Here is a 130,893-nt window from a genome sequence, read left to right as displayed (position 1 = left end):
TCGTTGCCAGTTCGTTGTACCTTGTCGTCGCGTTCCAGCATTCCTTGTTTCCACGTCATAGACTCACAGTAAGGCTTGACCCTGTTCCGATTATCGACCTTGCCTCTTTGCCTCATGTTTTTGGATACTGTTGCCTTTCTTGGATTGCCTGCCTGTGTACCGACCTATGCCCGTCTATTAAACCTCTCTTTTTGGAAACTGTCCATTTGTTTTGGAGTCGTGCATTTTTGGGTCCTATCCGCTGTTCCGTTCATGACAGAACGAACTGGCCATAACATGGACCCAGCAGACTCAGACCCAGTGCGCAAAGCCCTTCAGGCGCAGGGTCGACGCCTCGCGAAGCGGGATGAGCAGATTGCTGCCCTCCACCTTCATCTAGAGGGACTGTCAAGGCATCAGGACAATATGATGAGACAGGTGGCCTCGCAGTTTGAACTTCTTATGAAATTTTTTCAAGAGAAGGAACCAGTTGGCACCACACCCAGTACCGCCACGGTATTTCCATGTGAAGTAGTCACCATGCAGCCACCTGCCACCTCCGCTGCTGTCTGCCCACAGCTCTCTCGACCGGAGAGGTTCTCTGGAAATTCTGGGAACATTAAGCCGTTCATCACGCAGTGCGAACTCCACTTTGAGCTGCAGCCAGCTGCATTCCTCACCGAGCGGGCAAAAATCGCATTCGTCATTTCCCACCTGACTGGTTGTGCGGAGGCGTGGGCTACTGCTGAATGGAGCCGCAATTCCGCCGCGTGTCATTCATGGGCTTTTTTCGTAAAGACTATGGAGCAAATTTTTCAATTTTCCACTCCTGATCGTGAGGCAGCTTGCTCCCTTGTCACCTTACAACAAGGCAAGCGCAGGGTGTCACATTACGCGATTGAGTTTCGCATTCTAGCAGCTGAGAGTCATTGGAATAATCGGGCGCTACTCGATGCTTTTTTTCAAGGAGTATCCCCCGCCGTCAAGGATCATTTAGTCCCGCTAGACCTGCCGACTGACTTGGATACTCTCATTGCTCTCGCCGTAAAAATCGACAAGAGGCTTTTGGATCGCGAGCTAGATGGAGATCGGCGGAGGGCTGCGTCAACGCGCACTTGGAGGACGAGCCTCGGTGACCAGCCAAACCAAGGCAGATCCCCTGGTTCCGGTCTCAACCCACTGGCTAGCGTCTCCACGGATGAACCCATGCAACTGGGCAGGTTCCGTCTCTCCCCTGAGGAACGTCAACGCCGGCTGAGGGAGGGGCGGTGCTTCTACTGCGGTCAGTTGGGTCATTCCGTGAGCAACTGTCACGTCAAAGTTGCCGGTGCCGGTAGCCAGGGCACGGGAGTGGTGAGTCTGAATTTCATTAAGGAAGACCCTACACGGGTTCTTCCTAAAGTGACACTATGCTCTCCTGATCAAGAAATTCATACACCTGTATTAATTGACTCTGGTTCTGATGCAAACTTACTCAACTCCAGCCTTGTTAGACGTATGCACCTTAGAACCTTTGGAATAAAACGCCACCGCAACACCTATGCTGCAGACGGCAGTTTTATGGGCAAGATCACTCACCGCACCCAAACACTCATATTGACATTCCCTGATTCTCACTCGGAACGTATTAGTTTTCATGTTTTTGATGCCATGAATCATGACGTTATCTTAGGGAACCCATGGTTGAAATTACATAACCCCCACATTGACTGGTCCTCTGGGCAGGTTTTGTCATGGGGCAGCGATTGCGCCCGGAACTGTTTCAAGCCGCCATGTGATGTTCAGGGTCATGTTTCTAAGGACAATCCGCAGACCCCATCTGGGGATCCTGATTTATCTCAAGTGCCCACCTGTTATCAGGATATTAAAGATGTTTTTTCCAAGTCCAAGGCCAAATCCCTTCCACCCCACAGACCTTATGACTGTGCTGTTGACTTGCTGCCTGGAACCACACCCCCACGAGGGAGGTTGTTCTCTCTTTCAGGGCCGGAACACAAGGCCATGAAGGAATACGTAGAAGAATCACTGACAGCCGGGATCATTCGCCCATCTTCATCCCCTGCAGGAGCAGGATTTTTTTTTGTGGACAAGAAAGATAAGACCCTGCGACCCTGTATCGATTACCGGGGTCTCAACGAGATCACGGTAAAAAACAGGTACCCTCTTCCTCTCATCTCCACCGCCTTTGAGTTCCTGGAGGGAGCCAAGATTTTCACAAAACTGGACTTAAGAAATGCATATCATCTAGTCAGGATAAGGGAGGGGGATGAATGGAAAACAGCATTCAACACATCAACGGGACATTATGAATATTTGGTAATGCCTTTTGGGCTTACTAACGCTCCAGCTGTTTTCCAGAACCTTGTCAACGATGTCCTGCGTGACATGTTGAATGTTTATGTTTTTGTTTATCTAGATGACATTTTGATATTCTCCCCGGATGAGGAGACTGACATTATTCATGTCCGCTCTGTTTTGCAGCAGTTACTGCAGAATCACCTCTATGTCAAGGCTGCGAAATGTGAGTTCCACAAGGCGTCCGTTTCTTTTCTGGGTTTCGTCCTGGCTCAAGGTGAAGTCAAGATGGACCCTTGCAAAGTCGATGCAGTTATTAATTGGCCTACTCCCACGTCACGCAAAGATGTACAAAGGTTCTTAGGGTTCGCAAACTTCTACAGAAAATTCATTAGAAATTTCAGTTCAATAGCCTCTCCTTTGCATGATCTTACCTCGCCACACCAACCTTTTGTATGGAACCCGCTTTGTCAGGCAGCTTTTCAAAAACTTAAGTCGAGCTTTACCTCCGCTCCCATCCTTACTTTGCCAGATCTCAAACACCAGTTTGTGGTAGAAGTCGATGCGTCTGATGCCGGAATAGGAGCAGTGCTCTCCCAGAAATCTCTCAAGGATGATAAGTTACATCCTTGTGCTTTTCTCTCCAAAAAATTGACCCCAGCTGAGAGAAATTATGACATTGGTGACCGTGAACTGTTGGCAGTCAAAGTGGCTTTGATGGAGTGGAGGCACTGGCTAGAGGGGGCACAGACTCCGTTTTTAGTATGGACAGATCACAAGAACCTTGAATATATCAAGACTGCTAAAAGATTAAATGCGAGGCAGGCTAGATGGGCTCTGTTCTTCACTAGATTTAATTTTACGTTATCCTACCGACCTGATTCTAAAAATGGTAAGCCAGATGCTTTGTCACGCATTTTCTCCGAAGATAATTCTTTGTCCGACCCTAAAACTATTTTGCCTAAATCATGTTTCATTTCCGCGTTTGTTTGGGACATTGAAACTGCGGTTAAAGGGGCTCTGAAAGACACTCCTAGCCCTGAAGATTGCCCCGAAAACAGGCTTTATGTGGTTCCGACCTTAAGGGGAAGAGTCATCCACTGGGCTCACACAAACCGAACTGTATGTCACCCAGGCATTGCCAAGACGCAATCAGTGGTCTAATGTTTTGGTGGCCTAATGTTAGGAGGGATGTTATCGATTACGTCAATGCTTGCGAGGTATGTGCTGCTAACAAGCCCTCTCATCAACGTCCTTCTGGGGAGTTGCGACCCCTGCCTATACCACAACGTCCTTGGTCAGACATTTCCGTAGACTTTGTGACAGGATTACCAGCCTCTAAAGGCAATACCACCATTCTTACAGTTGTTGACAGGTTCTCTAAGATGGCACACTTCATTGCACTTCCAAAACTCCCCTCAGCTAAAGACACTGCCGAGCTAATGATTAATCAGGTTTTTAAGTTCCATGGTTTCCCAAAGAATGTGGTGTCTGATAGGGGTCCCCAATTCATTTCGCAATTTTGGAAGGAGTTTTGCAATCTCATAGGTGCTACCGTCAGTCTGTCATCTGGGTTTCATCCTGAAACCAACGGACAAACCGAGAGGCTGAACCAGGACCTGGAGACGGGGCTCCGATGTCTCGCTTCACAGGAGCCGCGATCCTGGTCTCAGAAACTGGTTTGGGTCGAATTCTCCCACAATTCCCTCCCCTCTGCATCCACTGGTCTATCACCTTTTCACGTTGTGCATGGTTACCAACCATCTCTGTTTCCTGCCATAGCCCCAGAATCCACAGTTCCAGCGGCATTAACCTTGGTGAGACGCTGCAGGAGGACCTGGGAGCGAGCCCGCCAGATGCTGCTGCGCCAGGGACGGTCCTACAAGGCCGCTGCTGACCGTCGGAGGACACCGGCCCCGAACTACAAAGTGGGTCAGCGAGTTTGGCTCTCGACCAAGCATATTCCACTCCGGGTGGAGTCCAAGAAGCTCGCTCCCAGGTTCGTTGGGCCCTTCCCCATCACAAAAATCATCAACCCTGTCACCGTGAAGCTGAGGCTCCCAAGGTCGATGCGGGTCCACCCTGCTTTTCACGTCAGCCTACTCAAGCCAGCCCGGGAATCTCCTCTGGTCCCGCCTTCCAGGCCCCCTCCTCCCCCCCGGTTTGTGGATGGGGGCCCTGTCTTCTCTGTGAAGCGGCTGTTGTCGTCTCGTCGGAGGGGGAGGGGGTTTCAATATCTGGTGGACTGGGAGGGCTATGGGCCTGAGGAACGTTCATGGGTACCGTCTGCGTTTATCATGGATAATTCGCTCATTCGGGACTTCCACGTTGCGCATCCAGGGGCCCCAGGGCCGTCTGCGGTCGGCCGTTAAGGGGGGGGGGGGGGGGGTACTGTCATGTGTGTGTGTGTTCCGGGTTTTGTCGCCCCCTCCCTGTTTCACACACACCTGCTCCTGTGAGCATCTTCACCGCCTGTGCCTCGTTCACCCTAATTACCTATTGTATTTAACCTCGTGTCTCATTCCCTCTCGTTGCCAGTTCGTTGTACCTTGTCATCGCGTTCCAGCATTCCTTGTTTCCACGTCATAGACTCACAGTAAGGCTTGACCCTGTTCCGATTACCGACCTTGCCTCTTTGCCTCATGTTTTTGGATACTGTTGCCTTTCTTGGATTGCCTGCCTGTGTACCGACCTATGCCCGTCTATTAAACCTCTCTTTTTGGAAACTGTCCATTTGTTTTGGAGTCGTGCATTTTTGGGTCCTATCCGCTGTTCCGTTCATGACACCTTGAGGGAAGAACGCAGGGCCAGAGGAGTATCGCAGATAGTCACCTAGAAGCCATTCAAAAGGTTCCCAAACCAAGAACGGTGCGCGAAATGCTGACTTTTTTGGGCATTGCTGGCTATTCGGCAGCCTGGGTAGAAAATTATGGCAAACTGACGGGGCCCCTGAGGGCGATGGTTAAAGAAACGGGGCATGACCAGTTGCATGCAAATTTAACTTGGTCTCAAGAAGGCGCTGTGGCTTTTGAATCAGTCAAACAGAGGTTGCAGGAGGCACCTGCATTGGCTTTACCAGATTACTCTAAAAATTTCCTGCTATTTGTGTCATCCTCCACTGGGGGGATGTATGCATGTGCCGTCCTTTGCCAGCCCACTGGCATAGGAACAGGACCACAGCCTATTGCATACTACTCTACGGCCTACTCCGAAGTGGAGCAGGGAATGCCCCATTGTTATAGGGCTATGGTGGGTGTCTACTTGATGTATGAAAAAGCATCGGCTATAACAATGGGATATCCTGTGACGATTCTGACACACCACAGCCTTCGAAATCTCTTGAATCACGGCAAGTTCACCTTGTCGGATTCCAGGCTCAGAGATTACTATCGACTTTTGGAGCAGGAAGATGTGACTCTAGCAAGGTGTAACACTGTGAACCCTGCTGAACTTTTGCCAACTTCAGAAGATGGGGAACCTCATGATTGCAGACACGAGGCGGAAAAGTATTCCAGATTAAGAGCAAATTTGCAAGCCCTCCCATTGTGTGAGGCCGATTTAGAGTTGTGGACGGATGGTTCTTGTTATCGTATTGGGGACTCGTTGAGTGCTAGTTATGCGATTGTGCCCGCAAGAGAGTCGGAATTTGTTATCGTAAAAGCTGAAACAATACCCCAACCAGCCTCAGCACAATTGGCGGAATTAGTGGGTTTAACCGAGGCATGTTTGTTGGCGGAAGGAAAACGGGTAACCATTTATACTGATTCAGCATATGCACATAATGTTTGTCACCTGTTTGGCTCGGTGTGGAGGAACCGAGGGTTCAAGAAAACCGACGGTTCCCCCATCCGACGACATGCACAAATACTGAAACTGTTGGGAGCAATAATGAAACCTAGTGAACTAGCTATCGCCAAGTGCGCAGCACATAAATCTGACGCATCAAGGGTCTCACGGGGCAATCTGGCAGCTGATGAAGCAGCTAAAGCGATCACGGGAGCTAATAGACTGGAGAAAGTTCTTTTGGTCACGCATGACATTGATTTAGAGGACAAGATAACTCTTCAGGATGTTATTTTGATACAGGAAGCAGCACAACCCATGGACAAGCAGCTGTGGGTTGACAGGGGGGCGTATCAAGACTCCACGGGTTTGTGGAGAAATCATGAGGGTCTCATAGTGGCGCCCCCGGATCTGTTGGGTCTGATAATTCATGAGGCGCATGGTCAGGCCCATGTCGCAAGGGGGGGAAGTGAAGCGGAAAATTACAAAAGAATATGGGTTTTGGGCACCATATTTACTGCAACAAATTGACTATATCATAGGCAGATGCATCATATGTCTGAAAAACAATGTCAGGAGAGGGGTGAAGACACCTGCAGGTTATATTCCAACCCCTAACGGGCCAATGCGGGAACTAGTGCTGGACTTTGTTGATATGATAAAACCAATTGAGGGGAAAAGATATTTGCTGGTGGTCGTGGATAGATTTTCACGATGGCCTGAAGCGTGCCCAACTAAACGGAAGGATGCTCAGTCTGTTGCCAAGTTCTTGTGTCGGGAAGTCCTAAGCCGGTGGGGACTTCCAGATCGGATTTCCTCGGATAATGGAAAATAGTTTGTGGATATAACGGTCAGAATAATTTTCCAAAAATTAGGAATTACGCAGCGATTGGGAGCTGTATATCATCCGCAAAGTCAGGGCAAATGGAAGGCCTTTGGCTTTGACTCCTCGGCAATACATGGCGACGACCTCTGGGCAGGTAGGAATGTGTGGTATCGACAATTGACACATTCTGTTAAGAGATTCGGGGTTAATTAACGGACCATGCTTGGTCAGGGTTCTGCCTCCCAGTACGTCGGTGTCAATTTTTGAAACAATACCGGTGCCTTTACGTCGCTATTGCCAACATGCGTTGTTAAGGTGGTTAGACGTCATACAAACCGACCCACCGGATCATCATCTTCAGTGGTATCACAATAATATCAGGGTGCGTGGTACAGAGTGTGACTGGGTGGAAGATCTGAAATATTTGGATTTGCTAGGACAGCATGAAGATTTGCAATCAGCGGTCCCGGACTCGATAAATGTGAGACCGGTAAAATCAACAATTTGTTTTTGTTCCAATGAGACTCATGGAAGTCCAGGAAGGTTTATGGGAATTTCGGAATGTGTATATTACTTGATGAAGTTTAAAGTTCAGCCGTTCGGAGATAGGCTTAAGACATTTCAGTCACAGGCCAAGGGTCAACATGTGACGTTACAGGTAACGAACTGTACGCTAGTGGGAAACAGCACTATGGGTAATTTTAAAGATATTTGGTGGGTCTGTGGAAATAAGGCGTACATATTTTTACCCTATGGTTGGACTGGATGTTGCTATGCGGCAACATTACAGCTGCCGTATGATGTAATAACTATTAAACGGAGTGAGGGGCCTGTGGATGTTCACCATACGGGAGTTAAGGATACCAGAACTAAGAGGGAATTAGCGCAGTTCCACAAATTGGAGGCATATCATTGGCGTATTAGTTTAGGAGAAAAATGGGGCATTGGATTATTTCCATGGTAGGGAGTGACATTTTTAGCTGATCACATTGATAATATAACATACACCTTGCAGGGTTTTGCTAATGAAACAATTAAGGGATTCGAGATGTTGTCAAATACACAGAGAAGCCATCGACTAACTCTGCTTAAACACGACATGGCACTGGACTACATTTTGGCCAGGCAGGGTGGTTTGTGTGTTTCGCTGAATTTGACTGGCGATGCTTGTTACACTTTGATACCAGACAACTCAGATAATATCACCAGCGTCATAGAAGCGTTAAAAGTCATTAGAGACGCGTTTGGCCCTTCAGCTGAAGCTGGTTGGTCAGCCAATACCTGGTTACAGGATAGATTTGGGCCTATGGGGGCTGTGATAGTCCAAATGTTAGCAGCACTCGTGTTGGCTTTGTGTGTCATGTTTTGCTTCTGCACCTTGCTGCTCACCTTTGCCAAGGCCATGATCCTCCGCTGGGTGGGCGTTGTAATGCCGGGAGACAAAGTACAATTGCCAGTATTAAAGGGGCACGAAACTAATGAAGACGTGGTCCCCATGGAGTCGACGGTACTAGATGTATATCCAATGTGGACATTTGTGTATTGTTTTTACTCCAACGTTAAGTCATTGTCTGTGCCAGGATTCGTGTGTGCTATTTTGTTTTATAAAAGTGCTGTTCAGTGGTGTACGTACAGCGGTCAGGTCCATGTGAATTGGAGACCTAAGGCGATGCAAGGGGGGTAGTGGGCAGTCAAGTCTTAAGAGACTCCCCTTGCTGGTCTGGCTCTAGCCCGGTGGACATGACTGCTATCCATATGGTGTATTGTTAAGCCATTTGACTGTTTGTGGTATTGTGTTTGTTTTTGTTACAAAATACTGGCAGATGTTTTTGTTCTTCCAGGGGTGGTCTGGAGCTGTTCGGGGTCCCGCGTGTATAAACCTGGACCCTGGGACAATTTCATGGACTGTGATTATGGACAGCGGGCCCCGGGCTGCAGGGGTTACAGTTTCTTCATCAATGACACAAGCTGTAGACCATATGGAGGGAGACCACCTTTAAGATTTTTATTTTTATTTTGTGTGTAATTTGATATGTTTGCTTCCACAGTTCTTTTTTGTGTTTTACACTGCTTTTTGTTCATTTATTTCAATGTTTGTGTTATTCTGTTGTGTATGTTTTGCCATTCGAGTCAGGGTCCCTTTGGGTGTTTTGATGGACGGGGCTCTGAAGAACACTTGATATGGCTCTCGCTCTTTTCCTCGTCTCATTTGACAAAGGTTTTTCGACCAAGAGCCGCGAAACCTTGGCGCTTCCACGAGGCTGCGCGTACAAATTGATAAATTTGGGATTGGCTCCTTTTTGATAGCGGGGAGGAAATTTGGGTTGTTTGGCTGTTTGGTACGCACGTGTGACCTCAGGGGGCGACGAGGGGACGGGGGTAGTGATTCGGCCTAATTAGAATAATTGTTTAGTAAATGGTTAACCTTAAGTAAATGCCTTGGAGCATGATAGATTTGCTTGACCAAGTAGATTCTTTCAAATTGTAGATAATAGGTTAACATTTTGGGCTGACGCTGGTTTGTTGTTTCTTGCCAGGTGTCATTTGCTAACTCTAGGTTTTGTAATGAGTTTGGGGATCTCATTAAAGGGGGGTTATGTAGTATATTTTAACAGTAACACAATCAGAGTTCCTTTGGGAAGGACAAATGGTTGGAGACCTGTATTCACACCAACTATCTTTTCTTTGTACTTCTACATCAAAGGACATCCTTTAGCCAGTTATATGTATATTGGGGTTGTCCTGCCCCCCCTGACAGAGACCTGTCGGGGGTTTACAACCGGGCCAGATCTTCAAAGAGAACTGTTTTTCATTATCGCAACAAAGGGCCCAGGGGAGAAAGATGGACCAGACGGAGAGACACCAGCTGGCGAGTGAGATTCCAAATATGGTCATGAGGAGCAGCATCCTTCCGGATGCAACCAGGGAGGGGGCTAATTCCACGCCCAGAAAATTAGAACCTTGATAAACTGAGATCCCGGGGTTTTCGGGGGGCTTTTTCGTCGTTCCGGAAATGTAAGCAGCTACTATGACACTAAGGCTTGTTCAATAAATCGAATTAGCCCAAACCCCAAGTGTCTCGAAGTCTTCATGCATCCCATGCCAGACGGAAGTCGGAGTCTTCCCGGGAGATCTCCGACTCGGAAGCACAGGCGAACGAATTTAACCACACAAGGCTGCGAGATTAAGTGCTCAACTGAGTCATGGCAGTTGAGAACTCATCGTCTAAATCAGAGCAAAGCAGCCTCCTTCCAGCAGACAAACCACACGCAAATGCCACGACACGGCTTCAGACCGCCCGATGATTTTGATGTCTTCAGGTCGTCTCAATGTGGGTTTGCATCACATGACGCTGCCGCTTTGATACAATGTGAGTTTGTTGTGTTCTGGTCACGAGCTCGGCATACAAACAAAAGAGCAATTTTGCACACGGACTGAGCGATTCAATGCATAAAGAGAAGTAGAAATTGCACGAGGCGTTTGAACTCACGGCAACTGTCTCAGCTGGAACAGATCATCGTCCATTTTGCTGTTTATTTCCCGACGCTCCGTGTGGCCTCATCGCCTTTTTCCATGATCACGACCAGCTGCGATTTCAGCACTGAGGAGAGCGACCCGCTGACGGCAAATGAGGACACACAATTCATGCACGCGACAGACAGTGCACTAGTTTAAAGGATGACAAAATAGATTCATGCGAACCCTCAAGTATATATATAAATCTATTTATATATTTTTACACTTCAGTTAGATTGTTCATTAATAACACTTTCTCATTAATCGGTGTAAATAAGAATGGGAGACAAATGTAGCTAGCAAAAACAATCGCATATACTAAATTACAAAATAATATTTAATTGAGAAAGCGATTTGTAAAAAAAATACAGGCAGTCAAACGTGACATCATTTATTCGGTGGGAACATTTTAGAGCGAACACAGCGGTACGCTCCCTTTGTGGCTCCCCTCAAACAATGCTGCTGAAGACGATGGTTCTGCAATAACAGGATGTTGTGGTACCGACCAGAGAACTCGGATAAGCTTGTCAGAGAGTACCTTGGCACCGGACCGAGCGTCAGGTAAAGTATTCTCCTTGGCAAACACCACATTAAGCTCCTTACTGACAGCAGCTAAAAGGTTGGCTCCTCTCTCCGAGAGACCAAGCTGGGACAAGGCGACACCCGCTGGCATTGGGAGGAACTGCAAAGCCGAAATTGAACTCGCATTTGATGTTTAACCAAAGAAAAATGTCTGTTTTGATATTTTACGAACTCTGCTGAATTATTCCAAATGTATGCCTTGATGTCTGTGTCAGTGTGTCAACTTTGCAAGTGCAGCTGCGATATTTTAAGAACTGTTTGTCTTGATTTGACTCCAAGCAGCATGAAATGTGATTTGAACCATAAGCAGTTGATTTGCCAAGACTAAAGTAAACAGTCACTCTATATGCTTGACCTGTGAGTAAAGAGGACAAAGTTGGGGGTATTTTATATTAATATATGATTTTAAAACCCATTTTATGGGTCAAAATTGTAGACTAAATTCAAGATGATGGGTGTGGTCTTCTCCAGGTTTCTCCTGGGTATTTAACTTTTGACTCCCGCCTTCGCCCCTCTTTTGTTTTTTTCTCTCTCTGTGTTCCTGGCTAGCTAATCTCGCCAGCCACTGGCTGGCCTCGGCCAGCCCTCCCCTTTCTTTGTTCTGCCTCTTTTGTTTTTGTTTCATTTTTCTGCATCCTTCATCTCATTCGACCGAACCTGTCTCCCTGCTTCCCGAGACGGACCACCCCATCTCCCAGCTGATCTACGTTCGTGAGTAACACACCAGTGTTTGCCAGACTGTACAAGATTAGTGCCTAATAATTTTGGGGAAATTACTAGCTTCACACAAAATCCCAACTTTTCCACTCTCGCTCTCTCTCGCTCTGACTCAACGCATTAAACGCGCACATTCATATTTTTAGCCAGCAACACACAACAACTCAGTGTTCTATGTCCCTTCCTTCGCATCTTTGCCCCAATTAATTAAATTTTTATTTAACCCCCATACAAGCTACATATATGTGTGTGTGTGTGTATGTGTATTCATTTTTGTAAATGATTACTATTAGAAACATTAAGAGTAGTATGCCGTGGTAAAATGGCAAACAGATAAGAAGGTATTAAAAATGGATCATTCCCAAGCCTACACTGTAGTCTCCTTCAACATTTGTTTTGGCCCAGCTTCCAGTGCAGTCTTCCCCAGTCGGCTGCTTCTGCTGTGAGAATTAGCAAACAGTCAACTATGTGTCCAAAAAATTCATAGTGAATGGTCCCGGCTTCAAGCCTCGGTTTGTTTGAACATTTTTCATTGCTCTAATCTAATTAACCTTACTGTCTTTCAGCCAATGGAGACTTCTCCAGAGCACAGCGCTGCTGCTGACACAGATGATGGGCTGGTGGTGTCAGACAGACATGCATGCATGCGCTTGCCCGCTGTTGAACCATAACTTTCATGTCCTTCATGGATTCATAAATCCCAACACATCCACCTTGTTTGAACAGAAACTCTACACAGGCGGGGCCGGGGATTGAACCCCAGTCCTCAGAACTGTGAGGCAGACGCTCTAACCAGTGCCGCCAATTGAGATTGTCAAACTACCAATTATCCCTTTCCATTTCCCAAACAATCTTTCCATTAGATCATTAAAAGGGTTAGTTATTCCTGATTGTTCTTTGAGTTTGTTGGATAAGGCTCTTGGTCCTTGAAGAGTTTTGGTGTGGCTCCCATCTGGGGCCATATTATTGGGAATGAATGTGCAGCAGTCTTTGCCAAACATGGAGCACACGCCTCCTCTTTCTGCCAGTAAGGAGTTGAGTGCCTCCTGTTCTGATAGGCAACTAATGAGGTGGCAGCCACCCGCCTTGAAGCCACCACATGTAAAATTTGTCAACTTTTGAACGTTATAATGTATGTAGTTTGTGATGGTTTTAAACCAAATGGTTTTAAACTGTACCCAAAAGTAGACTGAGACAGAGGAAGCAGTTGGTAGGGGCAGGAGCAGGCAGTGTGCAGAAGGCTGGAGCGTGAGCAGGCGAGTGAGCTTGGCGGTGTGGTTGGGGCGGGCGGCATAGCAGGAGACACAGGTAGGCACTGGAGGAGGAGGAAAAAAACGAGAGGGTAAGTAAATGCACAGGTAATCAAGTATTTTTCTTCCACAAGAAAAGTACAAGCAAGGAGTCGTCCGGTGTATAATGGTGGTGTGCAAATACTCTGGCACTGGAACACTGAAACTGCCAGGTTTAAATGCAGGTCGTGATGAGTGCTGATTGAACCCAAGTGCGCAGGAGAGGAGGTGATCAGAGCCGGGGAGAGATGGAAAAAAGAGGAACAAAGCACAGCTCACGCTCCAAGAAGGAGATTCAGGGCACTGATCCGGCTTGCTCCCAGAGTGGAAGGAGAGGCTGTAATTGAATTGGTTTAGGAATAAGGGCCAACAAGTTTGCAGGGCGTTCAGACGCTTAGCAGAGTGGAGATAGGCAAGATATTTGTAGTCCGTCCAGATGATGAAAGGAGCCCCGGACTCCTCCAGCCAGTGCCTCCATTCCTCCTGGGCCCAACAATCGCCAGTAGCTCCCGATTTCCTACGTCGTAGTTTCGTTCGGATGGTGACAGGTGACGGAAAAGGAAGGCACAGGGGTGGAGTTTCTGGGTTTCGGGGTCCCGCTGGGAGAGGATGGCCCCAGCTCCTGTGTCCGAGGCATCAACCTCAACAACGAACTGGAGGGAGGGGTAGGGGTGTCTCAGGACAGGGGCACTGGTGAATAGTTCCTTTAGGCATTTGAAGGCTTGGGAAACAGCCGGGGTCCAATGAAGAGGTGAGGCTAGTGAGGGGAACGGCCACTTTACTGTAATTGCGAATGAATCTGCGGTAGAAGTTCACGAAACCCAGGAAGCATTGCAGCTCCTTGCGGGTGGAGGGCATGGGCAAGTTGACAACTGCCTGGATCTTGGATGGGTCTGGTTGAAGTTGTCCTTGACCGATTATGTATCCCAAAAAGTTTACAAAGGTGAGGTGGAATTCACACTTTTTGGGTTTGACAAAGAGGCGGTTTTTCAGGAGGCACTGAAGCACTTGGCAGACGTGTTGTCGATGCTCTTCCAGCGAGCGGGAGAAAATGAGGATGTCATCTAGGTAGATGGAGACGAACACGTTAAGCATATCAAGGAAGACGTCGTTGATCATAGCGGCCAGAGTACTCAGTGACTGTTGAAGAACTGCAGGAAGAAAAACGTAAATGTTCCAACACGTGTAACGCTAACATTGCGTGATAGTTGTTAGGTCGACAATTACCGACGACAGCGCGCGTGTTGCTAATTGTCTTCTCTGCAACGCTGGCTGAAAGAAACCAAGTATGCATTTACACGCCATAAAATTAAAAAAAAAAAAAACAACAACCATTTATGTTTGTAATGATGCTAGTATTAGCAAGATGCTACTTGCCAGCAACACCGAGTTTTATCTTCCCGTGGTGTGCTATGTGGAATCCAGAGAGCTACACGAAGAACAATATGAAGACACATCTGATATATTGCATTGCTGCATTTTCCTTCGCTACGGATTAGTAACGCGGACATTTAACCGGTCGCTTGTTTGCTTGTTTGCCAGCTGAGCACCACGCACGGCAGCGTTGTGACCCGCTTCTATTTTGACTAGGTCAACCATTAAGGATTGTCAGTTCAAATGAAGAAAGGACTCTTTGATGACTGTAAACCAGGATTTCGAGGGGACCTGCTAATTAATTTAGGGTCCAGTAGGCGTCTTCTAGTGGCTGTCTCCCAGCAGGGCCGCTTGGAAGAATGCAGTTTATCAAGCTGTGGGGGAGTCACTGTGACCTTAGGTTGTCATGTCCCCGTTCTCGCCCTCTGCTGTTTTATCTTTTTCAGTCTCCATTTTCCTGGCTGACTGCTGGTAGGCGTAGTCTCCTGTGGCACACCTGATGGCAATGACGATCAGTTGGTTATTTAGGGTGAACAGCAGCAGAAGGGGGGGCGCTGGATTATTGTATTACATTGCTCGCTTCCATTTTTCCACTCCCCTCCGTATTACAGTTTAGCTTCTTGTACCATAGTAGAAGTTTTCGTACCTTTTGTGTCTGACCCAAGCCCTGAGTCACTTCTAATCTTGTGTGGATTAGATTCTCTTTACTTTTTCCTTTTCTTGGCGTCATCCTTCTGCTGTGGCTCCGGCCACCTAGTTCATTTAGAACAGGATTGTTGGTACTTTGACCTTTTTGTCAGCATCTCCTATGGTTTGTACTTTTACTGCTTCTACTCAGGGGTTACGTGCACTTTTAGTTCCCCTTTCTCCTCGTATGTTAGATATAACTTTTGTTATTAAATCGACTGTACACTACCTAACCATTTGTATGCTTTTGGGGTCCTAATTCTTTTGATGTAGCATAACACGGGTTGTGGGGAGCATGTCCGCTAAAAATACATTATACATATACATGTATGTCCTAATCCTTGTTTTCCTTCAAAACTAAATTATAGGGGTAAACATTTGATATGAATACAAACTTAATATTGAAATAAACCCTAAGATTATCGATAGATCTTTAGCTGTAATTATTTTCTTTTTGTCAACAGAAAAACTGGCTAACTTTAAAAGTAGATATTGTATATAATCAAGCTCTTGCATGAAATTCTACAAGTTATTTAGATCTTGTGCTTCCCTTATATGCTAATTCCGTCTTTAAGCCGTACTGGTTGTAAGTGTTGAATTTTATTTCGTAATGTAATCGTCAGAAGATGACAAAGAAAGGTGGCCAGTGGCCATACAGCAAACCGTGCGGACGAGTCAGTATGGTAGCGAATGTTAGCAATATAGCTAACGGTATTTAGCTGCTAAATTATTGATAAACTGTGGCTGTGCACTTCTAACATATTACTAGCATAATCTTACAACATAACTTCCTCCTAGTAAAGCACTGACAACACATACGAAAGATACTTACACTTCCTTAAGGTGATTGAAAATGTTATCTTGCATTCTTAACGTTGGCTCTGCTCAGTGTGACGCGGAAAAAAAATCATTATCATCATCATTAGCTGTCACTCTAAACAAAGTAGCCAATGAGGACACATTCCTCATAAAGCCCACCCACCCAAGAGGTTTGTGCCCAAAGTCAGAGATAAAAAAACAGAAACGCAAAAGTCGTCATCGTGAGCAAGAAAGAAATTGGCACGTTTGAGATTTAAAAAGTTTTGTGTGAATCTTTTGGGCACAAATCTGATTCCGTAACACTGTACCATTTAAGTGGTGGCGCGACTCAATGACGTGATGCACGTCCATTGCACTTACATCAAATATAGGGAAGGTTATGAAAAGGATGATTGTAGATAGACTAAATTATTATTTAGAAAAGGAAGGACTCATATCTCCGTATGAAAGTGGGTTCAGGAAAGGAAGGGGAACAATGGACCCGGTAATTTGTCTGGAAAATGAAAGAAGAAAAGCGCAAGCCAACAAAGAATCAGTACTAGCAGTATTTTTTGATGTTGAAAAAGCATATCATATGGTGTGGAAGGAGGGGTTATTGGTTAAACTATATAAAATGGGGATTAATAGAAGAAAATTTATTTGGATCTGAGACTTTTTGTTGGACATGCAGATTCAAGTAAAGATGGGCACTACTTGATCTACTGCATATAAAGTGAGAAATGGCACACCTCAGGGGGGGGGGCTATCAGTCCATTGTTGTTTTCTATTATGATTAATGACATTTTTGCAGAAATCGACCCAGATATAGGACTGTCCTTGTTTGCGGATGATGGAGCATTATGGAAGCGAGGCAATACTATCCAGTTTATCCAAGATAGTATGCAGAAAGGGATTGGGATAGTTGAGAAATGGTCATATAGCTGGGGATTTAAGTTTCCTGCTGAAAAGACAAACTTTACTAGGAAATGGATAAAAGATGTGTTGATAAAGATGTATTGAAAACAATTAGAAGAAGTTATTTTTTTTGTTTTTTTAGGTGTTGTATTTGACTCAAAGATGACAAGGAGTGAGCATATAAACAAGGTTGAGCAAAAAATGCACAATGGTTTTAAATATAATGAGAAGTCTTACGGGGTCAGATTGGGGTGCAAGCAAAAATGCGTTAAAAAACATTTGTTTGTTTAATGCGATCAGTATTGGACTATGGAAGCCTGGTCTATAGAGGGGAAGCAAAAACATTTTTGAAAAAACTAGAAGTAATTCAGAACTATGCATTAAGATTATGTTGTGGTGCTTTAAAGACATCTCCAGTACAGGTTCCATCCATCCATCCATTTTCTGAGCCGCTTCTCCTCACGAGGGTTGTGGGCGTGCTGGAGCCTATCCCAGCTACCATCGGGCAGGAGGCGGGGTACAGCCTGAACTGGTTGCCAGCCAATTGCAGGGCACATAGAAACAAACAACCATTCGCACTCACATTCACACCTAGGGGCAATTTAGAGACTTCAATTAACCTACAACGCATATTTTTGGAATGTGGGAGGAAACCGGAGTGCCTGGAGAAAACCCACGCAGGTACGGGGAGAACATGCAAACTCCACACAGGCGGGGCCGGGGATTGAACCCCGGTCCTCAGAACTGTCGTCCACCGTGCCGCCCCAGTACAGGTTCAGATGGGAAAAATGCCTTTGCAATTAAGATTTAAACACCTTATGTTGAACTACTGGGCAAAATTGCAAAGTCACAAAGATAAACAGCATCCAGCTGTGAAGATTCTTCATCCATGTTGGAAGAGTGGCAAAGCCAAAATAAATAGTTATTGGTGGGCAGCAAATAAGTTGGCAAATCGAGTAGGACTAATAACAAAAGCATACAGTCCAGCAATTTATCATACAGCAACACCCTTTTGGATATAGCCTCCGGTGGAAGTAGATCTTCATATACAAGAAAGAGTACACAGTGATAAAGGAAAAGGAAACTGGGAGGAAGTTGTCGAACAGAGACTCGGAACAACACATGCATTGTATACCACTGTTTTTACTGAGGCGGCACGGTGACCGAGTGGTTAGACCGTCTACCTCACAGTTCTGAAGTCTGTGGTTCAATCCCCGGCCCCGCCTGTGTGGAGTTTGCATGTTCTCTCCGTGCCTGCGTGGGTTTTCTCCGGGCACTCCGGTTTCCTCCCACATCACAAAAACATGCATTAATTAGAGACTCTAAATTGCCTGTAGGTGTGACTGTGAGTGTGAATGGTTCTTTGTTTGTTTGTATGTGCCCTGCGATTGGCTGACAACCAGTTCAGGGTGTACCCCGCCTCCTGCCCGATGATAGCTGGGATAGGCTCCGGCACGCCCGCGACCCTAGTGAGGAGAAGCGCGACAGAAAATAGATGGAAGGATGGATGGATGAAATAAATAGGGGGAGGCAGACTGATGAGTTGAAGAAAAGTGGGGTTCCAGTATTTCATCTTAGAAATGTACTCAACAGTGAAGAAATGAAGATCAAAGCCCTGTTTCAGGCTTGATAAATAGAATCTACCCCGCCTCCTGCCCGATGACAGCTGGGATAGGCTCCAGCACGCCCGCGACCCTAGTGAGGAGAAGCGGCTCAGAAAATGGATGGATGGATAGTCAAAATGTTAATTATTTTGCTCCCTAGTACAAACGTATAGGCGTACTCTGACCTCCACTCCAGCACAGTAGGTGGCGGTAATGCATCTTGAACGTTTGATGCCACCCGGCAACGAAGAGGAAAAGAAGAATGACGTGACGTGAATCTTTGATCGCCGTCTCCATGAAATGACGTTGTCCTTGAACAATCTTCTAATTTCTCCAAACATTTGACTCTCTTCCCTCTGTTGTTCTCCTCGTCCTCTCGATGCGATATCTGGCGAGAGGCGCTCGCAAGTCAACAATTGAGTGAGGGCGGTGAAAATAAAGACATTAGTTTTGGTCAAGTGGATTTGCCTTATATGCCCTCCCAAGCTGTCGTCAACCTGGAAGGTCACACTCTAGGGGTACGTTCGGAAATGTACTCCAAGCGCTCTCTCTACACTCCGGAACGCTCGGAAACTCAAGAGTGTTGTTGGAGTGTGCCGTTCGATTATTCAGAGCGCCACACCCCGGGAGTGCCGGAGCGCACTACCGTCGCTCTGACAAGAGGAGACAGACCGGCCGGAGCGGCAGGCAGGACGAGATATTTGTTTACAAGCAAAACTGACACATTCAATATGGCAGACGCACTGACGTATCCGTGCCAATGGCCAACACGCTCGTTCGTAAATTCATAAAATCTGGAGTGCGCTCTGCTACTCAGAACACTGCGCTCTCAGGGTACGTTCGGAATTTCACTCCAAGCGCGCTCTCTACACTCCGGAACGTTCGGAAACTCAGAACATTGTTGGCGTGTGCCGTTCGGTTATTTAAAGGGCCACACTCTGAGAGTCCCGCCTCTCTGACAGAAGCGAAAGCGTCAGATTGAATTTCCGAACGTACCTTAGATGAACGGGAACGTCAAGATGGCGTAGTACGAGTATCTGGTAGGCGAAAAGAAAAACGTTAACGCTGATTCCATTTGTAAACCTTGCATTTAAAAAAAAAAGGGTTTAACTCTCTTCAGTTCCTACGATTTAGTTTCCGAAACCACCAGAAAAGAAGGCTGCAATTTCACGCAGCATGGATGGGAACGTTCTGTTGTCAGCCTGACTGTTAGCAATATATGATTAGCAAGCCGTCTCTTAGCTGTCTGTTTTATCATACTGGCTCGGATTGTCTTGGTGCTTAGTCGTAAAGGATATAAATTGTCCGACGGTATTAGCATGGCCATGATCGGTAAACGATCCCCGAATATCACCCAAGTGCACCAAACTACCCAATATTTAACACCTGGGTGCGCCAACATTAAATTTCACATTCAAACTACAGCGTTCTGTATCTGTTTACATGTAATTTTGTGATACATACCTCAATGATGCACCCACTTGAATCTTGCAACAGACACGTTTTACTACTGTGCGTGTGTTCTGGTAACCAACCTGTGACCTCTGAAAAACTAACGTGCTATATATGTTTTATTTGGAGCTGAGAGTGCATTATATACTTTTGAGTGGGGGAAAAATTGAAACAATTGGTTTTCTACTCTTTTGTGGTGTTTATTAAATTATGCGGATTTGTTCAAAATGAGATAGGTCAGGTGTGGCTCTGATGTAATTGAGCTTCATTTATATTACGTTGTAAAGTGTCAAGCATTCCTGAACCTTACTCACCACAAGTGTTTGTAAACATCAGCTTCTCCTTGGAGTGTAGCTCTTACCGCTCTTGAATTCAAACACTGCATATCACAATCAAGGTACTGTTCCTGCAACTTTTTTGACGAAGTGTACATGAACAATATTTCAACATGAACCAAGTTAATGTCAAATTTGGAACAATACACTGCCATAAATAGGACTCCATGATTATGGTCAAAATAATAATCACGATTATTTTGATCAATATTGTCAATATTGTCACTATTATTCTTCATGTTAGGGAAAAATCTTTTTATTTTTTTATATTTTTATTGCACTACTTTTCAACAAACTATGTAACAGTTTGCACTGCAAAATGAATCTTTAAATCAGAATAAATTATAGATAATAATACAAAATAAATGTACCCCAAAAAATTCTACTTTACCAAGGGCTAACTGAGTCAATATGCTATTACTTGCAGTCATGAATTGCAGCTTAATGGAAGCAAATACAGTTTATGCATAGAAGGCAATAACATTAGTTTGCAAGTACTGATTTTTCATTTAAAAATCCCTGTCAATATAGTGAATGGTCAAGGATGGGTACGTCTCCGTTGTTCTGCTTGACCATCGGTCATTCGTGCACGTTCACAAACTGCAAAGAACGCGACAGTTGTGATTTCGCTCTCTATTTACTTCTTTGCATTTTTGACTGCGGTCAGGCCAGCCGAAAAGTTGGAGTCAAGGCACCCGCTACAATGATTTTTAATACTACAGTATGTCTTAAGGCCTTTTCGCACCGTAGTCGGCGATGCGATTGACACCCCATCTTTTCCATTCATTGTGTGTGTGCTGAGGGGTTGACAGCGCGTTTTGCCATCTTGCGGAGAGGGGTGGCTCTGTGGAGCCATTTCGAGGAGAGAGAAGTTCTGTTTCGAGGGCGATATCGCAGACATGTCAGAATGGTCCTCAAATGGGAGAGGGGTTGGCAGAGTAATTTCTGTGTACTTTTTTTTTTTTTTTTTTGGTGGACGTACTATAGGGAAACGAACAAGCCTAAACTCTCAGAGGTCCTGATGAGCCATTACTATGGGGTGCACCTATTTCCTTTTTTATTCTGCAACTCGTCTCCTCGTCCTCCTTAAAATGCGCAATGCCAAGACTTTCTTTTGCAAAAAAGACCGAAGTTGCTGAGGTGCGGTGTACTTCTCCATCGGGAAAACTTTCCTGTTACTTCCTGGTAGCAGTCTCCATGAGCACTTTCAAATTTGGGAATGCTGCACCAGGGCTGTGTGGTCGCTGTTGCTGTGACACGTGGTCCTTTCACAGTGAGTAAGTGCGTTGTGAAAAAGCCTTTACAGTGAAATGCCGCCTTTCTGCGAAGGTGCTGTGAGGGCCAAATTCAAAATAAAAGCTTCATATATGACTACATTGGACATCAATGGCATTTTCGGCTTTTATTTTGAAGGTGGTCCCGGAGTGCGGTGCCGGGGCTTAATGAAGCCTTAACCATGTGTTTGCCTCCTGGTGGCTGGCTGACGAGGTTGTGGGCACTGCCGCCCGCATAATAGCACTTTTCACATGCAGCACGACGATCAAGCTCATTCAATCTTGGCAGCCAAAATCGAATTCAATTAATTGTGCAGCCCTAGTCATAAGGTAATATTTGGAAACAGTAATTAAAATAAAACATCATTTTCTTATCTTAGTCACAGTGTTGTAGATGCGTAAACACCTTAAACCTGCTTACATTTTAAATCCTGTCACAATTTCCACAGACGTTTGTGACGGTAAAACAGTATGCTTGGCAGTTACTTGATGTAACATGTAAACATCATATTGCTTGGTTTAAGATAAGCTTAATTGTGCCATCTGCAGGGGTCACTGCTGTACAGACTTCAACTGTTGACTGGTGAAGCAACCTTTCATAAAGAACCAGCATGAATCTCCAGCACCCTGGGCCCCAAATTCCTCCTGTTCACCCTGATGTTCAGATGAAGTCTCTGCCTTTCTATGATGTTCTGGATATCCTCATCAAGCCCTCCAGCTTAGGTCTGTCTCTCTTTGTATTTATGGGACGTCAACTATTCTTTTTAGGATAATCATTGATTTAGGGTTTGTTGATGGTTGACGGTTGACGATTGGTTAGCACATCTGCCTCACAGTTCTGAGGACCGGGGTTCAAATCCCAGCCCCGCCTGTGTGGAGTTTGCATGTTCTCCCCTGTGGCTGTGTGGGTTTTCTCCGGGCACTCCGGTTTCCTCCCAAAAACATGCATAGGGGGTTGTTTGAAGACTCTAAATTGCCCTTAGTTGTGAATGTGTGCGCGAATGGTTGTTTGTTTATATGTGCCCTGCGATTGGCTGGCGACCAGTTCAGGGTTCGCCCAAAGATAGCTGGGACAGGCTCCAGCACGCCCGTGACTCTTGTGAGGATAAAGCGGTACAGAAAATGGATGGATGGATGTTTTTCCATTACTGTGCTTAATTTGTGTTATGTGACACTATCCATCCATCCATCCATCCATCAATTTTCTACCGCTTATCCGAGGTCGGGTCGCGGGGGCAGTAGCTTTAGCAGGGATGTCCAGACTTCCCTCTCCCCAGCCACTTCATCCAGCTCTTCCGGGGGGATCCCGACGCGTTCCCAGGCCAGCCGAAGGACGTCGTCTCTCCAGCGTGTCCTGGGTCGTCCCCGGGGTCTCCTCCCAGTGGGACGTGCCCGGAACACCTCACCAGGGAGGCGTCCGGGAGGCATCCGAATCAGATACCCCAGCCATCTCATCTGGCTCCTCTCCATGTGAAGGAGCAGCGGCTCTACTCTGAGATCCTCCCGGATGACCGAGCTTCTCACCCTATCTCTAAGGGAGAGCCCGGACACCCTGCGGAGGAAACTCATTTCGGCCGCTTGTATCCTGGATCTTTTTCTTTCGGTCACGACCCACAGCTCGTGACCATAGGTGAGGAAAGGAACGTAGATCGACCGGTAAATCGAGAGCTTCGACTTTCGGCTTAGCTCCTTCTTTACCACAATGGAATGATACAAAGTCCGCATCACTGCAGAGGCTGCACCGATCCGCCTGTCGATCTCCCGTTCCATTCTTCCCTCACTCGTGAACAAGACCCCAAGATACTTGAACTCCTCCACTTGGGGCAGGATCTCATCCCCGACCCGGAGAGGGCAAGCCACCCTTTTCCAACAGGACCATGGTCTCAGATTTGCTTTATATATATATGTTTAAAAAATACCTTGCAATTGCAACAACATTAATGTAAAATAAATAAAAACCAATGCTAGTAGAGGGAGGAGTGGGCTGGTAAATGGTAATTTTAACTTTTAAAGACAAATTTTAAAATCTGTCAAATACACACTATATTGCCAAGAGTGTTGGATCACCTGCCTTGACTCACATATGAATTTAAATGACATCCGATTCCTGATGTTACTTCAGATCATAATAATGTGAGTCAAGGCAGGTGAGCGAATACGTTTGGCAATCTCATGTATTTGTAGCCAAACAATGAAGCTTAGTAAGCACCATTTGATTGAATGTCTTTTTAGCGGGTCCAGCTAGCATGCCTGAGGTGGAACTGCTGGAAGATGAGGCAGTGACAGACTAACTAGCATGTCTACTGGTTAGGCAGTCGAAAATGGTCCATTTCTCCACTGGAATGTGATGCACTTTCGCAAACAAGACTTGGAAAAACAGGACATTGCTCTTTCTGAAGTATTGCTCTTTCTCAGGTCAGCTTCAATCCCCCCCCACCCCCCACAATCACGTATCGGTACCTTAAAAAATGCTTTCAAATTAAAAACAACAATTCAACCAAATTGGTTTTATTTCGGCTTCACTGAGCAGATTTTCGTCACCTTTGGAGTTTGCAATGTATTCAGTTGCATTTTTGTAAAACATTTTGCAGAAAATTACAGTTTTGTTATTGTAAAATATTGAACAAAACATTGGTCACAGTTTGCTTTTCTAATGTACTTTATCCCAGGTGAGATAATGTGGATCTTTGTCACAATTGATAGAAATGTGTGTAATATTGAGTGCATGACTAAGTTATGGCCAAAATAGTCTAAAAAGAGCTCGTACATATAACACAGTGGAATCCCAAAATACATTTTTATTTCATGTGTCATTTGTTTTCAGGAGCAAGTACTGCACAAAGATACCATCAAGAAAAGTATTTTATCTTTGCTTTGACGCCGCAGCAAGTTCGAGAAGTGTGCATATCCAGGTGAACATTTTACCTTTTGTGGAGAATTCTCATCAAAAACTAAATTTCCCTGGAATGTAAAAAGTCAAAGACTCAATTGTGTTTGTTCACAGGGATTTTCTTCCAGGTGGCAGAAGGGATTATATGGTTCAAATTCAATTAAGGTGAGGCTGTTTGGATTCTCAGTCTTGGACATATTTGTTTTTTTTATATAAAAAAGCACACAGAAATGACATGAACCTTAATGACCTTCAATTATTTATGCTGTTGGCTTCACACTAGAGTCTGACCAATATGGGACTTCAGGTGCGGATGCTGGCATCAATATTGGGGGCTAAAAAAAAAAACATATCCGATATACCAGCCGATTTCTGACATATTGTCCTATAACCGATATATAGTGGGTACGGAAAGTTTTCAGACCCCCTCAAATTTTTCACTCTTTGTTATATTGCAGCCATTTGTTAAAATCATTTAAGTTAATTTTTTCCTCATTAATGTACACACAAAACCCCATACAGAAAAAAATATGTAATTGCTGATTTATTAAAAAAGAAAAACTGAAATATCACACAGCCATAAGCATTCAGACCCTTTGCTGTGACACTCATATATTTAACTCGGGTGCTGTCCATTTCTTCCTTAAGATGGTTCTACACCTTCATTGGAGTCCAGCTGTGTTTGATTATACTGATTGGACTTGATTAGGAAAGCCACACCCCTGTCTATATAAGACCTTACAGCTCACAGTGGGGGAGAAGAGCCTTGGCGAGAGAGGTAAAGAAGAACCCAAAGATCACTGTAGCTCCAGAGATGCAGTTGGAAGATGGGAGAAAGTTCTAGAAAGTCAACCATCACTGCAGCCCTCCGGGCAGTCAGGGCTTTATGGCAGAGGAGCTTGACGGAAGCCTCTCCTCAGTGCAAGACACATGAAAGCCTGCATGGAGTTTGCAAAAAAAAAAAAAAAAAAAAAACACCTGAAGGACTCCAAGATGGGGAGAAATAAGATTCTCTGGTCTGATGAGACCAAGATAGAAATTGTTGGCCTTAATTCTAAGTGGCATGTGTGTAGAAAACCAGCCACTGCTCATCACCTGTCCAACACAGTCCCAACAGTGAAGCGTGGTGGTGGCAGCATCATGGTGTGGGTGTGTTTTTCAGCTGCAGGGTTGCAATCGAAGAAAAGATGAATGCGGCCAAGTATAGGGATATTCTGGACGAAAACCTCCAGAGTGCTCAGAACCTCAGACTGGGCCGTAGGTTCACCTTCAAAAAAGACAATGACCCAAAGCACACAGCTAAAATACCGAAGGAGTGGCTTCAGAACAACTCTGTGACTGTTTTTGAATGGCCCAGACAGAGCCCTGACTAAAACCCAATTGAGCATCTCTGGAAAGACCTTAAAATGGCTGTCCACCAACGTTCACCATCAAACCTAACAGAACTGGAGAGGATCTGCAAGGAGGAATGGCAGATGATCCCCAAATCCAGGTGTGAAACACCTATTGCATCATTCCCAAAAGAGACTCATGGCTGTGTTAGGTCAAAAGGGTGCTTCTCCTAAAAACTGAGCAAAGGGTCTGAATACTTATGGCTGTGTGATATTTCATCTTTTCTTTTTTAATAAATCTGCAAACATTTAAAAAAAAAAAAAAAAAGTTTAGTCAATATGGGGTGCCTGTGTGTACAACCCCAATTGCGAGGAAATTTGGATCTTGTGTTAAACATAAATAAAAACAGAATACAATGATTTGCAAATCATGTTCAACCTATATTTAATTGAATACACTACAAAGACAAGATATTTAATATTCAAACAGATAAACTTGATTGTTTTTACCAAATAATCATTAACTTAAAATTTTATGGCTGCAACACGTTCCAAAAAAGCTGGAACAGGTGGTAAAAAAGACAGTTAAGGAATGCTTATCAAACACCTGTTTGGAACATCCCACAGGTGAACAGGCTAATTGGGAACAGGTGGGGCCGAAAACCAACATTGAATGCCCGTGACCTTCGATCCCTCAGGTGGCACTGCATCAAAAACCGACATCAATATGTAAAGGATATCGCCACATGGGCTCAGGAACACTTCAGACAACCAATGTCAGTAAACACAGTTCGGCGCTACATTCGTAAGTGCAACTTGAAACTCTACTATGCAAAGCAAAAGCCATTTATCAACAACACCCAGAAATGCCGCCGGCTTCTTTGGGCCCGACCTCATCTAAGATGGACTGATGCAAAGTGGAAAAGTGGTCTGTGGTCCAACGAGTCCAAATTTCAAATTGTTTTTGGAAATTGTGGAGGTCGTGTCCTCTGGGCCAAAGAGGAAAAGAACCATCTGGACTGTTGTGGACGCAAAGTACAAAAAACAGCATCTGTGATGGTATGGGCCTGTGTTAGTGCCAATGGCATGGGTAACTTACACATCTGTAAAGGCACCATTAATGCTGAAAGGTACATATATGTTTTGGAGAAACATATGCTGCCATCCAAGCAACATCTTTTTCATGGACGCCCCTGCTTATTTCAACAAGACAATACCAAACCACATTCTGCATGTTACAATAGCGTGGCTTCGAAGTAAAAGAGTGTGGGTACTAGACTGGCCTGCTTGCAGTCCAGACCTGCCTCCCATTGAAAATGTGTGGCGCATTATGAAGCGTGAAATACGACAACGGAGACCCCGGACTGTTGAACAGCTGAAGCTGTACATCAAGCAAGAATGGGAAAGAATTCCACCTACAAAACTTCAACAATTAGTGTCCGCAATTCCCAAACATTCATTGAATGTAGTTAAAAGAAAAGGTGATGTAACAGAGTGGTAAACATGACCCTGTCCCAGCTTTTTTGGAACGTGTTGCAGCCATAAAATTCCAAGTTAATGATTATTTGCTAAAAACAATAAAGTATCAGTTTGAACATTAAATATCTTGTCTTTGTAGTGTATTCAATTAAATATAGGTTGAACATGATTAGCAAATCATTGTATTCTGTTTTTATTTATGTTTAAAGACAACGTCCCAACTTCATTGGAATTGGGGTTGTACATTAATGAGGAAAAAAATTAACTTAAATGATTTTAACAAATGCAATAAACTGCAATAAAACAAAGAGTGCAAATTTTAAGGTGGTCTGAAAACCTTCCGTACCCACTGTATTGGCCAACGTATGAAATAAGAACATTGATGTACACAGGATATATACTGTACGTGAACACAAATTTATCTTTCTTATAATACCCAAAATATTATTTAAGGCAAAGAAGTAGAAAACTAAATTAAAGAAAAGACCTTTAATTAGTAACACTGACAAGTGTCAACATTAGTATTGTAAACTGTAAGCTCTATAATAGGCTTCTGTTACATAATTGTGGTAATGTAAATGTTACATGTGTGTATATACAGTATCTATTTTTTTTTATCTCACAAAAATAATTTACACAAGTTTAAAACACTAGAATTGTCTCATATTAGATAACGGTGGGCATGGGGTCCATGGGGACGAGTTACACAAATCTTTTTCACACAGATGCAACTTAACACAACGTTAACATGTTGTAACACACTCTCAAACGTATAGGGAAAAATGCTCTCCTTTTGACGTGCCTTCACTGTAGCGTATATTGGTGTTAAACAGAAACGTAACTAACGTGTACAGGGGTCGGAGGATAACGTTTGCGTTCTCCTTCGTTCCCTGTGGTCCGTTTCAAGTGAAACGGGAGAATGTTGCAAATAAAGATGTTAGCATGAAAATGGGGCACCACGTTGTGGATTAGTTTACAGCAGGACACAACTATGAAAAACCTCATGGATCAACCTTTTTCTGAAAGTGTTGCCACAGTTATGTAAATTAATTCTCGATTGCAGAGGTCAATATCTTTGACTCAAACACACACAGTACACAATAGGATGCTTAACATGGAGAAAATGTAATGTTAAACTACAGGGAAATATGGGGGCAAATGCGAAGGGAATTTAGTACATAACAGACAAGAAAACAACACAGCAGAATATCGAGTGAATGGCTGAACTTGTGAGATGAGCATGAATGAATGAATTGATACATGTTGAGAGAGAATAAAGTTGGGACTCTTAAGGTCGTTAAACTAACCCCAAGCTACTATGCACCAATCTGTACTTATTCTGGAAGTTGCTGCAATGTTTAATCACTATTTATGGATCACGTGGTGACCAGTCTGGAGACACTCTTTCTCGGGGGTCCCAGGAGGGAATCAGGCAGTTTGAACCACGAAAAAGATGGATAAAATGAAGAAAAATGGAAAAGGAGTACAAAAATGAAAATTGATGGTCACGCTTATGCGGGAAGTTGCGCTTGTAACCTTTTATGCCGTTTGAACTGCTTACGCTTGGTTGAGAACATGTGAGTGGACCAGAGGTTTCTTTGGTAGCTTGGAGAGAAAAAGAAAGCTTGGAAAGCGAGTCGCACTGCAGGCTTCGCATCAGACCGAGCCTTTCTCGTGGTCCGGGCGACCACGTGGCGACCACAAAGAAAAAAGCGGGAGGAGGAATAGGATGGCTGTAGTCTCGAGCTTGGAGAAGTTGAGGAAGCAAGAGGAGCAACAGCGAGCAGACAAGGAAACGTCTACCCTTTTTATACCTCTGAGTCGTGGGAGAAAGAGATCACGCCCCCCAAATCGGATTTCCTTTCTCAGTTCGCTGGTCACGCCCTAATCACGGGTGAATTCCGCACATTTTCAAAAACAATTCCTAACTTTGAAACGGTCTCACGTAGAGATTAAGTATTCAAAACTAGCTTGTTTCAATCTCAGTCCTGTCGTATCAAATAATCCATCCATCCATCCATTTTGTACGGCTTATCCGGGTCGGGTCGCGGTGGCAGTAGCTTTAGCAGGGACGCCGAGACTTTCCTCTCCCCATCCACTTCATCCAGCTCTTCCGGTGGGATCCCAGGCCAGCCGAAGGACGTAGTCTCTCCAGCATGTCCTGGGTCATCCCCGGGGTGTCCGGAACACCTCACCGGGGAGGCGTCCGGGAGGCATCCGAATCAGATGCCCCAGCAACCTCATCTGGCTCCTCTCGATGCGGAGGAGCAGCGACTCTACTCTGAGATGCTCCCGGATGACCGAGCTTCTCACCCTATCTCTAAGGGAGAGCCCGGACCGGAGGAAACTCATTTCGGCTGCTTGTATCCGGGATCTTGTTCTTTCGGTTACGACCCACAGCTCGTGACCATAGGTGAGCGTAGGAACGTAGATTGACCGGTAAATTGAGAGCTTCGCCTTTCGGCTTTCGGCTTCGCTTTAACACAACGGGCCGATACAAAGTCCGCATCACTGCAGACGCTGCACGGATCTCCCGTTCCATTCTTCCCTCACTTGTGAACAAGACCCCAAGATACTTGAACTCCTCCACCCGGGGCAGGACTTACGACCACAGCTCCGGTCGGCCGCCTCAGCAATGGAGGCGCGGAACATGGTCCACTCAGACTCGATGTCCCATGCCTCCCCCGGAACATGAGCAAAGTTCTGTCGGAGGTGGGAGTCCTTCCGGGGGGGGTGATAAGTATACCCACAGCTGCTCGGCGCCTCTCACCGTGGACAACTCCAGAGTGGAAGAGAGTCCAACCCCCCTCGAGAGGACTGGTACCAGAGCCCAAGCTGTGTGTGGAGGCGAGTCCGACTATATCTAGTCGGAACTTCTCGACCTCACATAACAGCTCGGGCTCCTTCCCTGCCAGAGAGGTGACATTCCACGTTCCGAGAGCCAACTTCTGTAGCCGGGGATTGGATCGCCAAGGTCCCCGCCTTTGGCCACCGCCCAGCTCACACTGCACCCGACCCCTATGCCCCCTCCCACAGGTGGTGAGCCCATGGGAAGAGGGACCCACGTTACCCTTTCGGGCTGTGCCCGGCCGGGCCCCATGGGTGCAGGCCCGGCCACTAGGCGCTCGCCTTCGAGCCCCGCCACCAGGCCTGGCTCCAGTGGGGGGCCCCGGTGACCCGCGTCCGGGCAATGGAAAACCAAGTCCATCGTTTGTCATCATCGTAAGGGGTCTTTGAGATGTGCTTTGTCTAGTCCCTCACCTAGGACCTGTTTGTCATGGGTGACCCTGCCAGGGGCATAAAGCCCCAGACAACTTCGCTCCTAGGATCATTGAGACACACAAACCCCTCCACCACGATAAAGTGACGGCTCAAGGAGGCGGTATCAAATATTATTTATTATATTTATTGTAGGCGGCATGGTGGACGACTGGTTAGCACATCTACCTCACAGTTCTGAGGACCCGGGTTCAAATCCGGCCTCGCCTGTGTGGAGTTAGCATGTTCTCCCCGTGCCTGCGTGGGTTTTCTCCCGGTACTCCGGTTTCCTCCTACATCCCAAAAACAAGCATTGTAGGTTAATTAAAGATGCCAAATCGCCGTAAGTGTGATTGTGAGTGCGAATGGTTGTTTGTTTATATGTGCCCTGTGATTGACTGGTGACCGGTTCAGGGTGTACCTTGCCTCTCGCTCGAAGATAGCTGGGATAGGGTCCAGCACGTCCGTGACCCTAGTGAGGATAAGCGTTACGGAAAATGAATGAATATTTTTTCGGCTTTGCACAATCAGTATTTTTGGGGCCGATCACCGATCAGAGACTTTAAATAAAACAATAAACGATCACAAGATGGAGCATTTATTTAAATTGCTATTTAAATGACTTGTTCATTTACTTAATTGCTCAAAAAATATATATTTACAAATAAAATGTCTTTGTTCATCTATTTATACCAGTGAGACATAGTGACGGACAGAATAAATAAATGCTCTTCTATTAGATGGCAGGAAGTACATACAGTAATTAATGTATGTACTGTAATGTAATGTAATGTATTTGTGACATTTTTGTTTGTTGGTGTGCCGTGAGATTTTTCAATTGTAAAATATGTGCCTTGGCTCCATAAAGGTTGGAAATCACTGCTCTAGTCAGGTCATGTATTAATGCAGCCCTATGGGGGGCACAAGCCAGTGCAAACTGTAGGCCGGTCCCAAGCCCGGATAAATGCAGAGGGTTGCGTCAGGAAGGGCATCCGGCTTAAAACGTTGCCAAACAAATATGAGCGTTCATCCAAATAATTCCATACCGGATCGGTCGTGGCCCGGGTTAACAACATCCGCACCGGCGCCGTCAACCTGCAGGTTGCCGTTGGAAATTCAGCTACTGTGGGTCGAACTCGAACTAAGAAGAAGAGGTGGAAAGCGGGTGAACAGGAAAGCACAGAGCCTAGAACTGAATGTGGGGACTTTGAATATTGGGACTATGACAGGAAAATCTTGGTAGTTGGTTGACATGATGATTAGGAGAAAGGTTGATATATTGTGTGTCCAGGAGAGCAGGTGGAAAGGCAGTAAGGCTAGAGGTTTAGGGGCAGGGTTTAAATGATTTTACCATGGTGTAGATGGGAAGAGAATAGGAGTCGGGTTATTTTCAAAGAAGAGTTGGCTAAGAATGTCTTGGAGATGAAAAGAGTATCAGATCGAGGGATGCGGCTGAAACTTGAAATTATTTATAAAAATTATGTATAATGTGATTAGTGGCTATGCCCCACAGGTAGGATGTGACTTAGAGGTGAAAGACAAATTCTGGAAGGAGCCAGACAAAGTAGTTCTGAGCATCCCAGAAAGAGAGAGAGTAGTGATTGGTGCAGATTGTAATGGACATGTTGGTGAAGGAAATAGGGGTGATGAAGAAGTGATGGGTAAGTATGGCATCCAGAAAAGAAACTTGGAGGGACAGATGGTGGTAGACTTTGCAACAAGGATGCAAATGGCTGTAGTAAACACTTTTTTGCCAGATGAGGCAGGAACATAGGGTGACCTACAAGAGCGGAGGTACAAGCACACAGGTGCATTACATCTTGTGCAGACGATGTAATCTGAAGGAGGTTACCAACTGTAAGGTAGTGGTAGGGGAGAGTGTGGCTAGACAGCATAGGATGGTGGTGTGTAAGATGACTCTGGTGGTGGGGAGGAAGATTAGGAAGACAAAGGCAGAGCAAAGAACCATGTGGTGGAAACTGAGACAGGACGAATATTGTGCAGCTTTTCGGGAAGAGTTGAGACAGGCTCTCGGTGGACAGGAGGAGCTTCCAGAAGACTGGACCACTGCAGCCAAGGTGATCAGAGAGGCAGGCACGACAGTACTTGGTGTATCTTCTGGCAGGAAAGGAGAGGAGACTTGGTGGTGGAACCTCACAGTACAGGAAATCCTACAAGGAAAAAGGTTGGCTAAGAAGAAGTGGGACACTGAGAGGACCGAGGAAAGGCGAAAGGAATACATTGAGATGCGACACAGGGCAAAGGTAGAGGTGGCAAAGGCCAAACAAGAGGGATATGATGACATGTATGGCGGGTTGGACACTGAAGAAGGAGAAAAGGATCTATACAGGCTGACCAGACAGAGGGATAGAGATGGGAAGGATGTGCAGGAGGTTAGGGTGATTCAGGATAGAGATGGAAATATGTTGACTGGTGCCAGCAGTGTGCTAGCTAGATGGAAAGAATACTTCGAGGAGATGATGATTGAGGAAAAACAGAGAGAAGGGAGAGTAGAACAGGCAAGTGTGGTGGACCAGGAAGTGGCAATGATTAGTAAGGGGGAAGTTAGAAAGGCATTAAAGAGGATGAAAAATGGAAAGGTAGTTGGTCCTGATGACATTCCTGTGGAGGTATGGAAGCTTATCGGAGAGGTGGCCGTGGAGTTTTTGACCAGCTTGTTCAATAGAAGATGCCTGAGCAATGGAGGAAAAATGTGCTGGTGCCCATTTTTAAGAACAAGGGGGATGTGCAGAGCTGTGGGAACTATAGAGGAATAAAGTTGATGAGCTACTCAATGAAATTATGGGAAAGAGTAGTGGAGGCTAGACTCAGGACAGAAGTGAGTATTTGCGAGCAACAGTATGGCTTCATGCGAGCAACAGTATGGCTTCATGCCTAGAAAGATGGGTGGTGGGGGAAGAGTGAGGCTATAGGAAGAAGAGATAGCAAGGGTGGAGGACTTTAAATACTTGGGGTCAACCGTCCAGAGCAATGGTGAGTGTGGTCAGGAAGTGAAGAAACGGGTCCAAGCAGGTTGGAACGGGTGGAGGAACGTGTCAGGTGTGTTATGTGACAGAAGAGCCTCTGCTAGGATGAAGGGCAAAGTTTATAAAACAGTGGTGAGGCCAGCCATGATGTACGGATTGGAGACAGTGGCACTGAAGAGACAACAGGAAGCAGAGCTGGAGGTGGCGGAAATGAAGATGTTGAGGTTCGGTCTCGGAGTGCCCAGGTTGGATAAAATTAGAAATGAGCTCATCAAAGGGACAACCGAGGTTCGATGTTTTGGAGACAGTTAGAGAGAGCAGACTTCGATGGTTTGGACACATCCAGAGGTAGAAGGATGATGAGGATGGAGCTGCCAGGCAAGAGAGCTAGAGGAAGACCAAAGAGAAGGTTGATAGATGAAACGAGAGAAGACATGAGGACAGTTGGTGTTCGAGACGAAGATGCAGGAGATAGGCTTACATGGAAAAGGATGACGCGATGTGGCGACCCCTAAAGGGACAAGCCAAAAGAAAAAGAAGTCAGGTCATGTATTCTAATCAGTCAGGTTAAACCAACATTACAACATGACAGAAATAATGGGTGCTAATTTACTGCAATTAAATTACTTTATTGTAATTACTTCACACACAACGGAACTTTAGAGCATGATTCGACAGAACGCCGGTACAACCGTTAGTGCTAGCATTAGCTTGCTAGGCTACATAACTTTTTGTTGCCTGGTTGCGAGCTGTATCGTATTAAACGTACGTGAACATACCTCCTATAATCCTGGAATTAAAGTCCTCCCCCGAGCACCGGTGGCCACCAACACAGCACACGTTTTTTTCCCATTTAGTTCTTATAATACACATGACGCGATCGGTTGTTGTTGTCGTGGCTGTGGTAACGAGTGTATCCGGTGCGTTTGAGGTCACAAGATGAAGCCCAGTGATCGTAAAAAACGGGATGCGGTGGTATCGGAATACAAGATTTTTTTGCAGTAGTGTGACATAGTGCAATCGTGAAAGACTGGATTTGCCTTGTCGTCTGATCCAGGCATGACGTGTTGTCTGTCCCACACCGCCGATGTTTTTTTTTTTTTTTTTTTTTTTTTTTTTTTAATAAATAGCTTCGTTGTTGGTCAGATATTTACAGTACTACGTCAAAAGACATGCGACAAGGCTAAAAATAAACTAGCTTTTGGATTCAAATATACCTTACACGATGGCGACGCGGAGTAAATGTCTCTTGCGGAGCCGATCAATGACGTCATTGATTGGATCGGCGAATCATGACATTAGAGCTGGTCAGCTGATCAGCATAAAATGCTAATTATCGGCCGATACCAATCAGGCCGATAAGATCATTGTAAAGTCTAATACTTTTTTATATATTATTTCATATTCTTGGCTTAAAACACAGTTGTACAGTCCTCATGAGCAGACTTATCGTCAAACTTGCAGAATCAACACAATGACACAGAAATCGAAGTGGATGTTCAGTGCTCATGCAGGTTTGTACCCATTGGTACAGATGTGGGATTTCCTTAATGTTGTAGGCGTGGGCGGCTTTGGCTCACGACTTCCAGTGACCCAAGGGTTGCCGGTTCGATTCCCGGCTGCGACTGTCTGCATGTCAAATTGACCTTGGGCAAGGGACTGAACACTAATTACCTTTTTTTGTCTGCACTGCATACTGGAATGGGGGTCGAACGTCGGCTGGATGCCTTAGCTGTAAGTTTTTAAAGAATGCATACGTTCACTAGAGAATACTTTTTATTGATGACGTGTTTTGCAAGGGTAAAAAAACATTACTTTTTTTCGTCGCAATCCTGAAAGACGTTCGAGTCACGGGTGTTCAATTCCTGCAAGCTGGACGAAATGGAAAATTCAAATCAGTACTGGCAACAGATGTTACACTTTAATGTGAAGTAGTGGGACGAAATAGTTTTTTATGCAACAGGGATTGAAGGAGCGTGTTTGCTCGCTAAATGTAGCTAATGCTAGCTGCAAATGAATTACCTTCGTCTTCGTCGGAGGAAGCTCTGGATGAAGCTCTGCTGCGTTAAGGCGATCCAGAGGGAGTTCGCTCATCTGACGATTCCGGATTCCATTTACTCAAATCCTGGTCGGCAGATGATCAGCTGGCAAGCGGCCGAGGATCTCAGCATCTGGCCTGGCATTTTGGGCGATAGCTTTGCAACGAAGCGATCGGCTCAGAGCGTCGATCTAAGGCGTCATTCCTGTCGGTCGCAGGAATATTTTTCTTGCATTGGCGCAATACATTTCTAGTACCGGAAGCTTTTTTTGCTTGATTTTTTTTTTTTTTTTTTTTTTTTTTTTCATTTTGTCTTCTCTCTTTTCCGCCATTGTTTGCCTTTTCTCGTTGTCTCTTGCACCCCGCCTCCTCTTTCTTCCTCTTCTTCTTCCTCTGAGGGAGGGACGTTCACCTCGAGGCATTGTTGCCCTATATAGTGTGCCGTTCCTCATTGCAGTTATCCAGAGGCGTGACGATCACACACAAACTGCACTAGACCCTCCCCCACCCATCCCTGTTAAAAAATGCCATTGACGACTTTAGACCGCATTGGCAGGGAATAGATGGATTCTGAATGATGTCTTTGGACGGCATTGGCAGGGAATGAGTTAATTGTCCTTGTGAGTCAAGACAGACATCATGCCGGTCTGTCCACACCAAGGAATAATGGGGATAGTGTAGAATGGAATTAGCGAAGCAGAATAGGGCAGTCTTTTGTGTTCTTTGAGAGTTTCTATCCGTTACAACAGCGTGTTTCCGTGAGGACGTTGTTGTCATGAGGCACTAAAGTCTAGTATTATGTGGACACAGCTAACCATGGAGTTAAAGAAATTGAGTTTTTCTCATCTTTGAGCTAAGTGAGTGTGAGAAGTGTGCTGCCAGTCTGTGTGTGGAGCGAAAGGGGCCAGACACTCAGACAGAGTGCAGGCAGCACAGACATAAAGGAGCAGCGCGACAGAATCTCTGTGCAACAAAAAAGTTAATACATCACTTACATATTGACTGTCTAGTTTTCGGTGCTTCACTATAGTCGGCCTGATTAATCGACTCCACACCGTACTTTGTCATAATATGTGATCTGATCTTCAGCTACAGTAAATCACAATAGACTTTCGTAATCTAATTCCACACAACCAATTATATTTTTCTCTGCTTGTAATGAATACAATGTAAACATCACAGTGCAGTGTGGAAACAACAATGTGAACTGTAGCGTATATGGGTTAAATAAAAACCTAAATAATTTAGGAGAAAAGAATAAGCCGGAAGCGACGCCTCTGTTACTTCTGGTTTAGCGTAATTTTAAGTTTCAGCTTTATAAATCAAGCTTTTTGGCCTCGTAAAAGGAGCACCACATCACTTTTTATATATACATTTAGGAGAAAGCGACGACAAACCTTTTATCAGGCTCGTAATTTGAAGGTTGCAACATAAATTATATAAGAGTTCTTGATAACCCATAGGGCTTTTGTCAAACCCAAACACGCACAAATGATACAGGTAGTGAATTTTTATGGAAAATTTAATGAGTTCTAACATGGGAACAATGCAGGAAAGAAAACACAGGGTGTTAGGGTGGAATTAGCATGTATTGGCAATGCATATAGCTGGGGGTTTCTGTCCTCGTTAATTGAAACCCAAACATGCACTAATCTGTACTTTTAGTAGACAACAAGCTGGATTTACATTGCATGGAACATCATTTAGGCAGGCGGGTCGATCTCCGAATGTTTGGCCGGTCCGGTCCGCACGGGGAACAGGTGGATTTGGCAGAAAAGCAGGAAGGAAAAAAAAAAAAAGAGCAGGAAAAAAAAAAGTTCCCAGGCAGGGCAGGCGGAGGCCGTATGTCGCTGTTCGCAAGACGTCCAGAGCAGACGTGTGCTGCCCGCTTCCTTCCCAACGGAGACCATTTTCCAGGTTTGCATTGTCATACGCACATTCTCTTTAATCCCTGTAATGAATGTTTCAGTGGTATGTGGTTGTTGAGAACACTGTAATATTTGCAATGTGGTATTTGTGTTGTGGGGGGTGAAACGTCACATCCGGCTCGGTTGACAAACAGATTTGTCATCAGACTTTCAAATTTGCAGAAATACAGTCACTAGTGACGCTAATGTGATGGTAACACTGGTGGCGTTCATGCAACGTTCTTAATATATTATATAACATTCAAGTCCAGTAAAGATTGTAATTAGTTCATCTGGAGTTGCAGTAGATTTCCACTACCTGTGGGTGTCGCTAGTGCTCCATCCATTGTCCCAGACAGAAGGAACAAATGTCACTGTTGCTTAATGAAGAGCCACTACGGCGGGTTCCTCACCTTCTTGGTCATCAAGCCAGTGTCCCAAAAAAAGAGAAGTCTTTGATGGTGAGACTGTTCAGGCCGGCTGGGGGTGAAAGTTAATTAAGTTATCGTCCGAGTGAGAAATCAGATGTCCGTGTCTCAGCATTGATGAGCTACTTGGGACTGGATGCAGCGGAACAGCATGAGACTGGGGGTGCTGGGTGTCATCTTTACTGGCGTGTTCGTTAAATGAACCTTTGAATTTAATTCCTGGTTGACGTTTGGAAGCAGTCACAATTAACCAAATGTTTACTAGGGATGGCCCAATGCGATCTTTGAGGTCGTAAATCGGTCCAATGTCTAGTGTAAAACGAGTATCTGATCGGATCGGAATGAATCTAAAACCTCAGATTTTACCTCTCTTAAACAAGCAGTCCATTCCATGATCTGCTCAAGCACTTTTATGCATCAGTGCCTGGATGGCATCCAGATCTCACCCGGTCACAACAGGTTGCTAAGGTGCTAACAAGGAAGGACAAGCAAAGAGTTAGTGAAAGTTGCTTGCTTAAAGTTATTGATTGACACTCCAGTTTTAAGTTCACTGTAAAACTAAACTCACCTTACAAAAGAATTAAACCATCCATCCATCCATTTTCTGAGCCGCTTCTCCTCACTAGGGTCGCTGGCGTGCTGAAGCCTATCCCAGCTATCTTCAGGCGAGAGGCGGGGTACACCCTGAACTGGTCGCCAGCCAATCGCAGGGCACATATAAACGAACAACCGTTCACACCTAAGGGCAATTTAGAGTCTTCAATCAACCTACCACGCACGTTTTTGGGATGTCGGAGGAAACCAGAGTTCCCGGAGAAAACCCAAAAAAATCTTTGTGTACCAGGCCTTAGTCTACAACACAGAATTATGCGCTACAGCATTATCACAATTGTCCAGAATGAATTACCCATTCTGCTATCCTGCTCCTTATATCAGATTCTGTTAAATCTGCTGCCATCTTCGTGCGTCATGTTGCTTGCCGCCACTCGTGTACGTGCCATGTTGCTTGACAAAACAGCTCAGGTAGTCTGTGTATGAACAGAAAATACATGATATTAAGATGATCTATGATCAATGATCTACATCTACATGTTTATGTTATGCAACACCTGTCCTGTCCTTTTTTTCGTTCATGACAGATCCACAGTGGAAAATTGACAATCATTGGACTGGTGTTTCGAGGACGTTCCAGGTTAAACTATGCCCACCATTACCTCCTTCTGTTTCTTCTTCTTTTCCTTTCGGCTTGTCCCGTTAGGGGTCGCCACAGCGCGTCATCCTTTTCCATGTAAGCCTATCTCCTGCATCCTCCTCTCTAACAACAACTGCCCTTGTGTCTTCCCTCACGACATCCATCAACCTTCTCTTTGGTCTTCCTCTAGCTCTCTTGCCTGGCAGCTCCATCCTCATCATCCTTCTACCAATATACTCACTATTTCTCCTCTGGACGTGTCCAAACCATCTAAGTCTGCTCTCTCTAACTTTGTCTCCAAAACATCTAACCTTGGTCGTCCCTCTGATGAGCTCATTTCTAATTTTATCCAACCTGGTCACTCCTACAGAGAACCTCAACATCTTCATTTCCGCCACCTCCATCTCTGCTTCCTGTTGTCTCTTCAGTGCCAGTCTCTAATCCATATATCATGGCTGGTCTCACCACTGTCTTATAAACTTTGCCCTTCATCCTAGCAGAGACTCTTCTGTCACATAACACACCTGACACCTTCCACCACCCGTTCCAACCTGCTTGGACTTGTTTCTTTACTTCCTGACCACATTCAACCATTGCTCTGGATTGTTGACCCCAAGTATTTAAAGTCCTTCACCCTCGCTATCTCTTCTCCCTGTAGCCTCATTCTTCCCCCACCACCCTTCTCATTCATGCACATATATTCTGTTTTACTTCGGCTAATCTTCATTCCTCTCCTGTCCAGTGTATGCCTCCACCTTTCTAACTGTTCCTTCACCTTTTCCCTGCTTTCACTGCAGATCACAATGTCATCTGCGAACATCATGGTCCGCGGGGATTCCAGTCTAACCTCATCTGTCTGCCTATCCATCACCACTGCCAACAGGAAGGGGCTTAGGGCTGTTCCCTGATGCAGTCCCATCCCCACCTTAATCTCCTCTGTCACACCTACAGCACACCTCACCGCTGTTCTGATGCTCTCTTACATGTCCTGTACTATTCTAACATAGTTCTCTGCCACTCCAGACGTCCGCATGCAGTACCACAGTGGACAAATAATCCACTGTGCTATTACTATTTCTAGGCATGAAACCATACTGTCTGTCCTGAGTCTAGCCTCCACTACTCTTTCCCAAAACTTCATTGTGTTATTCAACATTGTTCCTCTATAGTTCACACAGCACTGCACATCACCGTTGTTCTTAAAAATGGGCACCAGCACACCTTTCCTCCATTCCACAGGTATCTTCTCACCCGCTAGAATTCTGTTGAACAAGTTGGTCAAAAACTCCACAGCCACCTCTCCTAGATGCTTCCATACCTCCACAGGAATGTCATCAGGACCAACTGCCTTTCCATTTTTCATCCTCTTTAATGCCTTTCTAACTTCCCCCTTACTGATCAATGCCACTTCCTGGTCCACCATACTTGCCTCTTCTACTCTTCTTTTTCTCAGATTTTCCCCATTCATCAACTCCTCAAAATATTCTTTCCATCTATCTAGCACGCTGGCACCAGTCAACACATTTCTATCTCTATCCTTAATAACCCTAACCTTCTGCACATACTTCCCATCTCTAACCCTCTGTCTGGCCAGCCTGTATAGATCCTTTTCTCCTTCTTTATTGTCCAACCTGCCATACATGTCATCATATGCCTCTTGTTTGGCCTTTGCCACCGCTACCTTTGCCCTACGTCGCATGTCAATGTATTCCTTTCACCTCTCCTCGGTCCTCAGTGTCCCACTTCTTCTTAGCTAACCTCTTTCCTTGTATGATATCCTGTACTTTGAGGTTCCACCACCAAGTCTCCTTCTCTCCTTTCTGCCAGAAGATACTCCAAGTACTGTCCTGCCTGTCTCTCTGATCACCTTGGCGGTTGTGGTCCAGTCTTCTGGAAGCTCCTCTTGTCCACCGAGAGCCTGTCTCACCTCTTCCCGAAAAGCCGCACAACACTCTTCCTTTCTCAGCTTATACCACATGGTTCTCTTCTCTGCTTTTGTCTTCTTAATCTTCCTCCCCACCACCAGTCATTTTACACAGCACCATCCTATGCTGTCTAGTCACACTCCCCCCTACCACTACCTTACAGTCGGTAACCTCCTTCAGATTACATCGTCTGCACAAGATGTAATCCACCTGCGTGCTTCTACCTCCGCTCTTGGAAGTCACCCTATGTTCCTGCATCTTCTGGAAAATAGTGTTTACTACAGCCATTTTCATCCTTTTTACAAAGCCATCTGTCCCTCCAAGTTCCTTTCCTAGATGCCGTGTTTACCCATTACTTCTTCATTAATTTTTCTTTCACCTCTAGGTGACATCCTATCTGTGAACCATAGCCACTAATTATTTTATCCAAAACACCCTCAATTTCATGTTTCAGCCTCATCACTCGATCTGATACTCTTTTCACCTCCAAGACATTCTGAGTTTACGCTTCCTTTAAAATAAACCTGACTCCATTTCTCTTCCCATCTACAGCATAGTAAAATAATTTAAACCTTGCCCCTAAACCTCTAGCCTTACTGCCTTTCCACCTGGTCTCCTGGACACACAATATATCAACCTTTCTCCTAATCATCATTTCAACCAACTCCCGAGATTTCCTGTCAATATTCCTAACATTCAGACTCCCCACATTCAATTCTACGCTCTGTGCTTTCCTCTTCTCTTTCTGCATAAGAACCCACTTTCCACCTCTCCTTCGTCTTCGACCCACAATAGCTGAATTTCCACCGGCGCCGGGGGCGGACGTTGTTAACCCGGGACAGACCGATCCGGTATGGAATTCTTTGGATAAACGCTCATTTGTTTGGCAAAGTTCTAAGCCCGGAAGCCTTTCCTGACGCAAACCTCTGCATTTATCCGGGCTTGGGACCGGCCTACAGTTTGCACTGGCTGGACTGCATTACTCGCAAGTTCACTTACACATGCGTTAAAAGAAATAAGATAAGGAAGGATTAATAAAAGCAATAAAAACAAGTCACACACTCACTGCAGTGCCCACACAGTTGGCATCCAAAGGGTCCGTGAAAAGAGCATGCCCAATTTGAAACAAAGTTTGGATGCCCATGGGGCTTGGCAAAAAAATGTATATTTTAGTTTTCATACATGATTACTAAAAAAAATGGCTCTGTAGCGCCCTCTACAAATCCCCCAAAAGTTGCTCCCCGCACGACATGTTACCTCCAGCTACCAACAATTGGTAGGCACGTGGAGCACCCTGAGACGTACAAAAAATTAAGGGGAAGCCATATTCTAAAATCCACAGGAAGTAAGCTATGATATATTTTTATTTTTTTACTATAATTTTGGACTGTTTTAGACCATTTTTTCACATTTCATACCTGCAAATAAGTCGCCTTTCCACGAAATTCGCCGTTTTGAACTCAAAATAGGTCAGTTTCGCGAATCGTATAGATCCGATGAGTTTTTCCTGGGGGGGTCGCGGTCGCAGCCGCCGCTGACGTCATAGGCTGTTTCGTACTCCTTGAACGCTGGCAGCTAGATCCATTCCACACCTCCACCATCCGCACACAGATGTAATTGTGAAAATGACTCCGTGGCGGACTAATACATGCGAGCGGATTGGCCTGAGGTTCCGCCTGTGCGCTCGGGACCTGATTTCGATAAGTCACAGGAGTTGATGAAACCAGAAAAAACACTTCCGCTCCTGTTGTTAAGAAGTAACGGTACTTTTACTCCGTTATAATGATCTAAAAGTCGCTTGCTATTTTTATTTATCAATTATTGCCTATTTATCAACTATTTCATGCGCGAGACTTCGACTTCCGCATTGGGCGCTGTTTGCGCCAATCGTTTAAGTGTAGTTCACCAATCAAACAACCTCACACGTCGTCTTCCATTGGGCTTCCCGTGCATAGGTATTAACACTAGATAACCCAACCCCCGCTGATTGTCGTGCCTACGTGGCGGCCATGTTGGGAACGTCGCCGTTACCATGAGGGCAACGGCGCGCTACTTGTGTTTACATTTAGACGAACAAAAACAACAGCTTTCATGTATTGTGGTCTTTATGTGGTCTTTTCTGCCCAAACGTGATAATTTCATCTCACCTATAACTTGAGAGAACACCGTGCAGTAAATTTGAAGATGTTTTTTTTTTTCATTTTTGGAGTTTTGACTGTGCATACAGATGCGCGCACACACACGCAACAACATCAGAATTTGCATATTCACATTTTATTTTGTAATTGGTTTTATTGATGTTCATGCTGTGGTTAAAAAAAAATCTGAAGTAATTATTTACTCAGTACTTGAGTAATTATTTCACTGTGTACTTTTTTTGGAGGTATACTTTTTGAGTCGTCACATTATTGTCAAGTAACAGTACTCTTACTTGAGTACAATATTTGGCTACTTTACCCACCTCTGGAGTGGACATCCTCTATTGCTACTCTTACGTTTAAGCAACATTTTTTGTCATCAGATCAGCCTGTCGTATTTGTTGTACTGGTCTTTTGTATTTTCGCGTTGAGGTGCTCCGGGTCGTCACCCTGGTTGCGGTTCCAGAGGAACCGCGAAGCACACGTAACATCGGCGACAAGAGTTGATCCACTAGTACATCTTGTCTTAATTAGGAAACGCGCCTGCAATTATCTAATTAGTTTACTGAGGATAATGTTAAATGTATTAAGCGACGGAGCGATGTTAGGGATTATGTCACAACACAGAATGAACTCACTTCAAATTCAGAAATGGCCAATAAAAATAAAATTTTTTTAAAAATTTCCTGGAGGATGCATTTGGGATTAGCCTTTGAAGTTGGTAATAGTGAAGAATGAAGTGAAGACGTCAATGGTGTTTTTTTTAACAGTGATGGGTGGGGGAGGGTCTTGTGCAGTTTATGTGTGATCGTCAAGCCTCTGGATAACTGCAGTGAGGAATGGCATCCTATAGAGGGCAACAATACCTTGAGGTGAAGGTCCCTCCCTCAGAGGAAGCAGAGGAAAAAGAACGAGGAGGCGGGGTGCAAGAGACCGAAAAGGCAAACATATTGGCTAAAAAGAGAGGAGACAAAATAAAAAAATCTAACAAAAAGGGTTTCAGTACTTGAAATTTCTTGCGCCAAGGCAAGAAAAATATTCCTGCCACCGACAGGAATGACGTCTTAGATCAGGCGGGAGAATAAAGGATGACGCTCTGAGCCTGAATGACGCTCCGAGCCGATCGCATCCTCGGCCGCTTGCCAGCTGATCGTCTGCCGACCAGGATTTGAGTAAATGGGATCCGGAATCGTCAGATGAGTCAACTCCCTCTGGATCGCCAGCCGAGCTTCAGCCCTCCGGATGATATGTAGACGAAGGTAACTCGTTTGCAGCTCGCATTAGCTTCATTTAGCTCGCAAACACGCTCCTTCAATCCTTGTTACATAAAAACATAATTTCGTCCCACTAGTTGCCTGTTGCCAGTACTGATTTAAATTTTCTATTTCGTCCATCTTGCAGGAATTCAACACCCTCGAGTCGAAGGTCTTTTACAATTGTGACGAAGAAAAGTAATGCTTTTTTTTACCCTTGCAAAACACGTCAATCAATAAGAAGTATTCTCTAATAATGTATTTTTTAAACTTACAGGTTATGCATCCAGCAACCATTCGACCCCCATTCCAGTACGCAGTGCAGACAAAAAAGGTAATTGAAAGCTTTTTTTTTCTTCCACATCCCACGACAGCAATTTCCACAATGTATTTTTTAGTAATACTGATGTTTCTAAACTGCACAGGTTGTGGTTCGAGCAGAAGTTAGGGACTGGTTCCAAGGACAATGACAACCACACAAGAGCCCATTCACCGCCACCAAAGAATAAAATCCAGATGTGGATAAAACTTTGCTAGATTTTATGCGCAAGGTAATAAAAAGGATAATTTGGAGGAAGTGTGGGAGCCCCATTTTGTTCATGCATTTTTGTTTAATGTAAATTCTGTACAGTTATACTTGTAAATACATCATTTTTCTGTCAAAAGTACTTTGTCAGTGTTTTTTTATGTTCAGATGTTTGAGATTTTCCCGAAAGAAAAAAATATTGGTGTCAAAGTCATTGTTCTGCTTGATCTGTCTGCTTTCACAAAAAGGCTGTTTTCTCAGTTTTTTTCCTCCAGAAACAGATTTGGCTGGAAGTAGCCTATATTTGACTGCTGATTACTAAAGAACGGTGTAAGCTAATGACAAACTTCTTTTTCTGATGAAAGAAGAGAGTCTGATCTTTCTTTTGGTGGTTTTAGTGTTTACATAGTCATAGTACACAATATTCTGTGGGGCTTGAAAAAAGGAGTGAAATTGCTCGAAAATGCCTGGCAGTCTAGGGGTTCCCTGCTCAGGAAACAGCTGGCAATGAATGAGTTAAAAGTTGGTAAAATCTTTATATTTGCGCCGTACTATATGACAGGGCATCAAATTTTGATGCCAGCCCCGGGCTGTACGTTTCATCTACGTCTACCAAAATTGGGAGGCATATATAACAGGCCAAGAACTACAAAAAAGTCTCATGTAGCCGAACCCTAAACACCAACAGGAAGTCCGCCATATTTAATTTACTTTCAAATTCGGTCCTATTTTTCGCCTTTGACAGCTGTCGTATTTTTCCTCCTCCGGCAGGTCTTATCCGATCAACTTCAAACTTTGGGTGTCTGATCTAAACATATTGAAAATTAAGTTATTAAAAGCTTTTCTTTTTGTGTAACGCTGTTGCCGTGGAAACATGCTGTTCGCCAAGAAACCAACACTGTAAACATACATGCTAACTCATGAAACTTTGTACACACATTATGCCTGGCAAACATTTTAATATTTTGCATATTTTTTGTGCAATTTTTAAGAAATGGGTCGGTAGCGCCCCGGACAAATTTTCACAAAAGCAGCCCCAGCTCTATGTTTCACTTAGGCCTACCAAAACCTACAACAAGGAATCTTGGAGTCATACCCTTAACCCAACAGGAAGGCCGCCGGTTTTTATTTACTTTCACATTTTATGGCGTTTTTCGCCTTTTGCAAAAGTCGTATTTTAATGAACTCCTCCGATACATTTCTCTGATTGACTTCAAACTTTGGGTGTGTCATCTAAAGATGTTGAAGATGAAAAGTTATTAAAAGCTTTTTAATTTGTCTAATGCTGTTTGACAGATTTTGATGTTTCATCGTGACAAAAAGAATTTTTCTACTTCACAACAAATGCCCATATCTTTTCAAAATGTCACACACTTGAGTTCCGGTTCGAAGACATCTGCAAAAATTATTCTTTTGTAATCATAGTGCCTCCTACTGGCAAACTTTGTTAGTTATTCCTGCATGTACACTGCCTTGGGAAAGTATTCATCCCGCTTCAACTACTCATATTTTGTGACCTTATAATCACCGACTTGAACTTATTTTGTTGACATTTTATGTGACACACCAACACAAAGTAGCACATAATTGTGAAGTGGAATGAAAAGTATATACAGTTTTCTCTGTTTTACGTGAAAATAAATCTGAAGTGTGCTCTGCATCTGTATTCAATGGATATGAAATGTGCCTGTACCCCAATGTGCCAGTACACCAACGTAGCCAGGGGTGCGAGGGCCATTCATCGCTGCTCTCAGCTCTAGCTATTATTTACATTTTACGTTTACAGAGTAATTATTGTATGATCATTTTCTGCGATAGAAACGCAAAATATTGTTTAGTGAGCTTTTTATAACTGCGCTCCGCCCATTGTTCGGTGAAATGCCTCATTTCCATGCCGTCATTTCCACCTAGTCCTTTACGGTGCGCCACCAAATGGGCCATGATGAGAAATGAATTGGGCATTCACTAAATAAAAAAAATACTGAAAAGCGTTTAGAGGAGCTGACAGGCGTAATCAGCATTGTGCCATCTCCTCTAGCAGTGGTTTGGGTGAAAATGACTGATGGATTGCAGGTTTAAGTCATCATATACACAGTGCTTTTTCCTGTATAATGTTAATATGCAGACCACACGTTATCATCCATTTTTTTAAATAAATGTTTATGGTTTGGTTTGCGCCCCCCAAACCTTTGTTGTTCAACTTTAATAACAATAATGATCGTACTTTGTCTTGTTTTTTTTGTCAGGTTTTGCTTGTCAGAGACGAGTTGCCCACAAGAAGACAACTACCCAAACGGTCTCTGTGTAAAGGTCAATGGAAAACTTTTTCCTTTACCAGTAAGTTACTGTTTTGCTCTGAAAGACTGAGTCAATATCGAACTTTAGTATGTACTTTCTTTCATTTTCTTTGGCTACGTATTTATTATATTTACTTGTAATGTCTTTCCGGCTGTTTTTGTAACATATTTCCTGTTTATATTTCCTTTTAACGAGCAAATCTTTCAGCCCAACTGCTTTACATGTTTCTGTGATTACAAAATTTGGAGTCATGTGGGACCACTAATGCAGCCCTATGGGGGGCACAAGCCAGTGCAAACTGTAGGCCGGTCCCAAGCCCGGATAAATGCAGAGGGTTGCATCAGGAAGGGCACCCGGTTTAAAACTTTGCCAAACAAACATAAGCGTTCATCTAAAGAATTCCAAACCAGATCGGTTGTGGCCCGGGTTAACAACGTCCGCCCCCGGTGCCGTTAACCTGCAGGGCGCCGGTGGAAATTCAGCTACTGTGGGTCGAAGACGAAGGAGAGGTGGAAAGCGGGTTCTTAGGCAGACAAGAGGAAAGCACGGAGCCTAGAATTGAATGTGGGGACTTTGAATGTTGAGACTATGACAGGAAAATCTCGTGAGTTGGTTGACATGATGATTAGGAGAAAGGTTGATATATTGTGTGTCCAGGAGACCAGGTGGAAAGGCAGTTAAGCTAGAAGTTATGGGGGAGGGTTGAAATTATTTTACCATGGTGTAGATGGGAAGAGAAATGGAGTCGGGGTTATTTTAAAAAAAGAGTTGGCTAAGAATTTCTTGGAGGTGAAAAAAGTATCAGATGGAGTGATGAGGCTGAAACTTGAAATTGAGAGTGTTATGTATAATGTGATTAGCGGTTATGCCCCACAGGTAGGAAGTTCTGGAAGGAGCGAGACGAAGTAGTTCTGAGCATCCCAGAGAGAGAGAGAGAGTTGTGATTGGTGCAGGTTGTAATAGACATGTTGGTGGAAGAAACAGGGCTGATGAAGAAGTGATGGGTAAGTCCGGCATCCAGGAAACGAACTTGGAGGGACAAATGGTGGTAGACTTTGCAAAAAGGATGGAAATGGCTGGAGTGAACACTTTTTTCCAGAAGAGGTACGAACATAGGGTGACCTACAAGAGCGGAGATAGAAGCATGCAGGTGGATTACATTTTGTGCAGACCATGTAATCTGAAGGAGGTTACAGACTGTAAGGTAGTGGTCAGGAGAGTGTGGCTAGACAGCATAGGATGGTTTGTGTGTAAGATGACTTTGGTGGTGGGGAGGAAGATGAGGAAGACAAAGACAGACCAGAGAACCATGTGGTGGAAGCTGAGACAGGACGAGTGTCGTGCAGCTTTTTTCAGGAAGAGCTGAGTCAGGCTCTCGGTGGACAAGAGGAGCTTCCAGAAGACTGGACTACTACAATCAATGTGATCAGAGAGACAGGCAGGAGAGTACTTGGTGTATCTTCTGGCAGGAAAGGAGAGAAGGAGACTTGGTGGTGGAACCTCAAAGTACAAAAAATTACACAAGGAAAAAGCAGTGGGACACAGAGGACCGAGAAGAGGAGAAAGGAATACTTTGAGATGCGACGTAGGGGAAAGGTAGAGGTGGCAAAGGTCAAACTAGAGGCATATGATGACATCTACGCCAGGTTGGACATAAGGAGAAAAGTATCTATACAGGCTGGCCAGACAGAGGGATAGAGATGGGAAGGATGTGCAGCATGTTAGGGTGATTAAGGATAGAGATGGAAATGTGTTGACTGATGCCAGTAGTGTGCTGGACAGATGGAAAGTATACTTTGAGGAGTTGATGAATGAGGAAAATGAGAGAGAAGGGAGAGTAGAAGAGGCAAGTGTGGTGGACCAGGAAGTGGCAATGATTAGTAAGGGGGAAGTTAGAAAGGCATTAAAGAGGATGAAAAATAGAAAGGCAGTTGGTCCTGATGACATTCCTGTGGAGGTATGGAAGCATCCAGGAGAGGTGGCTGTGGAGTTTTTGACCAGCTTGTTCAATAGAATTCTAGCGCGTGAGAAGATGCCTGAGGGATGGAGGAAAAGTGTGCTGGTGCCCATTTTTAAGAACAAGGGTGATGTGCAGAGCTGTGGGAACTATAGAGGAATAAAATTGATGAGCCACACAAAGTTATGGGAAAAGGTAGTGGAGGGTAGACTTAGGAGAGAAATGAGTATTTGCGAGCAACAGTATGGTTTCATGCCTAGAAAGAGTACCACAGATGCGTTATTTGCCTTGAGGATGTTGATGGAAAAGTACAGAGAAGGTCAGAATGAGCTACATTGTGTCTTTGTGGATCTAGAGAAAGCGTATGACAGAGTACCCAGAGAGGAACTGTGGGACTGCACGTGGAAGTCTGGAGTGACAGAAAAGTATGTTAGAACAATACAGGACATGTATGAGGGCAGCAGAACAGTGGTAGGGTGTGCTGTAGGTGTGACAGAGGAGTTTAAGGTGGAGGTGGGACTGCATCAGGGATCAGCCCTGAGCCCCTTCCTGTTTGCAGTGGTGATGGATAGGCTGACAGATGAGGTTAGACTGGAATCCCCGTAAACCATGATGTTTGCAGATGACATTGTGATCTGCAGTGAAAGCAGGGAGCAGGTGCAGGAACAATTAGAAAGATGGAGGCATGCACTGGAATGGAGAGGAATGAAGATTAGCCGAAGTAAGAATATGTGTGCATGAATGAGAGGAGTGGGAGGTTGAAGGGTGAGGCTACAGGGAGAAGAGATAGCAAGGGTGGAGGAATTTAAATACTTGGGGTCAACAATCCAGAGCAATGGTTGAATGTGGTCAGGAAGTAAAGAAACAAGTCCAAGCAGGTTGGAACGGGTGGTGGAAGGTGTCAGGTGTGTTATGTGACAGAAGAGTCTCTGCTAGGATGAAGGGCAAAGTTTATAAAACAGTGGTGAGGCCAGCCATGATGTACGGATTAGAGACAGTGGCACTGAAGAGACAACAGGAAGCAGAGCTGGAGGTGGCGGAAATGAAGATGTTGAGGTTTGTTCTAGGAGTGACCACCCTGGATAAAATTAGAAATGAGCTCATCAGAGGGACAGCTAAGGTTAGATGTTTTGGAGACAAAGTTAGAGAGAGCAGACTTCGATGGTTTGGACAGGTCCAGAGGAGAGAGAGTGAGTATATTGGTAGAACGCTGATGAGGATGGAGCTGCCAGGCGAGAGGAAGACCAAAGAGAAGGTCGATGGATGTCATGAGGGAAGACATGAGGGCAGTTGGTGTTAGAGAGGAGGCTGCAGGAGATAGTCTGACATGGAAAAGGATTACACGCTGTGGCGACCCCTATCAGGAAAAGAAGGAGTCATGTGGGACCACTCACCAAGATGGTGCCACCCTCGAAGATATTCTGACATCAATCATTTGATTTAATTCATTCATCCATTTTCACTGGATACCACTCATCTTGTTCAGGATCATAGGGAGTTGGAGCTTATCCAAGTCAACTTCAGGGGAAAGGTAGACTACACCGTGGATTGGTGCCTATTCAATCACAAGGCACATAGACTACCATTGACACTCAAATTCACACAGTCACTGGTGAGAACTCAGTCAGGCGAATGTACCACTAAACCATCAATGACTAATTTAATTTCAGATAATTGGAAAGCTACACTAAATCAGTTTTTCCCAACATTTACTGAGCCAAGGCACATATTTTACATGAGAAACATTTCAAGACACATCACTGAACAAAAACACAGGTTAATAATTATTGCACTTTCTTCCATCGAATGGAAGAAGTTGTTGTGCCTGTCACTACATTGCTGGCATAGATGATTAAATACGTTATTTGTAATAAATAAACAATTTTTAGATAAATTAAAGCGGAAGTAAAGTCAGGAGATTAAAATCTTCCTTATACTTAACTCTACTATCTAAAAAATACAACGGATCGTAAGCCGCCAGTTTTACGTCATTTCGTGTGCAAAAGTCGTGAGTGTGACATAAAACTCTCCCTACTTTCGGCGAAAGGGACGAAGTGACATTAGAGCTAATGTAGCTACGAGCCAGCCGGTTCCCTTACTTTTGTGCAAGCTTCGTTTATTAAAAATGGATCGGTAGGAACTGTAACTATGTAAGGCTCAGCATAAAAGTGCAGATTCATTTTCGCCGATTAAACTGCCTCGGAAAAGTAGTCAACCAGCTCTTGTGAGTCTACTGGGCACTCGGGTTGCTAGCTGCTACCTGCTAACGCCGTTGAGCGAGCGTCGTATTCTACCATTTAATCAATGACAACGTACTAAATTTTGCGTATTAAATTAGCGATTGAACATGATATGGGGATGGTGTTGGGGTGATGATGGTGGCAACAGTATATGATGGTAATATAAACTGCAGTCAGGACAGTATTCAAAGAGTCGAGGTCGGCTGGGAGGGTTCCTATGGCAGTAGCGTTGTTCGTGCCGCAAGCCTTGATGAGGTGCGGAGGCTAACTTTAAAATAAAAGCCTAGTAAGTCTCAGGGCATTGAGTTGATCGCAACTGGACTGTTCTGTTTGTCCAGTTGTTCAATTCAATTCCCTGAGAATGAAATGACCTGTATGAATGAGAATATTCATAGGCAAAAGCCAAACAAAGCATTGATGTCCAATGGGGGGGCTTTTATTTTGTTGGCCTCTGTGGTGCACTGGTGATGCCCGGAGTGTATCCATGGTGCTTTTTTATTTATTTATTTTCTATGTCACGGTGCTTAATGTGAAAAATCTTGTTGCGGCTGGCTTGACTTTGACATTTTGACTGGAGGCAGAGGTTACATGATGGTTTCAAATCAAATTTGCAAGAATGTCCAAACCATCATGGAATCAACCTGCTAGTTATCGCAGCAGACAGGGCCCAATAGCCTGATTTTTCTGGTTTGGTCACATGACGTCCGCGAGGGCATCTGTGACGTTTATTTCAGTCCACAGCAGAAGGTGATATTACCCAACATGGATGCCTTCTGGAATAGGTGAAAATTAATGAATTTATCTGTTTAGTTCTTATTCCACAAACACAGTATTAATCCGAATACCATGTTGAGACTTGTGGGGGCATATACCGTAATTTCCCGTGTACAATGTATGCTCAAAACATTACAAATTATCTGTATTTTTATTCTGGTAGGTTTGTATTTTTAGTCTGGTAAATATTTCAAAGAATTGTCTACTTCACAATAATAATAATAATAATCTTCTTTTCCTTTCGGCTTGTCCCTTTAGGGGTCGCCACAGCGCGTCATCCTTTTCCATGTAAGCCTATCTCCTGCATGCTCCTCGAACATAAACTGCCCTCATGCCTTCCCTCACGACATCCATCAACCTTCTCTTTGGTCTTCCTCTCGCTCTCTTGCCTGGCAGCTCCATCCTCATCATACTTCTACCAATATACTCACTATCTCTCCTGTGGACGTGTCCAAACCATCGAAGTCTGCTCTCTCTAACTTTGTCTCCAAAACATTGAACCTCGGCTGTCCCTCTGATGAGCTCATTTCAAATTTTATCCAACCTGGTCACTCCGAGAGCGAACCTCAGCATCTTCATTTCTGCCACCTCCAACTCTGCTTCCTGTTGTCTCTTCAGTGCCACTGTCTCTAATCCGTACATCATGGCTGGCCTCACCACTGTTTTATAAACTTTGCCCTTCATCCTAGCAGAGGGTCTTCTGTCACATAACACACCTGACACCTTCCTCTACCCTTTCCAACCTGCTTGGATCAGTTTCTTCACTTCCTGACCACACTCAACCATGGACTTTTGACCCCAAGTATTCAAAGTCCTCCACCCTTGCTATCGCTTCTCCCTCACTCTTCCCCCACCACCCCTCTCATCCATGCGCATATATTCTGTCTTACTTCTGCTAATCTTCATTCCTCTGCTTTCCAGTGCATGCCTCCATCTTTCTAACTGTTCCTCCACTTGCTCCCTGCTTTCACTGCAGATCACAATGTCATCTGCAAACATCATGGTCCACGCGGATTCCAGTCTAACCTCATCTGTCAGCCTATCTATCACCACTGCAAACAGGAAGGGGATCAGGGCTGATCCTTGATACTTCTCTGCCACTCCAGACTTCCGCATGCAGTACCACAGTTCCTCTCTGGGTACTCTGTCATAGGCTTTCTCTTGATCTACAAAGACACAATGTTGCTCCTTCTGACCTTCTCTGTACTTTTCCATCAACATCCTCAAGGCAAATAATGCATCAGTGGTACTTTTTCTAGGCATGAAACCATACTGTTGCTCCCAAATACTCACTTCTGTCCTGAGTCTAGCCGCCACTACTATTTCCCACAACTTCATTGTGTGGCTCATCAACTTTATTCCTCTATAGTTCCCACAGCTCTGCACATCACCCTTGTTCTTAAAAATGGGCACCAGTACACTTTTCCTCCATTCCTCAGGCATCTTCTCATGCGCTAGAATTCTATTGAACAAGCTCTCCTAGATGCTTCCATACCTCCACGGGAATGTCATCAGGACCAACTGCCTTTCCATTTTTCGTCCTCTTTCATGCCTTTCTAACTTGGCACTTCCTGGTCCACCACACTTGCCTCTTCTACTCTCCCTTCTCTCTCATTTTCCTCATTCATCATCAACTCGAAGTATTCTTTCCATCTAGCTAGCACACTGCTGGCACCCGTCAACATATTTCCATCTCTATCCTTAATCACCCTAACCTGCTGCACATCCTTCCCATCTCTATCTGCACATCTCTATCCCTCTGTCTGGCCAACCTGTATAGATGATTTTCTCCTTCTTTAGTGTCCAACCTGGCATACATGTCATCATATGCCTCGTTTGGCCTTTGCCACCTCACCCTATGTTCCTGCCTCTTCTGGAAAAAAGTGTTCACTGCAGCTATTTGCATCCTTTTTGCGAAGTCTACCACCATCTGTCGCTCCAAGTTCCTTTGCTGGATGCCGTACTTACCCATCACTTCTTCATCACCCCTATGTCCTTCACAACATGTCCATTACAATCTGCACCAATCACGACTCTCTGTCTGGGATGCTCAGAACCCCTTCGTCTCGCTCCTTCCAGAACTTCCTACCTGTGGGGCATAGCCGCTAATCACATTATACATAACACCCAAGTTTTCAAGTTTTAGCCTCATCACTCGATCTGATACTCTTTTCACCTCTAAGCCAACTCTTCTTTTAAAATAACCCCGACTCCATTTCTCTTCCCATCTACACCATGGTAAAATAATTTCAACCCTGCCCCCAAGAGTTCTAGCCTTACTGCCTTTCCACCTGGTCTCCTGGACACACTATATATCAACCTTTGTCCTAATCATCATGTCAACCAACTCCCGAGATTTTCTTGTCATAGTCCCAACATTTAAAGTCCCCACATTCAATTCGAGGCTCTGTGCTTTTCTCTTCTCTTTCTGCGGAATAACCCGCTTTCCACCTCTTCCTCTTCTTCGACCCACAGTAGCTGAATCTCCACCGACGCCCGGCACGTTGACGGCGCCGGTGGCGGACGTTGTTAACACGGGCCACGAATGATCCGGTATGGAATTCTTTGGATGAACGCTCATATTTGTTTGGCAAAGTTTTAAGCCGGATGCCCTTCCTGACGCAACCCTCTGCATTCATCTGGGCTTGGGACCGTCCTACAGTTTGCACTGGCTTGTGCCCCCCATAGGGGTGCATTAATAATATTAATAATAATAATAATAATAATCTGTGTGCATGTGCTGATGTACCATAAATAAGTGTGCCACGCTTGATATAAAAAAGCTTACCGGTCTTACATTGCCACCTGTAGTGAATGTATGAGTCCCCGAAGTCATCCACTCGTTCCATTTCTTCCACATCTGCTTTTTAAAAGGGTGATTGCACGATATGTCCATAACCTGCAACTGTGCAGTCAAAGCTGCATTCATCTTGGCCAGCCGGTACCCATCAGCTGACTCAGGAGTCCCACAAGCCAAAAAGGCCCGGCAGGACTCTTTCTTCAGCTTGACAGCATCCCTCACCGCTGGTGTTCACCCATGGGTTCGGAGATTGAAAGTTGGCATGACAGGCACCGACTACCTTCCACAGTTCCAGTCGGCCGCCTCAGCAATGGAGGCGTGAAACATGGTCCACTCGGACTCGATGTCCCCCGCCTCACCGGGAACATGATCAAAGTTCTGTCGGAGGTGGGAGTTGAAACTTCTTCTGAAAGGGAATTCCACCAGACGTTCCCAGCAGACCCTCACAATACCTTTGGGCCTGCCACATCGGACTGGCATCTTCCCCCACCATCGGAGCCAACTCACCACCAGGTGGGGATCAGTTGACAGCTCCGCCCCTCTCTTCACCCGAGTGTCCAAGACATGCGGACGCAAGTCCGACATTTCACTTCCCTAGAATCAGCTTCTGTAGCAGGGGATCGGATCGCTAAGGTCCCCGTTGTAACGGACACGCCAGTAAAGATGACACCCAGCACCCCGAGTCTCATCCTGTTCCGCATACCTGCCTCGGCTGCCCCGCTGAGTCAGTCTACATACACAAGTCATCTAAGGAAAGCATTGTCTGTTTATCAAAGAAGAAGCAAATGAGGTTTAACTTCGCACACGGACGCTAAATGAATTACCAGCCAGTCCCAAGTTGCTCATCAAAGCTGAGACACAGACATCTGCTGGTTTCTCACCCTGACCCTAAATGAATTAACTTTCACCCCCAGCCAGCCTGAAGAGTCTCACCAACAAAGACTTATTTTTCCCGCTGTTTTCAGTGACATTTGTTCGTTCTGTCTGGGACAACGGATGGAGCTCTAGCGACACACACAGCTAGTGGAAATCTACAGCAATCCATGATTAACTCATCACAATTTTCACTGGACTTGAATGTTATATAATATTTTAAGAACTTGAACGCCACCAGTGAACTTGAACGCCACCAGTGTTACCATCGCAATAGCACCACTAGTGATTGTATTTCTGCAAATTTGAATGTCTGATCTCAAATCTGTTTGTCAACTGATGAGATGTTTCACCCCACACAACACAAATGCCACACTGCAAATGTTACAGTGTTCTCAACAACCACATACCATTGAAACATTCGTTACAGGGATTAAAGCGGATGTCCGTATCACAATGCAAAGCTGGAAAATGGTCTCGCTATCTTAAATCCAATAATTCATGTTATTTTATTCCACTGGTTTTAAACCACAAATTATCCTAAAATGAAATGTGATTCTAGAGGCGCGGTCTGCCTCCATTTGGTCAAAAGGGGCCAGCCTCGCTCTCTGAAGCAGATAAAAGGCCAAATCTCCTTTGTCCTGTGCTCTCGCTCTTGTTTGCTCTCTCTCACTCTCTCTCGTTGTTCAACCTGCCAAAGATCTGGTCCAGCCCGGGAGCCCCACCTCTCACCACGAGGTGGTGGAGGCTGGGAGACGGCGAACTTTCCTGCCGCTCACTGCCAAGCGTGGACCGCAGGAAGCACCTGCCAACTCCCCGAAGCTACGCTTTTGGGTGTGGGGCAGTTTACGGACGAGGCTCTATTGGGAAGTAATTGCGGTGCAGGTTTTTCCCTGACCGCGTGGCAAGCATTGGCACTGCCAGCGCTCCGGCCATGCTGCACCTGAAGTGCGTCGTCGTCTTCTCTTTCCTTCCTTTTTCTTCAAACCATCCCTCGTGAGCGCTCTTGCCAACCACCTGGAAAGTCCGCCCGCCTGCCTGAATTGGTCTCCGCAACCTAAGTCCAACATGCTGTTACTAAATACAAATTAGTGCATATTTGGGTTTAAATTAACGACAACAGGAACCCCCAGCTATATGCATTGTCAATACCCGCTAATTCCACCCTCATATCACAAGTTGCCAATGTTTGGCTGTCCTTTGTGTTTTCTTTCCTGCATTGTTACCCTGGTAGATTCCCATGTTAGATCTCATTAAATTTTCTATAAAAAATCACTACCTGTATCATTTGTGCGTGTTTGGTTTCGACAAAAGACCTCTGGTTATCGAGAACTCATCTAATTCCTGTAGCAACCTTCAGATTACTAGACTGAGAAACGGTTTGTCGTCGCTTTCTCCTGAATTTTATACATTGAAAAAACGCGATGTGGTCGGTGTGTCTGGGTATAAACAACTGCTTAAATCCAATGCAGTGCCGACTAGCTTTCCTCACAAGGAGCCAAAATGGCCGCATATGACAATTAAAAGCCAAGCAAAAAGATGCGAAAGACAGGAGGCGCTGGCCGCTTACCTTGATCAGCTCACTTTTGCAGCAGCAGGTGTTGTAAACAAACCATAGCCACCGGACACTGAGTTAGCAGTGAAAAATAGTAAAATAGGTATGCTTCTAACTTTACTCTGTTTTTACTGAATACATTTATAACATCGGGCAAAACTTACAAGTACGAGGGGCAGCGACAGAAATGAAACGGAGCTCTTTACAACAGATACTCTCTTTCTCAGAATCAGAATCAGAATCATCTTTATTTGCCAAGTATGTCCAAAACACACAAGGAATTTGTCTCCGGTAGTTGGAGCCGCTCTAGTACAACAGACAGTCAATTTACAGAACACTTTAGAGAGAGAGACATTGACAAAAAACAATTGTGCAAAAAGATGCAGAGTCCTCTAGCACTTAGAGCAGTTCGAATGACTAATATTGCAATAGACCGGTGCAATGACCAGTGTGCAAGGGGCGCTGAGACTTCAAGGAGTGTATGCGGTTTAAAGTGACGAGTAGTGCGATAATCTGGGACAATGTTGGTTGTGCAAATGTTACAGATACTCCTCAAACAGTGTGCAATGGAGCAGATGCTACTCTGACATGAGTGGCCAGTATATGCAAATAGTGCAGCATGGCGAGACAACTACAGTGAGTGCACGAGTAATACATAATTGGCCCCACAGAAATGTGACAACGAACTCAAGTCAAAAAAATTGCCAGCTTGTTGTAATGGAATTATAGGTAAAGTGTTTAAGAAGTTGATCGCAATAGGGAAGAAGCTGTTGGAATGTCTACTAGTTCTAGTTTGCATTGATCGGTAGCGCCTACCTGAGGGAAGGAGCTGGGGTGACCGGGGTGCGGAGGGTCCGAGAGGATTTTGCACGCCCTTGTCTTAGTTCTGGCAGCGTGCAAGTCCTCAATGGTGGGTAGGGGGGTACCGACAATCCTTTCAGCAGTTTTGATTGTCCGTTGCAGTCGGAGTTTGTCCTTTTTTGTAGCAGCACCAAACCAGACTGTGATGGAAGAACACAGGACTGATTCGACTACCGCTGTGTAGAACTGTCTCAGCAGCTCCGGTGGCAGGCCGTGCTTTCTCAGAAGCCGCATGGGTTGTTTCCCATGAAGTCCACTTTGGCTCAAAGAATGACGATCTGATGCTGATATACCTAGATTTTGGAGTTCACCTTTAATTTCTTTAGAGGTTTGTCTGGGCTATTTTGTTACCATTTGTATTATCTCTCTCTTCTCTGTGGTCCGTGTTTAGAGTGGTACACACCATGTCACAAAACAGCACAGTCATTACTTGTCACCCTTTAAATAGGTCGACTGACTGATTACAGGACACACGAAAGGCCCTAGGGACAAATTACAGTAGTCCCTCGTTTATTGCTGGGGTAGGTTCCGGACCACCCGCGCAATAGATGAAATCCGCGATACAGAAATACATATGGAAATACTATAGTGAGACTGTGAAGCCATGTAGTGCATAATTTTTGCAGTGCTGCATTATTCTTAATACTGAAAGCACTAGTTATTTGATAGTGTATATTAATGTAGTGCATTCTTCATTATTTTTAACATTGCAGCTTTGCAGAAGCATTTGTCAACTCCTACATGTTCAATGACATTAAACGGCAGGAAGTGAAGATAGTGGAAGCTAGACATCTCATGCGCCTAGATGACACTTTTACTCCTGGTGCCAGATGGTAAAAAAAAAAAAGGTGAAGACACAACAACAGCTGCAGAGGGGGAACAAACACACATAAGATCAATTAACATTCACATAATTATTGATAGTAGTAGGGAATTAACTGACTTAAAACATAATTCATGCGCTATATAAGTTAAATGTATTATTATTAATATTATTATTATTATTATTATTCCCCTCCTTGAGCCGTCACCTTATTGTGGTGGAGGAGTTTGTGTCCCAATGATCCTAGGAGCTAATTTGTTTGCGGCTTCATGCCCCTGGTAGGGTCACCCATGGCAAATAGGTCGTAGGTGAGGGACCGGACAAAGCACGGCTCCAAAAACCCCTATGATGAATACAATAAATGGAAATAGGTTTCCTTTGCCCGGACGCGGGTCACTGGGGCCCCCGTCTCGAGCCAGTCGTGGAGGTGGGGCTCGAAGGAGAGAAGTGGTGGGCGGGCCTGCACCCAGCTCGAAAGGGTGACGTGAATCCCCCTTCCCACGGGCTCACCACCTGTGGGAGTGCCCATAGGGTCGGGTGCAGTGTGAGCTGATCGGTGGCCGAAGGTGGGGACCTTGGGGATCCGATCCCCGGCTACAGAAGCTGGTTCTAGGGATGTGGAATGTCACTTCTCTGGCAGGGAAGGACCCCGAGTTGGTGTGTCAGGTTGAGAAGTTCCGACTAGATATAGTCGGGCTCGCCTCCACACACGGCTTGGGCTCTACTACCAGTCCTCTTTGAGGGGTTGGACTCTCTTCCACTTTGGAGTTGCCCACGGTGAGAGGCACCGAGTAGGTGTAGGTATACTTATTGCCCCCCGGCCTGTACATTGGGGTTCACTCCGGTGAACGAGAGGGTAGCCTCCCTCTGCCTTCGGGTCAGGGAACGGAACTGTTGTTTGTGCCTATGCACCAAACAGCAGTTCAGAGTACCCACCCTTTTTGGAGTCCTTAGAGGGGGTCCTGGAGAGCGCTCCCGCTGGGGAGTCCATCGTTCTGCGAGGGGACTTAAATGCTCATGTGGGCAATGACAGTGAGACCTGCAAGGGCGTGATTGGGAGGAAGCCCCCCCCCCCCCCAATCAGAACCCGAGTGGTGTTCTGTTATTGGACTTCTGTGCTCACAACGGACTTCGATGTCATTACATCGCATGTCTTGGACACTCGGGTGAAGAGAGGGGCGGAGCTGTCAACCGATCACCACCTGGTGGTGAGTTGGCTCCGATGGTGGGGGAAGATCCCGATCCGACCTGGCAGGCCCTAAAGTATTGTGAGGGTCTGCTGGGAATGTCTGGCAGAAACCCCTGTCTGAAGGAGTTTCAACTCCCACGTGCGGCAGAACTTCACCCATGTCCCAGGGGACGCGGGGGACATTGAGTATGAATGGATCATGTTCCGCGCCTCCATTGCTGAAGTGGTCGACTGGAGCTGTGGCCGTAAAGTAGTCGATGCCTGTCGTGGCGGCAATCCCCGAAACCGTTGGTGGACACCAGTGGTGAGGGATGCCATCAAGCTGAAGAAGGAATCCTATTAGGCCTTTTTGGCCTGTGGGACTCCTGAGGCAGCTGATGGATACTTGCTGGCCAAGTGGAATGAAGCTTTGGTTGTCACTGAGGAAAAAAACTCGGACATGGGAGGAGTTCGGTGAGACCATGGAGAAAGATTTCTGGACGGCTTCGAGTAAATTCTGGTACACCATACGACATCTCAGGAGGGGGAAGCAGTGCACCATCAACCATATAGTGAAGATGGGGCAGTGTCTGGGGTCTATCAGGCCGACTCTCCTATCTCTGGGGTTGAGGTCACCGAGGTGGTTAAAAAAGTTCCTCGGTGGAAAGGCCCCGGGGGTAGATGAGATTCGCCCAGAGTTCCTAAAGCCTCTGGATATTGTGGGGCTGCCCTGGTTGACACGCCTCTGCAACATCGCGGGGACATCGGGGAGAGTGCCTCTGGATTGGCAGACTGGGGTGGTGGTCACCCTTTTGAAGAAGGGTGACCACTACAGGGGGATCACACAACTCAGCCTCCCTGGTAAGGTCTATTCGGGGGTGCTGGAGAGGAGGGTCCGTCGGGAAGTCGAATCTCAGATTCAGGAGGAGCAGTGTGGTTTTCGTCCTGGCCGTGGAACAGTGGATTAGCTGTACACCCTTGGCAGGGTCCTCAAGGGTGCATGGGAGTTTGCCCAACCAGTCTACCTACATGTGTTTTGTGGACTTGGAGAAGGCGTTCGACTAGTGTCCCTCAGGGAGTCCTGTGGGGGGTGCTTCGGGAGTATGGGAATCCCCTGATACGGGCTGTTCGGTCCCTGTAGGACCAGTGTTGTACGACAGAATTTCTAGGCGCAGCCGAGACGTAGTGGGGGTCCGTTTTGGTGGCCTCAGTATTGCATCGCTGCTTTTTGCAGGCGATGTGTTTCAGTTGGCTTCATCAAGCCGTGATTTCCAACTGTCACTGGAGCGGTTCACAGCCGAGTGTGAAGCGGCTGGGATGAGAATCAGCACCTCCAAATCTGAGACTATGGTCCTCAGTCGGAAAAGGGTGGCGTGCCCTCTCCAGATCGGGGATGAGATCCTGCCCCAAGTGGAGGAGTATCAAGTATCTTGGGGTCTTGTTCACGAGTGAGGGATGAATGAAACGTGAGATCGACAGGCAGATCGGTGCAGTGTCTGCAGTATTGTGTACTATGTATGGGTCCGTTGAGTTGAAGAAGGAGCTAAGCCGAAAGGCAAAGCTCTCAATTTACTGGTAGATCTATGTTCCTCCCCTCACCTGTGGTCACGAACTGTGGGTCGTGACCGAAAGAACAAGATCCTGGATAGAAGTGGCCGAAATGAGTTTCTTCTGCAGGGTGTCCGGGCACTCCCTTAGAGAGAGGGTGAGAAGCTCGGTCGTCTGGCAGGGGCTAAGAGTAGAGCCGCTGCTCCTCCACATTGAGAGGATCCAGATGAGGTGGCTCGGACATTTTATTAAGATTCCTCCTGGACACCTTCCCTTTGAGGTGTTCCGGGCACGTCCCACTGGGAGGAGACCCCGGGGACGACCCAGGACACGCTGGAGAGAGAGTCTCTCGGCTGGCCTGGGAACGCCTCGGGATCCCCTCGGAAGAGCTGGATGAAGTGCTTGGAGAAAGGGAAGTATTCTCCCCACCGGCTCACAACGTCCCGAGTTGAGGTCAGCAGCGCCCCATCCCCACTATACACAGTGTTGATGGTGCACTGCTTCCCCCTCCTGAGACGCTGGATGGTGGACCAGAATTTCCTCAAAGCCGTCCGGAAGTCTTTCTCCATGGCCTCACCAAACTCCTCCCATTCCCGAGTTTTTGCTTCAGCGACCACCAAAGCTGCATTCCACTTCGCCAGCTGGTACCCATCAGCTGCCTCAGGAGTCCCACAGGCCAAAAAGGGCCAATAGGACTCCTTCTTCAGCTTGACGGCATCCCTCACCGTTGGTGTCCACCAACGGGTTCGGGGATTTCTGCCACGACAGGCACCAACCACCTTACGGCCACAGCTCCGGTTGGCCGCCTCAGCAATGGAGGCGCGGAACATGGTCCACTCGGACTCGATGTCCGCTGCCTCCCCCGGAACATGAGCAAAGTTCTGTCGGAGGTGGGAGTTGAAAATGCTGTTTGGTGCATAGGCACAAACAACAGTCAGGACCCGTCTCCCCACCCGAAGGCGGAGGGAGGCTACTCTCTCGTCCACCGGGGAGAACCCCAACGTACAGGCGCCAAGCCGGGGGGCAATAAGTATAGCCACACCTGCTCGGCGCCTCTCACCGTGGACAACTCCAGAGTGGAAGAGAGTCCAACCCCTCTCGAGTGGACTGGTACCAGAGCCCAAGCTGTGCGTGGAGGCGAGTCCGACTATATCTAGTCGGAACTTCTCGACCTCACACACCAGCTCGGGCTCCTTCCCTGCCAGAGAGGTGACATTCCACGTCCCTAGAGCCAGCTTCTGTAGCCGGGGATCGGATCGCCAAGGTCCGCGCCTTCGGCCAACGCCCAGCTCGCACTGCACCCGACCCCTTTGGCCCCTCCCACAGGTGGTGAGCCCATGGGAAGAATTTTTTGAGCAATTAAGTAAAATTTGATAATTTCCCACGGCACACCTGAAGATCGCTCATGGCACACTAATGTGCCACGGCACACTGGTTGGGAATCACTGGTCTCGTGATGTCTATACATTATAGACTTCAGGCTGCAATTGACGACAAAGGATTTGCAACAAAGTATTAAAAAGTGAAAACGTAATTTAGTTTAAATTTTTCCTATTACTTTTGGTCCTTTTAAAAAGTCAGAGGCACATATACAAACTGTTGAAATAATTACACAGTTGTCCTGATTTGGATGTAAATAACTCAAATTAAACCTGAACCTCTGCAGTTAAAGGACTTCTTGTTTGTTTCATTTCAAATCCATTGTGGTGGTTTTAAGAGCCAAAAAGATGAGAATTGTACTAATATCCCAATATTAATGGAGGTGACTCTAAGACTTTACAGTGATGGGATGATCATGGCTCCTGGAATGATTCTCAGATAATAAAGACCGTAAAATAATGGATGAAATCAGCGTTATAATAGTTTCATATGAACACATGGTAGCGAGGCTCAATGATGATGTTGAGAACTCCAGGAGCGCATGGGACCATTTTTTTCACATTTAATATTAGGATGACATCGTATTGAATGTATTAGCTGGATTTTTGTTGGTCCCAATGAGTATTTGACTGCCATATACAGGGACATTTACCATGGGGAATTTGTTTTTTTATTACGAAAGATAATACTGCTGTTTTGTATGTTTATATGTTTTATATATGTTGGGGGGGGGGGGGGGGAGGTAAACACTTAAATGACAAACATAAAATTAATCAAAATAAATGTACCTAATGTATTTATGTATCATTTACATACTAATATTTACAGTGCTTATACTTTGATTTATTTTACCTGATTTAACTGCTTCCATTATTTTTGCTCCTCCTTGTGGTTGGTGTGAGTGTATTTGTTGATAAATGCGTGCGTGTGGGTTTGAGGTGTTAGAATAACGGAAAGTGGCACTGATAAAGGTATTTTGCTTTGCATTCAGGAAGAAATATACTGAAGTACTTTGTGCTGCCTTAATGTATGGAAGGGGCTATTCAAATAAAGTTTGGATTGATTTGCAAAATATATTTTTTTAGGGTTATGTACCACTCCCCAAAAATGGTGTGGAACAAAAGAGACCAGGAAAACCTCTAAACATTACCTCACTAGTGCGACTGTCCTCTGCAGTACCCAATCAGATTTCAGTGGCATGGGCACCTGAAATTGGAAAGGTAACAAACCTACTCAATTTGTAATTTTCCTTATAATATTGTCAATTAGACATGATGTTGGGACAAAATTTCTGATGTTTGCAGACCTACTCCATGTCTGTGTACCTAGTGAGGCAGGTAACATCCCCACTGCTCCTGCAGAGGCTGAGAATGAAGGGCATCAGAAACCCAGACCACTCCAGAGCACTAAGTAACTACACTGCATATTGCAATAGTCTCTTTCACACTGACTCAGTCTTGGGTCTCGTTAGAGATTTAACAGTGGAGCCAGCAATTATTTGCCTGTGTCTTTCAAACAGAACTCAACGCATTTGGACATTGACGTGGCTGTGTGCTCGTTCACAAATCGTCATGGCTTCACAAAAACAGATGAGATGTGTGGCGATGTCCACACTAGCGTCTGGTGTGACTTTTAAATTACTTCTTGGACAGCGAAATTTGCTTTAAACTAGGGCTCGGCGATATGGCCCAGAATTCATGTCACTGTATAAATTGTTCTTCACAGTAACAGTATATATCAAGATATAAAACTAAGTGTAACCAAATGAACATTAAATTAATTATTTCTGAATGGGTTATAGTTCCTTAGAGAAGGGAAGTTGATCAAATAAAAACAATGAAAAAACAAATATAATGTAAACCTTTATTGTTCAGATCTCAAGTCCAAATTATGTCATCATTCTTTGGTGCAAATAAACAAATAATATTGCTGATATTTTAAACGAATACAGTACAACAGGCTTTTTTTAGTTGTTTTTCTACAATGCAAAATAGTGAAAATGTTAACAATTCACTTCAAGAACACAAAAATAAAGTGCATCGTAAACATTACATGCCTAAAAGGTTTTCTATAAATCAAATTGCAAAATAAGAGTGAAAAGGTTTCCAAAAATGTCTTACTTCAAAAACAATAATCTAGATATTGTAAACAGTACTTCAAGTACAATAGGTTGTTTTCTGTAATACAAAATAGTCCAAATGTCAACAACTGCTCGCTAAAAAAAAATAAGGAAGTGGATATTGTAAACAGTACTTCAAGTCTGAGAGGTTTTCTATCATACAAATGGAAAAAAGAGTGAAACGGTTGTGTAGCATGTAGGTATGAAAAAAACCCCAATAATATTTACTGTAATTTCTCGTGTATAATGTGCACCCATGTATAATGCGCACCCCCAAAGTTGACCTCAAAATTCTGGAAAACCCTTCTAGCTATATATAATGCATTTTTGCAATGCATGATTTTGCTTCTACCCATATGATCAAAACATTAATTATCTGTATTTTGTTAGTTTTTTCAAAGAATTATTCCGCTTTGGGTTTTAGTTTTAGTGGTGATTAGTTCATTTCAACTGCACTGGTTCCCGGGAGTCCACTGCAAAGTCAGTTTCCTTAAATGTCCAAAGGCTGTATGCCTGATGGCCAAGGTTGTGTGTGATGTACAGATGAAGTACAGGTTTGTGGTATGACACACTGACATATTCTTTCCCAGACAATGCATCTGTGAACGCCATTAGGGGGCTGAGGATCTAGGACTGCATCAGGTATCAGCCCTGAGCCCCTTCCTGTTTGCAGTGGTGATGGATAAACTGACAGATGAGGTTAGACTGGAATCCACGTGTACCATGATGTTCGCCTCCAGTGAAAGCAGACAGCAGGTGGAGGAACAGTTAGAAAGGTGGAGGCATGCACTGATAAGGGAGAGAAATTAAGATTTGCCGAAGTAAGACAGCATGTGGGTGTTTATTTGATTTCGGGCACTTTTGATTTTTGTTTTTCTCAAAAGTAAAATGTCACAAAAACTATATATACCTACCTTACCTTAATTGTCATCTTTCTGTGAGTCAGAATCTGTTCATGTCCATATATATTGGTTTAAGATTATTTTTTAAATTTGGTCTTTTTGTGAAATACCCCATAGAAATGTCATTGCCGCCACAATGGCATATTGATTAAAAATTGATTAATCTTGTGATCGTAATGACATTTCAAAGTTTTTAGCTAACTGTGATAGGCTGGTAGAGTTATCTTAAATTTTTCTTTCAGCTAGCTAGTCCCGTACAACTTTTTTATATGATTATCAAGTTTTTACAGGAAAATCTTTAAACATATTAACACTACAAGTCGTTTGGTAATGACATGCAATAAACATATTATGTGACTTAAGGGTACTAATGAGGAAAAACCTACTCTTCCAGTTATCAAAATGTAAAAAATCTCTGTCTTAGCATGTGCTTGAGTGACAAATAAAAAGTGACTCAGGGAATTAAAAAAATCTGATTTTGAATAAACTTTTTTTAATCTGAAAATGGTCAATGTGTCGGTAATGACAGCAATTTTAATGGGCAGACATATTTTAGTAAAAATAAAAGACATAATTTGAAATGTTTTATATATATGATGAGAAATCATTAATTCTATTATACTTTAAGGAATTTATGGTAAAGGTTACACTATTTTAGCATTTTTTTAGTAGAAAGATATAGCTTCATATATCTAAACCCTGTGCTCGGGACAGGGTGAAAACTGTAAAATACCATCATAAAACCGCTCAAAAAAAGTCAAAATATACTAATATTAGCATGAAATTTTAGACAACACATAATTAGGCACACCCACTGCTGGTTATTGAAAAAATCTATTTAAATATATTTTTTCTTTAAATTTTACATCAAGGACACAAAAAGGCCCGTAATAAAATAAACACCCATATACAGTGGGTACAGAAAGTTTTCAGACCTCCTTAAATTTTTCACTCTTTGTTATATTGCAGCCATTTGTTAAAATAATTTATTTATTTTTTCTTCATTAATGTACACACAGCACCCCATTTGACAGAAAAAAAGTTGTTGAAATTTTTTGCTGATTTATTAAAAAAGAAAAACTGAAATATCACACAGACATAGGTATTCAGACCCTTTGCTGTGACACTCATATATTTAACTCTGGTGCTGTCCATTTCTGCTGATCATCCTTAAAATGGTTCTACACCTTCTTTGGAGTCTAGCCGTGTTTGATTATACTGATTGGACTAGATATAAGACCTTACAGCTCACAGTGCATGTCAGAATCATCTTTATTTGCCAAGTATGTCCAAAAAACACACAAGAAATTTGTGTCCGGTAGTTGGAGTCGCTGTAGTACGACAACAGACAGTCAATTGACAGAGAACACTTTTGAGACATAAAGACATTGACAAAAAACAGTCATTGAGCAATAAAGGGTTGCTAGTTATCTGTTAATGTCAGAGCAAATGAGGTCAAAGGAACTGCCTGAAGAGCTCAGAGACAGAATTGTGGCAAGGCACAGATCTGGCCAAGGTTACAAAAAAAAATCTGCTGCAGTTAAGGTTCCTAAGAGCACAGTGGTCTCCATAATCCTGAAATGGAAAACGTTTGGGACATTCAGAACCCTTCCTAGAGCTGGCTGTCCGGCCAATCTGAGCAATCGGGGGAGAAGAGCCTTGCTGAGAGAGGTAAAGAAGAACCCAAAGATCACTGTGGCTGAGCTCCAGAGATGCAGTCGAGAGATTGGAGAAAGTTCTAGAGAGTCAACCATCACTGCAGACCTTCACCAGTCGGGGCTTTATGGCAGAGTGGTCCGACGGAAGCCTCTCCTCAGTGCAAGACACATGAAAGCCCGCATGGAGTTTGCTAAAAAACACCTGAAGGACTCCAAGATGGTGAGAAATAAGATTCTCTGGTCTCATGAGACCAAGATAAAAATTGTTGGCCTTAATTCTCAGTGGCATGTGTGGAGAAAACCAGGCACCTGTGCAATACAGTCCCAACAGTGAAGCATGGTGGTGGCAGCATCATGCTTTGGGGGTGTTTTTCAGCTGCAGCGACAAGGAGACTGGTTGCAATCAAAGAAAAGATGAATGTGGCCAAGTATAGGGATATCCTGGATGAAAACCTCCAGAGTGCTCAGAACCTCAGACTGGGGCGAAGGTTCACCTTCAAAAAAGACAATAACGCTAAGCACAGAGCTCAAATACCAAAGGGGTGGCTTCAGAACAACTCCGTGACTGTTTTTGAATGGCCCAGCCAGAGCCCTGACTTAAACCCAATTAAGCATCTCAGGAAAGACCTGAAAATGGCTACCCACCAACGTTCACCATCCAACCTGACAGAACTGGAGAGGATCTGCAAGGAGGAATGGCAGAGGATCCCCAAATCCAGGTGTGAAATACCTATTGCATCATTCCCCAAAAGACTCATGGCTGTATTAGCTCAAAAGGGTCCTTCTACTAAATACTGAGCAAAGGGTCTGAATAATTATGGCTGTGGGATATTTCAGCTTTTCTTTTTTTAATAAATCTGCAAAGATTTCAACAATTCCTTATTTTCCATGTCAATATGGGGTGCTGTGTGTACATTGATGTGGACAAAAAAATAACTTAAAGTATATGAGCAAATGGCTGCAATATTAAAATAAAGTGACAAATTTAAGGGGGTCTGAAAACTTTTCGTACCCACTGTATGTGCATGAATGAGAGAGGTGTAGGAGAAAGAGTGGGGCTACAGGTAGAAGAGAAAGCGAATGTGGAGGACTTTAGATACTTGGGGTAAACAGTCCAGAGCAATTGTGAGTGTGGTGAGGAAATGAAGAAACAGGTCCAAGCAGGATGGAACGGGTGGAAGAAGGTATCAGGTGTGTAATGCGACAGAAGAATCTATGCGAGGAAGAAGGGCAGGTTTTTTTTTTTTTTTTTAAACCTGTCCTGTTTAGCTGCAGGCCCCAGGAGTCAAGCCAGGAGAAATGTGAATACCCACCACCCACCCTACTACTATGGTTACCAGGTCCCTGACTGGCATTCATTATCCCTGTACAGTGATCGTGTGTCGTGCATTAAAATTGGGGAGACTGATGTGGGTGAGGCGAGACGGCCACGGGGCAGTGATGACCCGCAACCGTCACCCCACCCAGGCCAACCAGCTCCCCAAATGTATGTAGTGCATTAAAAATCCACAGGCCAAAGAGCAGACCGAAACACCTGGCCGAGTGTCCTCCCTAGCCCGACACTACCCTCCCTCCACTGACGGGTGTATGATTCATTAAAACTGGAGGACCGGCAGGGCAGAGAAGGGGGCGAACAGACCGGAGACCAGCACAGATGGGCCAGTACCTGGCTCGCCGTCCGCCTCATCATGCCTCATGCCAGTCCCACAGGGGAACTTGAATGAGATGTGAATGTGCCCAATGTGTGAAATATGTACAGTGTGAGTAATAAAAATGTGTAGTGTATGTGCTGTAAGAGGCTAGACTCTTGTGGGTCCGGCCAGACTGGCTGGCAGACCACAGAGAAAAGGGGGGCAGCCCCTCCTCACCCTACAGCTAATTCCTCCACCACCACCGTCATCCCCCAGCGACCAGAACAGGCCACCGAAGGTGGGCCCATCCAAGGCAGGAGGCGTCGACACCCTATTGTAGGCCACAAGTCAGCCGGGGATCCCACACAGCCCGAGTGAGAGAGGGGCGATGACCACAACAGAGCACAGAGGGAGAGGGAAGAGGAGGACCCAGGCCCGGAGCGCAGCAGCATGGCCCCCAGCCCTCCACCCAGAGACCCAGACGAGGCCCCCGGAGTGGGACCAGCAGGCACCCCTCGGGCACCCAGGAACCGAGAGCAGCCCCAGGACCACTCTATGTGACACTACACTACCATTTGCCATTGGTTAATGTTGATTGCTTGTTTATCTTTCCAGTTGAACCATTTAGTTTTTTTTGGCAATTGCTAGAATTACAAGTATTTGTTGAGCATGTTTATTTGGAAGATCTATACCTTTTAAATCACCCAATAGACAAAGGTTAGGAGAAAATAGAATCCGACAGTTCAAAACTGAGGAGAGATTCTGTGTAACTAGTGACCAGAAGTGCTGTACAGGCGTGTCATGCCAAAGAGCATGAAAATCTGTGTCTGGAGCATTTTCAGTAATATCAGTGCATATGTTTGATTTTTAATGGGCCATTTTATGCATACTATATTGCATAATGTGTGATCTATGGAGTACTTTGAACTGGATTAGCTGTAAATTACTGTTTTTTTTTGTCATTGAGAATGTACAGCGGCTGAAATAAGTATTTAACACATCACCATTTTGCTCGTTAAATATATTTCCATAGGTGCTATTGATATGAAAAATTCACCAGATGTTGGGAACACCCCAAGTAATCCATACATACAAAGAAAGTAGAACGAATAAGATCAGAAATTAAGACGTGTGTAATAATGTGAAATGACACAGGGAAAAAGTATTGAACACGCCAACTGGTATTTATTTAATATTTTGTACACAAGCCTTTGTTTGCAATGACAGCTTCAAGACACCTCCTGTATCAAGAAATTAGTCGCATGCATTGTGCTGGTGTGATTTTGGCCCTTTCCTCCACACAAGAAGTCTTAAAATCTTGAAGGTTCCGTGGGCTTCTTTGATGGACCATTTGTTTTGGAGTCATGCATTTTTGGGTCCTATCCTCTGTTCCGTTCATGACCACTTGTCCAAATGTTGTTCAGCAAACTTTAAACGAGCTTTGACATTCTTTTTTTTTTCCAGCAATGGGGTTTTGCGTGGTGAGCGTGCATACAGCCCATACAGGCGGAGTGCATTACTCACTGTTTTTCTTGTGACAACATTACCTGCTAATTCCAGGTCTTTTTGAAGCTCTCCACAGGTGGTCCTTGGCTCTTGGACAACTCTTCTGATTATTCTTTGCACTCCTCTGTCAGAAATCTTGCGAGGAGCATCTGATCGAGGCAAATTTATGGTGCTATGATTGGCTTTCCACTTACGTATTATGGCGCCAACCATGGCTCACTGGAACATCCCCGCTAGTTATTTTCCACCATAATTTGCAAATAAATTCTCTCAAAATCAGATTACATTTTCTGGATTTGTTTTCTTCTCATTTTGTTTCTCATAGATGAGGTATACCTATGATGAAAATTACAGGCCTCTCTCATCTTTTTAAGTGGGAGAACTTGCACTATCGGTGGCTGACTAAATACTTTTTTGCCCCACTGTATCCTACACTGTTCGATTCGCCCCCATATTAATTAATCCAAAGACATCTGAGCTACTGTATATTTCCTTGGCTATAAGCAGTCTTGTGGCTCAGACGCTGTACTGCACAATGTTTGGTATACAAATGCTCAGCGACACACTTGAATCTGGTGCCTTTTTTAATATTTTCAGTATGCATGCTCACCTGAGAGGAGTTGTTGTTTCTGCAAAAAGCCAATATAAATAATTCAACTACTCCTACAACAGTAACAACTAGCAACGTGACAAGTGGCCATCATATTTGTGAAATTTTCTAAAAAAACATTGAATGAGCACTTCAAATTCCTCTAAAATCCTCCACAACAAATAAATTCAGGAAAAAAGCAGGTGATTACGAAAGAATATTACCTATTTTACTGCCCACACTGCTGTTCTCACCAATAATGTTCCATTTGTGCCATTCAAGTTGAGTTTTCAGGGCAAGTGACACCGTTTGAAATGTCACGGCAGTTTTGACGCATAGACTTAGAGCACTCCTTAGAATTTCGGCCGGTAGGGCCTTATTAGTCTAGGCGTCCCTGCTAAAGCTACTGCCCCCGCGACCCGACCTCGCATAAGCGGTAGAAAATGGATGGAGGACCTTATTAGTTGATCGACGCCTCTAAAATCCTCCATAACAAATACATTCAGGGGAAAAAAATGTCACTTTAGAATATTACCTGTTCTTCAGCCCACACTGCTCTTCTCACACATAATGTTCCATTTGCGCTAGTTAAGTTTTAAGCAAGTGACGCCGTATGAAACGTTACGGTACGGTGATGATGTGTCGACTAGGAGAACTCCTCGGAATTTTGGCCTGTATGAGCTGATTGGTGGATATTCTTAACTGGAACTTCTCAGCCAATGGGAGAAGGGGTTCCCGAGTAGTAGATGGTTCAAGGAGATATGTTGAGAAATAATTAAGTTATACTGTTTTTGACCAGATTTTCTAATGGGGATATCACACAAAAACGTTACCCAAAAAGGCAACACAAAAAGAAAAACAGCGGAATTTCTCTGGAACTCGTCATCCGATTTTTATTAATTTATTTAAATCCTTGCTGCATTGCACTGAGGTTGAAGTGGCCATTCCAACCAGATTGAGCATTTAGACAGTTATTTTGGGGAAATCTGGTCACGTTGCTACTACAACTACTGCCTCATCAACTTGGTGCACTCTCTTTACAATAGTCAGACAAGACAAAAAAGTAATTTTACTAAATAATAAATTATAATTGTATGAATGCTTTCAGCATCCACACATTATTCTAGTAGTAGTAGCAGTAGTAGTATTCCGCAGTTTTTTTGTCCATTAACTACTTCCACATTTCGTTCCGATTCACAAAAATGTATGCGAAGTGTGCTTGTATTTTTCTCATATTCTCATCACCCATATGACCCACATTTCCCACAATTCCATATTTTACACCCAAAGATTTCCCATTCATTTCCATTGAGACATTCAACAAAATGTTTCCACACGATTCCCATTCCAAATTCAAAACATTTAGCTCATTCATCCCCACATTCCCACATCACCCACATTCCTTTTTCACCCACATTTAACATTTTCCCACAGTAAGATGCCCACATTCTGCCATATTCTACTTTATTCCCTCCTCCTTCCACATTTTTTGACCGATTCAAACTATTCCAACAACAAAATCAGAATCAGAATTATCTTTATTTGCCAAGTATGTCCAATAAACACACAAGGAATTTGTCTCCGCTAATTGGAGCCTCCCTAGTCCGACAACAGACAGTCAATTGACAGAGAACACTTTGGAGACAAAAAAAAGCAAAATATATTCCACATTTGCCACATTCCCACACTACCCAAATTCCACTTTTTCCACATTGAAATCTGATTTTTCCCACATTAAGACAAATTCTGCATTATTCCTTCTTCCAATATTTCTTGACCGATTCAAACCACTCCAACTACAAAATATTTTATATCACAATTTTCACCCACATTTCACATTTTCCCGCTTTAAAATACGCAAATGTTCCCACATAAAGACAAATTCTACATTATTCCCTTATTCTTCCACATTGAACTGATTCAAACCATTCCAACAACAAAATCTTTTCCATATTACCTATATTCCCACATTACCCAAATTCTACACTTTTCCCACATTAAACAGATGATACATTATTCCATCCTGCTTCAACATTTCTTTACTGATTTAAACCATTCCAACTGCAGCATATCTTTCTCATTCCTCACATTCTCACGTTACCCAAAATCCACTTTTTCACGCAAATTTCACATTTTGCCACTTTAAAATACCCACACTTTTCCCACATTGAGACAAATTCTAATTTATTCCCTCCTGCTTCCACATTTCTTGACCAATTCAAACCCTTCTCATTTCAAACTGTTCAGCTCATTTCACTTCATTCCATATCATTCCACATTATTCCATATCGTTTTATATAATTCAACATCATTCTAAATCATTCAATATGAGTCAATACTGTTCCACATGATTTCATTCAGCATTTCACCATTCACATGCAATTTCTCCAGAAATTTCAGTCTAGTTAACAGTTATAATGCTGCCACTAATAAAAAGAAGAAATGTATATCGTGCCTTCAAGGGACCCAAGAACACTTAATATTAAATACTTAGATTGATCTGGCAATGTTCGGGCAATTTAATAAAATATAAACCATTGGTTGTGGAAAACAGTTAACCTGACAACGTGCAGGCAATTTCATAAATTATACATCTTTGGTTGTGAAAACCAAACCAAAGTTGATGTCAGTTGATACCGTACATTACTTAAGGTATTTAGCAGATTGTGTAAATTAACTCGCTCATCTCATCTCAAGTTATGCTACATGTAAACATACTAGACTGAGCTAGTTGGACTGCACAGGGCAGGTCAGTCTCAAGACGGCCGTTGTCGATGTTATTTATTGAGTCAGTTTGTTGAGTTGTAAACTAAGTATTTCACATCCACCCGTCGTTCTGAATTTGAAAACATAAATTCTGTACTCTTTCCCTATCTATCATCAAGTAAAAGAGAAGCTGACTGCAGATCCAGACAGCGAAGTTGCTACAACAAGCCTTCGAGTCTCCCTCATGTGTCCGGTAAATATATCTGTGTGGAATGTTCACATCATTTCAAAGAAGGAAAATAAGACATTTCACAAAACCTCTTGGCTGTGGAGATTTGAAGATATATGCCACTGGGTGTCACCAATCCTTAAGGGATTGTATGTATTTCAGTCCCGAAAGTAAAATTGTGGACTCCCTCAAAAAGTTTTAAAAATACATATCCGTATAAAAATTGTTGAATACAACAATTTAAGACGAATGTAATGTTTGGTGCAATTATTTGACTTATTTTACTTTGACCTTTAATCATTTTTCCTCCAGTTGGGGAAGATGCGACTTACGGTTCCATGCCGAGCGGTGACCTGCTCTCATCTACAATGCTTCGATGCTGCACTCTACTTACAAATGAATGAAAAGAAACCTACCTGGATCTGTCCTGTCTGTGACAAGAAGGCCACATATGAAAGTCTCATCATTGATGGGTTGGTTCACTTTCTACAGCAATGGCACAAACATGCCTCCCTATCAACCAATATTGAATATTAATAGAGTACTATTTGTTTTATGCGTTTAGTAACTATTTAAAATTACAGAGGATCCTCGGTTTCCAATAGAGTTCCATCCCTACGGTGGTGATGTATCCGAAATTTGTATATAAGCCTTGAAACATCTTAGTCTATCACTAACCTATGCTAACGCAGTAGTAAAGTTAGAATTGCAGTAAATATTTGTATGAAAAATACATGAATACAAAATGATCAATTGAAAAACAGTAGTAACGGAGCATATACCTTGTGCCGTGTGATGATTTATTATCCTACTGCGCAAAGTAGCTCAGTACGCAACTTTCTTTCCCTCGAAACGTCATATGTGGGGGATGGTGTAGGGGGACCATCCACTGTAAGCCGTGCACCCTCAGTACCGGGATTTCAACCGCCCTGCGCTTTAATTGACTTTGTCTTGATTGAATATTGGCCATTCAAATATATGTTTTCTCTTTGTGTAGTTTATTCTTGGAGATCCTGAATGACTGTTCTGACATGGATGAAATCAAGTTCCAGGAGGATGGTACTTGGTGTCCAATGAGACCAAAGAAAGAGCCAGTCAAGGTCTCATCTCAGTTGATTACAAAAATCGAGTGTGAGTAAATTTTCTTGAAACTTAAGCAAAATTCTAATTTACTAGCTTGTGTGCAACTTTTATCTCCTGTGTGTTCCCCATTTGAGTTTTATTATTGTCCAAATAGGAAAACAATTATAGTTCCTTCTGTAGTTTTTGAAAGAAGAATCATCTCTCTTCACACAAACCTTCTACCATATATGTTATTGAAGTAAATTCATATAAATAACTTGACATGTTTTAAAATAACTGTTTTTCATATTTTTCAAAACTGTAAGTATAAACCTGACATGGATAGCTCTCCTAATTGGCATACTGTAGTTTTCTGAAGTAAAAATTGACAGTGAGGAAACAAAACAAACAAAAAGTGGTGGGACTTAAAAGCATTAAACATGATTAATTCATGGGGGGAAAAATGAGTGCGTGAAAAATATTGCATGCATTTTAATCACAGTTTGCTTTCCAAATGCGGAACTTCTGTCTGTCAGTGCACAATTTCCTGGTACACCAATTACACTGACACACACATCAGAGCTTGGCTAACGATCTATGCGGCTAATGGCTAACACAATGGAAGAATCAGATAAAGGATTGTTGGCAGGCAAATTACATTTTTTTAAAAACTACCCGATGGAAGCCGCGATAAAGCATGGTTTTGTGCAGATTATGCGAAAAGGAGTTTCTTACCTTAAGAGCACTTCAACCCTCTGGTACCATCTAAATGCAAAGCATGTAGATGGTAAAACTACTAAATCAACATTGGAGAATATAACAAATTCACTCACAAAGTGGATCGCTCTGGGCTGTAGACCATTATTATTAGTAGAAGACAAAGGATGAGAAAATGTTCTACAGATAGCGACATGCGATCCAAGTTTTCAACTTCCATGCAGAAAGAGTATTGCAGGCAAAAGTCAACAACTTTATGACACTGAAAAACAAGCAAAATTGGATGCATTGCAGAAAGCTCAATATGCGGCTCTGAGCACCTTTTGTTTGAACCCACGAAATTTTCAAATGAGCAAAATTATTGGACCATGTGACTGATAGGTGTTTCTAGTTGCTCAGGTGTTGCCTTTTAGATTGATTGCTTCAACATTAGTGCTTGTTTTTGGCTTTGGGTTTCATCTGTGAAAACTACATTTGCTGTCAACAAACATGAACACCAGAGAGCTGTCTATGGGAGAAAAACAAATCCTTTTGAAGCTTAGAAATGAGGGAAAATCTATCTGAGCTTTTGCACTAACATTGGGCCGAGCCAATAGAACAATTTGGAATGTCCTGAAAAAGAAAGAAACTACTACTGTACTGAGCATCAGACATCGAATAGGTTGGCCAAGGGTATCAACGTTTGACAGCATTTGATGACAGAAACAATGTGAGAGCTGTGAAGAAACGCTCAAAGACAACAGTCAGTGACATCACTGCCAACCTCCACAGGGCAGGGGTCAAGGTATCACAATCCACTGTTCGAAGAAGACTTCGAGAGATGAAATTACCACAAGATGCAAACCACTCATCAGCAGAAAGAATTGGAAGGTCAGATTGGATTTTGGAAAAGTGCAGAGATGAGCCACAAAGGTTTTGGAACAAAGTTTTATGGACTGATGAGACCAAGATTAACCGCTAGCAAAGTGATGGAAAGGCCAAATCATGGAGAAAGGATCTGCTTATGATCCAAAACACACAAGCTCATCTGTGAAGCATGGTGGAGGTAATGTCATGGCTTGGGCTTGGATGACTGCTTCTGGAATGGGCTCACAAGTCTTTATAGATGATGTAACTCACAATGGTAGCAGTAGAATGAATTCTGTAGTCTACAAAACCATTTTGTCTGGCAATTTACAGAAAAATGCATTCAAACTAATCGGGAGAAGCTTCATCATGCATGAAGAATGGTTGCCCCGGTAATGAAAGAAAACCCAACAATGCTCACTGAAATAACTTCACACAAATGAAACAGGCCTGAGCACAAATGGTGGTACCCTCAACTGAAAGGTCCCATACAGTGGGTACGGAAAGTATTCCGACCCCCTTAAATTTTTCATTCTTTGTTATATTTCAGCCATTTTCTAATATAATTTTTCATTTAAAAAATAAAAACAGAAATATCACACAGCCATATTCAGACCCTTTGCTCAGTATTTAGTAGAAGCACCCTTTTGAGCTAATACAGCCCTGAGTCTTTTTAGGAATGATGCAATAGGTTTTTCACACCTGGATTTGGGGATCCTCTGCCATTCCTCCTTGCAGATCCTCTCCAGTTATTTCAGGTTGGATGGGGAACGTTGGTGGTAGGCATTTTCAGGTCTCTTCAGAGCTGCTCGATTGGGTTTAAGTAAAGCCTCGAGGTGGGACCTTCAAGAACAGTCATGGAGTTGTTCTGAAGCCACTCTGTTATTTTAGCTGTGTGCTTAAGGTCATTGTCTTGTTGGAAGGTGAACCTTGGGCCCAGTCTGAGGTCCTGAGCACTCTGGAGTGGGTTTACTTCCAGGATATCCCTGTACTTGGCCGCATTCATCTTTCCTTCGATTGCAACCAGTCGTCCTGTCCCTGCAGCTGAAAAACACCCCCACAGCATGATGCTGCCACCACCATGCTTCACTATTGGGACTTATTGGACAGGTGATGAGCAGTGCCTGGTTTTCTCCACATATACCGCTTAGAATTAAGGCCAAAAAGTTCTATCGGTTGCATTAGACTAAAGAATCTTATTTCTCACCATCTTGGAGTCCAGGTGTTTTTAGCAAGCTCCATGCGGGCTTTCATGTGTCTTGCACTGAGGAGAGGCTTCCGTCAAGCCACTCTGCCATAAAGCCCCGACTTGTAGGCGGCTACAGTGATGTTTGACTTTCTAGAACTTTCTCCCATCTCCCGACTGCATCTCTGGAGCTCAGCCACAGTGATCTCTGGGTTCTTCTTTACCTCTCTCACCAAGGCTCTTTTCCCCCGATTGCTCAGTTTGGCCGGACAGCCAGCTCTAGGAAGGGTTCTGGTCGCGCCAAACGTCTTCCATTTAAGGATTATGGAAGCCACCGTGCTCTTAGGCACCTTTAGTGGAGCAGAATTTTTTTTGTAACCTTGGTCAGATCTGCGCCTTGCCACAATTCTGTATCTGAGCTCTTCAGGCAGTTCCTTTGACCGCATGATTCATATTTGCTCTGTCATCCACTGTGAGCTGTAAGGTCTTATATAGACAGGTGTGTGGCTTTCCTAATCAAGTCCAATCAGTATAATGAAACACAGCCGGACTCCAAGGAAGGTGTAGAACCATCTCAAGGATGAGCAGAAGAAATGGACAGCAGCCGAGTTAAATATATGAGTGTCACAGCAAAGGCTCTGAATACTTATGGCTGTGTGATATTTCAGTTTTTCTTTTTTAATAAATCTGCAAACATTTCAATCATTCCGTTTTTTTTCTGTGAATATAGGGTGCTGTGTGCACATTGAGGAAAACCAATGAACTTTAATGATTTTAGCAAAGGTTGGCACGGTGACCGACTGGTTAGCACCTCTACCTCACAGTTCTGAGGACCGGGGTTCAAATCCCGGCCCCGCCTGTGTGGAGTTTGCATGTTCTCCCAGTGCCTGCGTGGGTTTTCTCCGAGCACTCCAGTTACCTCCCACATCCCCAAAACATGCGTGGTAGGTTGATTGAAGACTCTAAATTGCCCATAGGTGTCAATGTGCGCGCAAATGGTTGTTTGTTTATATGTGCCCTGTGAACTGGTGGGCGACCAGTTCGGGGTGTACCCCACCTCTCGCCCAAAGATAGCTGGGATAGGCTCCAGCACGCCCGCGACCCTTGTGAGGATAAAGCGGTACAGACAATGTATGGATGGATGGATGGATTTTAGCAAATGGCTGAAAAATGTAAGGGGGTCTGAATACTTTCCGTACCAACTGTATTTTGGCTATTTAGACCTCCACAGAGTGACTCTCGAACATGGAGTTCATATAAATGTGTCAATTTTCTTTAAAAAAACAAAACAAAAAAAACCCTCTTTTTTCATACGAGTGTCCAGAACAGGCACCTTTGACAGCTACTTCTGTTTAACCCAGTTTTGTATCCGCTTTGTCCATTTGTGGCTAAGACGCCCCTTTTCTTCAGATTGGTTGCCTTTCTGTAGAGGACCCACTTGTGAGAGCGCACGTGTTTGTTATGTTGACAGTAGTGGCTCGGGAGCGGAGAGCGAGGCAGAGATCTTTGCTAGTGACGTAGATAAGAAATTCGAATGACCTGATTTCAGGCCTCTTGGTAGGAAAACGTCTGGAACTCAGGAATGCGTGGATGATTTTAATATATTAACATATTGCACGTTTACTGAGGCACCATAGAGCCAATATTACATCCCAAATACTAGAAAAAGTTGGTTTCGTAAAATATGGCACCTTTAACATTTTGTTGCACAACTTTTTGACGTTATCAACAGGATTTAGATGAGGGTTCATCTAGTGTTTTGCTCTTAGCCGTTCATGCTTAGGTGTTTTTAGCTGTGGGTCATGATCCTTTTGGAAGACCCAGGTTGCACTGTATAGTGAAACAGAGAAAAACTGTTTGTGGACACAAATACCATAACTGCAGTTAAATGGACATTATATCAATAGTAATAATGATCCTGACGTATTAATCTTAGACACGCAAAATACCAATACACAGAATATTAATTAAAGGAATAAATTAATATAATATCACGAAGAAATGTCCCTGTGATGGTCTGCACTAAATGTAGTTAAGGCAAAAAAAAAAAGAATGTATCAAGGCCTAGGAGACCGTAAAAATCAGAATGTACTGCAATGTACTGTACGTTCATGACGTTTTCAAAAATAAAGCTCTTGTGAAAAATTCATAGCTGTGATATTAATACAGTGGAGCAAAAAAATATTTAGTCATCCACCAATTATGCAACTTCTCCCACTTAAAAAGATGAGAGATGCCTGTAACTTTCATCACAGCTATACTTCACCGATGAGAGAAAAATCCAGAAAATCACAGTTTGATTTTTAAAGAATTTATTAGCAAATTATGGTTGAAAATAAGTATTTGGTCACCGACAAACAAGCAAGATTTCTGGCTCTCACAGACCTGAAACTTCTTCTTTAAGAGGCTCCACTGTCCTCTACTCGTTACCTGTTTGAACTCGTTATCAGTATAAAAGACACCTGTCCACAACCTCAAACAGTCACACTCCAAACTCCACTGTGGCCAAGACCAAAGAGCTCACGCCAGAAACAAAATTGTTTCTGGAGGTTGCACCAGGCTGGGAAGACTCTAAATCAGTCTGGCATGCATTCCAATCGCTGACCAATTAGTAGCGACGATCAGCCCAAGCTGAGAACAATAGCACACTAGCCAACAACTTGAATACCTTCAACTGCAGATTTGAAAAGGACACGTTCACACCCCACACCCACCCGGCCGCACCACTGAACACAATCACACCCCTGACTTCTGCGTTTACCATCCACGAACAGGATGTGAGGCGCATCTTCAAACAACAAAAGATTAACAAAGCGGCAGGCCCAGACCAAGTGTCCCCATCCTGCCTCAAAGTCTGCGCGGACCAGCTCGCGCCAGTCTTCACGCAGATCTTCACTAGATCTCTGGAACTGTGCGAAGAACCATCCTGTTTTAAATGCTCCACCATCATTCCAGTCCCCAAGAAACCTGCAATCTCGGGTCTAAATGACTACGGGCCTGTCTCCTTGACATCTGTGGTCATGAAGTCCTTTGAACGTCTTGTGCTGGACCACCTCAAGAGCGTCACAGGTCCCCTGCTGGACCCCCTGCAGTTTTCCTACCGAGCGAACAGGTCTGCGGATGATGCAGTCAACATGGGACTGCACTTCATCCTTGAACACCTCGACAGTGCAGGGACCTACGCGAGGATCTTGTTCGTGGACTTCGTTCAACACCATCATCCCTGAACTCCTTTCATCCAAGCTTCTCCAGCTCAGCGTCTCACCTGCCATCTGCCAGTGGATTTGCAGCTTCCTGACGGGCAGGACACAGTAGGTGAGGCTGGGAGAGACCACCTCATCCACACGCAGCATCAGCACTGGGGCGCCCCAAGGTTGTGTCCTCTCTCCGCTGCTCTTCTCTCTCTACACGAACGACTGCACCTCAGCACACCCGGCTGCCAAACTCCTCACGTTTGCAGATGACACAACTGTCATCGGCCTCATCAAGGATGGTGACGAGTCTGCATATCGACAGGAAGCGGAGCGGCTGGAGCTGTGGTGCGGCCGACACAACCTGGAGCTGAACACGCTCAAGACTGTAGAGATGATCGTGGACTTCAGGAATCATCCACAGCCACAGCTGCCCCTCACGTTGTCCAGCTGCCTTGTGTCAACCGTCGAGACCTTCAAGTTCCTCGGAATTACAGTCTCTCAGGACCTGAAGTGGGCAACCAACATCAACTCCGTCCTCAAATAGGCCCAGCAGAGGATGTACTTCCTGCGGCTTCTGAGAAAGCACGGCCTGCCACGGGAGCTGCTGAGGCAGTTCTACACAGCGGTCATCGAATCAGTCCTGTGTTCTTCCATCACAGTCTGGTTTGGTGCTGCTACAAAAAAAGGACAAACTCCGACTGCAACGGACAATCAAAACTGCTGAAAGGATTGTCGGTACCCCCCTACCCACCCTTGAGGACTTGCACGCTGCCAGAACTAAGACAAGAGCGTGCAAAATCCTCTCGGACCCTCCACATCCCGGTCACCGGCTCTTCCAGCTCCTTCCCTCAGGTAGGCGCTACCGATCAATGCAAACTAGAACGAGCAGACATTCCAACAGCTTCTTCCCTCTTGCGATCAACATTGTCCCAGATTATCGCGCTACCCGTCACTTTAAACTGCATACACTCCTTGAAGTCTCTGCGCCCTTTGCACAATGGTCATTGCGCCAGACTATTGCAATATTAGTCATTCGAACTGCTCCAAGTGCTAGAGGACTTCTTTTGCACAATTTGTCAAAAAAAATAATAATTGTACCGGCATTTCCAGGTGACTAGCAACGCTTTATTGCTCAGTGACTGTTTTTTCTCAATGTCTTTATGTCTCCAAAGTGTTCTCTGTCAATTGACTGTCTGTTGTCGTACTAGAGCGGCTCCAACTACCGGAGACAAATTCCTTGTGTGTTTTTTGGACATACTTGGCAAATAAAGATGATTCTGATTTGGAGGTGCTGATTCTCATCCCAGCTTCTTCACAGTCGGCTGTGAACCGCTCCAATGAGAGTTGGAGATCACGGCCTTGTTGAAGCCAACAGAACCACATCGTCTGGAAAAAGCGAAGATGCAATACTTAAGCCACCAAACCAGACCCCTCTATGCCTCGGCTGTGCCAAGAAATTCTGTCCATAAAAGTTAAGAACAGAATCGGTGACAAAGGGCAGCCTTGGCTGTGTCCAACCCTCACCGGAAATGAGTCAAAAAAAATTACTGCCAGCAATGCGGACCAAACTCTGACACTGGTCGTACAGGAACCCCCCACAGGACTCCCCGAGGGACACAGTCAAACACTCTCTCCAAGTCCACAAAACACATGTAGACTGGTTGGGAGAACTCCCATGCACCCTCGAGGACCCTGCTGAGGGTGTAGAGCTGGTCCACTGTTCCACGGCCTGGACGAAAACCACACTGCTACTCCTGAATCTAGATTCGACTTCCCGACGGACCCTCCCCTCCAGCGTCCCTGAATAGACCTTACCAGGGAGGCTGAGACTGTGATCCCCCTGTAGTAGGAACACACCCTCCGGTCGCTCTTTTTATAAAGGGGACCAACACCCCAGTCTGCCAATCCAGAGGCACTGTCCCGGATGTCCCTGCGATGTTGCAGAGGTACCTCCACAACATCCAGAGCCTTTAGGAACTCTGGGCAAATCTCATTCACACCCAGGACCCCTCCACAGAGGAGCTTTTTAACCACCTCGGTGACCTCAACCCGAGAGAAAGGAGAGCCCTCCTCAGAGACGACAGACTCTGCTTCCTCATGGGAAGGCGTGTTGGTGGAATTGAGGAGTTCTTAGACATATTCTCCCCACCGACTCACAACTTCCGAGTCGAGTTCAGCAGCTCCCCATCCTCACTATACACAATGTTGATGGTACAATGCTTCTCCCTCCTGAGACTGGATGGTGGACCAGAATTTCCTCAAAGCCGTCCGGAAGTCTTTCGGCCTCACCGAAGTCCTCACCGACCACCAAAGCTGCATTCTGCTTAGCCAGCCGGTACCCATCAGCTGCCTCAGGAGTCCCACAGGCCAAAAAGGACCGATAGGGCTCCTTCTTCAGCTTAACGGCATCCCTCACCGCTGGTGTCCACCAAACGGGTTCTGGGATTGCCGCCACGACAGGCCAAAGCTCCGGTCGACCACTTCGGCAATGGAGGCGCGGGACATGGTGCACTCGGATTCTATGTATATTTAATATAATATTTTTACATATATTAGCCCCACCGGACTATAAGCCGCAGATATCCACTTTGTGAAGCGAGATATTTACGCAGACAGTTTTTGTAAATATTTATTTACATACCTTAACTGATTGTTTCCAAACGGTGCATGTAACACGGCAGTAAAACGGCTGATCATGTTTCCAAACGGTGCCTGTAACACGGCAGTAAAACGGCTGATCATGTTTCCAAACGGTGCCTGTAACACGGCAGTAAAACGGCTGATCAAACAATATAGAAAAGTCATTGATGGCCTTATTCATCCTCCTCCTGTGCACTGAAATCACTGACGTCGTCTTCTTAAGTGTCGAAGTTGAGCAGCTTCAGAAAATCTCCATCATACACCTTAACAGTCTCTCTGTCGGTGTCGCTCTCAATGTCACTTTCATGTCGAGGTAAAGTTACCATACTGTCCAAAACAAGCAATGTTTTTTTTCGGTGAAAAATTCCTCCTGGGCGCTTACCATAGCACTCCGTTAACCATTCATTCATTAGACTTTCTATCATTCACCCCTTCTTGTTAACTTGTCAACTGTGTCTCTCGGGAGTTTGTTCGTTTGTTTATTTCTTTATTTATTTATTGGCATAGTCATCCGCCTAAAAATCACCATTGGTGGAAGCTTTTGTCCGGATGCGGTGCAGCTCAAAACACACGTCAAATGTGTTCTATCGCGGCCAGTTGTTTTCACCATAATGGATGATACACCCGTCTTGTTAACAGTCCGAGTTAAGGGCATATCAAAGGTACTTCATCCATATTTATGATGTCGTCTGGTCCGATGGAATTCTCTGCTATTTTTGTTTCAATGAATTTATGGAAGTTTGCAACTTTTTCCCTGGTGTACAAGCCTTTTCGTCTCATAAATCTGAGACATCACGATGGTCCACCTTTAAAATCTTCAATATCCATTTCGCTGGCGATTGTTTGGCTTTCAGTCGGATCTGCACGGTGGATACACCTCGGCTGTTTGCTCTCTGTGTTCACCCATTCCTCAAGAACATTTTCAAGGTCCGTCCCTCTGCATTTATGACCTGAAACCCTTTGTTGACTTTTGGCATTGAATCAGTTCTTCACGCTGCCGTCTCCAACCTCTCACCATTGATTAATTAACGGCAAGCTTACGTGCAGCAGCTCTTATTTCCTTCCTGGTTAGAAAGATTGATTGCTTTCAACTTAAAAGCCGCATCATATGCATTTCTTCGTGTGCTTTCCATGAGCAGGGTGTGAAAAATAGTTCGCGTCGTGCTGTGTTTTGCTTTGAGTGCGCCAAAAACTAGGGTCTTCTTCTTCGCATTGACCTCCTGTCTGTCTCGTTTTTGCACTTAATGCTAGAGCGCCTCCTGATGACCGTTAGCGAAAAAAAATCGATAGATTAGCTGCATCGTTAAATGGGCCGCAGGGTTGAAAGCGTGGGAAAAAAGTCGCGACTTGTAGTCTGGAAAATACGGTAGGTTTAGTGTAGGCTTTACACGATAAGGATTTTTGGGGCCGATCCCCGATCAGCGAGTTTAAAAAAACGATAACCGATTACCAATCCAATCACAAGATGGAGCAATGTGTCTATTGAAATGACTTGTTCATTGACTGTATATAGTTGTGTATTTAATTGCTCAAAAAATATATTTACAATAAATAATGTATCTTTGTTCATCTATTTATGTCAGTGAGGTATAATGACAGACAGAACAAATGAATGGTCTTCTATTAGATGGCAGAAGTACATACAGTAATAAATGTATCCACTTTTTGTGACATTTTTGTTTGTTGTTGTGCCGTGAGATTTTCAGTTGTAAAATATGTGCCTTGGCTCCATAAAGGTTGGAAATCATGTATTCTGATCAGTCAGGTCAAACCAATATGACAGAAATAATCGGTGCTAACTTACTGTCATGAAATTACTTTATTGTAATTCAATTACTTCACGCACACCAAAACTTTAGAGCATGATTCGACAGAACGCCTGCATGTTCGCTTACAACCATTAGTGCTAGCACTAGCTTGGTAGGCTACAGAACGTTTTGTTGCCTGCTTGTGATCGCTATCATATTAAAAGTACTTGAACATAACTCAAGCAAGTCTTAAACGAACATCTTCTCCCGAGCACGAGTGACCACAAACGCACGTTTTTCCCCATTTTGCTCTTATAAACACACGACGATCCATTATTGTTGTCGTCACTAAAGTAACGAGTGTATCCGGTCGCGTTTGAGTTGACAAGATGAAGCCAAGTGATCGTAACAAACGGGATGCGGTGGCATCGGAATGCAAGATTTTATTGCAGTAGTCTGACAGTGTAATCGTGAAAGAGCAAATTTGTCTTGTTGGGCATTATGTGTTTAATTTTAAATGTTGTTGTCTCAAACGTGTTGTCTGTCCCACACCACTGTAGTGTTGATATGTCAAATAAGAATTTAATTAATTTAGGAGAAAGTACAAACCCAATTCCAATGAAGTTGGGACTTAGTGTTAAACATAAATAAAAACAGAATACAATGATTTGCAAATCATGTTCAACCTATATTTATTTGAATACACTACAAAGACAAGATATTTAATGATCAAACTGATAAACTTGATTGTTTTCAGCAAATAATCATGAATCATCATGATGAATAATCATCACACGTTCCAAAAAAGCTGGAACAGGGTCATGTTTACCACTGTTTACCCATTTACCCATTCTTGTTGGACTATTTTCTCACGCACTTGTTGACAAAGAGGTGAACCTCGCCCCATCTTTGCTTGTGAATGACTGAGCAATTCAGGGAAGCTCCTTTTCTACCCACGTGTTCCCAAGTAGCCTGTTCACCTGTGCGATGTTCCAAACAGGTGTTTGATGAGCATTCCTCAATTTTCTCAGTCTTTTTTGTAATATGTTGCAGCCATAAAATTCTAAGTTCATGATTATTTGCTAAAAACAATAAAGTTTATCAGTTTGAACATTAAATATCTTGTCTTTAGTGTATTCAATTAAATATAGGTTGAACGTGATTTGCAAATCATTGTATTCTGTTTTTATTTTTGTTTAACACAACGGCCCAACTTCATTGGAATTGGGGTTTTAGTACATACATATTTTTATTCTTAATATTTGCTTCTTGAAATTAGCTAATAAAATCCTACAACCCTGTCTAACCATTCTTACACACACAAAAAAGAATTATACCAAAAACAGTGAGTTTAAATATTGAAATAATAAGCGTTTTTGTTTTTTTACTTAAAGGTAAGGTGAAGTATCAAACACTGCTTTAAAGTATATATTAGTAATGCATTTTAAATATGTTATCCCGAAAAAATAATACATAGTGTATTTCTGACAACTTTATTTGCATAAGGTCAACATTTAAAAAATATATCATATTTTCTTATTGAACAATGACAATGTAGTTGTATTTGAACTCTTAATTAATTGGGATAGAACATTGAAGTTCTATGTAACTTAAGATAACTCGTTTAATAAATTATTCTACACATTTTTAACTCGGTTAGTTAAGCATTACCCCATTACCAATTTGACTAAATTGTATATTTAAATGACAAAACTATTTTAGTTCCTACAACCCAAAAATGTATTTCAATTAATAAAGCCATGTAAAATGCATACAACTGCAATATTACATTCCTTTTTTTAATTGAAAAAATCTTCTTTTCAGCAACAAAAGAAACAAAGCCATAGGCTAGTAGGCATCTAGTGTTTACATTCCTCAGTGACGACATGGGGAAAAACAACAATCTGCCTCACAAACTGGTATCTTCCTCTTCTCAGTGGAGTGTGTTTTAGGTGTTCTCCGGCATGTTTGCGACCTTTCCGATTTCCTTTGGAGTGTAACACTGCTGAATCGCAAAACAAAAACGATGAAATACCACCTGGGGGAATAAATGGCCCGGTCCTAGTGCTCGTTCCCAATCACCACAAAGCCACCAGTGTCCGAAACAAGCAGATTAACCTGCTCTTTAAGTTTCTTTTTAAATTTCAAATCCTCAGTTCAATCGATAGATGGTGGCGGGAAGAGAAGTGACCACTCGAGCTAAGGCAGCTACAGCTGAGCACCCCTCTCACCAAAGCAGCTTAGCCAAACCACAAACCAGACAAGCGGACCAGACAACTTTGTTTTCACAGCAGGGTCCAAAGAGTGTATCCATAGTCCGCTGTACATTAAAGTCTCTCTTTAAATTTAAAGCTTATTTAAACCTCTATATTTTGCATGCAAGAAGCAAAAAAATAGCATGCTATGTCGCTAATCGCGATTAGCATTTTTCTTTACTGCACAAAACATTCCTCTGAGCACAATAATAAAATTAAATACATCAAGCACTCACTTCATCAGGTTACAAATAGTCGAAAACAAACCAGTAGAGTCTGCATCGACTTGTTTCTAGACTATTTTCAAGAGAATGACTTATTTGGTGTAAGCTTGCTGAGTTCCTGCATAGAGCCACAGTGCAAATGGAGGCCAGACTCGTCTATCATGATTCACAAATGTTACAGGTTAGACTAAGCCCAACAATACCTAATCGGACATTAAAGATGCATAAACCAATTAAATTAAAACCAAATCCAAAGTGAGGGAAGAATGGAATGGGAGGTCGACAGGCGGATCGGTGCAGCATCTGCAGTGATGCAGACTTTGTATCAGTCCGTTGTGGTGAAGAAGGAGCTAAACCGAAAAGCGAAGCTCTCAATTTACCGGTCAATGGACATTCCTACCCTCACCTATGGTCACAAGCTGTGGGTGATGACTGAAAGAACAAGACCAAGCGGCCGAAATGAGTTTCCTCGGCAGGATGTCCGGGCTCTCCCTTAGAGAGAGGGTGAGAAGCTCAGTCATCAGGGAGGGACTCAGAGTGCAGCCGCTGCTCCTCCGGATTGAGAGGAGCCAGTTGAGGTGGCTCGGGCATCTGATCAGGATGCCTCCCGGAAGCCGCCCTGGTGAGGTGTTCCGGGCACGTCCCACCGGGAGGAGACCACGGGGACGACCCAGGACACGCTGGAGAGACTATGTCTCTCGGCTGGCCTGGGAACGCCTCGGAAGAACAGGAGGAAGTGGCTGGGGAGAGGGAAGTCTGGGCATCCCTGCTGAAGCTGCTGCCCCTGCGACCCGACCTCGGATAAGCGGAGGAAAATGGATGGATGGATGGCATTGGTTACACGCGCATATCTAAGCTTCTGAACGTTCCAGTGAGCACGGTTGGGGCCATAATACATAAGTGGAAAGCCAATCATACCACCATAAATTTGCCTTGATCAGGTGCTCCTCGAAAGATTTGTGCTAGAAGAGTGCAAAGAATAATCAGAAGAGTTGTCCAAGAGCCAAGGACCACCTGTGGAAATCTTCAAAAAGACCTGGAATTAGCAGGTACTGTTGTCACAAGGAAAACAGTGACTAATGCACTCCGCCCCCATGGCCTGTATGCACGCTCACCATGCACCATTGCTGAAAAAAAAAAAGCATGTCAAAGCTTATTTAAAGTTTGCTGAACGACATTTAGACAAGCCAGTTAAATACTGGGAGAATATAGTCTGGTCGGATGAGAGCAAAATTTAACTGTTTGGATGCCATAATGCACACCACGTTTGGAGGAGAAATGGCACTGCACATCACCCTAAAAACACCATACCAACAGTGAAGTTCAGAGGTGGGAACATGATGGTGTGGGGCTGCTTTTCAGTAAATGGTACTGGTTAACTTTACATTGAAGGAAGGATGAATGGGCAAATGTACCGAGACACAAAAATCTGCTGCCATCTACAAGATTGGTGAAAATGAAACTAAGGTGGACATTGCAGCAGGATAACGATCCAAAAAATCCTGCCAAGGAAACTCTCAATTGGTTTCAAAAAATAAAAATAAAACTGCTAGAATGGCGCAGCCTATCACCTGACTTGAATCCAATCGAAAATCAATGGAAAGAACTGAAACTCAAGGTTCATAAAAGAAGCCTACGGAACCTTCAAGGTTTAAAGACTGCTTATGTATATTGTGAGAAAAATGGTGATGTGTTAAATACTTATTTCAGCCGCTCTGTCTTGTGGTCTTGTTCATGAATGACGGAAGAATGGAGTGGGAGATCGACAGTCAGATTGTCACAGCGTCTGCAGTCATACAGACCCTGTATCGGTCTGTCATGGTGAAGAAGGAGTGGAGCTGAAAGGCGAAGCGCTTGATTTACCAGTCAATACTACGTTCCTACACTTGCCTATGCTCACGAGCTGTGGGTCATGACCGAGTGAGTTTCCTCCACAGGGTGTTGGGGTTCTCCCTTAGAGATAGGGTGTGAAGCTCGGTCAACTCCGAGGGGCTCAGAGTTGGGCCGCTGATCCACTGCATTGAGAGGAGTCAGATGAGGTGCCTCATCTGTGAGTTGTTACGGACACGTCCCACCGGGAGGAGGCTCAGGGGATGACCCAGGACACACTGGAGAGACTAGAGTGGGGCAAAAAAATATTTAAGGCAGCCACCAATTGTGCAAGTTCTCCCACTTAAAAAGATGAGAGAGGCCTGTAATTGTCATCATAGGTATACCTCACCTATGAGAGACAAAATGAGAAAACAAATCCAGAAAATCAAATTTTCTGATTTTTAAAGAATTTGTTAGCAATCCCCGAACCGGACCCAACGGTGAGGGATGCCGTCAAGCTGAAGAAGGAGTCCAATCGGGCCTTTTTGGCCTGTGGGACTCCTAAGGCAGCTGATGGGTACCGACTGGCCAAGCGGAATGCAGCTCTGTGGTCGCTGAAGCAAAAACTCTGGTATGGGAGGAGTTCAGTGAGGCCATGGAGAAAGACTTCCGGACGGCTTCGAGGAAATTCTGGTCCACCATCCGGCGTCTCAGGAGAGGAAAGCAGTGCACCACCAACACTGTGTATTGTGGGGATGAGGCGCTGCTGACCTCGACTCAGGATGTTGTGAGTCGCTGTGGAGAATACTTCGAAGACCTCCTCAATTCCACCGACACGCCTTCCCATGAGGGAGCAGAGTGTGGGTTATCTGAGGCAGGCTCTCCTATCTCTGGGGAGGAGCTCACCGAGGTGGTTAAAAAGCTCCTCGGTGGCAAGGCCCCAGGGGTGGATGAGATTCGCCCGGAGTTCCGCTTTTTTGCCCCACTGTATATCTCCTGTTTGGCCTAGAAATGCCTCGGGATCCCCCTGGAAGAGCTGGATGAAGTGGCCGCAGAGAGGCAAGTCTGGACTGCTCTGCTTAATAAACGGAAGAAATTGCATGGATGGATGGACGAGACATTGATGAGTTGACATACCACCAAAAGCTTATTACCAGACATGATGTCCGCAAGCCAGGGGCTTAGTTGCACTGTATTTGTTTTCGGTGTAAACTAGTCACTAGAGCGCGAGACATCTACACTTCCTGTCCCTTACATAATTCCTTCTTTAATTAAACTCACTATGTCTCTGTACCATACTGAAAAATCTGAATCCGATGACATGTACCCTTACACCCCCAGTAATAGGTTTTCTGACACATGCCTATCAAAATAGAACAGATTAGTCTGACCTGGGATGCACATTAAATATTTCACTGTGCAGGGGTCCTCGTTTTATGACCAACAAAACAGTAGGTACGGTGGTAACTGAGCGTGCCTTCTTGTACTTCATACAACGTATTCGTACGCTACTGTACAAACTAGTTCATTGCGCACTGTTCAGCACCATTGTAGACCCAATAATGTTTTACTCACTGTCCACAACCCACACAAAATGGGACTCCAACTCACGTTTGTGTCCCATCACTGTTGTAGTATTAAAGATTCTTAAAAAAGATTCTTACATGATGTTTGTTGTTGTTTTTAGCCTCGGCTTATTTGCGACAATCTTTGATGGCTCCACATTCTGCTGAGCCCTGTCCCACCAAGAAGACTGATGTCATTGATTTGACTCTGGGAAGCTCATCCTCCGATGACGACGACGACGATGGCACAGATCCTCCTCTTAAGAAACGCTGTGTTTATGTTTCAAAAAATGAGGACATGCATGCAAAGGGGTTAGTTGGAACACAAAATACTGCCTCTATAAACCTTGTTCATTGAATACATTGATTCTGATATTTGATGTAGTTTTGTACAAGCTGCAATTCCATACATTATTGTTGATCCTAAATACTAAATTCTGGCTCTGTCTTAGAGTATTGCCCTATCAGCCTTCCAATTTGCGCGTGCCAACTGTTCAGGCCTTGGACCCATCATATCTGACCTCGACACTAGCTGATTATGCAGTACCCTTCCACCAAACCTTGGCTACCATCCCCACAGATATGCAGAGTGAGTCGACTATCTCTGGGCTATTAGTATGGTCTGGGCTGTTAAACTGTAAATAATCTCATTAATTTGTCTCCTTTGTGTAGGCCTGGATTTGTTTTCTTTAATTCAAGCGGATCCTCAGGTATGTTACTCTCCCATGAATGCCTTGGACTGCAATAATCGCAAATCAATTGTACATCTTTTCACTTTTTTTTTTCTTTTTTTTTTTATATATATACCCTGGTATATTTTTGTATAACTGCTTATTATACTACTACCTTATATTGCAGTATGCTTATACATGCATATATTTATTCACTGCAGAGATGAGCTCTCCTCATCGTCAATATTTAAAACAGTACCCCCAACATGATATTAGAATACCAAGCCAATAAGGCAAATAATATAAATGTAGAAAAATATAACAAATTTCACTCAACAGTGCAACGAATGTAGAAGAATAGACCACAACAGTGTAGTAGTTTGACCTCCTGATTATTTTTGGAGGTACAAGATACAAAATATACAAACTGCTGCCTCTGGGATAATGAAGACACCTTGGATTGTAAACATTATCATTCTCTAGTTATGATGCTAAATACAGTGCAGTGAAAAAGTATTACAAATTCTTATATTTTTGCATAGTTTCTCCACTTTATTTTTTAAAACAAACATCAAAACATCAAAACAAATGTAAATATCAGACACTTATATCCCAAGTGAACTTAAAATGCTGTTTTAAAATGATTTCATTTGTAAAGCAAAGAAAAAAAAAAAGTTACCTGGCCCTTTGTGGAAAAAGTAATTAGCCCCCTTGTTAAATCATGAATTAATTGTGGCTAATCACAATTTTGGTTCATTTTGACTTGTCACACCCAAGCCTGATTACCTCCAGACCTGTTCAATCAAGAAATCACTTAAACAGAATCTGTCCTTACAAAATTGTTTGACATAAGATCCCAAAAAATGACACGAGCCAAAGAAATTCTAGATCAGTAGAGAAATAAAGTAATTGACATCTGTCAGTCTGGAAAGGGTTACAAAAGCCATTTCTAAAGCTTTAGGATTCCAGCGCACCATAGGGAGAGCCATTATCCTCACATGGAGAAAACATGGAACAATGGTGAACCTTCCCAGGAGTGGCTGGCCTCCAAAGATTTCCCCAAGAGAACAACAATGACTCATTCAGGAGGCCACAAAGGAATCCAGGACAACTTCTAAAGAACTGCAGGCCTCCCTTGCCTCAGTTAAGGTCAGTTTTCATGACCCAACATTAAGGAAGAGACTGGGCAAAAATGGCATCCACGGAAGAGCTCCAAGGCAAAACCACTGCTGACCAAAAAGAACATAAAGGCTTGTCTTTCTTTTGTAAAAAAAATAAAATAAATAAATCTATCTAAATGATTCCTAAGACTTTTGGGAAAATATTATACGGACTGACGAGATGAAAGTTTAGCTTTTTGAAAGGTGCGTGTGTCGTTACATCTGGCGTTCAGCATTTCAGAAAAAGAATGTCATATCTCCAGTCAAACATGGTGGTGGTAGTGTCATGGTCTTAGGCTGCTTTGCTCCTTCAGGACCTGGACAACTTGCTGTGATAGATGGAACTATGAATTCTGCTCCTTAGCAGAAAATCATGAAGAAAAATGTTCAGCCATCAGTTTACTTAAAGCGGAAACGCACTTGTATTCTGCAGCATGATAACGATCCAAAATACACCAGTAAGTCAACTTCTGAATGGCTTAAAAAAACTAAATGAATGTTTTTGGAGTGGCCTAGTCAAAGTCCAGACTTGAATCCAACTGAAAGGCACAGGCATGACCTTAAAAAGGCCGTTCATGCTGAATTCAAACAATTCTGCAAGGAAGAGTGGGCCAAAATGTCTCCACAGAGATGTGAAAGACTCATTGCCAGTTATAGAAAACGCTTGATTTCAGTTGTTGCCGCTGAGGATGGCCCAACCACTTATTAGGTTTAGGGCGCTGTTACTTTTTCACACGTGGCCAAGTAACTTTGAATTTTTTTTTTTTTTTCTACCTTAATAAATGAAATTTAAAAACTGCATTTTAAATTCTGTATCCCTTTCATGTCGGAACAGTTTTGTGTCACAGTGGACTTTTTAGGGTACCGCTGTGGTTTCTTCTTATTTTAATGGATCTTTATTGAGAATCAAAGTCGATCAGTCGAACAGAACAAGGTTTCTGGAGGGGAGTGAGAAAAGAAGACAACAAAAGACAAAGCACTAGCTGTAATCAAGATGAGGAAAGTAAATTATATACCTAGAACAATGACACAGATATGAGTGTTGGATGTGGCAGTAGTGCTACACCCTGTGAGGGAAGGACAAGATAGAACAGAACAAGGATGGGGGGCATGCAGGACAAGGGTCGTGAACCTGGCTGAACAACTGAAGTGTGGTGGGAGTGGCTATGTAAATTATAAACATCTATAGGACCAGAGTGTGAGTGAGGGGAAAGCCAAGAAATTCACATAGTCATAAGTTATTTGTCACAATGAGTGAGTAGCCCCATACCCAGCAAATAGGGTTGCATGTCTGCGGACACATGCAAGTGAATTGGCACAGTTTCGCATGCACAATGACCGTTAGAAGTACAACCCTAAATCCAATGAAGTTGGGACGTTGTAAATAAATAAATAAAAACAGAATACAATGATTTGCAAATCATGTTCAACCTATATTTAATTGAATACACTACAAAGACAAGATATTTAATGTTCAAACTGATAAACTTCATTGTTTTTAGCAAATAATCATTAACTTGGAATTTTATGGCTGCAAACTGTTCCAAAAAAGCTGGGACAGGTGGCAAAAAAGACTGAGAAAGTTGAGGAATGCTCATCAAACATCATGTTTGGAACATCCCACAGGTGAACAGACTAATTGGGAACAGGTGGTTGCCGTGATTGGGTAGAAAAGGAGCCTCCCTGAATTGCTCAGTCATTCACAAGCTAATATGGGGCGAGGTTCACCTCTTTGTGAACAAGTGAGTGAGAAAATAGTCCAACAGTTTAAGGATAATGTTCCTCAACATACAATTGCAAGGAATTTAGGGATTTCATCATCTACGGTCCATGATATCATCAAAAGGTTCAGAGAATCTGGAGAAATCACTGCATGTAAGCGGCAAGGCCGAAAACCAACATTGAATGCCCGTGACCTTCGATCCCTCACGCGGCACTGCATCAAAAACGGACATCAATGTGTAAAGGATACCATCACATGGGAACACTTCAGAAAACCAATGTCAGTAAATACAGTTCGGCGCTATATCCGTAAGTGCAACTTAAAACTCTACTATGCAAAGCAAAAGCCATTTATCAACAACACCCAGAAATGCCGCTGGCTTCTCTGGGCCCGAGCTCATCTAAGATGGACTGATGCAAAGTGGAAAAGTGTTCTGTGGTCCGACGAGTCCAGATTTCAAATTGTTTTTAGAAATTGTGGACATCGTGTCCTTCGGGCCAAAGAGGAAAGAAACCATCCAGACTGTTATGGATGCAAAGTTCCAAAGCCAGCATCTGTGATGGTATAGGGCTGTGTTAGTCCCAATGGCATGGGTAACTTACACATATGTGAAGGCACCATTACTGCTGAAAGGTCCATACAGGTTTTGGAGAAACATATGCTGCCATCCAAGCAACGTCTTTTTCATGGACGCCCCTGCTTATTTCAACAAGACAATGCGAAACCACATTCTGCACTTGTTACAACAGCGTGGCTTCGTAGTAAAAGAGTGCGGGTACGAGACTGGCCTGCCTGCAGTCCAGACCTGTCTCCCATTGAAAATGTGTGGCACATTATGAAGCGTAAAATACGACAACGGCGACTCCGGACTGTTGAACAGATGAAGCTGTACATAAAGCAAGAATGGGAAAGAATTCCACCTACAAAGCTTCAAGAATTAGTGTCCTCAGTTCCCAAACCTTTATTGAATGTTGTTAAAAGAAAAGGTAATGTTACACAGTGGTAAACGTGACCCTGTCCCAGCTTTTTTGGAATGTGTTGCAGCCATAAAATTCTAAGTTCATGATTATTTTCTAAAAACAAACAAGTTTTGAACATTAAATATCTTGTCTTTGTAGTGTATTCAATTAAATATATATATATAAACCCTGAATATGTGTATGTGCTCTGATGTGACTAGTGAAAAAAAGAAAACATATTTACAGTGAATTATGTAAGAGTGTGGGGATTGAGGGATTTAGAGGCATGGCTCCTGCAGGTCGGCCGAGCTCATCAGGCAGGACAACCACAGAAAGAGAGGCCTGCCTCACCCAGCCCTGCAGCACCGGCCCCGGGAATCTCCCCACATTCCAGCCAGCACCCACGACCCGCCCCCGAATGTGGGAGGTGGACCCCCCACCCCCACCCCTCACCAGAAAATACCCCACAGCAGGTCCCACAGACCACAGGCTAGCAAAATAGAATATCAATTTACACACCTGGACAAATTTTTTTGTACCCTTCCGTTAACGAAAGGAAAAACCCATTATGGTAACTGAAATAACTTGAAACTGACAACACTGGATTTTGCCGAAATGCATATCGACATTCCACAAAGCTTCAAGGAGAATGTCTCTCGGACAGATGAGACAAAAGTGGAGCTCTTTGGAAGTCACATCAGCTCGATGTTTACAGATGCAAAAAGGAAGGATACAAAGCACAGAACACTCATTACACTATGCATGATTATGTTCTGGGGCTGTGTTGCCGCATCTGGCACAGCGTGCATTGAAACTGTGCAAAAAATAAAATGAAATCTCAAGGCATTCTGGGGCCCAATATGGTATTCAAAGTTAGAAATTGTTGCAGTAGTTGTCTCAAAAGATTGTGCAACACAATATTTAGTTAAGGGTATGATAATTTTTGTCCAATGGTTCATTTTGCTTTATTTGAGTTCCTGAAAAAGGCGACGAATAGTAATTCCATTGTTGCCTATCAGTCACATTTGACAGGAGGACATCCAAAACTTTTGGTCGGTATATCAGCTATGCAGAGACAAAAGTGTCTTTGTTGGAGAGAACTGGTAAGAATGGGGGGGAGAAAAACTGAAATATCACACAGCCAGGATTTGAACCCCGGTCCTCAGAACTGTGAGGCAGATGTGCTAACCAGTGGCTCACTATGCCACCTTTGCTAAAATCATTTATGTTCATTTTTTCCCCTCAATGTACACACAGCACCCTATATTGACAGAAAACAACGGATTGTTGAAATTTTTGCAATTTATTGAAAAAAGAAAAACTGAACTATCACACAGCCATAAATATTCAGACCTTTTGCTGTGACACTCAATATATTTGACTCAGGTGCTGTCCGTTTCTTCTGCTCATCCTTGAGATGGTTCTACACCATCATTGGAGTCCCGCTGTGTTTGATTATACTGATTGGACTTGATTAGGAAAGCCACACACCCGTCTATATAAGACCTTACAGCTCACAGTGCATGTCAGAGCAAATGAGAATCATGAGGTCAAAGGAACTGCCTGAAGAGCTCAGAGACAGAATTGTGGAAAGGCACAGATCTGGCCAAGGTTACAAAAAAAATTCTGCTACACATAAGGTTCCTAAGAGCACAGTGGCCTGCACCCACGGGGCCCGGTCGGGCACGGCCCGAAAGGGTAACGTGGGTCCCCCTTCCAATGGGCTTACCATCTGTGGGAGGGGCCATAGGGGTCGGGTGCAGTGTGAGCTGGGCAGCGGCCGAAGGCAGGGACCTTGACGATCCGATCCCCGGCTACAGAAGCTGGCTCTAGGGATGTGGAATGTCACCTCTCTGGCAGGGAAGGAGTCCGAACTGGTGTGTGAGGTCGATAAGTTCCGACTAGATATAGTCGGACTCGCCTCCACACACAGCTTAGGCTCTGGTACCAGTCCTCTCGAGAGGGGTTGGACTCTCTTCCGCTCTGGAGTTGCCCACGGTGAGAGGCGCTGAGCAGGTGTGGGTATAATTATTGCCCCCCGGCTCGGCGCCTGTACGTTGGGGTTCATCCCGGTGGACGAGAGGGTAGCCTCCCTCCGCCTTCGGGTGGGGGGACGGGTCCTGACTGTTGTTTGTGCCTATGCACCAAACAGCAGTTCAGAGTACCCACCCTTTTTGGCGTCCTTGGAGAGGGTGCTGGAGAGTGCTCCTGCTGGTGAGTCCATCGTTCTGCTGGGGGAGTTCAATGCTAACGTGGGCAATGACAGTGAGACCTGGAAGGGCGTGATTGGGAGGAACGGCCCCACCGATCAGAACCAGAGCGGTGTTCTGTTATTGGACTTCTGTGCTCATCACGGATTGTCCATAACGAACACCATGTTCAAGCATAAGGTTGTCCACACTTGCACTTGGCACCAGGACACACTGGGTCGCAGTTCAACTTTATGGTCGTGACACTCGGGTGAAGAGAGGGAAGGAGCTGATCACCACCTGGTGGAGAGTTGGCTCCGATGGTGGGGGAAGATGCCGGTCCGACCTGGCAGGCCCAAACGTATTGTGAGGGTCTGCCGGGAACGTCTGGCAGAATCCCCAGTCAGAAGGAGTTTCAACTCCCACCTCCGACAGAAATTTGCTCATTTCCTGGGGAGGCAGGGGACATTGAGTCCGAGTGGACCATGTGCCGCGCCTCCATTGCTGAGCTGTGGCCGTAAGGTGGTCGGTGCCTGTCGTGGCGGCAATCCCCAAATCCATTGGTGGACACCAATACCTCACCTATGAGAGACAAAATGAGGGAAAAAAATCCAGAAAATCACATTGTCTGATTTTTAAAGAATTTATTAGCAATCCCCGAGCCGGACCCAACGGTGAGGGATGCCGTCAAGCTGAAGAAGGAGTCCTATCGGGCCTTTTTGGCCTGTGGGACTCCTGAGGCAGCTGATGGGTACTGGCTGGCCAAGTGGAATGCAGCTTTGGTGGTCGCTGAAGCAAAACTCGGGCAAGGGAGGAGTTCGGTGAGGTACATCCACAACTAGCTATTAGCAGGCCAAATGGCAGTGGAACCATCAAAATCGTAATCTTCTTGCTCTGTGTACCGCGCGTGGCATGACACTTCACGGTAGAAGTGTTTTGGGGGGTTTTGTCGGCATAGCCTTATGGCTAATTTCACACGGGTGGTAGAAATGGACCAAGATTTTATTACGAACTCGCAATTCTGACGGATAACCTCTGATGAAATGACAGCGCTCAGTACTTATATCGTGGGGAAGGCTGATTCACGTTAGATAGTATACACCCCAGCCCATTTGCGTCATTGGGCTAGTTTTTAGCCCCGCCCAAAAAATCTGGACAAGGTGTTTACTGTATCTCAACAATCCAGTACTAAATTGTTTCAGTCTCTGCATATTTTTCCCACTTCAATTGTAAATGTTTTGAAAAAAAAAATAAAGAAATGACTTCACGGTCCCTTTAAGAAAACTACAGAAATACTTCACCAACAGCCAGGAACATGAAATTTGGTAGGCATGTGTATTATGAGTAAATACCCCCCTCCCCCCAAAAAAACATGCCAGGACCAGATGTGATCCAAATACAAGAAAGCTAGATGGGTGTTGTTAAATTACAAACCTTCCTAAAGATATATGTGCCTAAAAATGTGCTTAAAAAAAAAGTAATGACACAACAAAAGACGCAGAGGGGGAATAAACACACATAAGATCAATTAACATTCACATTATTACAATTATTGATGGTGTTAGGTGATTAACTGACTTCAAACATCATTTAAGCAACAATACGTCGCGAGGCACGCTGCGAAATCCTCTGACTGCAGGCCGCCATGGTGACGTGAGCAGTGACGTCATCTTAAAAAACATGCCGTTGCTATTAGAATATTTCCCAGCAAGCCTCGTGCTGTTGTGTAATTGTTTAAATGCTGTTATATCCCCTAACACCATCAATTAAATCAATAATGTGAATGTTAATCGATCTTATGTGTGTTTATTCCTCCTCTGTAGTTTTTGTTGTGTCTTAACCTTTTATTTATTTTAGCCATCTGGCACCAGGAGTGAAAGGGTCATCTAGCCATATGACGTCTCAAGCTTTCGTCAATTGTGCAAGCGAGCTGATGTGCATTGGGTACATTGAAGGTGGAGAGAGAGAAAAAAAACAAAAAAAAAAACACCTCTGAACAGCTGCAGTCTTACAACTTGACACTAGTGTGTGCTATAGTAATCCATATGCTGTTTAAGAATAATCAAATCTCAGCAATAATTTAACAGACAGACCGATGCAGTGTGCACATTACTGCAGATGCTGCACCGATCCGCCTGTCGATCTCGCATTCCATTCTTCCCTCACTTGTGAACAAGACCCCAAGATACTTGAACTCCTCCACATCTCATCCCCGACCTGGGGAGTGCACTCCACCCTTTTCCGACTTAGGACCATGGCCTCTGATTTGGAACTGCTGATTTTCATCCCAATTGCTTCAGATTCTGCTTTGAGCCTCTCTGGTGAGAGTCGAAGATCGCTGCTTGATGAGGCCAACGAAACCACATCATCTGCAAAAATCGGAGATGTACAGTCCCCTCCAAAATTATTGGAACACCAATTCCTTTGTTTTTGTTGTATACTGAAGGCATTTAGGTTTCAAATCAAAAGATGAAAACAAGACAAAAGTTCAGAATTCCAGCTTTTATTTCATGGTATTTACATTTAGATGTGTTAAACAGCTCAGGACAGAGCACCTTTTGTCTGAAGCCACCCACTTTTCAAGTGACCAAAAGTATTGGAACGTGGCTGATGGGTGTTTGTAGTTGCTCAGGTATTGCCTTTGAGATTGATTGCTTAAACATTAGATAGTGCTTGTTTTTGGCTTTGGGTTTCACCTGTGAAAACTGCATTTGCTATTAAGCAAACTTGAAGGAGTAAAGCAAACCATTTTGAAGCCGAGAGAAGAGGGAATATCGATCATAGCTATTGCACAAACACTGGGTATAGCCAATACAACAATTTGGAATGTCCTAAAAAAGAGAAACTACTGGTGTACTGAGCAACAGACATTGAAGAGGTCGGCGAAGGGTATCAACAGCAGTTGATGACAGAAACATTGTGAGAGCTGTGAAGAAACAAAGACAACAGTCAGTGACATCACTGCCAACCTCCACAATCCACTCTTCGAGAGAAGAAATATACAGGCCATACCACAAGATGCAAACCACTCATCTGCAAAAAGAATCAAAACGCCAGATTGGATTTTGCAAAGAAGTACAGAGATGAGCAACAAAAGATTTGGAACAAAGTTTTATGGACTGACAAGACCAAGATTAACCTCTACCAAAGTAGAAGAAAGGAAGCATCCGCTGATGAAGCACACAAGCTCATCTGTGAAGCATGGTAGTGTTAATGTCATGACTTGGGCTTGCGTGGCTGCTTCTGGAACGGGCTCACTGGTCTTTATTGTTGATGTAAGTCATGATGGTAGCAGCAGAATTAATTCTGACATCTACAAAACCATTTTGTCTGTCTAATCGGGAGAAGCTTCATCATGCAACAAGACAATGACCTAAAACACACTGACACCACAACAAAGGACTTCATCACGGGGAAAAAGTGGAAGGTCTCAGACTGGCCAAGTCAATCACCGGACCTTAACCCAATAGAGCATGCAGTTTACCTCCTGAAGAGGAGACTGAAGGGAGAAACCCCCAGAAACAAACAAGAACTGAAAGAGGCTGCAGTAAAGGGCTGGAAAAACATTTCAAATGAAGAATCTGGTGAAGTCACTGGGTTGCAGGCTTGATGCAGTTATTGCAAGTAAGGCTTATGCCACCTGATATTAAATGTTATTCACTTTAAGTTAATTTAATAATGTCTGTTCCAATACTTTTGGTCACTTGAAAAGTGGGTGGGTTCAAACAAAAGGTGCTCTGTCCTGAGTTGTTTAACACATCTAGATGTAAATACCATGAAATAAAAGCTGGAATTCTGAACTTTTATCTCATATTTATCTTTTGATCTGAAACCCAAATTTCTCCAGTAAACAACAAAAACATAGGAATTGACCTTGCTATTCCAATAGTTTTGGAGGGGACTGTAATACAGAGGCCACCAAACTGCACCCCCTGAACGCCTCGGCTGCGTTTAGAAATTCTGCCAATAATCTTATTGAACAGAATTGGTTACAAAGGGGAGTCTTGGTGGAGTCCAGCCCTCACTGGAAACGAATCCGACTTGTTGCTGACAATGCATAACAAACACCTTCTTCAACTCCACAAAACGCATGTAGACTGGTTGGGCAAAATCCCATGCTTCCTCCAGTATTCTGCTGAAGGTGTAGAGCTGGTCAACTGTTTCACAGCCAGGACGAAAACCACAGTGCTCCTCCTGAATCTGAGATTCAACTGCCCAGCTGACCTCTCCAGAAATCCTGAATCCTTACCTGCGAGACTAAAGAGAGTGCCATCCATCCATCCAATTTCTTCTGCTTATCCGAGGTCGGGTCGCGGGGGCAGTAGCTTTAGTAGGGAAGCCCAGACTTCCCTCTCCCCAGCCACTGTGCCCGGAACACCTCACCACGGAGGCGTCCGGGAGGCATCCAAACAGACCTCAGTCACCTCATCTGGCTCCTCTCGATGCGGAGGAGCAGCGGCTCTACTCTGAGCCCATCCCAGATAAAAGAGCTTCTCACCCTATCTCTAAGGGAGAGCCCGGACACCCTGCGGAGGAAACTCATTTTGGCCACTTGTATCCGGGATCTTGTTCTTTCAGTCACAACCCACAGCTCGTGACCATAGGTAAGGGTAGGAACGTAGATCATTGGGTAAATAGAGATATATATATTTGAACTCCTCCACTTGGGGCAGGATCTCATCCCCGACTTGGAGAGGGCACTCCACCCTTTTCCACTGAGGACCATGGTCTCTGATTTGGAGGTGCTAATTTTCATCCCAGCCGCTTCACACTAGGCTGCGAACCACTCCAGTGAGAGTTGGAGATCACAGCTTAATGAAGCCAACAGAACCACATCATCTGCGAAAAGCAGAGATGCAATACTGAGGCCACCAAACCGGACCCCCTCAACGCCTCGCCGCTTAGAAATTCTTTCCATGAAAGTTATGAACAGAATCGGTGACGAAAGGGTCAACCATGGCAGAGTCCAACCCTCACTGGAAACGAATCCGACTTACTGCCGGCAATGCGGACCAAACTCTGACACCAGTCGTACAGGGACCGAACAGCCCGTATCAGGGGGTTCAGTACCCCATACAGGACTCCCCAAGGCACACAGTCGAATGTCTTCTCCAAGTCCACAAAACCCATGTAAGCTAGTTGGGCGAACTCCCATGCACCCTCGAGGACCCTGCCGAGGGTGAAGAGCCAGGAAAAAAAACACACTGCTCCTCCTGAATCTGAAATTCGACTTCCCGACGGCCCCTCCTCTCCAGCACCCCTGAATAGACCTTACCAGGGAGGTTGAGGAGTGTGAATACACCCTCCGGTCCCCCTTTTTAAAAAGGGGGGCCACCACCGCAGTCTGCCAATCCAGAGGCACTGTCCCCGATGCCCACGCGATGTTGCAGAGGCGTGTCAACCAGGACAGCCCTACAACATCCAGACCCTTTAGGAACTCAGGGCGAATCTCATCATGCTTTTTAACCACCTCGGTGACCTCAACCCCAGAGATAGGAGAGCCCGCCTCAGAGACCCCAGACTCTGCTTCCTCATGGGAAGGCGTGTCGGTGGAATTTGAGGGCATCTTTGAAGACCACCCACTCACAACGTCCCGAGTCGAGGTCAGCAGCGCCCCATCCCCGCTATACACAGTGTTGATGGTGAAAAAGACATCCTAAAGGACTCGTTCCACCCTGCCCATCACGTACAGTGGGTACGGAAAGTATTCAGACCCCCTTAAAATGTTCACTCTTTGTTATATTGCAGCCATTTGCTAAAATTATTTGTTAATTACTTTTCCTCATTAATGTACAAGACAGCACCCCATATTGACCCCCAAAAAATGGAATTGTTGACATTTTTGCAGATTTATTAATAAAGAATAACTGAAATATCACACAGCTATAAGTATTCAGACCCTTTGCCTGACACTCATATATTTAACTCGGGTGCTGTCCATTTCTTCTGATCGTCCTTACAATGGTTCTACAACTTCATTGGAGTCCAGCTGTGTTTGATTATACTGATTGGACTTGATGAGGAAAGCCACACACCTGTCTATATAAGACCTTACAGCTCACAGTGCATGTCAGAGCAAATGAGAATCATGAGGTCAAAGGAACTGCCTGAAGTGCTCATAGACAGAATTGTGGCAAGGGACAGACCTGGCCAAGGTTACAGAAATATTGCTCCTGGACTTCCTAAGGTTCCTAAGAGCACGGTGGCTTCCATAATCCTGAAATGGAAGATGTTTGGGACGATCAGAACCCTTCCAAGAGCTGGCCGTCCGGCCAAACTGAGCAATCGGGGGAGAAGGGCCTTGGTGAGAGAGGTAAAGAAGAACCCAAAGATCACTATGGCTAAGCTCCAGAGATGCAGTCGGGAGATAGGAGAAAGTTTTAGAAAGTCAACCATCACTGCAGCCGCCTACAATTGGGTGCTTTATGGCAGAGTGGCTTGACGGAACCCTCTCCTCAGTGCAAGACACATGAAAGCCCACATGGAGTTTGCTAAAAAAAAACACCTGAACCAAGACGGTGAAAAAGAAGATTCTCTGGTCTGATGAGACCAAGATGAAACTTTTTGGCCCTAATTCTAAGTGGAGTGTGGAGAAAACCAGGCACTGCTCATCAGCTGTCCATACAGTCCCAACAGTGAAGCGTGGTGGTGGCAGCATCATGCTGTGGGGGTGTTTTTCAGCTGCAGGGACTGGTTGCAATCGAAGGAAAGGTGAATCCGGCCCAGTACAGGGATACCCTGGGTGAAAACTTTCTCCAGAGTACTCAGGACCTCAGACTGGGCTGAAGGTTCACCTTCCAACAAGACAATGACCCTGAGCACACAGCAAAAATAACGAAAAAGTGGCTTCAGAACAACTCCCTGACTGTTCTTGAATGGCCCAGCCAGAGCCCCGACTTAAACCCAATCGAGCATCTCTTGAGAGACCTGATAATGGCCGTCCACCAACGTTCACCATCCAACCTGACAGAACTGGAGAGGATCTGCAAGGAGGAATGGCAGAGGATCCCCAAATCCAGGTGTGAAAAACTTGTTGCATCTCTGGAAAGACCTCATCTTTCCCAAAAAGACTCATGGCTGTATTAGCTCAAAATGGTGCTTCTACTAAATACTGAGCAAAGGGTCTGAATACTTATGGCTGTGTGATATTTCAGTGTTCCTTTTTTAATAAATCTGTAAAAATTTCAACAATTCCATTTTCTTCTGTCAATATGGGGTGCTGTGTGTACATTAATGAGGAAATAAATGCACTGAAATGATTTTAGCAAAAGGCTGCACTATAACAAAGATTGAAAAATGTAAGGGGGTCTGAATACTTTCCGTACCCACTGTATTTCATCTGTTGCCCTCTGGAAAACGCTACAGGTTCATCAAAACACGCACTACCGGATTTATGAACAACTTCTATCCCTAGGCCATTTCCATACTGAACTTCAAAATGAAACACTGCAGCGTTGGTGTAATAATTGTACAACCCCAATCCCAATGAATTTGGGATGTTGTGTTAAACATAAATAAAAACATAATACGATGATTTGCAAATCATGCTCAACCTATATTTAATTGAATACACTACAAAGACACGATATTTAATGTTCAAACTGATAAACTTTATTGTTTTTAGTAAATAATCGTGAACTTGGAATTTTATGGCTGCAACACGTTCCAAAAAAGCTGGGACAGGGTCATGTTTACCATTGTGTCACATCACCTTTTCTTTTAACAACATTCAAAAAACATTTGGGAACTGAGGAAACTAATTGTTGAAGCTTTGTAGGTGGAATTCTTTCCCATTCTTGCTTGATGTACAGCTTCAGCTGTTCAACAGTCTTCATTGTCGTATTTTACGCTTCATAATGCGCCAATTTGAAATGTGGACTCGTCGGACCACAGAACACGTTTCCACTTTGCATCAGTCCATCTTAGATGAGCTCGGGCCCAGAGAAGCCGGCGGAGTTTCTGGGTGTTGTTGATAAATGGCTTTTGCTTTCCATAGTAGAGTTTCAAGTTGCACTTACGCAAGTAGTGCTGAACTGTATTTACTGACATTGGTTTTCTGAAGTGTTCCTGAGCCCATGTGGTGATATCCTTTACACATTGATGTCGGTTTTTGATGCAGTGCCGCATGAGGGATCGAAGGTCACAGGCATTCAATGTTGGTTTTCGGCCTTGCCGCTTACATGCAATGATTTCGCCAGATTCTCTGAACCTTTTGATGATATTATGGACCGTAGATGATGAAATCCCTAAATTCCTTGCAATTATACGTTGAGGAACATTGTCCTTAAACTGTTCTCACGCACTTGTTCACAAAGAGGTGAACCTCGCCCCATCTTTGCTTGTGAATGACTGAGCAATTCAGGGAAGCTCCTTTTCTACCCACGTGTTCCCAAGTAGCCTGTTCACCTGTGCGATGTTCCAAACAGGTGTTTGATGAGCATTCCTCAATTTTCTGTCTTTTTTGTAATATGTTGCAGCCATAAAATTCTAAGTTCATGATTATTTGCTAAAAACAATAAAGTTTATCAGTTTGAACATTAAATACCTTGTCTTTGTAGTGCATTCAATTAAATATAGGTTGAAGATGATTTGCAAATCATTGTATTCTGTTTTTGTTTATGTTTAACACAACGTCCCAACTTCATTGGAATTGGGGTTGTATTTATGTGAGCACTTCATTCCCACTCTGTGTAATATGGACGTGCAATTATGGACCAGTGCTTTTTTAACAAAATGCATTTTATTCTTATGTGTAATGGACGTCCTGTCCTTTAATTGCATATGTTGGTGCTAAGTGAATGGGTATAACTGTGGTGTGCCGAACGTGAGTAGAGGTGAATGAATGGAAGAGCTTATCAGTTATTTTTTATACTGATTCGATTTGGGTCTGGTTCTTGAGGGCAGCACTTACTGCTGTTACGTTCGCCTAGGCTGCCATTGTGTTGTTATTGTTTTTTGGTTTTTTTACAGCTCGGCAAGCGTTAGTTAGCATTTGCATTGCCTAAACATAAACTAGACTGAACATTAGCTAGCAGTTATGTTTTGCTAAATTACCTGAAGAAAGACAACCCCACCAAACATGCATACCGATGAGAAAAGGCATTCCACAATTCCGCTGATGGTAGTTTGAGTTTTAGTCTGACCCTTTGAATGTGGCTACTCCGCTACGAGGTAGTCAGATCCGCTGAATTAAAATGTTTTCAAGAAAATTTGGGAGTATCTGGCACGTTATTAGAATTCCCACATATTTTAAAAAAAATTTTCTCCCCCCATAGTTTCTAGGCAGGACACGCCCTGCTCCAATATTATTGGCTCCAGGATACGTGCCGCTATACTATGATTGGCTGTTGTATCCCTGTAGAACACGCCCTACTGCGTCCAGACGGGAAAAGGGTGTGACTTAAGTGTGGCGACGTTAATGTTTCCCACTAACCCTAACCATAATCCTAACCTTAACCCATCGTAAACCACCTTAAGCCCCAACCCCAACCCTAGCCCTAAACCTAACCATAACAAACTTCTTTGTTTTCGTTTCGTACAAATGTGATACGTTTGGGATAGTCAATTCGTTACATCTGCGTAGCCATCCCTTCCCATGACATAGGAGCCAATCATGTTGCAGTGGGACGTGTCCTGCCTAGAAACTATGTAGGAATCCTAATATCGCGTATCTGGCGGTGTATCCCCAAATACCATTGTTTTATTGTTTTCAGTTTAGGTCTGCTGTAGTCAGTCGCGTTTAGCCAGCCAGAATTAGTCTAGCGCCTTTTGTTTAGGAACATAATGGGATATGTATTCTATATTCGCATTGACGCCCCTGTGTACCGCCTGTCTCACAACTTTCGCATGTTCTTGCTCGGGTCCTTTCACTTCTGCTTGCAGGTTTCATTTTCAAGTTGTTCCTCTTTTTCAGCATTACAGGCCTCAGATGTTTCTGGAAAATCTGACAAGTACCATGCAGAGTGTCACTTCAGCTAGCACTAGCTCCGCCCTGGTTTCATCGTCCACTAGCCGGTACGAAACCAACTCGCACACAGCTGGCTCCGTCCATGAGACCCGGGGCGTCACAGGAGGAGGAAGAGGAACTGACAAGATATCTGATATTATTTCACTAGACTGAGCCACGTTTTACTGGACTTTTGCTTCAATGCCCATTTTCTAGGGCCCTTTTTTATTCTAAAGAAACTGAAAGAAATTGTTTTTTTCTGCCTTTTTTAAAAAAACAACAACTTAGTCCCTTTTTATGTCATTAAGTGACATGAATCAACAGCCAAGGATGACAACTGACAACATAAACATTTGACCATTTATTGTCCTTTTGAAATAGTGATTTCATTTCAGAAAGAACACATTTGTTGACCATCTAACAAGCCCCATGAGCTCGAAAATACTTAGTTTGTGCCATTGTTAATTAGACCCCTATGGATTGCCAGTGTTCCAAAATCATATGTCGGAGTCGCTCACTCGAAATAAGTGAGGATTAACATGGTTTATTGTGTAACTACACTAAATACCATATAATGGGGGCTACTTGAGAAATTTAATTTAAACAGATTATTTGTGCACTCCCACACCATGCAGAAATAAAGTATTATTGGCATCCAATTTGAGCCCTTAATGGTACCGCACACACAAATATTTTGTTAATTTAATCCAGGAATCCCCAGTTATTAAACCACATTCATATTTTGATGTTGTCATGCTGTAAAACTAATGTTCCATTAAAGACCCTGTGAAGTGAATTCAGAGATTTGTTTCAAAACAGTAAACCCACGCTATATGGTGGTTAAATTATCGCGGTCCTGCTATTTTGGTAAGTGCTTTACAGTTGTTACTATTTTTTAAATACTGTTTGTACAATATTTGTTTTATTCATTGCCCTTACTCTTTCAATATCTTGTGTTTAAATTGTTTTTATTGCTTAAAAAGTGCATTTATAGACCTAAAAAAATTAAGTGCCATAAATGCTACAACAATATGCCGAGACTTTACACCAATGTTATCGGGCTGATCAGTATCGGCCGATATGTACCATTTTATGCTGATCGGCTTTAATGTCATAATTCGCTGATCCGATCAATGACGTCATTGATCAGCTGCGCAAAAGACATTTACTCCGCTTCGCCATCATGGACAGTATATTTGAATCCAAAAGCTAGTTTATTTTTAGCCTTGTCGCGCATCTTTTGACGTAGTATTGGAAATATCTGACGGCCAATAAAGTTATTTAAAAAAAAAAAAACATGTCGGCGGTGTGGAACAGACAACACGTCTGAGACAGACAACACGTAATGCTTGGATCAGACTACAAGACAAATTTGCTCTTTCACGATTGCACTATGTCAGACTAGTGCAATAAAATCTCGTATTCCGATACCAACGCATCCCGTTTTTTACGATCATTGGGCTTTATCTTGTCAACGCAAATGCGACCGGATACACTCATTACTGTGGCGACGACAATAAGAATGGCACGCGCCGACTATATTATAGGGACAAAATGGGGGGAAATGTGTGTTGGTGGTCACCGGTTCTCAGGACAGGAGAGGACGTTCGTTTAAGGCTCGCTTGAGGTATGTTCCCGTACTTTGAATACGATACGGCTCGCAAGCAGGCAACAAAACGTTATGTAGGCTAGCAAACTAGTGGTAGCACGAACGGTTGTACGTAAACATGCCGCCGTTCTGTCGAATCATCCTCTAATGTTTCGGTGTGGGTGAAGTAATTTAATGACAGTAAGTTAGCACCCATTATTTCTGTCATGTTGTAATGTTGGTTTGACCTGACTGATTAGAATACATGATCTGACATAGTAGTGATTTCCAACCTTTATGGAGCCAATTTATGGAGGAACATATTTTACAATTGAAAAATCTCACGGAACACCAACAAACAAAAATGTCACAAAAGTGGATGCATTAATTACTGTCTGTACAAACTCAATTCCAATGAAGTTGGGCCGTTGTGTTAAACAAAAACAAAAAAACAGAATACAATGATTTGCAAATCATGTTCAACCTATATTTAATTGAATACACTACAAAGACATTTAATGTTCAAACTGATAAACTTTATTGTTTTTAGCAAATAATCATTAACTTAGAATTTTATGGCTGGCTGGCTGGCTATTCTGTTTTTATTTATGTTTAACACAATGTTCCAACTTCATTGGAATTGGGGTTGTACTTCTTGCCATCTAATAGAAGACCATTTATCATTTGTTCTGTTCTGTCAATATTCCTCACTGGCATAAATAGATGAACAAAGATACATTATTTATTGTACATGTAACTTTTTGTGCAATTAAGTACACAAGTATGTACAGGAAATGAACAGGTCATTTAAATAGACACATTCCTCCATCCTGTGATTGGATCGGTGATCGGTTATCGTTTTTTTTCAACTCGCTGATGGGTGATCGGGCCCAAAAATCCTGATCGTGTAAAACCTAGATATTTCTATATCGTGGATTTTCACGTATCGCGATGGGGTCTAGAACCTAACCCCAGCAATGAACGGGGATTACTGTATACATATATATATATATATATATATATATATATATATATATATATATATATATATATTTAAAGATGATTGCTGAAAACGTGCAAAAACAAAGAACTATGTAGTACTCAATTGTGGGGATATAGCGTTAAATTGTTTTCCACCGTTGCAGTTTTCCTGAGTTTTTTTTTTTTAGGTGGCGTGGCTAAAACAGCTACAAGTGACAGACTTGGGCGTCTGGCACGAGTCACCTCCCCCTCCACTATGTAAGAACATGAGCGCTTTTGTTTAATTCAGCAGTTATCCAGCGCAATTGCGACATGCAGTTAGCGAGCTCGCGATGCATAAACCCCAAACATGCATTTTGCTTTCTGATAGTCCGCTGGCGTAGCCACTTTACAGCGCCTCGTTGTTGGCCGTGAGTGTGCGCACGTCATGGTGAAAAAGGCGGAAGTGCGAGGAGGGGAAGAGAGTGGGAGATTTTAAAAAAGTAATAAAATCTCGACTTAACACCTAGCATGTGGACCGGGCCTTTTGTGCTGGTGAGATCGCTTTTGAGCGCCTTCTTGTCGGCCGTGGGTGCGCGCATGCCACGGTGAGAAAGACGAACGAGCGAAGAGGGGAAAGGGGAGGGGGAAAAGTCTGACATGACAGCCAGCGTGTTGACTGGAGCTTCATGTTGGTGTGGCTGGTTTAGAGTGCCTCGTTGTCAGCCGTTAGTGCATGGACGACACAATAAAGCGGAAGAGCAGGGAGAGAAGTTTAAAAAAAAAAGATTTGAAAGCTCGCGTGCGGACCTGGTCTTCAGGCTGGTGTGGTCATTTTAGAGTTACTTATTTACAGAACAAACAATCGTTCACATTTGGGAGAATGACCATGTTATGATATGGTGCAATTATTTACTATTGCAGATTTTGATCAGGTAATATTGTAGTTCTTGTTCATTATGTTGCACTTACGTGTAAAGGCGGGGGGTGTCATTAGTTCTTACTATGGGGGTGGGGGGCAGCTTGGTGGTAGAATCTGTTTTTGAGCCTCATGGTTCTAGACTTTGTCCTGTGGCATTATGGGGTATGTACAGTGGGGCAAAAACATACTTTGTCAGCCACAAATTGTGCAAGTTCTCCCTCCCACTTAAAAAGATAAGAGAGTCCTGTAATTTCCATCATTGGTATACCTCATCTGTGAGAGACAAAATGAGGGGGGGGGGGGAATCCAGAAAGTCTTATTTTTAAAGAATTTATGTGCAAATTATGGTGCAAAATAAGTATTTGGTCACCTACAAACAAGCAAGATTTCTGGCTCTCACAGACCTGAAACCTCTTCTTTAAGAGCCTCCTCTGTCCTCCACTTGTTACCTGTATTAATGGCACCTGTTTGAACTCGTTATCAGTATAAAAGATACCTGTCCACAACCTCAAACAGTCACACTCTAAACTCCACTATGGCCAAGACCAACGAGCTGTCAAAGGACAGCAGAAACAAAATTGTAGACTTGCACCAGGCTGGGAAGACTGAATCTGCAATAGGTAAGCAATCAAAGAAAGAAATCTGTGGGAGCAATTATTAGAAAATGGAAGACATACAAGACCACTGATAATCTCCCTCGATCTGGGGCTCCACATAAGATCTCACGTGGGTTCAAAATGATCACAATAACAATGAGCAAAAATCCCAGAACCACACAGGGGGACCTAGTAAATGACCTGCAGAGAGCTGGTACAAAAGTAACAAAGGCTACGGTCAGTAACACACTACACCGCCAGGGACTCAAATCCTGCAGTCCCAGACGTGTTTCACTGCTTAAGCCAGTACATGTCCAGGCCCGTCTGAAGTTTGCTAGAGAGTATTTGGATAAGCCAGAAGAGGATTGGGAGAATGTCATATGGTCAGATGAAACCAAAATAGAACTTTTTGGTAAAAACTCAACTTGTCGTGTTTGGAGGCGAAATAATGCTGAGTTGCATCCAAAGAACACCATACCTACTGTGAAGCATGGCGGTGGAAACATCATGCTTTGGGGCTGTTTTTCTGCAAAGTGACCAGGTCATTGAAGATGAAACATGGCTGGGTTTTTCAGCATGACAATGATCCCAAACACACCGCCCGGTCAACGAAGGAGTGGCGTCGTAAGAAGCATTTCAACGTCCTGGAGTGGCCTAGCCAGTCTCCAGATCTCAACCCAATGGAAAATCTTTACTAAAAGTGTGAAAAAAAACAAACAACAACAACCAAGAAAAACATGAACATCAACATGTTGTGATGGTATTCTTCATATAAAACTGGTAAAGATCATATTCTTTGAAAAATCACCCAATTGCTTGTTCATTCATAGCATATGTATTTCAAAATATCATTCTAATGTTTACAATCTATCAATTCATATAAATCTCATCCAGGGTCATACGGAGGGCCAATATGTCAACAGGCGCACGACTGAGTGACTTTTCAGCCTTGTACTTTGTGTTCTTATAATCCATAGCAAATACATCCTAAATTTCTTGAGGACCGCGCTCAAAGGAGTGTCTGCGCATGTGCACTATTGATCTATCGGACTAATGTCACAGTATTTAATTATAGTTATTCGCATATTCATTAACAAATTACGAGTGATGCTTTCGCTACTTTCAATGTACACAATCTCTTGTACAACCCTAATTCCAATGAAGTTGGGACATTGTGTTAAACATAAATAAAAACAGAATACATCCATCCATCCATTTTCTGAGCCGCTTCTCCTCACTAGGGTTGCGGGAGTGCTGGAGCTTATCCCCGCTATCTTCGGGCAGGAGGCGGGGTACACCCTGAACTGGGTGCCAGCCAATCGCAGGACACACACAAACAAACGTACCATTTGCACTCACATTCAATCCAATCCAATGAACCTACCACGCATGTTTTTGGGATGTGGGAGGAAACCGGATTGCCCGGAGAAAACCCACCCAGGCACGGGGAGAACATGCAAACTCCACACAGGCGGGGCCAGGGATTGAACCCCGGTCCTCAGAACTGTGAGGCAGACGCTCTAACCAGTCGATCACCGTGCTGCCGCAAATAATCATGAACTTAGAATTTTATGGCTGCAACACGTTCCAAAAAAGCTGGGACAGGTGGCAAAAAAAGGAATGCTCATCAAACACCTGTTTGGAACATCACACAGGTGAACAGGCTAATTGGGAACAGGTGGGTTCCATGATTGTGTGTGTGTGTTCCCTGTTTCACACACACCTGCTCCTGTGAGCATCTTCACCACCTGTGCCTCGTTCACCCTAATTACCTATTGTATTTAACCTCGTGTCTCATTCCCTCTCGTTGCCAGTTCGTTGTACCTTGTTGTCGGTTTCCAGCATTCCTTGTTTCCACATCATAGACTCACAGTAAGGCTTGACCCTGTTCCGATTATCGACCTTGCCTCTTTGCCTCATGTTTTTGGATACTGTTGCCTTTCTTGGATTGCCTGCCTGTGTACCGACCTATGCCCGTCTATTAAACCTCTCTTTTTGGAAACTGTCCATCTGTTTTGGAGTCGTGCATTTTTGGGTCCTATCCGCTGTTCCGTTCATAACAGAACGAACTGGCCATAACATGGACCCAGCAGACTCAGACCCGGTGCGCAAAGCCCTTCAAGCGCAGGGTCAACGCCTCACGAAGCAGGATGAGCAGATTGCTGCCCTCCACCTTCATCTAGAGGGACTGTCAAGTTATCAGGACAATATGATGAGACAGGTGGCCTCGCAGTTTGAACTTCTTATGAATTTTTTTCAAGAGAAGGAACCAGTTGGCACCACACCCAGTACCGCCACGGTACTTCCATGGGAAGTAGTCACCATGCAGCCACCTGCCACCTCCGCTGCTGTCTGCCCACAGCTCTCTCGACCGAAAATCTCTGGAAATTCTGGGAACATTAAGCCGTTCATCACGCAGTGCGAACTCCACTTTGAGCTGCAGGCAGCTGCATTCCCCACCGAGCGGGCAAAAATCGCATTCGTCATTTCCCACCTGACTGGTCGTGCGGAGGCGTGGGCTACTGCTGAATGGAGCCGCAATTCCGCCGCGTGTCATTCATGGGCTTTTTTCGTAAAGACTATGGAGCAAATTTTTCAATTTTCCACTCCTGATCGTGAGGCAGCTCGCTCCCTTGTCACCTTACAACAAAGCAAGCGCCGGGTGTCAGATTACGCGATTGAGTTTCGCATTCTAGCAGGTGAGAGTCATTGGAATAATCGGGCGCTACTCGATGCCTTTTTTCAAGGACTATGCCCCGCCGTCAAGGATCATTTAGTCCCGCTAGACCTGCCGACCGACTTGGACACTCTCATTGCTCTCGCCGTAAAAATCGACGAGGCTTTTGGATCGCGAGCTAGATGGAGATCGGCGGAGGGCTGCGTCAACACGCACTTGGAGGACGAGCCTCGGTGACCAGCCAAACCAAGGCAGATCCCCTGGTTCCGGTCTCAACCCACTGGCTAGCGTCCCCACGGATGAACCCATGCAACGGGGCAGGTTCCGTCTCTCCCCTGAGGAACTTCAACGCCGGCTGAGGGAGGGGCGGTGCTTCTACTACGGACAGTTGGGTCACTCCGTGAGCAACTGTCACGTCAAAGTTGCCGGTGCCGGTAGCCAGCGCACAGGAGAGGTGAGTCTGAATTTCATTAAGGAAGACCCTACACGGGTTCTTCCTAAAGTGACACTATGCTCTCCTGATCAAGAAATTCATACACCTGTATTAATTGACTCTGGTTCTGATGCAAACTTACTCAACTCCATCCTGGTTAGACGTATGCACCTAAGAACCTTTGGAATAAAACGCCACCGCAACACCTATGCTGCAGACGGCAGTTTTATGGGCAAGATCACTCACCGCACCCAAACACTCACATTGACATTACCTGATTCTCACTCGGAACGTATTAGTTTTCATGTTTTTGACGCCATGAATCATGACGTTATCTTAGGGAACCCATGGTTGAAATTACATAACCCCCACATTGACTGGTCCTCTGGGCAGGTTATGTCATGGGGCAGCAATTGCGCCCGGAACTGTTTCAAGCCGCCATGTGATGTTCAGGGTCATGTTTCTAAGGACACTCCACAGACCCCATCTGGGGATCCTGATTTATCTCAAGTGCCCACCTGTTATCAGGATATTAAAGATGTTTTTTCCAAGTCCAAGGCCAAATCCCTTCCACCCCACAGACCTTATGACTGTGCTGTTGACTTGCTGCCTGGAACCACACCCCCACGAGGGAGGTTGTTCTCTCTGCAAACTTCAGGAGTTTGCAGATGACACCACTGTCATCGGCCTCATCAAGGACGGTGACGAGTCTGCATATTGACAGGAAGCGGAGCGGCTGGAGCTGTGGTGCGGCCGACACAACCTGGAGCTGAATACGCTCAAGACTGTAGAGATGATCGTGGACTTCAGGAGGCATCCTTCGCCACAGCTGCCCCTCACGTTTGTCCAGCAGCCTTGTGTCAACTGTCGAGACCTTCAAGTTCCTGGGAATTACAGTCTCTCAGGACCTGAAGTGGGTGACCAACATCAACTCCGTCCTCAAAAAGGCCCAGCAGAGGATGTACTTCCTGCGGCTTCTGAGAAAGCACAGCCTGCCACCGCAGCTGCTGAGACAGTTCTACACAGCGGTCATCGAATCAGTCCTGTGTCGAATCAGTCCTTCCATCACAGTCTGGTTTGGTGCTGCTACAAAAAAGGACTCCGACTGCAACGGACAATCAAAACTGCTGAAGGAATTGTCGGTACCCCCCTGCCAGAACTAAGACAAGAGCGTGCAAAATCCTCTCGGACCCTCCGCACCCCAGTCACCAGCTCTTCCAGCTCCTTCCCTCAGGTAGGCGCTACCAAACAATGCAAACTAGAACTAGCAGAACTAGCATTTCAACAGCTTCTTCCCTCCTGTGATCAACTTCTTAAACAGCTAACCTACAATTCCATTACAACATGCTGGCAATTTTTTGACTTGAGTTCGTTGTCACATTTCTGTGGGGCCAATTATGTATTACTCGTGCACTCACTGTAGTTGTCTCGCCATGCTGCACTATTTGCATATACTGGCCACTCATGCCAGAGTAGCATCTGCCCCATTTGCACACTGACTGAGGAGTATCTGCAACATTTGCACAACCAACATTGTCCCAGATTATCGCACTACTCGTCACTTTAAACACCATACACTCCTTGAAGTCTTGGTGCCCTTTGCACAATGGTCATTGCACCGGACTATTGCAATATTAGTCATCCGAACTGCTCTAAGTGCTAGAGGACTCTGCATCTTTTTGCACAATTGTCAAAAAAATAAAATAAAATAAAATAAAATGTACCGGCATTACCAGATAACTAGCAACCCTTTACTGCTCAGTGACTGTTTTTTTTTGTCAATGTCTTTCTGTCTCCAAAGTGTTTTCTGTCAGTTGACTGACTGTTGTCGTACTAGAGCGGCTCCAACTACCGGAGACAAATTCCTTGTGTGTTTTTGGACATACTTGGCAAATAAAGATGATTCTGATTCTGATGGACCCAGCAACTCCGGAGGCGCTGAGGAACGCACTCACTCTCCAAGGAGCCCACATAGGAAAACAAGAAAAGACTCTCCAAGAACTCACAGAATCCCTACACTCCCTCACACAACAGGTGTCCCTCCTTTCTTCAACAATGCTAGCTAACCATCCACCTGCAAGTACGCCTTCCGAGCCCTCAGCCTCAGTGTCACCATGCCACCTGTATAAAGAACCTCATGTTCCGCTGCCCAAGCCCTACTCCGGCCGGGGACCTAGGTGCATGTAGCCAGTTTCTACTCAATTGCTCACTCGTTTTCAAACTTCAACCATACAGTTATCACACCGAACAATACAAAGTAGCGTATGTCACTAACCTCCTCCGCGGCAAAGCAGCTAAATGGTCCACTTCCTTATGGCTAAACTCCTCCTCGGTACGCCACTCATTCAATTCCTTTTCGTAAAGTGTTTGATCACCCCGTTCAGGGCAAAGAAGCCACCCATCGTTTCCTCACACTCAACGCAGGGCGTTAATTCTGCAGCGGAATATTCCATCGAGTTCCGGATACTGGTGGGTGAATGTGGGTGGGATGATGTGGCACTTCGGGGGATTTTTTCCAATGGCCTTTCCGAGCAGCACAAGGATGAGCTAGCGGTCCGGGACGAGCCCTCCTCTCTCGAGGATCTTATCTGCCTTTCCATCCGTCTGGATAACAGACTGCGAGAGCGTAAACGAGAGAGGGTGGTTCGCTCGTACAAAAACCCTCCCACTCTGAGGTCTGCGCCGTCAGCTTCATACCCGCCTCCCGCAGAGTCTTCCGCCTTTCCGTCACTCCCCATAGCCACTGAATAGTCCATGCGAGTTGCTAAGACACAGTTAGATCCAGAGGAGCGTCAGCGTCGTATGTGTATCTACTGCGGTCAAACCGGTCACTTTATTTACTTATGTCCCCTCCGGCCAAAAGACCAGGCTCACCACAACCTGAGAGCATTGTGGTGAGCCAAACCTCCATCCCCTCAAGCTCTCCTTCTCGCATGACCATTCCCGCTTGCATTATAGTTTCGGCTCTTAACACCCCCATCACTGCCCTGATGGTCTAAATGTAGCAGCAGTCAGGTATGTGCTGTAAATTGTGTAGAAATATGCATAAACTGTCAAAAAGCCCCAAACCTCGTAAGTTGTTGAACATGAAAAATGATTAAATATTGTCATATCTTACAAAGTGGATGGATGAAATGCTGCAGCAGTAAAGTAACTCACACTTCATTCCTCTGTTATGTTTAAATAATGTAGTGTAAAATTGTACTGGAGTAAAGTGAGCTGAATAATTGCCTCAGCAATAATGTACAAGAGATTGTGTACATTGAAAGTAGCGAAAGCATTAATTTGTTAATGAATATGCGAATAACTATAATTAAATACTGTGACATTAGTGCGATAGATCAACAGTGCACATGCGCAGACACGCCTTTGAGGGCGGTCCTCGAGAAAAATGAAGATGATTACAAGAACACAAAGTACAAGGCTGAAAAGTCACTCAGTCGTGCGCCTGTTGACATATTGGCCCTCCGTATGACCCTGGGTGAGTTTCAAATGAATTGATAGATTGTAAACATTAGAATGATATTTTGAAATACATATGCTATGAATTAACAAGCAATTGGGTTATTTTATAAGTTAAGAATATGATATTTACCAGTTTTATATAAAGAATACCGTCACACCGTGGCACGGTGCACTACTGGTTAGAGCGTCTGCCTCACAGTTCTGAGGACCGGGGTTCAATCCCCAGCCCCGCTTGTGTGGAGTTTGCATGTTCTCTCTGTGCCTGCGTGGGGTTTCTCCGGGCACTCCGGTTTCCTCCCACATCCCAAAAACATGCATGCTAGGTTCATTGACAACTCTAAATTGCCCGAAGGTGTGAATGTGAGTGCGAATGGTTGTTTGATTACATGCACCCTGCAATTGGCTGGCAACCACTTCAGAGTGAAATGGATGGATGGATGAATATCATCACAACATGTTGATTTTAATGTTTTTCTTGGTTGTTTTTTAAAAAATACTTTTAGTAAAGCAACAACTTGATACTAGAACGATCATACTATGAGAAGTAAAGAGGAGAAGTTGTATGTATACAATATCGTGGGAATATTTAGCTGATTTCACCGCGGTTGGTGACGTCAGCCATCATTTTGACATTTGCTGTATACTCTTCTTTTTTTACCCATCTTCAATCAAATTTAGATTATAGTCAAAGACAACACAAGTAAACAGAAAACGCAGGTTTTAAATTAAGGTTTTTATTATTAAGTGAGAAAAAAAATTCAAACCTATATGGCCTTGTTTGGAATAGTGATTGCCCTACCGCCCCGTTAAAACTTAACTGTGGTTTATCATACCCGAGTTCAATTTCTCGAGCCACACCCAGTCCTGACACTGCCACACCTGTTCTCAATCAAGAAATCACTGAAATAGGACGTGCCTGACAAAGTGAAGTAGACCAAAAAATCATACAAATCTAGACATCATACCGAGATCGAAAGAAATTGAGATCTATCAGTGTGGAAAAGGTTATAGAGCCACTTTTCAAGCTTTGGGACTCCAGTGAACCACAGTGAGAGCCATTATCCACAAATGGCGAAAACATAGAACCGTAGTCAACCTTCCCAGGAGTGGCCAGCCCACCAAAATTACCCTAAGAGCGCAGCGACGACTAATCCAAGCAGTAACAAAAGACCCCACAACAACATCCAAAGAACTGCAGGCCTCACCTTGATGAAGGTCGGTTCATGACTCCACCATAAAAAAGAGACTAAGCAAAAATGGCCTGCCTGGCAGAGTTCCAAGACAAAAACTACTGGACATTAAAGCGAGACAGCGACATGCTCTGACACCGTGAAAGACAGTCAAAATTTGGCGGATATGCTGCAAGAGCACATTAGCCACCCCGAGACTTAATTTCCTCCTCATCCACTGTTGTTCCTTTTATTGCGGGGCTGATTATTATTGATTACTTTTTTACAATCCCTGCTGATGCCAAGATACTATTGTGAAGCCACTCGAAAATTTCATCGACTGATCTTTCGATCGCTTCATGCAAGCTAGCGGATCCTACCATGACGACCACAACAACCCACTGAAAAGACGGAAGGCTAACTCGTCCACTAGCACTGAAGATCTACTACCCAGCTCACCCGACACCCCTATTCAAGTCGTCTCCTTCATTGACAAGAAGATATCACTTCTGTATCTATTACACCAGGAGATCGTGCTCATCTTGGAGTTCACGCACCAACAAGTCAGAGAGCTAAAAGAAGACAATGCCGAACTTCAGTCAGCCATGAAAGCGATGACAACTGAGGTAGAAGTTCTCAAGAAAGAAAAATGCAGCAGCAAATTCCAACATTTCTGCAAGAATTTCCGCAGCAATACACTACAAAGACAAGATATTTAATGTTCAAACTGATAAACTTTATTGTTTTTAGCAAATAATCATTACCTTTGAATTTTATGGCTACTACATGTTCCAAAAAAGTCTGGACAGGTGGCAAAAAAACTGAGAAAGGAATGCTCATCTAACACCTGTTTGGAACATCCCACAGGTGAACAGGCTAATTGGGAACACGTGGGTATAAAAGCAGCTTCCCTGAATTGCTCAGTCATTCACAAACAAAGATGGGGTGAGGTTCACCTCTTTGTGAACAAGTGCGTGAGAAAATAGTGCAAGAGAACATGCAAACTCCACGCAGGCGTGGCCGGGGATTGAACCCTTGTCCTCAGAACTGTGAGGCTGACGCTCTAACCAGTCACCACCGTGCCGCCTCTTTTTGCACAATTGTCAAAAAATCAAATAAAAAATTGTACCGGCATTACCAGATTACTAGCAACCTTTTATTGCTCAGTGACTGTTTTTCTCAATGTCTTTAAGTCTCAAAAGTGTTCTCTGTCAATTGACTGTCTCTTATCGTACTAGAATAGCTCAAACTACAGGAGACAAATTCCTCGTGTGTTTTTTTTGGTCATACTTGGCGGAATAAAGAACCCTAATTTCTCGTGTATAATGCGCACCCATGTGTATAATACGCACCCCCAAAGTTGACCCTTCTACCTATGCACCCCCAAAGTTAACCCTTCTACCTATGTATAATGCATTTTTACAATGCATGATTTTGCTTCTACCATATGATCAAAACGAAGTATTATCTGTATTTTGTTAGTTTTTAAAAATAATTATTCTGAAATTAAGCACTTTATTTGAACACATAATACTTTATTTTTATTTTATTTTGAAATTCACAGCGCTACTTTTATTTAGTAAATGAGAAAACACACAGTTGTGCTCATATGTTTGATTACCCGGGCAGAATTTTTAAGATGTGTAAAATTATTTTAAGAAAACATGAAGGGCCAGACGAAACACATTTAGTTTTATTTTAATAGGATTGAAATTAAACTGTGAAGCATTTCAGAAAAGCATTATCATCAAACAAAACATAACCATAAAGAAATTAATGATGGTTGTTGTTCAGTCATATTTATATTTTACAAATTCTGCCAGGGTATGTAAACTTAGGAGCACAACAGTATATATATGCAGTTATATGCACCCCTGTCATATTGGAATGAAAGTGTAGGCTACACCTTTTAATAGCCTCTCGGTGGAGCTGGCATAGTAGAATGTAAGTGTACACCTTTCTCATAACCTCTAGGGTGTCGGTGGCATATTGAAATGAACGTGTACCGCATTTTCATAACCTCTAGATGGGGGTATACATTTATAAAATGGGAAAGTTTTTTCATTTCCCCTATGACTATGTATAATGCGCACTATTAATTTTGTAACATTTTGGGGGCGGAAAAATGCAAATTATACACGAGAAATTACGGTATGTCTCAGCGTAATCATCTAAAAATAATCTAATCTTTTGACACAGTTAACTGGGGCTTCATGTACAGACTTGCGTGGATTTCCTCCTAAAACATGGCGTAGGCTCAAATTCAGAAAACGTCGTACACACAAAACTATTCAGATGTATGAAACTGCGTACTCATGAATCCAAGCACATTTCCTTCGTACATTCCAATCAACGTGGAAATGAGCGCACATGTCGGAGTAGCCGACTCCTCCCTGTCCACGCCCACATTTGAATATGCAAATCATATTTAAATGAACCCTGCACCTAAGATGCCGATCTCTGCGTGATCAGAAGGATCAAAAGGAAAATTAGCAAGGTAATGAAGAAAAATAAATTTTCTGAATGTGAAGTTGCTCAATGAAGTGGAGGCACGCAAGAAAGTCCTCTTTGGCACGCTGTCCTCCGGCGTTAACAACACGCGAAAGAGGAGCGTGTGCGGCTGTCAATACTATGGAGACAGAATAGCGTGCACACGCTGAACTAAAAAAGAAGTGGTCAGACAAGGCGGAAGAAACCGCGCGGCGGGCCTCACCCATTCGAGGAGAGAATCGCTGCGATCGTGGGTGACGGCTCACTATGATCACCCCACAAGGTTAATACCATGTATTTTTAGAACGCTTTACAAATATGTTCATACAGTAACCTACACTCAGCCCTGTGAGATAAAGGTTCATGCATAAATGTTGTATGTATTGTATTTGTAATCAATCTTTTGAATTCAAATAGAATCACATCAGCATATCAAAAACTTTGACTCTTTTTTGATTACTCAATTTATTATTTTAATACACAGGAGAGGACACACACACTGACAAAAAAAATCATGTTTGTTTTTTTTAGGCGAAGGGGGTAAATTATGTCAATTTAAACACATTTTAATCATGTGCAACCGATGCACATGTTCAAATGAAGTAAATTCAAAGGACTCTTTTTCAATGCATGTGCTGGAATCACGAAGCGATTGTGAGGGCAATAGGCAGCATAAATGAGCGCCTCGATCAATTAATAGGTGTCCTCACAAATATCCGTAATTCATTAAATACACTGGTTAACAAATGAATTCTCAGTCCTTGCATCAATTGCATTGTTGAAATCCAATGTTGCCGGGCATGAATTGTTCATCAGTGCTAATTGCTCATGTGTCTCTGGTGTGCAGATTTCTGAGAACCGTTTCCCAGCATCACCTCGAAGTGTCGCCAAAGCACCAAAAGCTGCAGAAATGTGCATGCGCCAGCCATGCAGTTGGCGTGAGGGACTGCACGTTTGCACGGTCATTTCACTCTTGATACATCTGAAAAAGAACGGACGCCACGTTTTTGTGCGTACGCACCTTTTGTACATGAGGCCCCTGGTCTGTTCTCTTTGCAGCACTACAAACTTGGCTTTGGTGAATTATATGTTCACTGGATCGCAACGTTATACAACTCACCCAAAGCAACTGACACCACAAATGGGGTAACATCACGAAGTTTCACTTTACAGAGGAACTACAAAAGGATGCTCACTCTCACCCTTGCTATTCACACTATTTATCGAAACACTGGCAATAGCGATACGGAAGACACGAGTATTACAAGTATCTGCACTCCTGTGTCAGAACACAAACTCAATCTTGACCCAGATGATATCCTTTATTTACAAAAACCCAAGGCATTACTCCAAACAGTTTTTAACACAATCCCTAAACCCCTCTCGTGCCGTCCTAATTGTCCGACTAGACCCAGCCGAGGCCTCTGACTCGCGTGACGTCACGCTACTAAATAACGTTCTGCCATTCCGACAGCTTTTGGGTGAACTAACCGCTAAAGGTACGTCCCGAATGTTCTATTTATCCGTTACGCTGGAGCATGAACTTGTCCAAGAAGCTCTGATTGACCCCGCAGCACACATCACTGTTATGTCCCATGCTGTGTTCAATCAACTTCTGACATTGCTACAAGCCAGTGGCCGCGACCTTCCACGGCAACACTGCGCACTAACTATCCGTGCATTTTCAGTGACTAATACCGAGCTAAACACCGTAACTATGCTCCACTGGACAATTGGCCCCATGACATTAGTACACCCAGTCTACGTGTCTCCTATTGAAAACGTCCCCCTGCTCATCGGCCAAGACCTGCTCTTCCGGTTCGAGCCACTAATCGATCCCCATCCCCGACGCTTGCGAAGTTTTGAGCGAAGACGAATTTATAGTAAAAGCGTCAACTATCAACTTCCCTATTCGACTGGTCGCGTGCGCTAACCAAGTCGTAACCGGTCCGCATGCGTTCTTTCTGCCTTCGCCGGAGTTTAACGACCTGGGTTTGTCGCTGCATGCCACACCCCTCCTAGACATCCCGAACAACCGTGCTGCTGATTCACAACTACACACGAAACGACATTCACATCCCCAAATCCACTAAGCTTGGCCTCTTGATGTGCGCCGACTTCCACGACTTCGATCTCACGGTCCCCGTGATTGGTCACCTTCCACTAGACCTCTTCCCATTGCCTAGTTCTGGTGGAGTCCAACTCACTGTTCCTTCGCGACACATTGTTCTCGTTCCAGTGGGACCTACTGAGAGTGATGACATCGTCAGAGAGGACCTCTCTGATAGTCTGGGACAATCTTGATTGTGCAAATGTTGCAGATACTCCTCAGTCATTGTGCAAATGGAGCAGATGCTACTCTGGCATGAGTGGCCAGTATTGGTCAACAACAGATATGCAAATAGTGCAGCGTGGTGAGACTACTACAGTGAGTGCACGAGTAATATATAATTGGCCTGTGTGGGTGATGTGGGTTTTGTCTCTCCTTAGAGACCTCAGACTCATCGTGCACTTCGTCTCTGGAACTTGCAAAGTGCACCTCCATGCCGTTTTACCCACCCTACCCACACACTTCTCCCTCAGGCCATGACTCTTCTAGTTCACCTGCAGGATACACTGGTGATATGAGCCTCCTTCTGTGCTGGTTCCCAGCCTTCCTCTTCTGTTCCACATTGTTCGTGATGGCGAAGTTGCCTGCCTTTCTTTTGATCTTTCTGTGGCTCGCCGTGACCGGTGCTCCTTCTCTTCTTCCTTCCTGCGCGCTGTGCAAGCTTGACTTCTGCTTCTCCTTAACTTTGCACCTGCGCTTTCGCATTTTCGTGGACTTTGGTTATTGCGCCTCCTTGAAGCGCACTTCACCGCCATTCGTGGCCTCACGGTGCGAAAGGGGGGTCACACAAGACTCCGCCCACGATGCACCATGCACAAAACGGAGGATGGTCCACACACTGTGACCGGACCGGTCAAGCAGGTCCAACCTCCGTGACAGCATCCTTGCCACTCCAAGGACTGCACCATGTCTGCCAATGCAAACGCCCGACCGAGACACTGGTGAAACCGAACACGTTGCTCCGCCGCAAACTAAAAACATAACGACCGAAATAACAGGTATCCACAGCGCCCCCACCGGTGACGCGTGTAGCCTTAGTACTATCAAGATACAACCGCGGGAAGCCCAGTCCGGAATCCCTAGACGTTCAAAGAGTTTTGTAGGGGGCCTACTTATGTCTACTTATATCTCTTCGTCCAGAGACAACTTAGCAATGGGTAGAATCCCTCCATACTTGGTTCCCCTGAGCTTGATTGAAAGCATCCTGTCTAAAGCTCTAGCAAGCCCCATTAGCCCTCTCCAAGCCCACTTGGCATTTTCTCTCAGGAGTTCCACTGTCCTGTATGTCAACCCTGAGTTCCGAGAAGTAGCCTTCCTTGTTACTCTTCCAATTATCGACTCCCGCAACATCTATCGCCTAAAAGACGTAATTAATGTTGGCACCTGGTAAAGCGACACATACGTCCGAATCAGTACTCCCGCGGTAGTCTCCTATCACTATAGTAACCCTGATCTGTATCTGGCACCAAATTTGCACATGTGGATCCTCACCAAAACCGTCCATTACCTGTGTCCCAGTAAGCCGTTCATCTGAGATGTAGCGGATGGGATTTGTGGCCTGAAGCCCATGAAGGATGGATCGCGGTGTAGAGCAGAGCTACCTGGCGCTTCAAAGCGGAGACCCAAGGATGCCGAGTTTTCTCCCGGACGCTAAGTTAATTAACTCCCCACCAGTCGAAGGATTGCACCAACAAAGGCGCCTCCACCCTGTTGAGTCCTGCCACTTGGGAGTTGGAACAGGCAACAGCAACACTCATGGGCGACGGATTCCTTTCCGTCGAATCCACGTGTTCCTGGTGCGCACCGGGCCGGCCGAACACTCGGGAGCCTGACTCGCCTGCCTCAAACGTGTTCCAGACATGTAAGTCCAACATTGTGGTCTACTAAAAGTACAGATTAGTGCATATTTGGGTTTAAATTAACGAGAACAGGAGTCCTCAGCTATATGCATTCACTACACGCCCATTCTGCTCATCTCACGTCACAAATCCCTTCCTTTGCCAATGTTCGTCTGTACCTTGTTTGTTTTGTGTTTGTCTGTGTTTTATCCTGTAGAAACCCCTTTTTATTATTACATTTTCGATAAAATTCACCCCTTGCATCATTGTTTTGTGTGACTGGGTTTGGAACAAAACCTCTGGAAAGGCTAGAACTCAAAGTTCTAAAGTGTAGCCACCTTCTGATAAGAAACTGATTAAAAAGATTTGTTGTCATTTCATCTAAAGTTAAACTTGTAAAAATATGACGTGGTGCCCCTCATATATATCAAATATCTTGATTTATAACGCTGTAATTTAAAATCACGATAACCCGGAAGTGACGCAGGCGCCGCTTCCAACTCATCGTTTCCTTCTAAATTAAGCGCAATTCTTATTTCATACATAATCGCGACACCTTTAAGCAGCAAAGATTAGTGACCGTCTATAGTGCTACACCTATTTGCCACTAATTGTCTTGTCATTGGAACCAATGCTTAATTATATTTCTGAATAAACAAAAACTAATTAGGAGCAGTCATCCAATAATGGGTTATCTTGTCAAGGGCCAACAGAAATCCATTCCACTATAACACTGTTAATTTTATGCACCACTGATGAGCTCCATACTAATCAATAACACTACAATAAAGGCAACCACGCATCAATCTGCTGTGATCGTGGAGGAGTTAACTGTGAGCACGGAGTCAGAAAAATGTCAACATTGGTTTAGAAAGAAATGCCCCAGTTGGTAGATACAGTACACAATGAAGCATACTCACAGCAGGCTAGATTCAGACCTCTTGACACAGCATGAAGTTAAGTGGGACTGCTGTGAGATGCTGCTTGTCGCATTGTTTTTAAAGTTTTGGAAATCAAATAAAAGAAGAGGTAGCCTGACATGGAATAGTTCGAGCATTTACAGTATATATGATGTGCAGTTCCTTTTTCTACATTTCCCCAATGCTATCCAATAACTTGTTTTTTTTACATCATTTTTATTTTCGCACATAAGTATTCCAACGTATACCGACTCTGTTGGCATATCATTTATTTGATGTTCATCCTCTGATTGATTTATTTTTTTTTTTTACAATTTTTCTCAATTGTTAAAACACATTGCTTGAAACCTCCACCCATTTCCTCAATACCTTAAACACAAATCCAAAAATTCAAGCTAAATTCACCAATACCTGACTCTTCTTGCGAAACCAAACTATTTCCACAAAAGTCATTCAAAATGAAAAACCCCACTGAACAGACAACACAACACACAACATAGAAAAAAAGAAAACACACTGATCAGATCATAAAGCGACAGGAATAATCTTAGTAGGATAACGATAGGATTGTGTTTTACAAAAAAAACCACAAAAACCCTGTACAGCACTAGTGAAAAAAAACAGACAAGAATCACAACTACAAAAGTGCATTCAGTATCTACTATAATTATTCATCTACAGCATCAGCTCGGCCTGCTGGGTCAGGCCACAGGATTTCATCCACAGCACAGGCCACATTCTCCCTGGCTAGGAAACGTGGCAAATAACTCCTGGTATGTCGGATCCATACTTGGCATACCTCCACACCTATGTCATTACAGGCCTGTTCCATGACCTGCAAGAGATCAGAATCAGAATCATCTTTGTTTGCCAAGTATGTTAAAAACACACAAGGAATTTGTCTCCGGTAGTTGCAGCCGCTCTAGTACAACAACAGACAGCCATTTGACAGAAAATACTTTTACATAATACATAAAAACATAAAAACACAGTAAGGAGAGTCACTGAGCAATGAAAGGTTACCGGTAATGGGAATGCATTTTTTTTTTCTTGGGACAATTATGCAAATGATGCAAAGTCCTCTAGCAATTTAGAGCAGTTTGAAATGACTATCCATCCATTCATCCATCCATCCATTTTCTACCGCTTATCCGAGGTCGGGTCGCGGGGGCAGTAGCTTTAGCAGGGACGCCCAGACTTCCCTCTCCCCAGCCACTTCATCCAGCTCTTCCGGGGGAATCCCGAGGCGTTCCCAGGCCAGCCGAAGGATGTAGTCTCTCCAGCGTGTCCTGGGTTGTTCCCGGGGTCTCCTCCTGGTGGGACGTGCCCGGAACACCTCACCAGGGAGTCGTTCGTGGTGACAAAAAATAAATAAAAAATGGGGGTGGGCGGTTTGTCCAGAGCCAAAGGAGAGGGCATGAGCTGAGCAGCAGGCTCACTGGAGGGAGAGAGAAGGAGAGAGAGAGAGAGAGAGAGAGAGAGAGAGAGAGAGAGAGAGAGAGAGAGAGAGAGAGAGAGAGAGAGTGAGAGAGAGAGACGAAGGGATGTCGAGGCTTTTGTGCTCCTGAGATGGAGAAGGAGACCACACCCATTGACTCGGGTTTCCATGTTAAATTTCATTCAGTATGTGTGAGTCGCGCCCTAAGCACGGGTTGAAACTCAGCGCATTTTCAAATAAACGATTCCCAGCTTTGAAACTGTCACACACAGAGATCAAGCATACAAAATGATTGTTGCAACTTTAGTTCTGGCAAATCAACTTATTATTCAATAAAACATAATTTCGTACATTTTGGCTTAAAACCCAGACGTACAGTTCTTCTCAAGTAGTCTTATCGTCAGACCTGTAGAATCAACACATTAATGACACATAAATCAAGGTGTGCATTTAGAATATTCATGAAGGTTTGTGTTTGGTGCAAATGTGAGATTTCTTCAATGTTCTTTTATTCTCCACTTCCGCCACAGGGTACACCATCACGAGGAGTCCAACTGTCAGTGTCTTTAATCACCTCTGCGGGGGTGATCATGTTCCATTAATGAGGAGGAAGTGACCATGTTCCATTGTTCAACAGTCATCAATGAATTCCTTGCTCCAGTCGCGTTGTGGGAGTCATGAGGAGACTTGCAGAGGTCTAGGTCATCCTGCGTGTCTCCACAGTGAAGTCCTTGTCCTTCTTCGAATTTAACTTAGAGCAGACGCATAGTGCGCGCGTATAGTGTACAACGAACCTTAGTATTGTCCTCTTTAGAGAAACTCGAAGTAGTGACTGTATTTCCAGCTTGAGTATGCCAATACTTCGTCACCGTCCATTGTGTTTGCGCCGCTGGCAGCTTGGGTACACGTGAGTTGACTATGTGCGGAAAACGTGCAACACGTCACGTGACGTCATTGCCCCAGACGGCTCAGTTTATAAATATTTCACCTTTTTTTGATATTATAGTTAGTCGTGTGCATTTTAGTTTTGTTTGTGTTTTGTCTGTTTTATTAGTCATTACTAAAACAAAGGCTGAAAATTGGTCTACAGATGACATGCACCGTGACTGAATCAAGTGTCTTTGTTATTGACTTGCCTCATGTTCCCAAACGCTGCAGTTTGTTAATGATGAACATCTGTTGCCTGAGCATAAGAAGCATATTTTAATATCAAAAGGATATTAAGCTCTGGTTCTTGTGAACATAAATATACAATAATAAATATAAAAAGTAATTTCTTATGATGTCACCGGACCACATTTTTGGAGTAACAGACCACATTTTTGGAGTAATCGTTTGGAATGGCACACACCTGTCTATTTAAGGTCACATAGTTGGCACTGCATATCAGAGCAGAAACCAAACAATGAAATCTAAGGAATTGTCTGCAGACCTCCAAGACTGGATTGTGTCAATGGACAAATCTAGGGAACGATACAAAAGAATTTCAGCAGCATTAAAGGTCCCGAAAAGCACTGTGGTCTCGATTATTCGTAAATGGAAGAAGTTTGGAAGCACCAGGACCCTTTCTAGATCTGGCCGTCCGACCAAGCTGAGTAACCTGGGAAGAAGGGCATTGGTCATAGAGGTGAACGAGAACCCTTTGGTCACTAAGGCAGAGCTCCAGTGTTACCTTGCGGAGATAGGAGAACCATCCAGAAGGTCAACCGTTGCGAACGCACTCCACCAATCAGGCCTTTATGGTAGAGTGGCTAGACGGAAGCCATTTCTCACTAAAAGGCACATGGCTGTCCGCTTGGAGTTTGCCAAAAGGCACCTTAACGATTCTCAGACCTGCCGAATTAAAATGCTCTGGTCTGATGAAACCGAAACAGAGCCTTTTGGCCTGAATTGCAAGCGTCATATCTGGAGAAGAAGAGGCACTTCTCATCACCTGGCTAACACCATCCCTACTGTGAAGCATGGTGGTGGCAGCACCATGCTGTGGGGCTGTTT

At 44.2% G+C, this 130,893-nt stretch overlaps 1 protein-coding gene and 2 long non-coding RNA genes across 4 annotated transcripts; 1 reads left to right on the top strand and 2 right to left on the bottom strand.

Moving 5' to 3' along the window:
- The first annotated feature begins 18,640 nt into the window (after window positions 1-18,640).
- Window positions 18,641-109,088, top strand: pias2 (protein inhibitor of activated STAT, 2). 2 transcript variants are annotated; one of them, XM_061768342.1, is made up of 14 exons: window positions 18,641-18,883; window positions 21,976-22,149; window positions 24,251-24,338; window positions 24,431-24,481; window positions 47,025-47,115; window positions 64,141-64,275; window positions 64,360-64,465; window positions 74,346-74,419; window positions 74,708-74,868; window positions 75,393-75,526; window positions 91,767-91,956; window positions 92,097-92,233; window positions 92,317-92,354; window positions 108,260-109,088. In XM_061768342.1, the coding sequence occupies exons 2-14, from the start codon at window positions 22,038-22,040 to the stop codon at window positions 108,464-108,466; spliced, it is 1,524 nt and encodes a 507-aa protein (XP_061624326.1). In that variant the 5' UTR covers window positions 18,641-18,883; window positions 21,976-22,037; the 3' UTR covers window positions 108,467-109,088. The 2 variants fall into 2 exon arrangements, with proteins under 2 accessions (XP_061624326.1, XP_061624325.1); XM_061768341.1 differs by lacking the exon at window positions 18,641-18,883 and adding an exon at window positions 19,272-19,405.
- Window positions 34,880-35,531, bottom strand: LOC133475472 (uncharacterized). The gene is made up of 3 exons (XR_009787859.1): window positions 35,394-35,531; window positions 35,187-35,243; window positions 34,880-35,103 (listed from the first exon to the last, which is right to left on the bottom strand). It is a non-coding gene; the product is annotated as an uncharacterized LOC133475472 (long non-coding RNA).
- An 18,568-nt stretch (window positions 109,089-127,656) lies between the features above and the next one.
- LOC133475462 (uncharacterized) lies at window positions 127,657-128,871 on the bottom strand. The gene is made up of 2 exons (XR_009787858.1): window positions 128,605-128,871; window positions 127,657-128,295 (listed from the first exon to the last, which is right to left on the bottom strand). It is a non-coding gene; the product is annotated as an uncharacterized LOC133475462 (long non-coding RNA).
- Between the last annotated feature and the right edge of the window lie 2,022 nt (window positions 128,872-130,893).

Source organism: Phyllopteryx taeniolatus, chromosome 3 (genome assembly GCF_024500385.1).
Source record: "Phyllopteryx taeniolatus isolate TA_2022b chromosome 3, UOR_Ptae_1.2, whole genome shotgun sequence".
NCBI classification, from domain to species: Eukaryota; Metazoa; Chordata; class Actinopteri; order Syngnathiformes; family Syngnathidae; genus Phyllopteryx; species Phyllopteryx taeniolatus.
The sequence above is the reverse complement of the archived record's forward strand: the minus strand, read 5'-3'. Positions and strand labels throughout refer to the sequence as shown.

Coding starts and splice junctions, on each gene's coding strand:
- pias2 (XM_061768342.1), top strand. CDS start 22,038: ATGAATCTCCAGCACCCTGGGCCCCAAATTCCTCCTGTTCACCCTGAT. Junction 64,466..74,345: donor AGACCACTCCAGAGCACTAA/GTAACTACACTG, acceptor TCTATCATCAAG/TAAAAGAGAAGCTGACTGCA. Junction 92,234..92,316: donor CATCCCCACAGATATGCAGA/GTGAGTCGACTA, acceptor TCCTTTGTGTAG/GCCTGGATTTGTTTTCTTTA.